Source organism: Dendropsophus ebraccatus, chromosome 2, assembly GCF_027789765.1.
Source record: "Dendropsophus ebraccatus isolate aDenEbr1 chromosome 2, aDenEbr1.pat, whole genome shotgun sequence".
NCBI classification, from domain to species: domain Eukaryota; kingdom Metazoa; phylum Chordata; class Amphibia; order Anura; family Hylidae; genus Dendropsophus; species Dendropsophus ebraccatus.
The window spans coordinates 120,051,830-120,159,717 of NC_091455.1; the positions used below are offsets into that span (position 1 = coordinate 120,051,830).

At 42.9% G+C, this 107,888-nt stretch overlaps 3 protein-coding genes and 1 non-coding gene across 10 annotated transcripts; 3 read left to right on the forward strand and 1 right to left on the reverse strand.

The window, feature by feature from the left end:
* The first annotated feature begins 247 nt into the window (after window positions 1–247).
* Window positions 248–30,331, forward strand: EXOC3 (exocyst complex component 3). Of its 4 annotated transcripts, none has more exons than XM_069958192.1 (13): window positions 248–341; window positions 2,986–3,135; window positions 4,996–5,215; window positions 5,885–6,566; window positions 8,725–8,842; window positions 9,956–10,081; window positions 10,395–10,495; window positions 21,700–21,810; window positions 22,175–22,322; window positions 28,330–28,452; window positions 28,605–28,766; window positions 29,106–29,233; window positions 29,485–30,331. In XM_069958192.1, the coding sequence occupies exons 2-13, from the start codon at window positions 2,992–2,994 to the stop codon at window positions 29,669–29,671; spliced, it is 2,250 nt and encodes a 749-aa protein (XP_069814293.1). In that variant the 5' UTR covers window positions 248–341; window positions 2,986–2,991; the 3' UTR covers window positions 29,672–30,331. The 4 variants fall into 4 exon arrangements, with proteins under 4 accessions (XP_069814293.1, XP_069814292.1, XP_069814291.1 ...); XM_069958191.1 differs by having other exon boundaries at window positions 250–351; XM_069958190.1 differs by having other exon boundaries at window positions 319–405.
* A 4,286-nt stretch (window positions 30,332–34,617) lies between these two features.
* PIGM (phosphatidylinositol glycan anchor biosynthesis class M) lies at window positions 34,618–45,377 on the reverse strand. 4 transcript variants are annotated; one of them, XM_069958194.1, is made up of 7 exons: window positions 45,264–45,377; window positions 43,946–44,307; window positions 41,017–41,576; window positions 40,181–40,439; window positions 39,659–39,760; window positions 38,643–38,809; window positions 34,618–34,704 (listed from the first exon to the last, which is right to left on the reverse strand). In XM_069958194.1, exons 2-7 carry the CDS (start codon window positions 44,156–44,158, stop codon window positions 34,686–34,688), a joined length of 1,320 nt encoding a protein of 439 aa, XP_069814295.1. In that variant the 5' UTR covers window positions 44,159–44,307; window positions 45,264–45,377; the 3' UTR covers window positions 34,618–34,685. The 4 variants fall into 4 exon arrangements, with proteins under 4 accessions (XP_069814295.1, XP_069814297.1, XP_069814296.1 ...); XM_069958196.1 differs by having other exon boundaries at window positions 45,091–45,377; XM_069958195.1 differs by having other exon boundaries at window positions 45,011–45,377.
* Window positions 45,378–45,396: 19 nt separating this feature from the next.
* On the forward strand, window positions 45,397–81,071 carry PDCD6 (programmed cell death 6). Its single transcript, XM_069958198.1, has 6 exons — window positions 45,397–45,553; window positions 65,226–65,287; window positions 67,629–67,673; window positions 69,518–69,676; window positions 75,399–75,508; window positions 76,538–81,071. The coding sequence occupies exons 1-6, from the start codon at window positions 45,492–45,494 to the stop codon at window positions 76,634–76,636; spliced, it is 537 nt and encodes a 178-aa protein (XP_069814299.1). The 5' UTR covers window positions 45,397–45,491; the 3' UTR covers window positions 76,637–81,071.
* Window positions 81,072–99,582: 18,511 nt separating this feature from the next.
* On the forward strand, window positions 99,583–99,746 carry LOC138785074 (U1 spliceosomal RNA). The gene has a single exon (XR_011362049.1). It is a non-coding gene; the product is annotated as a U1 spliceosomal RNA (small nuclear RNA).
* The last annotated feature ends 8,142 nt before the right edge of the window (window positions 99,747–107,888 follow it).

Here is a 107,888-nt window from a genome sequence, read left to right on the forward strand (position 1 = left end):
CCATCAGGTGCCCCTGTATAAGAGATCTGTGTTATCCGCATCAGGTGTCCCCTGTATAAGAGCTCCGTGTTTCTCAGCGATGACACCCGGTCACTCAGCACAAAGCCGGGCCGCAGCATGGACCTCCTCCGCACTCCCTAGATGCCGCACGTCACTCAGCTTTCAGGCCTAACACTCCAGCCAATTACAGCGGCCGATACAGGGAGCGGCGGGCTGTGCAGATGAGACCAGCACTGTGATTGGTGATCTCCCGGAAGGTGGGTGAGGCCAGAAGTCAGGGACGTCTATTGCCGGAATACCATATCAGCTTCCGGAAGTGGCCGTCACAAGACCGAGCTGCGGTAAAGCTGGGTATGATGTATGCCTGTCCGTACTGTGCTGCCGGCCGTGGCAGGCCGTGATCGTGTGTGTATTCCGGGCAGTACATGTGTCTATAGTAGTGTCTGGGCCCCTCAGTATACATATAGAGAGAGATGTGGGTGAGCTGTATACTGCTATACATACACGCACACACCCAGATCTAAATGAGCTGTATACTCCTATACACAGATGTAAGTGAGCTGTATACTCCTATACACAGATGTAAGTGAGCTGTATACTCCTATACACAGATGTAAGTGAGCTGTATACTCCTATACACACAGATCTAAGTGAGCTGTATACTCCTATACACACAGATGTAAGTGAGCTGTATACTCCTATACACAGATGTAAGTGAGCTGTATACTCCTATACACAGATGTAAATGAGCTGTATACTCCTATACACAGATGTAAGTGAGCTGTATACTCCTATACACAGATGTAAGTGAGCTGTATACTCCTATACACAGATGTAAGTGAGCTGTATACTCCTATACACAGATGTAAGTGAGCTGTATACTCCTATACACAGATGTAAGTGAGCTGTATACTCCTATACACAGATGTAAGTGAGCTGTATACTCCTATACACACAGATGTAAGTGAGCTGTATATTCCTATACACAGATGTAAGTGAGCTGTATACTGCTATACACACAGATGTAAGTGAGCTGTATACTCCTATACACACAGATGTAAGTAAGCTGTATACTCCTATACACACAGATCTAAGTGAGCTGTATACTCCTATACACAGATGTAAGTGAGCTGTATACTCCTATACACAGATGTAAGTGAGCTGTATACTCCTATACACAGATGTAAGTGAGCTGTATACTCCTATACACAGATGTAAGTGAGCTGTATACTCCTATACACAGATGTAAGTGAGCTGTATACTCCTATACACAGATGTAAGTGAGCTGTATACTCCTATACACAGATGTAAGTGAGCTGTATACTCCTATACACAGATGTAAGTGAGCTGTATACTCCTATACACAGATGTAAGTGAGCTGTATACTCCTATACACAGATGTAAGTGAGCTGTATACTCCTATACACAGATGTAAGTGAGCTGTATACTCCTATACACAGATGTAAGTGAGCTGTATACTCCTATACACACAGATGTAAGTGAGCTGTATACTCCTATACACAGATGTAAGTGAGCTGTATACTCCTATACACACAGATGTAAGTGAGCTGTATACTCCTATACACACAGATGTAAGTGAGCTGTATACTCCTATACATACAGATGTAAGTGAGCTGTATACTCCTATACACACAGATCTAAGTGAGCTGTATACTCCTATACACACAGATGTAAGTGAGCTGTATACTCCTATACACAGATGTAAGTGAGCTGTATACTCCTATACACAGATGTAAATGAGCTGTATACTCCTATACACAGATGTAAGTGAGCTGTATACTCCTATACACAGATGTAAGTGAGCTGTATACTCCTATACACAGATGTAAGTGAGCTGTATACTCCTATACACAGATGTAAGTGAGCTGTATACTCCTATACACAGATGTAAGTGAGCTGTATACTCCTATACACAGATGTAAGTGAGCTGTATACTCCTATACACAGATGTAAGTGAGCTGTATACTCCTATACACAGATGTAAGTGAGCTGTATACTCCTATACACAGATGTAAGTGAGCTGTATACTCCTATACACACAGATGTAAGTGAGCTGCATACTCCTATACACACAGATATAAGTGAGCTGTATACTCCTATACACACAGATATAAGTGAGCTGTATACTCCTATACACACAGATATAAGTGAGCTGTATACTCCTATACACAGATCTAAGTGAGCTGTATACTATATATATATATATATATATATATATATATATATATACACACACACATATGTATAGTGAAAATATATACATAATATATATATTAAAATAAATCCTTAGTAGTAGGAGTGAGGTGATCTTTGTATTACTATATTGTGCTGTTGTTAAAGGACTAAACCCAGTGGCCACTACAGTGAGCTCCATGCCCCCACGCTGCTGTTTGTTTATATAAAAGGGGTGAGGCTTAAGGCCGGTGGTCAGTGGTCATGTGCCGTATCTGTTGCCATCACCCCTGAGGCCAGTAATTGGCTACTATGGTCACATGACTCAGTATAGCGCATCAAGGATTTAATATGTAATTTTCATTAATGGAAGAGGCCAGCTTCTATAATGCTGCAGTTGGTCCTCTTTCTTATCCATCAGAATAGCACTGTAAGATGAATGTGCTTAGAAAGTGATTTTCTGTGCCGTGTAGCTGAGTGATAGTGTCACACACTGACCGCACTGTACCTCAGCCACCTACGTACAGGAGAGTCTGCTGGCCATTGGGCCACTAGCCTCCTATTGATGTACAGGACATTCAGTGGGTCCAGGGTGTGGAACATGTTTATTCAGCAGATCCATTGCTTTGTGTTTCAACTGTAGAAGAGAATGTCCAGAGCAACCAATCACAGCTCAACTTTAATGAGCTGTGGTAAAATGAAAGCTGACCTCTGATTGGCTGCGATGTGTAACAAAGGGCATTCTTACTGTAAGAGAGGTTCATGAATCTTCATCCTATATTTTCCTTTTAGCCCAGCATGGAGGAGCCAGACAGGGAGGCAGTGGCCACTGCTGTGCAGCGCGTAGCTGGCATGCTGCAGAGACCAGATCAGCTGGATAAGGTGGAGCAGTATCGGAGAAGAGAAGCACGGAAAAAGGCATCTGTAGAGGCCAGACTGAAGGTAAGCTTTTACCTCTTGCCTCCTCCTCTCCAAAATTATATGCTGTCAGCAGAAGAATTACTGGATTTAAATGGGGCCTTGCCATCTTGTATAGATATGCCATGTATTTAGAAGGAGTAGTCCTGAACTAGAGCTTCTGCCTTGCGCGTCTCTCAGCTATATCTAGTCATTGGTCAGGGTGTCGGCACTGAGGTCCCAACTGATCAAAACATTTGCCATATCAGTGTAACAGGTGTATTAAAATAACAGTAAGGGCCCGTTCCCACTGCGGAAAACAGGCAGAAATTCCGAGCGGACATGTCAATTCTTTCAGTGGAGAGCAGAGGTGCCCTATACTTAAAGGGGTAGTGCGGCGCTAAACATTTATTCACAAAATAACACACATTACAAAGTTATACAACTTGTGTGTGTGTGTTATGTATGTGAATGGCCCCCTTCCCCGTGTTTCTCCCCACCCACGCCATTCCCGGAAGTGTTGGTGCATTATACTTACCGCATTCATGTCGACCCCTGTCCGCCATCTTGTGACAATGACGCCATCTTCGGGAGGCCGGCCAAATCGCTCCATCCGCCCCTCATGCCGGCCCCGCTCTGCTGTGTCACCAGCGGCTCAGCCGCGATTGGCTGAGCACAGTTATGCTCAGCCAATCGCGGCTGAGTGGCTATGGCGCGGCATAGGGGGACCGGCATGAGGGACGGATGAAGCAGTTTTGCCGGCCTCCCAAAGACAACGTCATTGTCGGCGGACGGAGGTTAACACGAATGCGGTAAGTATAATGCACCAGCACTTCTGGGTCTAGCGTGGGTGGGGAGAAACACGGGGAAGGGGGCCATTCACATAAATAACACACATTACAAAGTTGTATAACTTTGTAATGTGTGTTATTTTGTGAATAAATGTTTAGCGCCGCACTACCCCTTTAACACTGAGGCAGTGAGGCAGGTGGAATTACAAACGTCAGGTATTCCACTCGGAATTTTCACCTGTTTTCCACAGTGTGAACGGCCCCTCGGAGTAGGTTCAGACTACAGAATTCACGCGGAGAAGTTCCAGCGGATTCCGTGGCTTGTACCCATTCACGGCGGCACGCATATCCGCCCATGCCATAGACACCACTCTATGGCTGGGCTGATTCCACTCTCCACCAAAAGAATAGACATGTCAGTTCTTTCAGCAGAAGGCAGAATCTGCCCAACCATAGAATAGTGTCTGTGGAGCCATGAACCAAGGATTAGATGGACAGTAGATGGACAGTAAGGATTATGGGCTGATATGTATTCAATGAAAGCACTGCAGAAATTCTAGGAGCACTTGTGACCAGCATTAATGTGCAACATGACATGCTCTGTATCATCAGTCTTCTTCAGTGTGAGATTGTATCATCTATCATGTTTGTTTGGCATATAGTCATTTTTAGTATAACCCTGTGGAGGAAGGATATGTCAGGACACGCTGCTCATATTTTGTGATGCAATATTATAGGTGTGCCTTATTTTCTAACATTTACTTCTAAAACACATTACTTGCCTTTTAAATCCCTCCTGCCCCAGTGTTGATGCCCCTGTTGTCGCCTACTGGTCCTTGTTTATATGCCATCAGCAATGCAGTCCTATATCAGCTCATGACCACAGTAGTATATAGCCAGCATCAGCAGTCCTGTGCTATACCTACTGGCATAAGCGCTGTAGGCATTGACTGCCATGGTACAATAGGGGCAACAGTGCTGAAGGGAAGAGAGATTTAACAGGAGGATTCGTTGTTTTTTTTCTTACATATTTTTAGACTGCCCCTTTATGAAGTGACCCTTATAGAAATGCTTTCTTATATTATTATTATTTATTTATTTATTTATTTTACAGGCAGCTATCCAGTCGCAACTTGATGGTGTGAGGACAGGTTTGAACCAGCTCCACAATGCTCTGAATGATGTAAAAGACATACAGCAATCTTTAGGAAACCTTAGCAAAGACTGGAGGCAAAGTATCAATACTATTGAAAGTCTGAAAGATGTGAAAGATGCTGTTGTTCAGCACAGCCAACTTGCCGCCGCAGTTGAGAATCTCAAGAACATTTTTTCTGGTAATTCCTTTAGAAATCTTCATGTGCGTTTTTTAAACAGAACATGACTTTTGTCTCCAGTTCAGGTGCGGTTTGCAATTAAGCTCCATTCACTTCAATGGAACTGAGCAGCAAAACCCCACCCAAGCTGGAGACAAGAGTGGCGCTGTCTGTGACAGAAACTGGCTATGTTTTTGTAGCACTGGACAACCCCTTTAACTGGTTTAACAACAAATGCATTCCCATTATGGGATATGCCATGCATGGCCTATTTGTGGAAATCTGACCACTAGGCCCTGTGCTGATCCCCAGAACCACGAGGCCAGTTTGAGAGCTGCAACCTCTTAGTTCTAGGCATCAGGCTCCCAGTGATTAGATCCCTCTATAAAGCCCTCATAGAGGTAGTACATACAAGACAGTGACTTTCAGCCTGTTCATATGCACTGAGCAGAGAAGATGGTCAGAGGTGTGGTCACATGATCCCACAGTCTGACCATTATGACTACTGAACCAGAAAATAATGTAGTGTCAGGAGGTAGAGATCAGCCCAATGAGTAAGTGTGCCAGAAGTGTGACACTTACCCCTGGGCAGAGCAGAATAAGTTCACACACAGTAGATTTGGTGCAGACATGTTACAAATGTCCTAATTATTTACTGTTAAAAATTTAAGTCTATCTGTTGTCTTACAGTGCCAGAAATTGTAAAAGAGACACAGGATCTCATTGAACAAGGGGAACTATTAGAAGCACATCGCAAATTGATGGACCTGGAATGTTCTCGTGATGACCTGATGTATGAGCAATACCGAATGGACAGCAAAAATACCCATGACATGAACCTAATTCAGAATTATTTCGGGGAAGTTCAGCATTTGTCTGATGAGCTGGCTAAACAGTTGTGGATGGTCCTACAAAGATCTATAACCACTGTTCGCAAAGATCCCACCTTACTTGTCTCAGTGGTCCGAATAGTAGAACGGGAGGAGAAAATAGACCGCCGCATGATGGACAGGAAGAAACAGACTGGTTTTATTCCTCCAGGAAGACCTAAGAAATGGAAGGAAAAGATGTTTCAGGTTCTCGATAAAACAATTGGAACAAGAATTGAAGGCACTCAGGCCGAAACAAGAGAGTCTGATAAAATGTGGTTGGTCCGTCATTTGGAAATTATCCGTCGCTATGTTTTGGATGATCTCGTAGTAGTTAAAAACCTCATGGTGCAGTGTTTTCCCCCTTCTTACAATATATTCAATAAGATGTTAGAATTGTACCATCAAGCTTTGTCATCTCGGATCCAAGAGTTGGCATCAGAAGATCTTGAAGCAAATGAGATTGTCAGCCTCCTCACTTGGGTTCTGAACACCTATCATAGGTAATGCTCCAGACATGAACATACGTCTGTTCAGTCTTTGCTTACCAATGTAATGCTGCCTGTATATTATGATGAATTTATGTGAGCTTTAAAAATGTATGAAAAATTGGTAATTACTGTAATGGACATTCAGTTTTACCATAAAACATACAGGAGCTGAATGACTAGATACTGCATTTCTATCCCGTTTCTGTAGTTATGCCGTCTAGTACTGGCTGTAGGTGGTAATCCCCTGACCACTTTTAGCTACAATTCAGATAATGACCCTTCAAAGAGTCCCTGGAGTAATAGGCCACTTATTCATATTGTATGCAGCATTATAATATGTATGTTTATTTTATGTTATTCCCTATTCATAACTGGCTGATCTGTGGAGGTCCAACCAATGGGATCCCCATCAGTCACGAGAATGAAGGCCTCTTGTCCACCAAGTGACAGGGGTGGCACTGTCCATTCAATCTCTTTGGAACTACTAAACATAGCTGAGGTCAGATCTTGGCAATGACAAGAAGTGCCATAGATAATGAATGGAGCAGGGGCCCTGCACTGACCTTCATTATCGTATCTATTGCTTCGCCTCCCACAGATCAGCTAATTTTTTCTTTTATGCTTGGGATAATCCATTTTGAAACAGTATGCCGGAAAAAAAGTTAATTAATAATTCTGCTCACCTTTTGCACTCCCTGCTGTTCTGCTGAAGCAGGGCGGGCTATTCAGCACTTCCTAATGTCAGTGTTGGCACAGGGAGTCGCCTGCTTAGCTAAGCATTGGATGAGAATGGACACAGAGACTGGCTGAGTGGCCACTTCCCTGTGCCAGCCACCACCAGGAAGTTGGGGTAGGTTCCATCTGGACAGTGGTGGCTGATCAGTGGAGAAGGTGAGTATATATTTTTTTTCTTTTTTACCTTTTCCACCAACCATGAAACATTTTCCTTGGGATATCTTTTACATTTCGAGGGCAAGGTACATGACAAACACAGAGGGGTTGAAATACAGAACATGAACATTCAACAAAAGCAAGCAAGTATGATAACCATGAGCTTATAAAGTTACAGACTGGTCCAGAAGAAGAGCGTGCATTGCCAATGAGGCTTTACATACATGTACATAGTATTATTAGTATTGGATTCCAGTATTTGCATAGGCATATCACTGCAGGAGACAAGCTTGCCCTACATGTTTCTGATTTAACATATGTTTTATATGTTATATGTTAACACACATTTAGACAGCCAGGTCTTATGGCCACTACTAACAGTATCATAGAGATTTATGACTGTTTGTTCAGTTTATTATACTAATGGATGACTAGGACTTATAGCTCTAATACAGGAGCTAAAATGTGTCCTTATATGATGTAATGAACTGTGCACCAGTTTGATAAATCTCCCCCTATGTGTTTTCCATAGTGCACGGGTGGGGGTGCATTTCTCTGTTACTTGAAGAGCAGATGTTTGTGTTATAGACCACCTCACCCCATCTGGCACTGCACAAAGCATATAAAATTAGTTTTGCCTTAAATTATGTTTTGGATACCTGAGATACATGAAGAGTTTTGTTGCAGCAGTTCATGTGACTGGAAAGTGCTTTCCATTTATGTGAATGATGCCACCATGTACATGGGTTTCTGCAAACCTCATTCCTATAAATACAACAGACATATAAATACCTCCAAATAATTTGCAGTGTGTCAATGTACTCTAAGTTGACACAAACAATTAAACCAGCTATCACCTTATTCCCTTTATAAAGATGATGTAGAAGTGCATGACACTGAGGGTTTTGGGGAATAGTGGGAGATTAAGGGGGTCTTGCTGCCGGGACACCCACTGATCAAGAGCATGGTGTTCACAAAGTTCCCTATGTGAATAAAGCAGTAGTGCACTGCTTCATTCACCATCAGTGGGGCTGATAGAGTATAGCACTTAGCGATCATGGTCAGTCCCATAATCAGGGACAGCCATCCTGTTGATCAATGGGGGTCACCACAGTCAGACACCTACAGTGTATATTGAACACTGTTTTTATGGATAGGTGATAAATACTGTTTGGAAAAACACCTTTAATGCTGATTAAACTTGTATTGGAGGTTTCAATATAATTGCCTGTTTACTGATATTTTTACTTTTACCTTATTCTTTTTTTCTATATTATAGTTCAGAAATGATGGGTAATGCAGATCTGGTCCCAGAAGTAGACGTAAAGACAATGAAGCCACTTCTTTCCCAAGATGTGGTGGACCAGCTTCTACATAAGTACATGGCAACTCTTCAAGTAAGATGTTATTTTTCACCAAAAATAGTCCTGAGTTTGCAAAAAAGTTTGCAGTATATGTGCAGATACAGTAGATTTAATAGACATGAATCGAAGTCTTAAAGGGCATACATACAAAATGTATGGCCTAAATGCAGTGTTATGTGGCTCCAAACAGGAGCAGTGTCTCATAATGTGCAGTAGTCAGCTCACCCCAATATTCATCTCCCTGTGGTTTGGATGGAGCACGTGGGTGGGAAACTCGAGACGTATCCCGGTAGGTAAAAACGCTGGATTCCACAGCTACAATAAAGTTTTTGTGTATATATAAAAAAAACCAACAATTAAAACCATGTGCCTAAGTGTTTCAGGGTTCTCCCCTTAATCATGGCATGGCTGTGATAAAGGGGAGAACCCTTAAACCCGTAGGCATGTGTTTTTAACTTGGTTTTTCATATGCACAAATAAAGAAAACTGCACTTTTTTTGAGCTGTGGAATCTGGCGTTTTTTTTTTTACTGCAGGAGCAATGTCTACAAAAGTACTAGTCTTAGGAATACGTTGTGTCCTTTATGCCATTTTTAAAGGGACTATCCAGAACTAGAAAAAATTGCTGCTTTCTTCCAAAACCAGTGTCACTCCTGTCCTCAGGTTGTGTGTGGTATTACAACTTGGCTTCATTCACTTCAGTGGAACTGAGCTGCTAACATGACCTGAGAACAAGAGTGGCACTGTTTCTAGAAGAAACAGTTTCTTTTCCTGGATAGCCCCTTTAAGTAGTGCAGTCTGGCACAGTGACCCCTTTCATTTTATTCCTTATCTGTATACATGACAGATGTGGGGTCAGCAGCCCTAAATACTGCATAGCTTCAGTGCCAAGTACATATTTTTCTACCTACACCACAGAATTCCTTACTTTGAAAAGTGAATAGATTTCTCCAAATGGAAGTCCACTTTTTGTGTTGTTATTCCCCACTTGTATATGCTTACCACTGTATAGTGAGGTCAGGTAATGCAGGCTGCCCTCCATATCGGGGTCAAACCATATTGTGGATATCAGTCCGTCAGTTTCACTTCATTGTTCTTATTGTAGTTCAGACATAAAAATATAACACTTTTGCTTACATTTCTTTAGTCAAATATCATTGCATGGCTGAGAAAAGCCTTAGAGACAGATAAAAAGGACTGGGATAAAAATACAGAGCCTGAAGCAGATCAAGACGGCTACTACCAGACCACTCTTCCAGCCATTGTGTTCCAGGTAACTTATCACTTATGCCATAACATTAGAGGACAGTAAGAGGAATGGGGCATGGTAGGTGGTTGTAGTTTTATAAGTGCTGTTATGACTATGATACTTGGTTAGTAAGACCAGCTAGGCTAGGGGGGGGGGAAAGTTTGCAACCATTATTACCAGTCCATAACTGGACTCCATTTTCGGCATATCCTCCCTTATATTACAATTTACCCAGAATCTGCATTGCATACTTCTTGTCCACATTTAAGTATATTAATATTGTACTGAATTTATGATGCTGTTCACACTTGACCTAACACGTATTTATCTCTTTTAGATGTTTGAACAGAATTTGCAAGTAGCAGCTCAGATTAGTGAAGAGCTGAAGAAAAAGGTTTTACACTTGTGTCTGCAACAAATGAATGCATTTCTTAACAGGTATTAATAAGTAGTTACCAAAGTTACCAAACCTCCATTACCTTTATTCTCTATTGTTTAATAATGTGAACATGTCTCCCCATTTCATCATAACACTAAAGGGCCCTAAAACAGACAGCAGGCAATGTCTAAATAGAATTGTAAAAAGGATCCTTTAAATAGGATTGGTTGCTGTTAGAAGTGCCAGATTTTTTTAAATGGAGAAGCCAGTGACCTGACACAGGCTGTTATGTGCTACAAAATCCTGTATACTGCAGTGAAACAGCCGGTCTTTTCATCTTTGGGCATTCTGCAGGTATACCACAGTATTGGAACACTTTTTTTTTTTGCAGATTTTCTAATGTATACATGTGGCATTTGAATGAATATAGCATTAAAGTGTACCTCTGGTGTTTTACATTTCATGGTGTTGGTCTCTAACTGGAGACTATGAAGAAGGTTTGGGAAACTCCCTCTCATAAGGTTCCACTGTATGTGGCAAAACCCTTGAAACCATATTCCTGTTTAAAAATCAAAATACAATTACATTAGAGAAATGAATATTGTGCACAGTGCTGCATGTTAAGTCATAAAAAACAAAACAACAAAAACAACACTGGAGGTACATTTTAACCCCTTGAGGACCACGCCCAAAATGACCCTATGGACTGCAAATTTTCATTTTTGTGTTTTGTTTTTTTTCCTCCTCCTCTTCTAAGAGCTCTAGCACTTTCATATTTTTATCTACAGGGCCATGTAAGTGCTTGTTTTTTACAGGAGTAGTTGTACTTTGTAATGGCGTCTTTCATTTTACCATAACATGTATGACAGAATTCCAAATATATTATTTATGAAGATATAAATTGGTGTAATCGTAAAAAAAGAAGCTATATGGTAACTTTTGGGGGGTTCCTGTGTCTACGTAATGCACTATATGGAAAAAGCGACATGATACCATTATTCTATAGGTCAGCCTGAAAAAACAACCATATGCTGGCTTACACATATTTTCTTATGTTATATATATATTTTTTATGAAATCATTATTTTTGCAATTATTTATTACTAGAATGGGCCTATTGTGACTCTCATAACGGTTTTATTTTTTCACCTATGGGGCTGTATGAGATGTCATTTTTTGCGCCATGATCTCTACATTTTATTAATACCATATTTGTGCAGATCGGAAGTTTTTATTTCTCTCTCTCTCTCTCTCTCTCTCTCTCTCTCTCTCTCTCTCTACACACACACATATATATATATATATATATATATATATATATATATGTAATGTAGCAAAAAATCGGTAATCCTGGCGCATTTTTCCCTCTTTTTGTTTACACCGTCTGCGATGACGCTTATTATATTTTAATAGGTCGGATAATTACTCACACTACGGTATATAATATGTTTATTTTTATATGTTTTATTTATATAATGGGAAAGGGGGGTGATTTTAACTTTTATTGGGGGAGGGGCTTTGGGGTATTTATAAAAACTTTTTTTTTTTTTTTTTACCCTGGGGGACTTTTACATGCAGTCTTTAGATTGCATACACTGTACAATGCTATGCCAAAGGGATAGCATTGATCAGTGTTGTAGGCGCTCTGCTTATTGAGCCTGCCTGTGGCAGACTCAACCAGCAGAGCACCGATCGGACCGCACTGCGGGGGTCCAGATCGTTAGCGACAGGGGACGGCCCCTGTCACTTAAACGCTGCGGGGTTTAAGGGGTTAATGACACGCTGCAGCACAATTGCTGCAGCCTGTCATTAACGGTGAGGGCCCAGCTACTTACTGCAGCCAGCTCCCACCTGCTTTGAAGTGCGCTTCGCTCCGGCACGTGCTTCATAACACAGGACGTACTGGTACGCCCAGGGTTGTCTGGGGACAGGCACACAAGGTGTACCGGTACGTCCTAGGTCATCTAGGGGTTAAATCATCTGTTAAAATCTTGGTGCCAGATACCAGGGGACATCTTCAGAGGTCTTGTGGAGTCCATGCCTTTATGGATCACAGTTGTTTTGGCAGCTCAAAAGCACCTATATATTCTACTGGCAATGAACATTGACTGAAATAAGGGTGATGCTCTGTGTTAAGATTGGCTGATCTCACAATATAAAAAGATAAGAACCATGGCACCGTGCTATATATCATTTTTTTTTTGCGCACAACTTTTTATTTGTTAGCATATAACAACGTGAATTTTAACCCATTCACATGAGCCATGTGGCACTGTATTAAATGGACTAAATGAAAGGTGCCACACATGTCAGGAGTCCGATAGGGGTGGTGCAGGGGGCCGATGGGTCACTTAACTGCCAATGTGTTAAACTGCTAATGGCCAGATTCTTAGCAGAGCACCAATCTTATAATCAGTATCTAGTATCTAATCTAGTGATTGCTTATAAATGGTCCCTGGGGGACTTAAGTGTAAAAAAAATATATATAAATAAAGTTTTTAAAAGTGAAAAAAACCCTCTCAAAATAACATTTTAAATCACCCCCCTTTATTTCTTTTCATAATGCAAACCCAAATACAAATAAATATATATGGTATCATTGTGAGCAGAAATGTCCGATCTATTAAAATGGTATTAATCCCACACGTAAACAAAAAATAATGCGAACCATCAAAATAGTTTTTTGGTCGCATCATACATCAGAAAAAAGTTAATAAAGAGATTAAAAGTCCAATTGAAACCAATTGTAGGGGTTATAATAGAGGAAGTGTAACCCCTTCCCACATTAGGACGTACTGGCACATCCTAAGGCAGGTAGTAGGGTTCAGAAAGGGGTCAAGCCATGACCCCACTTTGAACCGCGCAGCCCCAGGCTCCTATCAGCAGCCAGGGACCACGGCTATTAGCCATTGCTGCCGAATGCTGTGTTCGGCTACTTAACCATTTAAATGCTACTGTCAAAACTAACAGCGGCATTTTAATCTCTATAAAATAGTCTTCTCTGGTTGATTGTGAGGAGGCAATCCGTTGTACCTGCTGGCCCAGTAGTCAGCAATGACACTGATCCCGGCTCGGCACTGCCTTACTATGGACTCAAGCAACCCATAGTGATCAAGTTCCAATTACATAGGTTAGTGCCAGTACATAGCTATTGCATTAATCTTTATGTAAAATATGTAAAATCAGTTAAGTGTTCCCTGTAGCCCCCTTGTGGGGATAAAGTTAATGCAGTAAATAAAAAAATAAAAAAAGTTCATTTTAATAATAAAAAATCCCATAATAAAAGTTTAAATCAACCCCCTTTTTCCCATTTAATAAAAATAAATAAATGAGTAAATCAACATTTTTGGTTACACCACGTTTGCAATCGTATGAACTATATAATTATCACATTCCAGATCTCGCACGGTAAATGGTGCAAACTTGGTGATTTTTGGTCATATCAAATCCAGAAAAATTGTAATAAAAAGTGATCAAAAAGTTGCATATATGCAAGCAAGGTACCAATAGAAAGTACAGATCATGGCGCAAAAATAACACTCAGCCCCATAGATGAAAAAAAAATTAAAGCGTTATAAGGATGGTAATAGAGCAATTTTTTAAACACATTTTATTGTTTTTAATGGTTTTATTTTTTTAAATAATAGAAGTAGTAGGCTCTCTAGCTTAACTCCCCTTAAATTATCCAAGTTAATATGTATAGTCTTAGATATATATCGTTTCTGGTTATATCATAAATGAGCGATTATAATAAGTCAGAATTGTGTATAGGGATAAATAATTTTTATATTCATAAGATGAAACAAATTAAAAATAAAATTAACCAGTGAAGAATACAAGCAAAATTAAAAAACACACCTGTATCAAGATTCATAAGGCTCTATAGGCATATATATCAGTATATATCTTCATAGTATGATAATCACAGGAGTATATATATTAAAATTCTAAGTGTAAAACACATAAAAAACATAGCAAAGCTTGAAGGATGTTTCATTAAAAAAGGGTATCTTTGTGTAGTATATTTAATAAACGACTATTTTTCATAAATGATTATAGCAGTACAAACGATGCTCTGTTCTTTCCTCAGTAATATGTTGCAAAGTGCAAAGACTTTGCAACATATTACTGAGGAAAGAAGGGAGCATCGTTCTGAAACGCGTCTAATAAGAGTTGCAACGTTATATATAGCAGAAAGACGCATTGTGCACAATATATCACCAGTCCGCACTTCAGATCTGAGCACCCAGCCACATTGGGAGAGGCAATCAGACATGAAACATACCTCCTGAAGCTCCACAAATGTGAGAGACAAGATCTTTGTGGAATACTCTGTGGAAAACCTCCCGAATGAAGGATCTCTGAGCAGGCGAAGTTCCATATCCATCTACATGCTCCTTACTAACTGCGGCCGCAGATCCTGCAAACACAGAGACTTGGGACTGGTGAGAGGTGTACTTTCACCGCTTTTATTCTATTTTAACTGTATTACCTCTGCATATACGAGAATAAGTGATATAATGTATCTCAAATCAACTAACAGAGGAACAGTTCTATATTTACCATAAGCACAGTGACTACAAACCACTGCGACCTGCAAGGGCCCTGCAGAGTCGCATATGGACAAGATTGTACTGCTATAATCGTTTATGATAAATAGTCGTTTATGAAATATACTACACAAAGATACCTTTTTTTTGTTTTTAATGAAACATCCTTCAAGCTTTGCTATGTTTTTTATATGTGTTTTACACTAAGAATTTTAATATATATACTCCTGTGATTATCATACTATGAAGATGTATACTGATATATATGCCTATAGAGCCTTATGAATCTTGATACAGGTGTGTTTTTTAATTTTGCTTGTATTCTTCACTGGTTAATTTAATTTTTTATTTGTTTCATCTTATGAATATAAAAATTATTTCTCTCTATACACAATTCTGACTTATTATAATCACTCATTTATGATATAACCAGAAACGATATATATCGAAGACTATACATATTAACTTGGATAATTTAGGGGGATTTACGCTAGAGAGCCTACTACTTCTATTACTCATATTTGCTGGTTCTTGGTGCCAACCAAGTAGTGCACTCGCTGTACACCTCTCTTCCTAACAGTACTGTTAGGTTGAGTTCTTGAACTTTATTTTTTTAAAAGCAGTCAGAAAAAAAAAATTATACAAGTTGCATATCATTGTACAGGTAGAAAGTGAATGACACTGGAAGAGATATAGAGTAGATGGTGAAGGTATAGCTGGGGGGGAGACAAGTTTAGGGAGTGTTATAAGCGTGTCTGAAAAGATGAGTCTTCAGGGCACACTTGAAACTGTGGGTGTTGGAAATAAGTCTGAGGTCTTTGGGTAATGAATCCCAGAGGACTGGTGCGGCATGAGAGAAGTCTTGGAGGCGGGAGTGAGAGGTTCTAATTATGGAAGATCATTAGCAGAATGTAGCCCACTGGTAGGATGGTAGGTGGAGATAAGATGTATGATGGTGCAGAATTGTGGAGAGCTTTATGGGTGGAGTCTGAACTGAATTCTGGATTTAATGGCCAACCAGTGCAGTGACTGGCACAGGGGGGAGATGTCAGTGTAACAGCTGGAGAGGAGTCTGGATGCTGCATTCAGGATAGACTGGAGAGGGGAGACCTTAGAGAAGGGAAGACAGATTAGTAGGGAGTTACAATAGTCAACATGAGAATGGATCTTAGTGACAGTAAGAGTCTGAGCTTTGTCAGTGGTAAAAAAGGGGCGGATTCTGGAGATGTTTTCGAGATGTAGATGACAGGAGCGTGCAAGAGCTTTAACCCCTTAAGGTCAAAGCCAATTTTCGTTTTTGCACTTTTGCTTTTTCCAATTTATGTTTAAAAGGCCATAGCACTTGCATTTTTTCACCTAGAGACCCACATGAGCCCTTATTTTTTGCGAAACCAATTGTACTTTGCAATGACAAGCATTATTTTTCCATAACATATGCTGCGAAACTGGAAAAAAGTCATTTGCGCTGTCAAATTGAAAAAAAAAAGGAATTTGTTTTGATTTCGGGGAGTTTTGCATTTACACAGTTCGTCCTATGGTACAACTGACTTGTTATGCATGTTCTCAAGTCGTTACGATTACAACGATATATAACATGTATAACTTTTATATTATCTGATGGCTTGTAAAAAATTTAAACCATTGTAACATATATATGTTCCTTAAAATCGCTCTATTCCCAGGCTGATAACGCTTTTATCCTTTGGTCTATGGGGCTGTGTGAGGTGTCATTTTTTGCGCCATGACATGTACTTTCTATCGGTACCTTGATTGCGCATATACGACTTTTTGATCACTTTTTATTAAATTTTTTCTGGATTTGATGCGACCAAAAATGCACAATTTTGCACTTTGGGATTTTTTTTGCGCTGACGCCGTTTACCGTACGAGATCAGGAATGTGATTAATAGTTCTGGCAATTACGTGCGCGGCGATAGCAAACATGTTTATTTATTTATTTATTTATATTTATAAAATGGGAAAAGAGGGGTGGTTTGGACTTTTAATGGGGGAGGGGATTTTTTATTAATAAAAAACATTTTTACTCTTATTTTTACTTGAACTAGAAGTCCCCCTGGGGGACTTGTATATAAACTTGTATATGTATATATGTATATATACTTTAGTATCTGTAGGCACGGTCACTTTACCAATTCTGCACGTTAGTCTGTGGAGTGGTAACTTATTATTATTATATTATGCACCTTTTTATAGAATATGCTTCACTACTGATCATTATGCACTGTCACTTTAGGATTATTGCTATTTGCGTTATTGCACTGTATTATAATGATACATTTATAAATTTTGGCTTTTAGATACCTGGCTTACTATCAGGGAAGGGTTAAATCCAAGTCCATCAGTGTAGAATAGGAGCGGGTTGTTAACACTGCAGCTTCGGTAGTGCGCATGTCCGGGATGTATTGGCAGAAGAATCTTCCAGTCCGGTGACAAGGGGCGTTGTGCGCATGTCCGCCTGCGGTTCACGCGGCGGATATGCGTTCCACCGCCATCTGCCTTTCTTCTGGACATGCGCCGTTTATCCCCGGAAATGACTTTACGCAATCCAGCATATTTAAATGGCACATGACAGCTCTTAGACACGCCCCTGAGGAAGCGCGAACCGTGAAACGTACGTTGGGGAGAAGCTGACATGGGTTAGTGGTGACAGGCTTACAGGCTTGCAGGGTTATGGTTTTTCTTGGGTGGTAGATAGTCGGGCGGACACTCCCCATTGTGGGAAGCTTGGACTTGGACTTAAAACCTCCCGTGTGTTTACTAGTGTTGGCACTGCACTGATTATTTATTTGTGTAGCCTTTGCTGTTGCCTATGATATTTACCCCACCATGTCAGTTTAACTGGAATGCCATAATACACCATGTTATTTAATTTTTAAAATGTTTTTGATCATGAGTTTTGTTATTTATGAATAAAGATTGTTGTTATTATATTTAGTCCTTTTGTTGTGTATAATTGTATATAAACAGCACTGATCTCTCATAGAGATCAATGCTGTGTATCTACACAGCAGAGATCGTTCAGATCTGTAATCCATTGCACTGGCCTGCTGCAGGCCATATCAATCTATTGCCGAGCCGGGATCAGCGTCATTCCGACGCTGAGGCCCGGCACGGGCAGAAGAACGGATCCCCCCCCCCCCCCCGCGATTGCACTATGCACCAGGGACATGTGGATCAAAGCCTCTAAGTGCAGCTGTCAGGTTTGACAGCTGCACTTAGAGGCTTAATTAGCCAGCGCGGCAACGGGACCCGCGCCGGCTAATAGAGGCACTGCCCGACTGCACATGTCAGCCGGGATCAGCGCCGTTTAGAGCGGGGTCCCGGCGGGACGCCGCACTGAACACCCCCCGCGGCACCATGACATATTAGATACGTCATGGGTCGCTAAGGGGTTAAATATAGAGAGTAAAACATAGATCCAAGTCTAGCATAACCCAAAGACATTGAGCTTAAAGCGTAACTGTCATATTTTTTTTTTATTGCACAAATCAGTAGTATAAGCGATTTTAAGAAACTCTGTAATAGGTTTTATCAGCCAAAACAGCCTCCTTCTGTACTCAAGAAGCAATCTCCCAGCCTCCCCCCTGACTTCTTATCTGTGCATTATAAGGCAAACACGTCTTCATTACAGAGAAGCCAGTGAAGACGGGCTCTGCTCTCTCCATTCTATCCTAATGGAGGGGGGAGGGGCTGAGGGAGATGAGGGAGCAGGAAGAGGTGACATGAAGGTCAGCTGTTTCTAGACTCTCTGGGCACCTAAAACGCTGGATTCAGGGGTCAGAAAGGTCAGTGCTTATCTAGGAACTTACTGAGAGAAGATTGCAGGGTGTTGTGCTGTGCAGGACTGCTCCATGCTCAGTCACTCCTAACAGCCCCTCCCCTCTCCATAGCCACATAATGGAGACAGAAATCCTGCTGCTTCTGAAGGGAGGGGGGAGGCTAGGAGATTGCTTTTTCAGTCCAGAAGGAAACTCTTTTGGTTTATAAAATCTATTACAGAGTTTCTTAAAATCGCTTGTACTGTTGATATTTAATGTTTTCAAAAAATGACCCTGAAATGACAGTTACGCTTTAATGCACAGGAGTTATGGTAGTACCACAAACTGAGAGTGAGATGTCGGGTTTAGGTTGGTTAGAGTGAGGGAATACAAGAAGTTCACTTTTAGAAAGATTACGTTTGAGAAATAGAGAGGTAATAATGTTAGAGAGCACGGATAGACAGTACAATTCGTGCCGCAAAAAATAAAGGCTCACGTGGGTCTGTAGGTGAAAAAATGCAAGCACTATGGCCTTTTAAATACAAGGAAGTAAAAAGTACTAATTAAATAATACACAATAAACTATATAAACTTGGTATCACTGTAATTGCACTGACCTGCAAAAGTTAAACTGTCACTTTTATTGTAACTTGCATGTTAGGACAAAATCCCCCAAAGTTTTCAAAATTTTTCTTTTGTTTTAGTTTTTCTCAATATTTTGGTTCTGCTGTACATTTTAAGTCAAATAAAAGGAGTCATGAGACAGTACAACTAGTCCCACAAAAAACAAGCCCTCATATTGCTCTGTATATAGAAAAATAAAAGTATTGTGTTTTAGAAGGCGAGGAGGAAAAATGAAAGTAAATCCAGACACAAAGGGCTTAAATAGCTGGTACAATATGAAGTATACATCCTATATATGACTTCAGTGATGGCTGTGAGCCTTAAGCTGACATTTCCTCCCTCCTGGGTCTTGATCATGTCACTGTCTGTAGAATAGTAAGGGCATCATAAGTAGCATCCCAAATATAGTGTGCACAAAATGATGAAGACATGTAAAAATAGAACAACATAAAATAGTAATTAGAAAAAATATTTATGAAACAAACATCAGTAAGGCTTGTGGTGATCATAGCAGGGTTATACAGCCCGGGGGGGTTCACATTAAGGGCCATGTATGCCTAAATACCATATTAGATTACGTGATTCTGTTTGTAAATGAGGCATTTCCAGAGCCATTACAAGGCAGGATAAAGGCCCCATTCCACGGAACGCTTCGGCCGATAATCGCCCCGTGGAATAGAAGGCAACAATCAGTTGACATCGTTCATGTCGGCTGATCGTCGCAGTCATTTGTTTTTCAACATGTTGAAAAACAAACGACTCGTAAATCAGCTATCTGCTGCTGTTGCTCTGTGGAATAGACACTGCTATATGCTATGGGCTGCCCGGACGATCTAGCAATCCACCCCCCCCCCCCCCCCCGGACTCACCTGCTCACTGCTGACATGTGGAATGGTGGCGGCAGTGAGCGGTGAACAAACAGAGCTCGTTTGCTTCTCCACTTGGCCAATAGGTCCTTTTAGACGGAGCGATAATTCGCCCGATCGCATGATTAACGATTTTGAATGAATAATGTGTTTTTTTTTATAACGATCAGCGTTTAGACGGAACGATAAATCGTACGGAAAAATCGTTTTGCGATCGTCTTACGATCGCTTAAGCCTATCTCACACATAGGTGAAATCGTTGAAAGAATGTTTACACTGAACGATCTACAAATTTTTTTGCGAACAATCAACGACTATTTGAGAACATGTTGAAAGATGTTGAACGATTTCTTGCTCGTCGCTTGATCGTTCGCTGCGTTTACACTGAACGATTATCGCTTAAATGCGATTGTTATCGTGCAAATTCAAACGATAATCATTCCGTCTAAAAGGACCATTAGGTGTGCCTTCTATCTCACCAATTATGATAACACATCACAAGGCGACCCCACCTACATAGAGCTACATAGGCATGATGTTCATATATATCTGTTCTGTGATACCTACCTGGTTTCTTTACTAATGTTTATAGACTTATTACAGGATTACTGTATTCAGTTACATTTATAATGCCATTTAGTTACGGTTTAATAACTAAGCTTGTTTATGGCATTTCATGCTTTGTATGATAGCTATGGTTATTTTGCTTTTCTATTTGAAAGATTTTTATGTTCCTGTGTACATCTTATACAATATGGCACAGTACATATTTGTCTGCTCTGTGATACCTACCTGAATGTTTTGTTGCTAATGTGTACAGATTTATTACATGATTACTGTATTCAGTTACATTTATAATGCCATTTAGTTGCTATTTACTAACTAAGCATGACTTATGTTCTATTTTGACATTTCTTCTTTTGTACACTATGGGAGACGTTAATGGGGGTCTTAAATAAAGCCTATGCATGCCTCTTAGTAAACCCGGTTGGCCCTGTGCAACAAATCTACACCTGCTTCCAGCAGGGGATAAAGCAGCTATACGCCAGGGAGAAAAGGAAAATCTGCTCCTTCTCTCTGGCTTACACTCTGGCCGCAGCCTTCATAAATGATGATAATAATGATAATACTAACAATCTAAAATCCAACAAAAAAAGATGAATTAGATATACAGGGGAGCACAGTGGGTCTTAGCTTCTTCTCTTCCCATGTAGACAGAAATGCCCATACATTTTATAGAAAGTACGGACTGGAGGATACAACAACAAAATTCACTTTGTATAGTACATTAATAACTGCAAGAATAGTGTCAGATTTTCTCTTGTCTTCATGTGTGTTATATATTGGACAGCTTGCAATGGGTAGTTTACACCAGTTTCTATGATAAATGGACCTTCTATCTTAAATGTTGCATCCATTTTGATGAGTATTGTTTTGTTTACAGGTACAGTGAGGAGGCGCAGCTCTATAAGGAAGAACACTTAAGGAACCGACAGCTTCCTGCGTGCTATGTCCAGTATATGATAGCCATCATTAACAACTGCCAGACATTTAAGTAAGCCTGTTTACTTCTATGTGAAGCCATATGAGTTGTCTTGGACTGCTTGATGTTGAAATGCCCTCTTTTGCCACATGGACAGTTCATGTTCAGATTGTTACCTGCAAATGTGAGAGTTGTGGGGAGGAAAGCCCCCCTGTAATGGTGATTTCCAGTTCTGGCAGCATAGTCCTGGAGCTGAACTCCCTATGGAGGCAGCCCAAGACTTGACCATTACAGGCAGCTTATTATTATTGTGAAGAGGCACAAAAGCAGAGATCTCACTGTAAAAGCTAAGGAAACCTTTACATTACATTTAGATTTAACCCTGTATTCTTCATTCCTACATATTTTAAAGCAACTATAATGTCTTGTTTTGTAGAGAATCTATTGTGAGCCTGAAAAGGAAATATCTCAGGACCGAAGAGGATTTCATGGCATCTGGTTCTGCAAATATGGACACCATATTGGACAACATTGCCCATGATGGATGCAAGAGTCTTCTAGCAGAAGTATTTATGGACTTAGATGTGAGGTTTACATAGTTTTTTTTCCCTACCCCCAGAATGTGAATAACTCCTTGCAGCTGGCTGTAGAATAGGCTTGATAATGTTTTGACTAATGGAGCATTGAATTAGGTCTCAGCCATACGGATAAGTGCTTGAAATTTTCTTTTACACAGTATTTAGCTTAAATCTTTACTTAAACAGACGTGTCTTGTTGTTGAGCCCTTCTCTGATCAGAAGTTAAAGTATAAAGAAAGATTGCATCAGTGTGATGCAATCCATAGGTGGCCCCTCACTCCGTCATTTATCCCCATAGAAGTCTATGACAAAATATTGACAGACAAAACACAACAATCACTGAACTCAGGGAGAACAGTGAAAAATTCCAATGGAGTACTCATTTACGAGTCTCCATTGATTATCCCATACAAAATTTAAATATGCAAAAAAGGGGTCCGTGGAGCCTCAGTTACGAGTCTCAAAACACGGGAATAGCCAGATATCCCTCTCTCCGGAGAAGGAAGCCCATTGCCAAGGGGTGCCTCCTAGTGGGGAGAGCACCAAACCACCCTGATACGTAGTCCCTCAGGTCCTCACTCTGTTGCGAGCTTTAGGACCTAAATAGGGAAACACCAGGGTGGCCCCTGTGAGTCAAAGTCTAACTCTGTGGCGAGTATAACGACATAAGACAAGGGTTACCAAGGTTAGGCATCCATCCACAGACTGCAGTTTCGGGGTATTTGCCCCTCGTCAGTGTGGAGCACTCCATTGGAATTTTTCACTGTTCTCCCTGAGTTCAGTGATTGTTGTGTTTTGTTGGTCTATTTATCATTGCCCCAGTAGCCAGAATCCTGCTCCACACTGACGAGGGGCAAATACCCCGAAACTGCAGTCTGTGGATGGATACCTAACCTTGGTATCCCTTGTCTTATGTCGTTATACTCGCCACAGAGTTAGACTTTGACTCACAGGGGCCACCCTGGTGTTTCCCTATTTATGGTCCTAAAGCTCGCAACAGAGTGAGGACCTGAGGGACTACGTATCAGGGTGGTTTGGTGCTCTCCCCACTAGGAGGCACCCCTTGGCAATGGGCTTCCTTCTCTGGAGAGAGGGATATCTGGCTATTCCCGTGTTTTGAGACTCGTAACTGAGGCTCCACGGACCCCTTTTTTGCATATTTAAATTTTGTATGGGATAATCAATGGAGACTCGTCAATGAGTACTCCATTGGAATTTTTCACTGTTCTCCCTGAGTTCAGTGATTGTTGTGTTTTGTTGGTCTATTTATCATTGCCCCAGTAGCCAGAATCCTGCTCCACACTGACGAGGGGCAAATACCCCGAAACTGCAGTCTGTGGATGGATGCCTAACCTTGGTAACCCTTGTCTTATGTCGTTATACTCGCCACAGAGTTAGACTTTGACTCACAGGGGCCACCCTGGTGTTTCCCTATTTAGGTCCCAAAGCTCGCAACAGAGTGAGGACCTGAGGGACTACGTATCAGGGTGGTTTGGTGCTCTCCCCACTAGGAGGCACCCCTTGGCAATGGGCTTCCTTCTCCGGAGAGAGGGATATCTGGCTATTCCCGTGTTTTGAGACTCGTAACTGAGGCTCCACGGACCCCTTTTTTGCATTTTTAAAATATTGACAGAGTGCAAGGCCAGCCAGCTATATCGTCTAATCAGCTCTGATTTATAACTTTCGACTTTGTCTGATATGTCAGAAGTTAGTTTTAGTGAGTGTCCATTTAAGTGTTGTCTACATGGAACAGCCTGTTTGTATGTCCATGTTGGCTGGCATATTATGTCATATTGAGGACTCCTTTTCCTGTCATCCATGGGTGCTATGATCGTGTGACGCTTTTGGAAAAGTTTTCAAGGGTATCGGAAAATGACCTGGGGGAAATCTAGAAAAGCTGCGTCTGGAGCAGATCAGAAAAAACTTTGGCACCACCTATCTTCTTTGCCTACAAAATGTGCGACTTTCTGCTAATCTTCTTACTGCTTGCGAAGATGTAGAAGGGGCATGGCGTCTTGCCACGTTTGATTTATCAGACAAGAAGGTGTAAATCATGGTGGTGACCTACACCAGCTCAGTGTGCAGCAGCCCCAGATGTGCTAGATTTATTGAGAGGTGCACATGGCACACATACAGATATAGACAGGTTGGTCTTGACACCTCCCCCCCCAATGGCTTAAATCAAGTTTTAAAATTTAGTTTTTTCATTTTATGTTTTCTATTTATCACTATGGTAAAGACACAGGCAAAGCCAAATCTCTGCACAGTAAATAGGTCAGGACCATCGATAGACTGGTGATGCCTCTCTTGTGAGCATGGGGCTGCTGTAAAGCTTATCTCCTAATGCTGTTTACAGAGTAGAAACTTAGGCAAGATGACTGCTCCTGTAATAATTTACAAAAAAAAAATAATTCTGAAAATCTTAAAGTGGTATTCCCCCCAAGAGCTAAAATATTTAATGCTCCCAAACCTAGCTGTTCTTACTCAGTAAGTCCCCCTGAGTATTTTGAGCTGTCTCCCGTCTTTCTAGCTGCTGCCGTTCCTGAGTTACAAGTTTTTCTAAAAAATGGTCTATAATCAAGATAGGAAACTACATTTCCCATCATGCAATGCTTATGCCTGATGATGGCGATGTAGCAGAGCTGAGATGATGGTGGTAATGTAGCAGAGCTGAGATAGTGATGGCGATGTAGCAGAGCTGAGATAGGAATGGCGATGTAGCAGAGCTGAGATAGTGATGATGATGTAGCAGAGCTGAGATAGTGATGGCGATGTAGCAGAGCTGAGATAGTGAAGGCGATGTAGAAGAGCTGAGATAGGAATGGCGATGTAGCAGAGCTGTGATAGTGATGGCGATGTAGCAGAGCTGAGATAGTGATGATGTAGCAGAGCTGAGATAGTGATGGCGATGTAGCAGAGCTGAGATAGTGAAGGCGATGTAGAAGAGCTGAGATAGGAATGGCGATGTAGCAGAGCTGAGATAGGAATGGCGATGTAGCAGAGCTGAGATAGGGATGGCGGTGTAGCAGAGCTGAGATAGTGATGACGATGTAGCAGAGCTGAGATAGTGAAGGCGATGTAGCAGAGCTGAGATAGTGATGTACTGGGTGAGTTGCAGGGGGGTGCGGATGTCGGGTGGCCGGCTGCTCTGAGGTGGGGTTGGGGTCTGGTGGGGCGGGGACAGGCTTCGGGGGACGGGCTGCATGGGCGGGCTGCACGGGCGGGCACTGCTCTACTATGGGGGGACGCGGGTGGCCACCAGGAGATCGCGCTGAGGGAGGGGGGAACTACACTCACCAGGTAAGCTCCGGGCAGGTGGCCGCTGCGGAGCCGGGAGATCGTGTCGGGCTGAGCGGCGGGCTCTACTGAGGAAGGGAGGGAGGGATGTGGGGGGTCATGGGCGCCAGCAAGAGATCGCACTGGGGGAGGGGTGGCTGCACTCACCAGGTGAGCTCCGGGCGGTGGGGAGTTGGCAGCTGGAGGGCCACCGGGTGAGCTGCATGGGCGGTGAGCTCCGGGCCAGTGGTGTTGGTGGCCGCCGCGGGTCCGGGTGGGGGGATACAGGGTGTGGGGCGGATGAGCTCCAGGGAGAGGGGGGTGGGCGGCACACAGTGGGGTGAGCTGGGTTTGGGGGGGTGGGGGTTACACTCTGCTGTCAAAGAGGGAGACAGAGCTCAGCAGCAACTGTCACTGTCCTCGCTCACTTCAGTGGGCTGGATTAGAAGCGCTAACCCAGCCCATTGAAGAAAAGGAGGACACGTGATCCCGTCTCGGATGGTATGGGCCAGGAGCAGGGAGTGGAGACGGGTTGGACTGCAATTTGATGTTTCTATGTGTTTGGTGGGGGTGAATGAATCTAGATAACTGCAAAACTGTGCAAAATCCATAATAAATTGATATTGGAAAGATATGTGTGGGCAATGTATTAATGCAAAAATAATTTTTGGGGGAATACCCATTTTACACACTAGAAAAGACACATATTGTTAAGTATGTAGCATTAGAAAAGAAATGAATTTGAAACATTCACGTTTGCATCTAATCTGCTAAAAACAAAAAAACAAAAGGTGTGGCACAACCACATATCTTAAATATCTAGTACAACACTACTATTGATTATTGATAATTCTACAAGCTATAAAAAAAACTATTAAAGGGGAACTCCAGGTAGAGGTTAAAAAACATTAAACTTCTGCAGAAGCATTACTCACCTATCCATCCCAGTTTTGAAACTACCAAAAATCCATTTGTTTTGTGGGGTTTTGTTCTGTATTGTGTTTCTGTACTTCCTGGTTGAGCAGTTCCCAGAATGCAGTACAGGTTCCAGAATGCAATGCTTTCCCTCAGCTGTTCATCACAGTCCTCCACCCTGCCCATTCCCCACCCAAATCTGTTGCAGAACATCTAGGCTGTGTTCACACATTGCAGTTTCATTGTGTTACAGAATTTTTTTCAGTACTTTATCATTTCATTGTGGTCCCACCCACACAGCGCACAGCTACTACCTGTAACACCCACACAGCACGCTGTATTCCCTACCTGTAACACCACACAGCACGCTGTATTCTCTACCTCTTACACCCACACAGCGCACTGTATTCTCTACCTGTAACACCACACAGCACGCTGTATTCTCTACCTGTAACACCACACAGCACGCTGTATTCTCTACCTGTAACACCACACAGCACGCTGTATTCTCTACCTGTAACACCACACAGCACGCTGTGTTCTCTACCTGTAACACCACACAGCACACAGTTACTACCTGAAACACCACACAGCACGCTGTATTCACTACCTGTAACGCTGATATTGGAATAAAGTAAAGAACTTTTTGAATTTAATTTTTTTTATTTACATCTCCACGCACATATTATGATCAAGTATCTTTTATCTTTGAAGTTGAGCCCCACAATAAGGACTTTATCCGATATTATCTTACATGGGATATACTGTTTATGCCTTTTTTTTTTGTCCAGGTGGGATTGGCAGTGCCGGCTCTGATTTTCTCTGCTGTTTAGCATCATTTAATTGTGTTACTGCATTATTTTTGTGAACATGCTGCAGTACTGCAATGACACTCCAACATGTGTGAACATAGCCCTAATTTCACTGCAGATCAGTGAAATTAGTGCAGCAGCTGCTTTTGGCTGGTCAGAGATGGTGAATCACTAAGGGGATTGGGGGATTCAGCCAAGCCTCCTGTGACATCACACCCTGCCCCCTGTCTGCATCATCATTCTGTGCTCATCAAACACACACAATGTGAGACAGAGGCATGGAAGATTTGTCTCCTGAGGTGGGAGAGCAGAGGGAGCAGGAGACAATGTGAATTGGCACAGAGGCCATTTTTCTTCACTTCCTGAATATCAATCAGCTACCAGCGTGGCAGAACCGCACAGATATGGTAATAGGTTATCTAGACACATCTATATAATTTTTATTGTACTTTAATAGAAAACAAGTTTTCCTTATGTGGAGTTCCCCTTTAAAAGCAAACCAGTCAGGGGTTTTCATATTGCCTGAACCATTAGCAGGGTTCTTAATTACAACTAAATAGGATTTACTCTGAAATGCGTTGGCATTAGAGGAATCATGGTGTTAATTGTCTGGGACTGAGCTTTGTGTCACTGTGGCCGGCTCAGCTGGCTTCTCCCCACCCGGCTAGGCTTCATTGATCCCTTCTATAAATAAGGAGAGCCCTGTCAGCGATCTAGAGCTCTCTTCCTAACTGATTTTAAAACTATCATTTCTCTAAAATGCAACATAAATCAGTTTGTTGTACTAATGGAGACTGTTTTCATTTCATGCTGTCTCTTGTTCGGGCAGAATGAAAATCCAAGCTCATTGCCTTTAACAAAAAATTTCAACTCATATACAGTATGGGACTCCTGGGCACTTGTGGCTTCCATTATCCAGAGCGCTTCTTATAGAGCTTGTGCAAAGACCATTATAAACTGTGATCTTTCTGTTTCTCCCTATTGATTGTAAAGTTTGTTTTACTCTTTAGCCCCATCTGAGCGACCTGATGACCAGAAAATGGCTGGCTGGCACTAATTCCGTAGACACTATATGTGTCACCATAGAAGACTATTTTAACGACTTTGCACGAATTAAACCACTGTACAAGGAGGTATGAGTAACTTATGTAGACTGCACCATTTTAAGTGTTCTAATGGTGAATATATGTTTTTCCTTTGGTTCTAAACTCTCAATACTGTATTTTAGCTACATGTATTACCTAACAAGAATCCTCAATAATAACATTTTCTTTCCTTTGTATAGAAAATGACCATTAAAGCCCACAAGCAAGTAGTGACAGAATATATCAAAGCAATAATGCAAAGAAGAATTTGCTTTAGAAATGCAGAAGAACGCAAGGAGGGAGCAGAGCGCATGATCAAGGAAGCTGAGCAGTTTAAGTTTCTGTTTAAGCGTCTTACATCTGTAAGTGTCTAAGCATTAATACATCACTATGGTAAAAACACAGGCAAAGCCAAATCTCTGCACAGTAACTAGGTCAGGACCATCAACAGACTGGTGTTGCCTGCAACATGTTCCAAGATGGAACACTAGAATTCCTCTACACAATACAGGAGTCTGAGACCTTGCACAATCACTCATTTGTTCTATCACCTGATTTACAATACATTACATGAAACTAAATCCATAGGATCAGAAACCCTAGGACCACTAGTTATCGATACACTTTTATTAGAAGTGTGCAACTTAAAATGTGATGTCTGTGTTTAGAGATACATACTGAACCTCTGGCTTATTTTTTAGGGATTCACTAAAGAAACAGATGGGCTCTGTGATACCATTATTGATATAGCAGAAGTTATAAAGCTTACAGACCCTTCACTTCTTTACCTGGAAGTCTCCACCTTGGTGACTAGATATCCGGATCTCAGGTAGTTGGTCAAAATAAACCTGCTCATGTTGTTTTCCCATTCATGATGTTAAATGGGGTTTTCTGGTGATTTTTTTTTTTTTTTACTGTGCTCAGGCAGCTGGTCAATATAAAAGATAATACATCCCTTGCTCCCTTTCTGCTGTTATCGAGCCCCGATTCTGTATGACTTTTTTATACTGACTAACTGCCTTTAGTTTTTTTTAGTCAATATATTAGTAAAATGAACTTTCACTCTTTTGTGTCGAACAGGGATGATCACATTGCTGCTCTGCTGGCCATAAGAGGAGATGCCAGCAGGGAAATGAAACAGACAATTATAGAAACTGTGGAGCAGAATCAGAGTCAGAGGCAGCAAGGTGAAAACTACACTCCAATATTTAAAGATATCATTGTGCCAAGCATGCCAACACTGAGTGTGCCAAAACTTCTGAAATAGTGTGGAATTCAGGCGTACCCCCAGGTTTGGTGCCCAGCTTTATAAATCTATTCTGTTGTAGTTTGATGATCGTCACTTTCCTTATTAAGCGGTAAAAATGTGCATGTTTTCTGTCACTTTCCCTACTAAGACAAAACAGTTGTCTCACACATGTGTGCCCATTTCACCGTCTGATGAATGGATCCATGCAACCTTGGTACTAGTGTGCTCTGGCATGATTAGACTGGCTTCATTGTATGTATAGTGCACTTTCCACACTGGAAACATACTGGTTGTTCTGGAATTTGTGCTCATCTTGCTTATCAGTCAGTGGGATTGATAGAAAAATCTCTCCTTATTTGGTGACTTAAAGTGATACTGTCACCCCCTTCTCTACGCAGCTGTAAAGCCTAAATTATGCAGTTTTTATACCTTACTTTATTATAGATTTTTTGGTGCTTGGTCCAGTGAAAAATGCTTTTTTTCATTGGTGATTTGTGCCACCTGGGCGGTGCTTCACGTCCACAGTGCCACTTAGTTCTGCCCACATTGGCGCTGTAGGCCTGCCCCTCAGTGACGTCATTGCTGTCTAGGCCCCTCCCCCTCAGTGGCCATTGGAATGGACCAGCCTAGATGATGTGAGCGGGGCTAAGTGGTGCTGCGGGCATGAAGCCCCACCCAGGTAGCACAAACCACCAATGATAAGAAGCATTTTTCACTGGACCAAGCACCAAGAAATCTATAATACAGTAAGGTATGACAACTGCAGAATTTAGGCTTTACAGCTGTACAGAGAAGTCCTCAGAAAGGGGGTGACAGATTATTTAATCTGCCAGAAAAAATTATAGTATGATCCATCAGTTGCCATATGCTGAGGTTTTCCCCTCCAGCAAACGGAAAAAAAAAAATCAGTTTTACATACCTCTACTGAGATTGTGATGTAAACAACACTTCAACACACTGAAAGTACAGTCTGAGTCTGAAATTCTAAAGTTTTAAAAGATCAGAAGTAGAGATGGGTGAACCGGGTTCGGGTTAGAGTCCATCCGAACCCGAACGTTTGGCATTTGATTATCTGTGGCTGCTGAACTTGGATAAAGTTCTAAGGTTGTCTGGAAAACATGAATACAGCCAATGACTATATCCATGTTTTCCACATAGCCTTAGGGCTTTATCCAACTTCAGAAGCCACCGCTAATCAAATGCCGAACGTTCAGGTTCCGATGGACTCTGTTCGCTCATCTCTAATCAGAAGTTAAAAACAAAGCAGAAATCTAACGTGTATACCTGTGACCAACAAAGAGACATGACCTCTGTATAGCCATCGCCTACTAGTTCTTCTTGGTGCCATTTTTTAGCAATAAATATGTTAGGAAAATAAGGAGAGTACTGACAATGCAGTGTATAGATGCAGAAGGGAGCTGTATGGCGCAGACTTTGACTGACTGATGGCTTCTTTTCGAGCATCCCTCATTCTGCAGATGAATTGTTCAGCACTAGACGCAGGAAACATTTAAGAGTACTATTCCTTGTACAATAAATAAGATGTTTCAAAGATTGTGCAGTCTGTCTGTTACTTATGTGATCATGGAAAGATGGTATATTTAAAGGGGTTGGCCACTTTATAGAAAAATAGGTCAGTATAGAGTATTATTAAGTTTACCCACTGTATATACTGACAGCAGCTTCCTGTGTACCTCATAGAGTTAAACCAGTCAGACGTCAGACTCCCTTCCTCCAGGCTGTACTGCCCAACTCTATGGTGTTCCTGTCCATAAAATGGCCGACATGGAGAAGCATGTGACCATGCCCCGCCCCCTGTGTCCACCACTGAGCCTGTATATGCCTATGGAGGACACAGGGGGCGGGGCATGGTCACATGCTCCTCCATGTTGGCCATTTTATGGACAGAAACAAAACAGCGCAGGGCAGCCTAGCCTGGAGAAGGGGAGTCTGATTTTAGCTCTATGAGGTACACAGGGAGCTGCTGTTAGTATATACAGTGAGTACACCTACTAATACTGTACACTGAACTATTTTACTATAAAGTGGCCAACCCCTTTAATAATAATAAAAAAAAAAGACAATGTTTTATGGCACCTTGAGTGGTTGGCACTTTCCTTCCGTCATCCAGTGTGTACTCTGCCATGTCGGGCTGCTATGCAGCTAATGAATGTGAATAGTGTCGTGTTGGAGACCTGTCCAGGATGGATTACTGGCTGCAGCTACTTAGGTGCCACTACAGTTTATGACCACCATCACTTTCATAACCTGCGAAGCACCTGTGTCATGGACCAAACAGCCTTGTAGCCTTAGCATTTATTATGGGTTTTCTATACAAAGCCAAGAGTGTTGTTAAAAAGAGAAGCTTTGGGAATTTATCAACAAGGGTTTCAGACCCTGCTCTAATCTAAAATTCCCCCCTTGTTTCCACTACGGAGGATTTATTAGGCACATGCCTCTGAAATCTATGCCAGATGTGGGTACCTGCCCTCACACAATGCTATGCCCCTTTCCCACCTACTTGGTAAGCAGGATGCTCACCATTTAAAACTTGCACAACTTTTGCACAGGCTTTGTGTGCAGAAATTGTGCAAAAATGTGCTACTTTTCAATGGTCTGCACCAGGCACAGACCTTGATAACTACACCTCTTTCTGTTATACAAGTTCTCTTTTGATAACCTGTTACTGGCTTTGGCTTCAAAAACTGCAGCAAATCACTCAAATATAGGAACATGCCATTAAAGGAGAAGTCCGGCCAAAATTATTTTTTTATATGTTATTACTTATGGAAAGTTATACAATTTTCTAATGTACATTAATTATGGGAAATGCTCATATACTGCTATTTCCCTTAATTTAGTGTATCAGGAAGTGTTAGAATTCTCTCAGAACCAGTGACGTCACTACAAAAGTTGTAATTCCTATGGAGTGTCCAGCAGGGGGCGCTCTATATATAGAAGTCAATGAGTACCATTGACTTCTATATATAGTGTGCCCCTGCTGGACACTCCATAGGAATTACAGTGTATGTAATGTAATGTTATGCACTGTACTTTTGTGACTTCATGAATACATTTATGGAATACTTTGGGGAGCAAGTGTCCTTGCTCCCCAAAGTATCCCATAAATGTATTCAATGAATACATTTGCTGGGCACCGAGCAGGGAGGGAGAGAAGTGCTATCTACCTCCCCCCTCCCTGCTCGGTGCTGGGAACATATACAAAGTACTACTCCCCCATTATCTGCAGATAATGGGGGAGTAGTACCTGTGCTATCTTATCGCCGCCCGCTCCGCCGCCACCACCGCCGCTCACACAGGGGCTGCTTTTCATGCCCCCCGCCTCTCCCCCTCCTCCTCCCGGCATCAAACTTACTATTGCGCCGCTGATTCCCCGCTGCCCGCGCCGCTCCTCTGGCGCTCCTCCGGGCTGACGCAGCCGGCATGCAAGAGCAGAGAGCGGCGGCCAGATAGTGTGAGGAACGGGACGGGCGAGCGGGAGTCAGCAGCCGGCCGGGTAGTGAGGAGCGCCGCGGGCAGCGGGGAGTCAGAGGCGCGATAGTAAGTTTGAAGTCGGGAGGAGGTGGGGGAGCGGCGGGGGGCATGAAAAGCAGCCCCTGTGTGAGCGGCGGTGGCGGACACTTGCTCCCCAAAGTATTCCATAAATGTATTCATGAAGTCACAAAAGTACAGTGCATAACATTACATTACATACACTGTAATTCCTATGGAGTGTCCAGCAGGGGCGCACTATATATAGAAGTCAATGGTACTCATTGACTTCTATATATAGAGCGCCCCCTGCTGGACACTCCATAGGAATTACACCTTTCGTCGTGACGTCACTGCTTCAGAGATAATTCTAACACTTCCTGATACACTAAATTAAGGGAAATAGCAGTATATGAGCATTTCCCATAATTAATGTACATTAGAAAATTGTATAACTTTCCATAAGTAATAACATATAAAAAAATAATTTTGGCCGGACTTCTCCTTTAAGTGTTTACATATATTTATATTAAATCTCTGCACAATGTGTACATAGAATTGCCCTTTGAAGGGAAACTTGTTTCACCCAGTATATAGGAATAGAAAACCTTTCTAGAAAAGCTACCTGACACTCCTGGAATTGGTACTGCATATTAGGATGTTCATTTGAGTAGCACTACATCCACCAGGCTAGTCCTGCTCTTGACGGCCATGCACTGTGAGATATAACATTTTTCTTGTGTTATTTTTCTCTCACACACAAACTCTTATTGCAGAAACCTGATAAATTGCCATTCCCTGCTGCAGCTTATAATGAACTAATATTATGGTTATATACATCATCCTGAATATATTTCTGTGTAGTAATTTCACTCACAAGAAGAAACTGCATTCACCCAGGCGTACAAATAAGTGTTTCACATGAATAAAAAGATGCAAAGACTACGGCTGGGTTCACACTACATTTTTGCAGTCTGTTTTACAAAAAAAAGATCAAAATAGATTTTTTTTTTTTTTGCATACACAAAACCCTGGTTGACCATGTATTTGTGTACATTAAAAATAACCATTTAAAAACAGATACATTAAACAGACTGCAAAAACGCAGTGTAAATCCAGCCCTTTTCTGTATTGGTTTACACTAGAGATGAGCGAACTCGAGCCTGCTCTGATTCGTCTGTACTCGAGCATGCGGCATTTGATTACCGGTGGCTGTAGAAGTTGGATGCAGCCTTAGGGAGTCCTGGAAAACATGGATACTATCCATGTTTTCCAGGCAGCCTTAGGGCTGCATACAATTTCTACAGCCTCCGGTAAAGAAATGCCCCATCCTCAAGTTCGCCCATTTTTCGTGCACACCTGTTATATCCCTCTATATTTGGATTGCGTTCCATTTGGATTTTAGAACGTTTTGTATCCACTGATAAGCCAAAGTACTGTGTTTTCTAACAGTTACTCAGAAGAGGAAAGTACCTGCTGCTAAATGGGATTTCACAATAAAGGTCTTGCTGGAAGAGTAGGCTGCTATCAGATTTTTTCCTTACATACAAAAATATAACCTGCAATAACCAAGTAAACAGTCTTTTATTACTGAGGTACATTTGTGTATACCATATAAAATGAGCACCCCAATGACCAGCATAATGTATAACAACATTACAATGAACAGTGCATCCTGTCCCAATAACAGATAACTAGAAACCATAGTATTTTTTTTTGTCCCTGAGCTGTGAAAAGTCTTGATGTGCTGTGCACAGTAGTTGCACAGATCCATTGCATGGGTGCAGTTGAGTGAATTACAATCAGAATCAGTTTATCACATTGATGATTTCAGTTTGTAAGGTTTGTTTCATATGTAGCTTTTGTGGCCGTTTTTAGCGCCAAAAGTGGATTTATGGTGCGTTCACACCTACAGGATCTGCAGCTGATTTTCTGCAGCAGATTTCAGTTAAATAACTGAACACAGCATCAGATTTGATGCTGTGTTCAGTTATTTAACTGAAATCTGCTGCAGAAAATCAGCTGCAGATCCTGTAGGTGTGAACGCACCCTTAAAAGGAATTAGTGCTTATAGTGTTCTCAGGCTCAGTCACATGACCACTCTGCCTATGTTTTCTTTACTTCCTGTGATGTCATGTTCCCTTTCTGTTTCCTGTTTCTGCCAGTGAGGGAACAGTGAGTCATCAGGTGGGTGGGGTTATGCATCCACATGGATTTTACCATACCCCATTAGGAGGAGCTAACATCTGAGCCCAGTAGAAACTGCAGCAGTAAGGGCTGCATGACATGGAGGAGACCAGGAGCTGATAGCTGTGTTGTGGGTGGCACAGAGGTTGGGATAACAGCTGCATGTATGTCCCCCAATGTCTGCATGGATTTTATCACACTCTTTAAAACACTGCAAGCCCCATTGGGGACAGCGGCCAACATGAGTGACTACAATCTCTGTACAGCACTGCAGAATAAGTTGCAGCTATATAAATAACCACTTTGTTGTTATTGTAACTGTAAAGATGGACAGTGTTAGGGCAGTGTAATATGGAGAGGAGAGAATCTGCTTCACCTCCTGTCTGACACCATTCTATATATTTATTACTGAGGTGAACCTCCAACAGAATCCTGGCTAGTTTAAAGGAGTATGCCACCCAATGCAGTTAAAAAAAAGAATTGCAAAAGCAGCCCTGTTGTACTCACTGTGCCCCCCTGAGTGTTTTGACACTATTCTTGCATTGCTTCATGCTTCTGTTCTGCATATCAAAGTTTTTAAAATTCTGTCATGCTTTTCAATATGGCGCTGGCCAGGAGACTCCAACTCCCAACTTTCCCCCCTACCTCCTATGTCTGCCTCCCCTCCAATGTCCTGTCATAATTTCTCCCTCTTTCTGATCCATTGCTGTTTCCTCCCCTGCGTTCACGTCTCTTTCCCTTCCTCATGCATTGCTGTTTCCTCCCTGCATTCACCTGTCTCTCCCTCCCTCCCTCATCCATCTGTGCACAGGGGCTGCTATGCTGGGGAAATGTATCTCCTGTCACCTCTCACACTGGAGACATGCCTATACTGTCCTGTGTCTCTGCAGTGGGCTGGGTTAGCAGCAGTAAATATTTACAACCCAGCCCAAAACAGAGACAGAGGACATGTGACCTTGTCTTGTAAACAAGACAGAGAAGTCTCAGAGTAACAGCATTTTTGTGCTGGCATGGGGTGAGACACCTAAAAAAGATCAAAAATGGTGCAGAGGCTGTAATAACATCCAATTGCATATATATTTAACTTTTTAGGTACTATTACATATTGCAAATATTTTTTTAGTGGAATACCCCTGCACCACTGAAGCCACACCCTACTGTAGGAGGACAATCTGTACTGTGTATGTATTGCAGGACCACAACTCCTAACATGTACATGTTGTGGGGTTTGTAGTCCTACAACACCTAAAAGATTCAGAACTCAAGGAAAATGTCCAGCTTATTTTCCTGGACAGACAGCTGCTGCTTTCTGCCGAAAACACAAAAATCTGTGTGTGAGCCTTTCTTTTTGTCTCCTCCCCCCTTTCCTTCTGAGACAGCTGATTAAAACATGTCCCTGGCAGGCTTTATCTGCAACATTGTGTCTTCTTTGTAATGCTGGGAGGGTAACTGATGTCAAGTTGCTAATGAACTCACTGTGATTAAAGGGGTTGTCCAGCAAAAATCTTTTTCTTTCAAATTAACTGGTGTTAGAAAGTTATATAGATTTGTAATTAACTTTTATGAAAAAAATCTCAAGTCTTCCCATACTTATAAACTGCTGTATGTCATGCAGGAAACGTTTTATTTTCAGTCAGACACAGTGCTCTCTGCTGACATCTCTGGCCGAGACAGGAACAGGAGAGGTTTTCAATGGGGATTCATACAAAACTGTCTCGGCCAGAGATGTCAGCAGAGAGCCGTGTCAGACTGAAAATAAACCAAAATTTCCTGCGTGACATATAGGAGCTAATAAGTATGGGAAGACTTGAGATTTTTTAATAGAAGTTAATTACAAATCTATATAACTTTTTAACACCAGTTAAAGGGGGTAGTGCGGCGCTCAACAATTATTCACTAAATAACACACAACTTTGTAACATTACAACTTTGTAATGTATGTTATGTTAGTGAATGGCCCCCTTCCCCGTGTTCCCCCCCCCCACCCACGCCATCCCCGGAAGTGTAGTGCTCTATACTCACCTGATGCGTGTCGACCCCCCTCCGCCATCTTGTGACAATGATGTTATCTTCGGGCGGCCGGCCGAACCACTCCGACCATCTGGCCGGCTGCCCTTTGCCGCGTTATCAGCTGTTCAGCCGCGATTGGCTGAGCACAGTTATGCTCAGCCGCCCGGAGATTACATTATTGTCGCAAGATGGCGGACGGGGGTCGACACGGATCAGGTGAGTATAGAGCACTACACTTCCGGGGATGGCGTGGGTGGGGGGAAACAGGGGGAAGGGGGCCATTTACTAACATAACATACATTACAAAGTTGTATAACTTTGTAATGTGTGTTATTTAGTGAATAATTGTTTAGCGCCGCACTACCCCTTTAATTTGAAAGAAAAATTTTTTCGCTGGACAACCCCTTTAACCCTCCCAGCATTACAAAGAAGCTACAATGTTGCAGAAACAGCCAGTCAGGGGCTTGCTTACATCAGCTATCTCAGAAGGGAGGGGGAGACAGAGAAAAAGGCTAACGCAGATTTTTTTGTTTTCAGCAGAAGGCAGCAGCTGAGAACTGGGGGAAGGAGACTAATTAGATAATAAGTATGGAATGAATTGTTAGTCTCACGATGGGCAGCAACATATGAAAAGTTATGTTTGAGTGGAATATACCATTAAGCAGTTTCAGAGCTCCCAGCATCATCATGAATGATGATGCCGTAAGCTCCTAACTCTGTTCTGTAGCACATTGTCTGTATTTATGGACTGTGCACAGAAGGTGGGAGTAAGACGTTAAGGCCCTATTACACAAAACCATTATTGGCCGTATTCAGCCGATCTTGTGTAATAGAAGACAATGTCCTTCGTCATTTAAGAAGCATTTCTTTCCCATCGGATCCCAAGGAAACATTTAAGACTATTGCAAAACATATAGGTGAGATTTATCAAACTGGTGTAAAGTAGAATTGTCTTAGTTGCCCATAGCAACCAATCAGATTCCACCTTTAATTTTTTAAAGACTGTGAAGAATGAAAAGTGGAATCTGATTGTTGCTGGGGGCAGCTAAGACAATTCTACTGAATACCAGTTTGATAAATCTCCTTCATATTGTCAAGGTTTGAGTTGGCTCCCACCACATTTTTTGTTCGTGAACTAAGGCTGCTAGAGGGTCAGCCCTGTAAATATATATAGTATCAGTCTTTGCACTGGTAAAGTTCACATCAGGTACTTAACCAGATTTCTCTGTATAATACCCTAATGAAGAATAATCAACAGCACAGGAGGTTGCTTGGCCTAGACAACGAACAAGAGTGTTACCGTTGTTTCCGTTTTCTAGTATTGTCCCTATGGATATTGTAGCTGGCAATAATTTGGGCAAGAACATAACTATTCACTACGAGAAAGGCAAGTCCAGCCAGCCAAACAAGTAAAAATGTGTTTAGTCCTTCAAATTCCAGAAAGTAGGCTGGAGCGAGCCACATTGCCTGCAAGATAAAGCAAAGAGTAGATTAGTTTCATCTAAAGAAATTCTGTTTCCTGTTATAGCAGTATTTTAACATCCTCATCCACTTTGAGCACATTTTAAGGCTATGTTCACACTGTGAAAATAACGTCAGTTTTTATTGTTATAAAATAATGGCCAAACTTTGCACCACCCCTCCGTCCCTCCTCCCCGCCCTCTCCATCATTAGGAATGCTCCAGGCTGATTGTCTCCTATTCATCAGCTGTGTAAATACTGAAAATGGGCTGGATCGTTTTCAGCATGGGAAAAATGTTCCAGTGGCATTCCTAATGATGAAGAGGGTGGGAAGGAGGGACAGGGGGGTGGTGCAAAGTTAGGGCACAAATACTCCCGTATGGCAAGGGGTTGCAAGTTTAAAAGTTGTTTTTTAGGACAATAACTGCATCACCTGCCGAATGGACCCCAGGACAGATCTTTGGTTAAAAGCAGCTATCCGAAGATACAAGTGCTTTGGGGGGGGGGGGGGGGGGGTGAGATTGTGGGTACAGAGTCGCTTTAAAAGATGTCTATCAGGATGTCTGGCAGGATCCTCCAAAAAAGATCCTGCAGGTGTGCAGTCCTTTTCTGACACAAGCTGTGCTAGAGAAGCGCCATAGACTGCATATGTTACAATGCAGTCTGGCACTTTCAGGATTTCCGTACCATGGTTTGTGTTAGAAGAGGACAGCATACTAGCAGGATTTTTTTGGAGGATCCTGCTGCGCCCGCCAAATCCTAAGTACCTTTAAAAAATAAAAAATCCTGGTCAATCCCTTTGACCCACATGCAAAACAAACTCAGTGATGCAGAATTATGCCAAAATTGTGTTACCTGTCCACCAAACCATAAAAGAAGAAGAAATGTGCTCCGCTGCCATGATATCTTCAGGCTGGGTATAACCAATGGCAAAAGGCAAAGGTACCACAGAAAATACTTCAAGAAAAAGACAGGAAAGTATTATAAATGATATCCAACATCTGGTTGAAAAAATGTTAGAAAACTATAAGAACGTTTAATAAAATACAAAAAACATCCAAGTAGACGGACACCCTCTATGTGGATTTGTGAGAAGTGTTTCATAGAACTGCTACCTGTTAAAGGGAATTTCCAGGATAAGAAAGATAAACAGGTTGTAAATGTCAAGGCAGCTTCACCATATTGAGTTCACTAGATCTCAGACTCAATGCCATATAGGTGCAGCACTGTTTTTAGGAACCTCATTGGAATGAATATTAGGCGTTTCCAGACAGAAACATAATATATTCTGCAATTAATAACACAATGCACCTCTCACAATCTTCTTGGTAAGCCACATTATATAAGAATAAGGGTTCAGCCATGATTCCAGCTTACCTGAGAAGTGCAGACTTTATTGAAGCTCACAAAGATAGCAGTGTGCAGGAAGCAGCAGAAGGCCAGGTCTTTATAATAGGCTTTGGATACAATGGTAAGCAGCAATATCTGAGGTAGGAAGGCAACAAGGCCAAGGACAAAGCTCCAATCACTCTCTGCTGTTAGGTAAAGCATGTAGAAGTATGGCGAAAAATTGTGTCTGATATCTCTCCTGGTCAAGTGATAGAGGTAAGTATGCTCCAAGAAATCCCAGCCATAGCTGCAGAAAAAAAAATGGGGTACATAAAGTTAAATGGGCATGTATCAATTCTAAGTAGTGCATGCAAGAATGCATTATTCCACTACATCCTGCCAAAAAATTAGACAGTCTCTCCTTATTCAGAGACTACAGACACTGTAAATGGAGTTACTATTCTACTGAGAGAACCAGGGGGAGACTCACTCTCATAAAGAGATTAGAAATTACATTAGAATGTGTAAGTGAACTTTCACTTAAAGCAAATGTACCACTAGTACTTTTTTGTTTTTCACATGAACAGACCCCAGCTGCCATGGAGATGCTGGTGCTGGTCCTTTTTTGAACCACTGCCGATTCTCGCGCATGGCGCCAGTCTATTCTCAAGCATCGGCCTAGCATGAAGCACTGGGGTCGAGCCAACATGCCCCCAGTTTGACGAAATCCCCTCCCCTCTGTGACACAGCTCCATTGATTCCGGGAACCAGGCAGCATCCCTGTGCCGGTCTGTTCATGTAAGAAAACAAAAAAAAAAACGATGTAGTAGTGTACTGGGTTAAAAATGGTATTTCAACCAGAAAATTGTAACATAAACCCTTACCTAAAGTAGAAGATCAAACTTAGTGCAACAAAGGTAAAACTGCAAACAGTTCCAAAAATTAGAGTGTCCCAGTTGAGAAGCCTCAGGAAGAGCCCCCACCAATTTGTAAAGAATTTTAGAATGGGTCCACTTGCTACATTCAGCTTGTTTCCCTTAGTTCTTGGTGTTTGTAGAGACAATGCAATGGGCAATACATAAGTCACAGGGTAGATCTTCATGTGCACAGAGAGACCATAGAGAAATGCGGCCTTAACAATGTGACGCTTCTTTACATAATACAGAGCTGACAACACAAGTACAGCTAAGACTGATTCTGCATTCCCCCTACTGGACACAGTCATAGGCAATGGGTTGAAGAGCCAGAAAGCACTGTACTTGCTGGACGCGTGGCTATCCAGGCCTTGGAGAGTGAGGATTCTGTAGATTAGGAAAGCCGCTATTAAATCACAGCACACAAACAACAGCTTCCCATAAACATCTGTCAGGTAGATGTTTGGGGTTAGCATCCAGGCAAGCAATGGGGTGTAACGATAGGTGGCTCTCTCATAAGGAGAAGATCCCTGAAATAAGAGAGAGGTAGCTGTTATTCAGTATTAATGACCAATACATAATTCTGTCTGAAGAAAAGGAAACCCATTGTGGGGTACATGCTATCCATTCTAGAGAAAGAAGAGTCCAGTATATACAGGGATCAGCCATAACACTAAAACCACTTATAGGCGATGTTAATAATACTATCTTGTTATAATGGTGCCTGTCAAGGAGTGACATAGTAGGCAAAACCTGTACAGTCAATTTTTAAAGTTAATGGGTTGGACACAAGAACAGGTAGCAGGAGAAAGGGTCAGAGCGACTTACAACGGCTGTAAAGTGTAATGGCTAGATGACATCTCCAAAATCTTGTGGGGTGTTCTACCAAAAGTGGTCCAAGAAAGGACAATTGGTGAACATTTGGTGGAACCGGTACCCAAGGCTCAGCGATACATGTGGGAGTCAAGGCTAGCCCACGTAGTCTGACCCCACACAGTAACTACTGAACAAATAGTGTAAGCTTCACCCATACCATATCACAGAGGATTTCACCCAGTTCCGCCCAGTTATGGGCTATGGCTCTGCATTCTCACAGCGGATTTTCATTTAAGGGGTTGGCCACTTTATAGTAAAATAGGTCAGTGTACAGTATTAGTAGGTGTACTCACTGTATATACTGACAGCAGCTCCCTGTGTACCTCATAGAGCTAAAATCAGACTCCGCTCTTCCAGGCTGGGCTGCCCTGCTCTGTGGTGTTTCTGTCCATACAATGGCTGGCATGGAGGAGCATGTGACCATGCCCCGCCCCTTGTGTCCTCAATAGACACATACAGGCTCAGTGGTGGACACTGGGGGGCGGGGCATGCTCCTCCATGTCAGGAGGACCACCACAGGAACACCACAAAGCAAGACAGCCCAGCCTGGAGGAGGGGAGTCTGATATTAGCTCTATGAGGTACACAGGGAGCTGCTGTCAGTATATACAGTGAGTACACCTACTAATACTGTATACTGAACTATTTTACTAAAAAGTGTCCAACCCCTTTAAACTTTGAGAATGTAGCCACTGCTGATCTGACTCAGCAGCTAGTACATTACCTGCCCCCGCTCCCACCTGCTTCTTTGGCTCCCTGACATCCTGCTCAGCCAATCAGTGGCTGCGGCAGGACAGCGCAGTGATTGGCTGAGCGGGACATCAGGGAGTGTGGGCAGGTAATGTATTAGCCCAGCAGCTAGTGAGCTAAGTGGGCAGAGGCTACATTCTCGCTGCAGAATGAAAATCCGCTGCGAGAATGTAGAGCCTTAGGGCCCTATTCCACTGGATGATTATCGTTTGCATAATCATTAACGATCTCAAACGACCGCTATTGCGAAAGTCCTGAAAACGTTCACTCATTTCCATGGAACGATAATCGTTACTTATGATCGTAATTGCGTTTTCCTTCGCTATTTATTTGCTATTGCGTTCGTATCTATTGCGAACGACCGAACGATGTCTTATTCAATGCGAACGATTTGCGAACGTTTTGCGAACGAGCAACGGTAAAAATAGGTCCAGGTCTTATAAAGCGATCAACGATTTCTCGTTCGGTCGTTAATCGTTAACTGCATTTCAAACGAACGATTATCGTTTAGATTCGAACGATTTAACGATAATCTGAACAATAATCGTCCGGTGGAATAGGGCCCTTAGAGAATGACACTACTCCGCTGCAATACTGTACGTGTGAAGCTACCCTAAAGGTTACTGCTGGTTATGATGGTGTCAGAATACACAGTTTATTGGTAAGACATCACCCAATGGAAACAGGGGATGTGCAGCCACAAATAATTAATTTAAAAATGTTTTTTCCCCATAGGATAGGATACCTATCAGATTACAGTGGGGGGTCCTAACTAGGTCCCTCGGAAATCTTGGAAATTACACGAATACTGTAGGTAAAGTGCAGGCAAATACTTCCAAGATGCAGGGGACCAGTAGTCATATAAATATAAGACAGATGACCATGTATTGGACCATCAGTAACATACAATGGTGATCTCATGTACAACCAGGGCTGTATTAACAGCTGCTGCTGCCCTAGGCACTAAACCTGAAGACGCCCCATCTTCACGCACCTATTGGCGATACCAGACCTGACCAATACCACCATACCCCCCACCCCTCTGGAAAAGACACCAGATTTACTGGCAAGTCTGAACGGGAGGAGGGAAACTAAAAAAATAAAAACTAAAAAATTTGTTTTTTCTGTCCCCCTGCTCCCTGGTGCTGCCCCCCTGCAAGGTGCTGCCCTAGGCACCGGACCACGGGTGCCTAGTGGTAAATACGGCCCTGTGTACAACGCTCATCTACATTTCCTATCACTGTCCATGAGGAGATTGCAGGGCTGCATGTTACCTGAGTGATATACCGGGCAGCGTCCGTGAAGACATGGTAGTCGATATCTGTGTACTTCACCAACATTGTTCGGTCTTGGTAAACGCCATATATTATAAGGGCCATCCTTACAAGAAATGCCATTGAGAACATAAATGGAAGTGTTGCTAAACAGCTCTGACGTCCTCTCTGCAGAACAGCTTTGCTTTTCATTGTGGTATTTTTATTGGTCATGTCAAAGCAGGAATCCACACTAAGTGCACAATAGTGAGGCTATGGAGCTTAAAGTGAAAGCAGTGCATGACTAGTATAAACCATCCAGGTTATACTGGATGAGGAACATTCTTACAGATGACTTTGCTTCCTATCGAAAAGTCCTGTTTCTAGAGAAGAAGAAAAGGATATTAGTTATGAAATGGTAAAGTATCATCGGCACAGCTACTACTGCCGGGAATGGAGGAGTCAGCTCCCATTAGTTAGTGTCACAGTCCTTATAAATTTCAAAATCTAAATAAACAGTAGATGTGAAATAAAGCAATTTTGCAATATACATTCATTGTTGTTTGTTAATATCATGCTGTAAAACAAAGCAGAACTTACCAGAAATCCAGGTCCAGTCTCCTGAGGGCAGAATTTCTGACTTGTGCTGGTTGGAAAAAAGACTAATCACAGGAATTCCGGCCAGTACAGAGAGTCACAGCTCAATGTGTCCATCAATCACATGACTGGCTCTGTGAGTGCTCAGATGGCCTGGGAAACACCGGACTTCCTGTTTTCTGTTTCCTTGATTTTTTGAGTAAAAAACTGTCAGAAAAAAACAGGAAGTGCCGTGTTCTCCATGATATCTAAAACATGATAACTAAAAAAAAATAATGAATGTAAATTGCAATCTACTGCTGATTTAGAAAGTTGTAACAACAGTGACACTTTAACCCTTCACATGCCATGCTGTCACTACCACACAGTATGTGAAGGATCTGACAGCAGGGAAGAGCTCCCCAGTCACCATTGGCCCATAGCCATAGCAGGTGCTGACTGCCATTTGCCTTTGTCCCAGCCCCTCCCCCACCCTGACAGCTCACACACCGTATGTAGTGCTTCCTGGTCTCTGCACACAAGGAAGTGTCCCGCCAGGCACTGATAGGGTGAGGAATAGGGATACTCACATGCCGCCCCTGATCCTGGAAACACTGTGCAGCATAGCTGGAGTTCCCCCCAAAAACACTCCCAGTATCAGCCCCAGTGCCGCCCAGTCACCAGGTAATGAATGCAATGTCACTAACCAATCACATTGCAGCTCGCATTTTTAGAAAGCGCCTTGAAAAATGAAAGCAGAAACCTGATTGGTTGCTGCGGGCGGACAGCGCCCTCTCCTGGTGTCGTACTTCTCCCCCCCTTAGGAGCGGCTGCAGTACAGCCGGGGACAGCACATGTGGGGGCGCTACAGGGGCGGGGCGCAGGCGGGACGGGAGCGGCGGTGACACCTTCCGGGTCGGGGCTGACACTGACTGTACGTACAGGAGGAGGAAGAGCCAGAGGCTGACAGGCCAGCACACGGAGAGGAGCCATGGCTTACCAGTACCAGTACCGGGGCCCGGACCAGTCCTTTCTCATCAACGTCTTCCGCAGGTGAGTGTGCTGCTGGCCCGGCACAGTCTCCGGACTCTCAGGCGGCTACAGGGAGGATGAAGTATGTGTGTAGTATTATTATAGAGGCACGTCCTATTGCGGTACCGCACCATCCTCCTGTACACGGAGACCTGGCTCTCACCGCCCCCGGCTATAGGCTCTATATGGGGTTAGGTCGGCAGGCATGTCTCTCCTCTATGCCATATACTTGCTTCCCTATCTCTGCTGTGGGACTGGGGCACCCTGGGTACATTCTCTAGTTCTAGTACAGGGGTGTCATACCCCAGCCCTCCAGCTGCTGCACAACTACAACTCCCATCGTGCCTGGACATGATGGGAATTGTAGTTTTGTAACAGCTGGAGAGTATGACACCTGTGTACTAGTAGGTAGGTGTGTACATGCTGTCAGCCTGCTGCCATTCCACGAGGCTGAAGTTGGTTTCTTATTCGGCCAGTTTCTTATTCGGGGCTGAAGTTGGTTTCTTATTCGGCAGTTTCTTATTCAGAGGATTTTTCTTTTTCCTGTTTTAGCTATTATGCTTACAGAAAATGTATAATATTCATACCCTACCGTAAGTGAGGGGCCCTGAGAGGACTGGTGATAAAAATGGTAAAAAAGACCCCACGGTTGGCATAAAAATGGGCATAAAAGTAAAACCACAAAATTATTATTTAAAAATAAAAATGACTTTGGGCCACTGATCTCACACTGATAATACACAGCGAGGGATCCCCCGCATCACACCCAAGAGAGTCCAGCCTGGCCCAAAGTGGTTCTGGGTATAAAAACTGGCATCAAAGTGGGCACATAGCCATTTTTCATGATTTGAATAAGTAACAGCTATTTTCAAAGGGTTAAATGAGTTTGGGCCACTGATCTCACACTACGTACACACAGAGAGGGATGCCCCGCATCACACCCAAGAGAGTCCAGCCTGGCCCAAAGTGGTTCTGGGTATAAAAACTGGCATCAAAGTGGGCAGATTGGCATTTTTCCCAATTTGAATAAGTAACAGGTATTTTCAAAGGGTTAAATGAGTTTGGGCCACGGATCTCACATTGATATTACACAGAGAGGGATCCCCCGCATCAGATCCAAGAGAGTCCAGCCTGGCCCAAAGTGGTTCTGGGTATAAAAACTGGCATCAAAGTGGGCAGATTGGCATTTTTTCCTAATTTGAATAAGTAACAGCTGTTTTCAAAGGGTTAAATGAGTTTGGGCCACGGATCTCACATTGATATTACACAGAGAGGGATGCCCCGCATCACATCCAAGAGAGTCCAGCCTGGCCCAAAGTGGTTCTGGGTATAAAAACTGGCATCAAAGTGGGCAGATTGGCATTTTTTCCTAATTTGAATAAGTAACAGCTATTTTCAAAGGGTTAAATGAGTTTGGGCCACTGATCTCACACTGATAATACATAGAGAGGGATGCCCCACATCATACCCAAGAGAGTCCAGCCTGGCCCAAAGTGGTTCTGGGTATAAAAACTGGCATCAAAGTGGGCACATAGCCATTTTTCATGATTTGAATAAGTAACAGCTATTTTCAAAGGGTTAAATGAGTTTGGGCCACTGATCTCACACTACGTACACACAGATAGGCATGCCCCGCATCACATCCAAGAGACTCCAGCCTGGCCCAAAGTGGTTCTGGGTATAAAAACTGGCATCAAAGTGGGCAGATTGGCATATTTCCCAATTTGAATAAGTAACAGCTGTTTTCAAAGGGTTAAATGAGTTTGGGCCACTGATCTCACACTGATAATACACAGAGAGGGATGCCCCGCATCACATCCAAGAGAGTCCAGCCTGGCCCAAAGTGGTTCTGGGTATAAAAACTGGCATCAAAGTGGGCACATAGCCATTTTTCATGATTTGAATAAGTAACAGCTATTTTCAAAGGGTTAAATGAGTTTGGGCCACTGATCTCACACTACATACACACAGATAGGCATGCCCCGCATCAGATCCAAGAGAGTCCAGTCTGGCCCAAAGTGGTTCTGGGTATAAAAACTGGCATCAAAGTGGGCACATAGCCATTTTTCCCAATTTGAATAAGTAACAGGTATTTTCAAAGGGTTAAATGAGTTTGGGCCACTGATCTCACACTGATAATACACAGAGAGGGATGCCCCGCATCATACCCAAGAGAGTCCAGCCTGGCCCAAAGTGGTTCTGGGTATAAAAACTGGCATCAAAGTGGGCAGATTGGCATTTTTCCCAATTTGAATAAGTAACAGGTATTTTCAAAGGGTTAAATGAGTTTGGGCCACTGATCTCACACTGATAATACACAGCGAGAGATCCCCCGCATCAGATCCAAGAGAGTCCAGCCTGGCCCAAAGTGGTTCTGGGTATAAAAACTGGCATCAAAGTGGGCACATAGCCATTTTTCATGATTTGAATAAGTAACAGGTATTTTCAAAGGGTTAAATGAGTTTGGGCCACTGATCTCACACTGATAATACACAGAGAGGGATGCCCCGCATCACATCCAAGAGAGTTCAGCCTGGCCCAAAGTGGTTCTGGGTATAAAAACTGGCATCAAAGTGGGCAGATTGGCATTTTTCATGATTTGAATAAGTAACAGCTGTTTTCAAAGGGTTAAATGAGTTTGGGCCACTGATCTCACACTGATAATACACAGAGAGATATCCCCCGCATCATACCCAAGAGAGTCCAGCCTGGCCCAAAGTGGTTCTGGGTATAAAATATGGCATCAAAGTGGGCAGATTGGCATTTTTTCCTAATTTGAATAAGAAACAGCTGTTTTCAAAGGGTTAAATGGGTTTGGGCCACGGATCTCACATTGATATTACACAGAGAGGGATGCCCCGCATCATACTCCAAGAGAGTCCAGCCTGGCCCAAAGTGGTTCTGGGTATAAAAACTGGCATCAAAGTGGGCACATAGCCATTTTTCATGATTTGAATAAGTAACAGCTATTTTCAAAGGGTTAAATGAGTTTGGGCCACTGATCTCACACTGATAATACACAGAGAGGGATGCCCCGCATCATACCCAAGAGAGTCCAGCCTGGCCCAAAGTGGTTCTGGGTATAAAAACTGGCATCAAAGTTGGCACATAGCCATTTTTCATGATTTGAATAAGTAACAGCTATTTTCAAAGGGTTAAATGAGTTTGGGCCACTGATCTCACACTGATATTACACAGAGAGGGATGCCCCGCATCACACTGATAATACACAGAGAGGGATGCCCTGTGGGTCCTTACCAGACTTTGGAGCAAATGCCAAACTTTACTGAAACGGTAATGAGGATTAAGGTAAAACACGCCTTTATCCATGGTGTTTTTGGTGCAATAAGGAGCTATCAGCAGTTTAGATTAATCTAACTGGCTGACAGTTCCCCTTTAATAATGGTCATTATTTGCCCTTATTTTTACTTTGTTTAAACATAGCCTAAAGGGGTATTCCTGGAAAAATTGAAAAAAAAAGAACTAAAATTAACCCTTAACTAAAGAACTTATATATTCCTTGTTGGCTTTACTCGGAGATTGCTGGTCCAGTCACATGATGCAACCTTTCTTACAGTGATGTTCTACTTCCTTTCATCTTCTTGGGTATGGTGACGTCAGCACTTGGGGGCAAAGCCATCTCTCGTACCCAGAACGGCCTTCCTACACGTGCGCAGTGCGATCATTAGTATTGCAGCATGCATCTGCTAATCCCACTGGGTACAGGGACATCAATGCTCCCGTAATCAGGTTCTGCTGGCTACAAGGGCGGTCTTACTGGCTACAAAGGGGTCCTATATGGCTACAAGGGGACCCTGACATTGCAGGCAACACATAGGACAAATATATTTCAATGGCCCTGTTCACACATCTGTACAAGTGTTCAGGTCCACGTCCCACGCTACAAAAAAATAAAGGATAGATTATAGTGTGGACTTGGATTTGCGGCACGAATCATTGTCTTCTACATAGTGCTCCGTAAACTGCGTAGCACTGTTACTGCACATTCATAGTGCGGTCCACCATTACAGGTCCGTATTCACTGGCTGAACTATGGATGTGTGAATGAGGCCTAACATAGCCTAAAGCAGACCTGTCAGCAGAAAACATTGCTGCAGGTATTGTTATTATAGAAATGTATTCAGGGTTAGCCGAGAAACGTTTAATAAGACGAGATGGGACAGCTAATTCTGGGATCCTGTTATGCTGACAAATGCCTCCTGAGTACTTTAGCCCTGTTTGCTTAAAGGGGTAGTGCGGCGCTAAACATTTATTCACAAAATACCCAGAACCACTTTGGGCCAGGCTGGACTCTCTTGGATGTGATGCGGGGCATCCCTCTCTGTGTATTATCAGTGTGAGATCAGTGGCCCAAACTCATTTAACCCTTTGAAAATACCTGTTACTTATTCAAATTGGGAAAAATGCCAATCTGCCCACTTTGATGCCAGTTTTTATACCCAGAACCACTTTGGGCCAGGCTGGAGTCTCCTGGATGTGATGCGGGGCATCCCTCTCTGTGTGTACGTAGTGTGAGATCAGTGGCCCAAACTCATTTAACCCTTTGAAAATAGCTGTTACTTATTCAAATCATGAAAAATGGCTATGTGCCCACTTTGATGCCAGTTTTTATACCCAGAACCACTTTGGGCCAGGCTGGACTCTGTTGGATGTGATGCGGGGGATCCCTCTCTGTGTATTATCAGTGTGAGATCAGTGGCCCAAACTCATTTAACCCTTTGAAAACAGCTGTTACTTATTCAAATCATGAAAAATGGCTATGTGCCCACTTTGATGCCAGTTTTTATACCCAGAACCACTTTGGGCCAGGCTGGACTCTCTTGGATGTGATGCGGGGGATCCCTCTCTGTGTATTATCAGTGTGAGATCAGTGGCCCAAACTCATTTAACCCTTTGAAAACAGCTGTTACTTATTCAAATCATGAAAAATGGCTATGTGCCCACTTTGATGCCAGTTTTTATACCCAGAACCACTTTGGGTCACGCTGGAATCTCTTGAATGTGATGCGGGGCATGCCTATCTGTGTGTATGTAGTGTGAGATCAGTGGCCCAAACTCATTTAACCCTTTGAAAACAGCTGTTACTTATTCAAATTGGGAAAAATGCCAATCTGCCCACTTTGATGCCAGTTTGTATACCCAGAACCACTTTGGGCCAGGCTGGACTCTCTTGGATGTGATGCGGGGCATGCCTATATGTGTGTATGTAGTGTGAGATCAGTGGCCCAAACTCATTTAACCCTTTGAAAAAAGCTGTTACTTATTCAAATCATGAAAAATGGCTATGTGCCCACTTTGATGCCAGTTTTTATACCCAGAACCACTTTGGGCCAGGCTGGACTCTCTTGGTTGTGATGCGGGGCATCCCTCTCTATGTATTATCAGTGTGAGATCAGTGGCCCAAACTCATTTAACCCTTTGAAAATACCTGTTACTTATTCAAATTAGGAAAAAATGCCAATCTGCCCACTTTGATGCCAGTTTTTATACCCAGAACCACTTTGGGCCAGGCTGGACTCTCTTGGATGTGATGCGGGGCATGCCTATATGTGTGTATGTAGTGTGAGATCAGTGGCCCAAACTCATTTAACCCTTTGAAAAAAGCTGTTACTTATTCAAATCATGAAAAATGGCTATGTGCCCACTTTGATGCCAGTTTTTATACCCAGAACCACTTTGGGCCAGGCTGGACTCTCTTGGTTGTGATGCGGGGCATCCCTCTCTATGTATTATCAGTGTGAGATCAGTGGCCCAAACTCATTTAACCCTTTGAAAATACCTGTTACTTATTCAAATTAGGAAAAAATGCCAATCTGCCCACTTTGATGCCAGTTTTTATACCCAGAACCACTTTGGGCCAGGCTGGAGTCTCTTGGATGTGATGCGGGGCATGCCTATCTGTGTGTATGTAGTGTGAGATCAGTGGCCCAAACTCATTTAACCCTTTGAAAATAGCTGTTACTTATTCAAATCATGAAAAATGGCTATGTGCCCACTTTGATGCCAGTTTTTATACCCAGAACCACTTTGGGCCAGGCTGGACTCTCTTGAATGTGATGGGGGGCATGCCTATCTGTGTGTATGTAGTGTGAGATCAGTGGCCCAAACTCATTTAACCCTTTGAATACAGCTGTTACTTATTCAAATTGGGAAAAATGCCAATCTGCCCACTTTGATGCCAGTTTTTATACCCAGAACCACTTTGGGCCAGGCTGGACTCTCTTGGATGTGATGCGGGGCATCCCTCTCTGTGTAATATCAATGTGAGATCAGTGGCCCAAACTCATTTAACCCTTTGAAAACAGCTGTTACTTATTCAAATCATGAAAAATGGCTATGTGCCCACTTTGATGCCAGTTTTTATACCCAGAACCACTTTGGGCCAGGCTGGAGTCTCTTGGATGTGATGCGTGGCATGCCTATCTGTGTGTATGTAGTGTGAGATCAGTGGCCCAAACTCATTTAACCCTTTGAAAACAGCTGTTACTTATTCAGATTGGGAAAAATGCTAATCTGCCCACTTTGATGCCAGTTTGTATACCCAGAACCACTTTGGGCCAGGCTGGACTCTCTTGGATGTGATGCGGGGCATGCCTATCTGTGTGTATGTAGTGTGAGATCAGTGGCCCAAACTCATTTAACCCTTTGAAAACAGCTGTTACTTATTCAAATTAGGAAAAAATGCCAATCTGCCCACTTTGATGCCAGTTTTTATACCAAGAACCACTTTGGGCCAGGCTGGACTCTCTTGGATGTGATGCGGGGGATCCCTCTCTGTGTATTATCAGTGTGAGATCAGTGGCCCAAACTCATTTAACCCTTTGAAAATACCTGTTACTTATTCAAATTAGGAAAAAATGCCAATCTGCCCACTTTGATGCCAGTTTTTATACCCAGAACCACTTTGGGCCAGGCTGGAGTCTCTTGGATGTGATGCGGGGCATGCCTATCTGTGTGTATGTAGTGTGAGATCAGTGGCCCAAACTCATTTAACCCTTTGAAAATAGCTGTTACTTATTCAAATCATGAAAAATGGCTATGTGCCCACTTTGATGCCAGTTTTTATACCCAGAACCACTTTGGGCCAGGCTGGAATCTCTTGAATGTGATGGGGGGCATGCCTATCTGTTTGTATGTAGTGTGAGATCAGTGGCCCAAACTCATTTAACCCTTTGAAAACAGCTGTTACTTATTCAAATTGGGAAAAATGCCAATCTGCCCACTTTGATGCCAGTTTGTATACCCAGAACCACTTTGGGCCAGGCTGGACTCTCTTGGATGTGATGCGGGGCATCCCTCTCTGTGTAATATCAATGTGAGATCAGTGGCCCAAACTCATTTAACCCTTTGAAAATAGCTGTTACTTATTCAAATCATGAAAAATGGCTATGTGCCCACTTTGATGCCAGTTTTTATACCCAGAACCACTTTGGGCCAGGCTGGACTCTCTTGGATGTGATGCAGGGCATCCCTCTCTGTGTATTATCAGTGTGAGATCAGTGGCCCAAAGTCAATTTTATTTTTAAATAATAATTTTGTGGTTTTACTTTCATGCCCATTTTTATGCCAACCGTGGGGTCTTTTTTGCCATTTTTATCACCAGTCCTCTCAGGGCCCCTCACTTACGGTAGGGTATGAATATTATACATTTTCTGTAAGCATAATAGCTAAAACAGGAAAAAGAAAAATCCTCTGAATAAGAAACTGGCCGAATAAGAAACCAACTTCAGCCCCGAATAAGAAACTGGCCGAATAAGAAACCAACTTCAGCCTCGTTGCCATTCCCCTGTGATCAGGAAACCCTCTAGAGCCCTGTTCACAAGGGACAGCTTTCAGCTCTAGCAGGGATCTGAGGCTGATTGGCCACATTGTCATATAGTTGTAATTTACCGGTTTCTGGGCTGAATTTGAGTCAGTAATATGTGAATTTACAGATCAGCCGCATTTTCATTATTTCATAAGAACATATAATATCTCATTCACTTGTGTCATTAGATCCTGAATGTGTGAACACAACCCAAAGCAGGCCATAGGCAGACGTCTGTGAACCCTGCCAGTAATCCCATCCCTACATAGATCATAGACCACCAGTTTACGCTTCCCATCTAGGAGAATAAGCATTGGGCAACTTTCATGTCTGTTCAATTCTACCGCATAACATCTCGCGGATCCTGCCCCTCGTTCCCACTTTACTCTCCGCCCGTGACATAGACTCCTATGCTCTGTGAGATTCCGCTGACGGATCAGTGGCAGAACATTCCACATGGAAATTTCGCCATGTAAACAGAGTGGAAATCCCATTAAACGCAATAGAGAATTGCTCTGCACCATTTTTTCGGACAGGATTTTAAGCGCGGATTTAGTGAGAAAATTCCTCACCTTTTGCTCAGTGTTAGCTGGCCCTTACAGTAGCAACCACTATTTCCCCATAATCTTTACTGTAAAACTTGTCATTGTACTGAACCAATCCAATTCTGAACACATGACAGTCTAGGGCTGTAAAATAAAATCTAGCATACTCATCTCACAGCATGCCCACTGGTGTCACGTCAGACCACCCTGTCCCCTCTGTGTCCCTTCTCCTGGCAATGGTCTGGGCTGGGGTATATTTGTAATGTCATCTGGGACAGTGTGGCATGGGGGGGTAAACAGATCCTGGGGCCAACCATTGCCCTGCTGTGGGACCCAGCAGGGTGCGTAGCCCCAGTAGTTGTGTTATTTCACAGCCCTAGCAGGTTGTCTTGCTTTTTTAGCAATGCAGGATACCCCTAATTGTTCTGTGGACAATAACCCTATGGAGCATGGTCGTGTATTACACTGCGGCCTTCTTATTCTCATTAGAGAGCCCTTGAGGTTTATTATTTCAGTCAGAAATGTCACCTGATGCACATTCCTACTGCTGTACACAAGAAGTGATGGAGGGACAGCTCTCTGGTGTTTCCAGGTTACCTCGCTGTATTCTACTGCTTTGTGTACACATAACATAGCTGAGCTGCCTGCTAAGCAGTAGAACAGGATTTTCCCTGCCGTTATTTCTGCCTCACACTCGCTGTATCTACCAAGGTCTGTACTGACTCACCCTGCCTGTAATGCCTCAGTCAGGTACTTGTGATTCATCAACAAGCCGGACAAAGATCACTTTAAGGAAATCTGGGCCCTTCCAAATGATTTCACATTTTCCAGGTGTGTGCTGCAAGCTAGGACACTATTTGTCATAGACTATGAATGGAGCCCTGCTGTGTAATGCTCCTAGGGTTATGTAGCTTTACATTCCCACTATATTTGTTTCTGGCTTAATACGTGAACTTCATGTATTAAATCTGCTCTGTATAATGCAGCTCTTGCGTTTTTTTTTTGTTTTTGTTTTTTGCTGGCGGCATATACTAAGAAGACAGATCATTACACATCCCCAGTCTCCATAATACCCGCAGTTATCTCTATTTTACAGACCTTGGAACTATTCATTAGGGACTATTACCTTAGCTGACTACCATATTTCATGTTGTGTACATAGTGTTAGCTGGCCCTCTCGCTCTATTCACATACTGGTATGGGCAATATAATTGTACAATCACAGTGTTCCTATGTCACATTTCAGCTGTACACCACTGACGTATGCTGGGATACCATCAACAAGGTATTCTGGTGTATATTGCAGTAGCTATAGGCTTTATACCAACTCTAGTCTTCTTGTTTGGCTGCATATTGGACTATGTTGCTACTTTCATCTAATGGCATGCTGAGGGTTTTGTTGTATTGTGAACAATTCTGGGATGAAAATAATAATAATAATAATAATGGGTGTTGCAATATTTCTTCCAGGCAAGAATATCTCTGTATGTATAGCAGCATATACAGTACTAGGCACTGTATTACAAATCTGTGCGGCATGTGACACTCATGTGATAAGGCTACAAGTGCTATGACACACTTCAGACATAAGACTCACTCTGTACAACAGGCCACAGAGTATTCAGTGGATCATGGATCTGCTTCAAAAGTGTTTGTTGGGAGTCCACATACAATAGCAACTTTTGGCAGATACAGCTGCCTTTGCCAAGCCTTAGTCAGGCAGTTGCATCTGCCAAAATATTGCTATTGAATGCTGGTTGAGTGCCAGTAAACAGATCCCTGACCTGCTGAATATGCTGTGGCCTGTTGTACAGACTGCTTAGATTGCGGGTTGGCCTATGCCCACTGGTGGCTCTGTGCGGGGCACTGCTATCCCATGCTGGTTTTTTTTCCTGTTTATAGACATAAGACTTAGAATGGCCTTCCTAGGAAACCTCTTCTTTTTTCAGAAACAAGTTTATCCTGTCCTTTACCAGAATACTCTTTTTTCTCATTCTTGAAATATTTTTTTTACATTAAGATCATGAAGCAAGGGGAGGGATTTCTCATCACTGTATATGTGTGTGGATTGGTGTAATAAGCTATTTTTTTCACAGTTGAGTAATTGCTCAGAAATGTGACTTTTTGCTGGTTACCTCTCCTCACAGCTGTTATTATAGGGAAATTGGAAATGGCTTCCAGCTTGCTCAGCCAGTCAGGGCTTAGCAAGCTGTAAGCCATGTGATGCGTTCCAGCCAGTAAAAAGGCTTCCTTTTAATTCTAGAAGGAAGAGAAGAAGAGGTTGTACAGCTACAGACAGCTGATTAACCCACATAACAAAGTTATATAACTTTCTAATGTGTGTTAATTGGGGGGGGGGGGGGATGCCGGAGTTGTTTTTTACGTTTGACTCGTATGTCTAGTTACAGTTGTCTTTCAACCTCACAGCACATATATTAAAGGGGTTATCCAGTGAGGTAAAATATATGTTGAATCCCCCCTCCTGGAGACTAACAATTAATTTTATAAATGTCATTACCTTTTCTGTCTCCTCAGTTTTGAGCTGCTAAAGATACAAAAAAAAAAAAAACAGTGTGAGAGCTGCTGGGTCCATCTGTCTGAGTCAATCTCTTCTCTCACCCCCTTCTGGTTGTGATGGGTAAAACCAGATAGTTTTGGTTTCAGGCAGATCGCTTCAGATGTACCAATCTGTCTAGCTAGCTAATTCTAAAATTGTAAGCACAAATATGGCTGGTGCAAACACCCCACAAACCCAGTTAGAATAAGATTACATTTAGATCACATTTTTACCCCCACGTCGGACTGTAACTTTGGCAAAATTTCATAAAGGGATGCCAGTGGGCCCTTGTAGTGTATTTATTCAGGGCAAAGAGGAAAATAAACAGCTGCGCTCACATGCTCAGAGAAAACGTGTTTTATTGTAGTTCCATAAGAAACAGCAGCTTCCAAAGAGTAGAAGCAGGTAATGCCCATTTCATGGATGCATGTGTGGTAACTCCAGGCGAAGTACAGTTTTGGCATTGAGAACAGCAGAGATTCTTCGTCCCTGCTTTTCAAAGCCCATAAGGTGATAGAAAGGGCTCACTTCAAGACACACATAGGAGATCGGTACTCTTTATATCATCACAGTTTTACAATGAAAAGTTTTGCTGATAAACAATCTTATTGGTAACAATTCTGTCCTCAGACCATCATCAGACACTTGATTGCCATAGGGGTGTAAAAATAAGATGTTCCAGCATGTATGTGTTCAGCAGTGCTCACCACAGTGCGACATGGAGCGTCACCGAGCATATACGCACTGCTACATCCTTATACCCTAAGGCAATCCATGTCTGATTAGGGTCTCAGGACCCCATATAAGATTGCCTTTTCTTGAATCCTATACTATTGAAGTTCAGAGTAGCTAAATTTTCACTGTATATTAAAGGGGTCATCCAGGATAAATCCATACTTTGCAGTGCTGTCTGGGACATGACAGTAATGTATACTTACCTGCAGAGCTGTGGAGTCGTTGAGTCTGAGTCGGAGCTAGTTATGGCTGGAGTCGGAGTCGAAAAAAAGTCTTTCGACTCTAGCTTTAAAAAAATCTTTAAAGAAATGTAGAATTAAATTTTTTTAGATATGAATTTTACAAGTTTTGCTCATGAATATATATTATAAGCAACATTCTAATAGGACACTGGCCCTATTACATAAGGGTGGTCATGGAAAAGTTGTTAGTCACTATTTGGCAGTTGGTTTCTGAGCTGGAAGAGTCCATTGTGTGGGGGGAGATCTGTGCTGTTCTCTTCCTGGATGCTGGATGACTGTATATGAGCAGCAGTGTAATATGAAGATATTCTGTGTAATATAGAGGAGGAGGCGAAGACATAAGTAGTGTAGCAGTAACCTCTGTCCTCAGTGTGGTGTTTTCTCTCTGGGAGAAGATTGTGTGTTTTTCTTCAGTGTTCTATGGCTGCCGCAGTGTGTGCGTGTGCGCGTGCTATGGCTGCAGTAGGCTGTATGTGTATGGTATGGCTGCAGCAGGCTGTATGTGTGTGTGCTATGGCTGCAGCAGGCTGTGTGTATGCTATGGCTGCAGCAGGCTGTGTGTACGTGTGCTATGGCCGCAGCAAGCCGTGTGTGTGTGGTGTGTGCTATAGCTGCAGCAGGCTGTGTGGGTGTGTGTGTGTATGCTATGGCTGCAGCAAGCTCTTTGTGTGTGTGTGTGTGTGTGTGTGTGTGTGTGTGTGCACTATGGCTGCAGCAGGCTGTGTGTGTGCGTGCTAATGCGTGCCCCCACAGTGACCCTCTATATCACTATGTGTGACCCCTCTCTATATCACTATGTGTGACCCCTCTCTATATCACTATGTGTGACCCCTCTCTATATCACTATGTGTGACCCCTCTCTATATCACTATGTGTGACCCCTCTCTATATCACTATGTGTGACCCCTCTCTATATCACTATGTGTGACCCCTCTCTATATCACTATCTGTGACCCCTCTCTATATCACTATCTGTGACCCCTCTCTATATCACTATGGCTGACCTCTATATCACAGGAATCTGGCAGTATTAGCTGTGTTTCTTTAAGTATGGTAAAGATTTAGTTAGAAACAAAGAAGACTGTCAGCAGGAAAAGACTACCTGTTCCATCTAGTCTACTTGTGAGTAGTTCAGGACATGGAGGCTGGAGACTGGCTGCATCCACTGCACACACAGGAGAAGCTGCTTTAAATACAGTATTCCTTTATTCCCTCAGAAGTCGCCCCAGGATGATGTAGGACATTAGGGAGAAGCTGCTGAGCCAGTGTGATAAATAACTCCCCTGGTATATGACCGGCCATTTATGAAGGAGCAAGAGTCGGGAGTGGGAGTCGCTCCTGATAAAATTCAGGAGTCTGAGTCTGAGTTGGAGTCGGAGCTGCGGCTTACCGACTCCACAGCCCTGCTTACCTGTACCACTCCCTGCTACTGGATCTCGGGCCGCCCACTCTGTGCTGCTGTCAGTGTTCTCATAACAACTGCTGACAATCCATTCCCATAGGAAATTGCCGGTCAGCATAGACTCTATGCTGAGTGTCCATTTCCAGTGGGAGCAGCACAGAGCGGGCGTCCCCATATCTGGCAGCGGTAGGGAGTGGTACAGGTAAGCATGAATGTTTCCAGGACAACCTCTTTTAACTCAGAGGAGGATAGCATTTATATTATTGTGCTTGTTTTAGTGACCCTAAACCCCAATTCTGCGACAAGTAAGTATATAGAGTGGTACCTCAGTTCTCAAACTTAATTGGTTCCGGAAGGCAGTCTGAGAACCAAGCAGTGTCTTCCCATAGGAAATAATGTAAATAGGTTTAATTGGTTCCAGCACCTGTCAATAATTACCTACAATACTCATTTATAACATTGAAAAGTACCCAGTTTTATCCCTACAGTACAGTACAGAACAGCACTATACTGTACAGGACATTATATACAAGAAATGTTTAACAAAATCAGCAATTATAGTACAGTAGTCACTAACTCATCCTTTACTGTATAGTGCCCCCCCATCCCAGCACTGTAATGTATGGGAGATGGTGGTGCACTGACTGTACTACTACTGTACTGTATATGCACTCCAGCAGTCTTATACAGTACAGGATGGGAGATGGTGGTGGTGCACTGCCTGTACTACTACTGTACTGTATATGCACTCCAGCAATCTTATTCAGTACTGTACAATGTGAAGCCTCACCAGTGCTAAACTCACCACGTACAACCCACCATCCACGCTCGCAAAAACGTTCAGATACCGAGTACTTCTAAACTGGGTGCCCGAAAAGTGTTTGAGAACCAAAGCAAACTTTCCTTGAAAATACATTTTGAGTTACCAGCAGTTTGAGTTCCGAGGTACCACTGTACTTTAATTTTTATGTGAAAGCAAGGGCTGCACAGACATCACTAACAATGTCCATGCAGCCCTTGCTACATGTTTGTCAAGCCCTGTAATAGGCTCGGTAAGTGAGCACCAATCTAGCAGATAGGTATTCGCTTTTTCAGCAAATCTGTTTGTGTAATACGGCCTTTATTGTAGGTCACTTCTTGAAGTGTGTCCCAAGAGTTTTGTGTTGCGACACTTGTACTGGCATGTTGGCTATGGCTATGTAATGCTCTGCTACTGTGTCTTCTACATTCATTCAGGCCTAAACATTTACAGCAAGAACAGTTTCAGAAACAAGGCAAAATCCCAACATTCAGACACACATTTTGCTCAAGGTTTTCACTACATGAGCCCATGTTTACACACTGCAAAAACAATCTGCTGCAGAAAGGGCCTGAAATCTGCAAATGTTACATGCATATAATAAATCTTTGAGATGGCCATCCAAAATTGTAATAAAAAGTGGTGTTCTCAAAGAAGATATCCAGTATCCATAACCTGGTCCAGATAATGGGTAATGGAATGGTCTTTTACAGAGGCTTTACTCTAGTTACTTGCAGAAATACCCCGGAAAAACCCCACTCACGACAGTTTTGCAGCTATATTTATGGTGTATGTTGGAATTTCCCAAAGGTATAGTAAATGCACAGAACATTGTCACTAATAGATCAGTGTATGGAAGTAAATGAGGAGTGCTGTGTTATGCTGCAGCATACATACTGTGAACATATGCTATAAATGGGAAAAAATCTGGGGGGAAAAAAGTCCTCGGCAGATCAAGCATTCACACCAAGGCCATCAATCTGTTTCTGTAAATGATAATGGAATTTTAGACTTGTTAAAACATAGCAGCCTGGAGGGAAAATGCATTAGAAAGTGGGATATTGTAGACTTTGATTTCCAGTTTAGTTACTATTAGGACAGGGCTTTTATTTCAGTGTTATTAGGTCATTTAAAGGGGTAATCTGGCCGCATGAAATGTTGTCCATACAGTGTAGAATAATGCACGTCTACCCTTACCAGTCCTATGATGCTGCCTAGGTCCTGTAGGTTTCTCTTCCTGGTCCCTCCCAACGTGGACATGTGGTTGCCGATTACTGGCCACAGCAGTAACTTATACATATTGAGAGGCACTAGTAGGTGCAGAGAATAGTGGAGGATTGATAAGGTGACTAGGACTTCTGTTGTCATTCTGAAATATTTTATATGGTTTGACTAGGGCTGGGCAATTAATCAAATTAATTTGATCAATTCGCCCAGAATGTTAAAACCGATTAGATTCTTTGTGATAATCGTAAATTCGATTTTCACAAAAAATCATTGCGGTGTTGTGGTGGGCGGGCGGCCGAGCAGTCCGGAGAGGGGCGGTGTGGGGCCGGTGAGGTGCAGGGCGGGCAGTCTGGAGAGATGCGGCGTGAGAGGCCTCCAGCAGCTGCTGACCTGCCCCTGCCCTTTACACACAGCATCCCGCTCCCCTCCCGGCTACACACACAGGTCCCTGGTCTCTGGAGGAGACAGCAGGGACAACAGGGTGATAGTGTCTCTGTGGGTCCTGGAGCTGTATAGCAAGATCGGACCGAGCAGGGACCTCTGTGTTTAGCCGGGAGGGGAACCTGTGTGCCGGGGTGAGAGGAAGAGGACTATGTGCATTTCTGCCCCAGTCCCCCTCAGTCACCCCCAGCTTGCCCCATTTACAGAGGGAGAGCACTGTTAAACTGTTAAACGTCATCAAAATAGTATCCGACGCTGTGAGAAAAAAATTCTGTTTATTTAGCCAAAAAATCAAAATAGAGATTTAAATTGAGAATTGTCCAAATTTTTCAAAAAAAAAATAAAAATTAAGATTTAATTTTTTGGCCATATTGCTCAGCCCTAGGTTTGATAATCCCTTTAAGCTTTACTTTAATTTCATAAATATTGTTTCTGAATCATATCAGCTGTTTTCATTTTGGCTGTGTAATAGGTAATGGTCTTTTATATAAGGTGATTATAGTATAAAATCTGATGCTATCTAACAACTGTTTCCTAATCATTATGAGTGTAGAGCCATTCAACATTTAGCAAAGAATCGCTATTTTGTCTTTAAGGGTATATTCACACGGGCGGGCTCGCAGCGAGATTCTCGCTGCGAGCCCGGCAGGTCCTGGCAGTTCCCATACACTACATACTTGCTGCGGTCTAAACGACCGCAGCGAGTATGTAATAATACCGCCCTTAACCCCTTCTGCTCCCGCCCGCCTCCCCCGCTGTAAGCATACTTTACCTGTCCTTGCTGCACGGGTCCGGCGTCCTGCTCTCTTGTCCGGCCAACTAGTGTGTTGCCCAGCCGCAGCCACTGATTGGCCGGGCGGGAGAGCAGGACACCGGACCCGTGCAGCAAGGACAGGTAAAGTATGCTTACAGCGGGGGAGCCGGGCGGGAGCAGAAGGGGTTAAGGACGGCAGAATTACATACTCGCTGCGGTCGTATAGACCGCAGCAAGTATGTAGTGTGTGGGAACTGGCAGGACCTGCCGGGCTCGCAGCGAGAATCTCGCTGCGAGCCCGTTCGTGTGAATATACCCTAAAAATTTTTTATGTTGGGTGTTAAATCTCCTTTTGTGAAATGGCATCTGCTGGTCATCACAGTCAAGACAGGAGAAAAGACGACTAATCTTAGTCCCCTTTCACACATTCCTTAATTTATTTCTGTGGCCCCATAGACACAAGCATATGTGCGCCACAAAAATTACCGGCGAGCCATAACTTTTCGGCACAGATCCCCTTATAGGGAATGAAGGGGTCAGTGCTAGTGCAAACAGGTTGCTGATGGCTTCAGGTGCACATGCGTAGTCCTGTCATTATGCTTGCACTATGGATTTATGAATGTGGCCTTAGAAGTGATCAAACTCAAGCGGTAAGCGGAGCATTACTGTATCATCCATCGGCACTCCCTTTTAGAACATTTCTTTCTTATACATGTGTAGGAACTTTACAACCAGTGTAGTAGTGGTAAATGCTGTAGACAGCACTGGCCTGATACTATATAAAACAAATCATGCCATATACACACTGCTGCCACCAGTTAGCTCCTCATGTTCTCCTAACATCCTGTGGGGAATGCACTGGTAAAGGACATTGGCTTTGCTGAGAACAAACCTCAGGGGGCAGACTTATTAAAGGCAGTTTCTACAAATTAAATATGCGGTGTATGCCACTTAACACATTTGCAGTACCTGTGGCTGCCCACATGCCAAAGACTGATATCCCCACCACTAAGGGGCTGGCGGGGTACATTTCAGCTCCAATGTACACCAGTGAATGGGTGGGTGGCGGATGGCCATATGCAAATACACTAGTAAGTGAAAATAAAGTATGAGAAAAGCCGCAGCTCCGACTCCAACTCCGACTCCTAAATTTTATCAGGACCGACTCCGACTCCTGCTCCTTCATAAATGGCCAGTCATATACCAGGGGAGTTATTCATCACACTGGCTCAGCAGCTTCTCTCTAATGTCCTACAGGATCCTGGGGCGACTTCTGAGGGAATGAGGAAAGATATAAAGCAGCTTCTCCTGTGTGTGCAGTGGATGCAGCCAGTCTCCAGCCTCCATATCCTGAACAACTCAGAACTAGACAAGATGGAGCAGTTGGTCTTTTCCTGCTGACAGTCTTCTATGTTTCTAACTAAATATTCACCATACACACAGAAACACTGCTAACAATGCCAGATCCCTGTAATATAGAGGTCAGACATAGTGATATAGAGAGGGATCACACATAGTGATATAGAGAGGGGTCACATATAGTGATATAGAGGTCACACAGTAATATAGAGGTCACAGTGATATAGAAGGTCACTGTGGGGGCACGCAATAGCACACACACACACACACACACACACACACACCCTGCTGCAGCCATAGCACACATATACACAGCCTGCTGCAGCCATAGCACACACACACAGCTGCAGCCATTGAACACTTAAAGGGGTTGGCCACTTTATAGTAAAATTGCTCAGTGTACAGTATTAGTAAGTGTACTCACTGTATATACTGACAGCAGCTCCCTGTGTACCTGATAGAGCTACAATCAGCCTCCCCTCCTCCAGGCTGGGCTGCCCTGCTCTGTGGTGTTTTGGTCCAAAAGATTCCTTGCATGGAGGAGCATGTGACCAAACCCCGCCCCCCAGTGTCCACCACTGAGCCTGTATATGTCTATGGAGGACACAGTGGACAGGGCATGGTCACATGCTCCTCCATGTCGGCCATTTTATGGACTGAAACAAAACAGAGCAGGGCAGCACAGCCTGGTGAAGGGGAGTCTGATTTCAGCTCTATGAGGTACACAGGGAGCTGCTGTCAGTATATACATTGAGTACACTTACTAATACTTTGTACTGACCTATTTTACTATAAAGTGGCCAACCCCTTTAAGAAAAACGCACAATCTTCTTCCAGAGAGAAAACACCACACTGAGGACAGAGGTTACTGCTACAACTGCTGTGTAATTGTTCAGTAAACAAGCAGTTTATGATCGGGCCGTGTAATAGGACCCTTACTACTTATGATGAGCACGGTGTATAAGGCTAGGTTTAGGGTAGCTTCACACGGGCGGGCTCGCAGCGAGATTCTCGCTGCGAGCCCGGCAGGTCCTGTCAGTTCCCATAAACTACATACTTGCTGCGGACCGCAGCGAGTATGTAATTGTACCGCGCTTAACCCCTTCTACTCCCGCCGGCTCCCCCGCTGTAAGCAGCATACATTACCTGTCCTTGCTGCACGGGTCCGGCGTCCTGCTCTCCCGTCCGGCCAATTAGTGTGTTGCCCAGCCGCAGCCACTGATTGGCCGGACGGGAGAGCAGGACGCCGGACCCGTGCAGCAAGGACAGGTAATGTATGCTGCTTACAGCGGGGGAGCCGGCGGGAGTAGAAGGGGTTAAGCGCGGTACAATTACATACTCGCTGCGGTCCGCAGCAAGTATGTAGTTTATGGGAACTGACAGGACCTGCCGGGCTCGCAGCGAGAATCTCGCTGCGAGCCCGCCCGTGTGAAGCTACCCTTACACTGCATTTTTGCTGTTCGTTTAACATGTTCTTTTAAAGGAAAAAACTAATGTAAATCAAATGCTGTCATATGCCATACTGCAGGATCCTTACATAATTTTTTTTAGGTACATAGAGACGTGGTTGACCAAGTTTTTCTGTATATTAAAATTTGATACAGTAAGGGGGATTCAAAAATGTTGTGTAAACCTAGCCTAACCTGGAACAGTTGTCTATGAGGTATAAAGGTTTTTATTTGTTTGTTTGTTGTTCTCCAGTTCAGTGGCCTTTATAGCAGACTGTGTATAGATTTTCATCTGTACTGTATTTCATAGCCAGTGGTGAGCCTCCTAATAATAAAAAAAAAATTATCCCCTACAGAGTGGACACGGACAACAGTGGCGTTATATCGGACAATGAGCTGCAGCAAGCTTTATCGAATGGTGAGGAAACCTATACCTTTTTTCTATGTGTGTATGGATTGCTGAATCCTGCTTGTACCCCTGTGGCTGTGGAGAGCTTACAGTCATAATGTAATGTTTTAATAAAAATAGAACATTCTGTTATTTCTTACAAGGAATACTAAAACTAGTGTAGGAAAAATAAACCACATATTTTTCTATGCAGTATGAGGTAAGCAGCTCCATGCTGGCACTTTCATCAGGACTATGTTGTACAGTGTTGGGCTTACAGCTAAGCAACCTGGGTTAGGTGTCCTGTTGGTTTTTGAAGCCAAGACCATGCACTAGTTTACACAGAAGAGCCTTATGTCTGGGAGAGAAACTTCAAAAAAAAAATCTGAAGGACTTTCCAAATAGGATGAGAGGTTTGGATTTTCTATTACACAGACCCCTTAGTGTTATAGGGGAAAGTCTCCCATAGTTTAGTAAAACTGGCACATAGGATTCTGCCCTGATGAAGAGGCCTTCTATTAGAATTTTTCTTTCTTTTTTGTTGTACAAAACCATATAACTGTTTAGTGCCATGTCTCGCCCATTTTCAAGGATAACACAACCAGTAATGTACAATTACCAACACTCAGTAGCTATATTATACTTCCCAGTTTTAGGCTGAGCATAATTTTAATCAATGAAATATATATATTTTGATAATTCAAGGAAACTATGAGCAGTTAGACAAGTCTAATCTGCTGATAGATCCCTATTGCACATGGGGCACTGAGGATGACTGTAAGTCTTTTACTTTCTCTAGGCGTCATTCCTGTGCAGTTAGCAGTGAAAGCCTGTGTCCATTAAGGGCTAATTCACACGATCTGTGCTGCGATCTGGATGAGGATCGCAGCACGGATCCCCTGGCTGGAGCACCCACCGCCCGACACCGTGCTCTCCTGTCATCTCATCTACTACTCACCCATTCCCTGTGCAGACCGGCTACACGCGCTTACCAGAAGTGGCCTGGACTACGCTGCCAGCAGAGGGCAGGGGAGTCCAGGCCACTTCTGGTGAACATAAAGCTGTTCAGCGTGGGGGAATAGGTGAGTAGTAGATGCGATGACAGAAGAACACATCATGCTCTCTTGTCATCTCTGGGGTGGGGTGTGTGTGTGTTGGGGGGGGGGGTGATCCGTGGCGCTATCCGCGGCGCTATCCACACTACGACGTCCTATTTTTCGTGGTGCTGGTCGTGGCACGGATCATGTGAATGGCCACATTCAATTCAATGGGCCCTAAAATTGTCCTTGACCACGGACAATTTCACGGGACAGGTGAATAGGGCCTTAGGCTGTTTGGAGCAATGGTGGCGAGACTACCACCCCCAGAGCACCGATCTGCCTCCAGTGCTCTAAGTGGTTTTAATAGACACAGGATTACACTACAAACTGCACAGGAACAGAGCCAAGGATAAAGGTAAAAGTCCTCCTCTTACTGTCCTCCTCAGCACACCATGCAACAAGTAGATATTAGCAGGTTAGAATTGTCTTACCTGCTGATAGTTCCCCTTTAAGGGTGTCTTCACAAGCACCACATCTCAGCAGATTTTACACAGAGTTCTGCAACAAAATCCACTGCAATGCCCTTTCTTGTCTAATACCTCTCAGCCAATCAGTGGCTGTGGCGGGACAGTGCACTGATTGACTGCGCGGGAGCCAGAGAAGCAGGTGGGAGCGTGGATAAGTAGCGTATTATCCCGGCAGCGGTGGCTTAAGTGGGAAGGGGGCTACATTATTGCAGCAGAATGAAAAATCCGCTGTGAGAATGAAAAGCCATAGAAAATGACAAGAAAGAGCATTGCAGTCGCTTTTGTTGTGTAACTCTCAGTGTTAAATCCACTGAGATGTGGTGCGTGTACTCCAAGGCAGCAAGAGGGTAGGGAAAGTCCTTCAGGACTTCACTGTATGATCATTTGATCACTAATAGAATGCTTTGGTATACAGAGTTTAGGTCATGCCTCTGGTATGGCTTAACGCTTATACATTTGCAGGGTTTTCTTGGTAACAGAGGCCACTATTTATTTGGCATTTAGGAAATAAACTGGCAGAGGCGCACACTTCTCCATTCCTGGAAGCTACAGCAGGTCCCAACCATGTACTAGTCTGTTTTCTGCTGCTTGATTGCAAAATTGAAGCCATGTGACTGCCTATACCATCATCCCAAGCTCTGCTTATAGCCATTAGCTCAAGCAGAGCTCAAGATGCACTATAAGGAGAACTAAGATACATTTTGTGTCTAACTGTATAATAAATGTTATATGTGGCATATACATGTGCAGCAGTAATGTACTATAACTGCAATGTAAATACTTAACTCTAGCTTCTCTTTGCAGGTACATGGACACCATTTAATCCTGTCACTGTCAGAGCTATTATCTGTAAGTTGATATTCTTATACATTTTATCCCTCCCATCCAGCGGCGTAACTAGGAATGGCTAGACCCCATAGCAAACTTTTGATTGGGACCCCCTTTCCTCCCGACTGACCATTAAGCTATTTGTCTAATCATAACTGCAAGTGCTCGTCAGGGGTGCTTGCAGTTAAGGGGCATTTGCAGAACCCTGTAGGCCCGCTTGGCCACCTGGTGCTCCAAATGATGACCGCTCAGGGGGCTCAGCGTATTGCAAGAGCAGGCAATGGGGCCCTCTGATGTAGGGGGCCCCATAGCAGCCGCTATGGCTGCTACAGTGGTAGTTGCGCATATCCCATCTTATTTTCTGCAGTAGAAATCCCAGCAATTGGGAGGGGCCGACTGATGAATGGATAACTATACATTCTCATGGTTACAACACAATCAGGTTTTTCTAGCTTTTATAAGTCATCAGTTCAAGATTTCATTAAAATAATGTCTAATATTAATGGGTGGTGTATCATTAAATATGGAGATTGTGTCTATATGCTGGCTGGCACTAAGAACTGGGGTGTGCACTAGTTCTTACATTAGCATAACGTGCTGATATCTGTATAATGTGGTAAGAACAAACTCTGGAAAGGGTTATGTCACAAATGCCTGGATCCTCCACCTATCACTAGAAGGAGAGAGGACCCTCTTAAGGGTAGTTACTACAGGTTATAGTTAAGACCATAATATTACTTGCTCTCCCAGCAGCCGATGTACAGTAGTTTATTTTTTAGCTTTTACTTTTTCACATTTGCCAACTGCTGTTACCAAGTACTTACACTATAGTGGCTTGAGTTCATAAAAATTAAGATCATGCATCAGCATTATGTATATTATTGGATCATCTTTTTATGGCCTTTGTTGCTAGTTTTAGTTTAAAGTGTACATGTTGTTTTATTTATTTTTTGCAGAAATCAATAGTACAGGCGATTTTAAGAAACTTTGTAATTGGGTTTTATAGCCGAAAAATGTATTTTTATCATGAAAAAGCTGTTTGAATCTCTCCCCCCTGTCTTCTCCCCCCTCCCCTCTCCATAGGTTACCCAGGGTCCGACTGATGTAAAAGAGTCGAGATTTCCTGATAATGAGCAGTGAATGAGGGAGAGGAGAGGAGAGGGGGGGACTTGGGGAAAGTCTTTTTGAATGCAGATAATGGCATATTTGCCTAATAAACCCAAGTCGCCTGGACTACTGATTTCTGCAAAAAATGAAACTGCATTGACACTTTATTTGCAGTTTATGTAAGGACACTGACTGTACTTGATGGTTGTATTAAAATTGGTTATGCGTAAGATAATAAACTGATCTGTTGAGGCTGACTGCTTGGACCCCTAACAATCACAAAAACTGTGGTCAAATGTACCCACAAATTAACAAAGCTCAGCCCACATGCCCACCCAGCACTTCATTTATTTTCCATGGGGCTTCTGAACATTGCCAAGCTCAAACAGCCCCAAAAATAGGAAACATTGTAATGTACTTTGTAACTGGCTTAGTCCTGCTCACACAGTGACTGCCAGGATAATACTTTTCACCTGCTCTGATATATAGCTATGGCAGAAGAAAGACTTATGCTCAGATGTATAGTTGTCCTTCTGTCAGCTCTGTCGGAGGATATGAGGAGGGCTATGCAGGATCTGAATGTAAACAGGCTGCCTTATTACTGAATGATACAAATTACTGAAGAAATCATTTAGGTACCAGTTGCAGTTTGTAGGTGTACTGGGTGATGGCTCTGGATTTACCCACCATGATTTATATCATCCATGTTGTGATACTGTGAATGTAGTTTTCTAATGTCCTTTCATTGTATATTCCAGCCATGTTTGACAGGGATTACAAAGGCGGTGTGAACTTTGCAGAGTTTACCGGGGTGTGGAAGTATATCACTGATTGGCAGAATATATTTCGGACCTATGACAGAGATAATTCTGGGCTGATAGACAAGAATGAACTGAAGCAAGCGTTATCAGGTTTTGGTAAGTGTTAAGAATTCCACACATGTACTACCACACAGGTATATTACAATGTTAAGGATTCATACATAGATCAAGTGTGGTTCTAGGGCTCAGAATAGGAACATTTTAAGCCAATTATTTTGTAAAACAAATTGTGCAATGATACAAATTCTATGCAAATATGGATACTGTTGTGTTTACTGACCTACAGAAAAAAAATTACCTGCTTGCAGTTAAAAAAAATAACCCTCTTAAGTTTTTGATTTAATTAACAAAAAAATTATATATACACACACACGTATGTGTGTTTTGTCATTATGAAGTACAATTGGTACTACAAAAAAAAAAAAAACAAGCCCTCATGGGGATCTGTAATCTGTAGATGGGAAAAGTGTTATGGTTCTGAGAAGGTGGGGAGGAAAAAAAATAAATGCAAAAATAAAAATTGTCCATGTCGTTAAAGGAGAAGTCCGGCCATAACAAACTTTTGAGTTGTGATGACGTTACAACTTGGGGGAGAAAATGTCTGTCCCGGCTGATGGGACAGCCCGCTAAGCTGATCAGTTACTGCAGCAGTGTCCTGCCCCAGTCACTGACTGTCTGCGTGTACAGTACATCATCTGGGTTGTGATGTCAGCTGTGCTGAATATTTCTGAGTAAGAAGTGGGAGTCCACAGCTCCAAGTAAAATGTAAAGTCATTATTGAGAAATCCTCTTAAAATACAAACATAATAAAAAACGCTCCGACGCGTTTCAGGACACTGGTCCCTTAATCATGGCAAATTCATACTGAATATTACAAGCTTTTATAAGAGGATATGACCAGTATGTTACAAGGGATACGCCCCCCAAAAGGGAGGAGAAAAACATCACATGATGCTAACAGGTGTGTGCTAATAGTTGAAATAAACACATTTATACAACTTGACATACACAATATAAATATATACAAAAGTAAATTACAAATGCAAAAAAAGGAAAGAAAAGTGATCTAATAAATGAAGGAGAGATCATTTCTGTAATTAAAGGGGTTGTGCGGCGCTAAAAAATTATTCACAGAATAACACACATTACAAAGTTATACAACTTTGTAATGTATGTTATGTCTGTGAATGGCCCCCTTCCCTGTGTCCCACCACCCCCACCCGTGTACCCGGAAGTGTGGTGCGCTATACTCACCTGTCACGTGCCGACCACCTTCTCCGATCCTCAGCAGTGACGTCTTCTTCGGGCGGCCGGCGGATCTTCCCGAGTGCCGGCCGCCCTCTGCAGCGTCATCCGAAGCTCGGCCGCGATTGGCTGAGCATAACTGTGCTCAGCCAATCGCGGCTGATGACGCGGCCACGTCATCAGCTGCTCAGCTGCGATTGGCTGAGCACAGTTATGCTCAGCCAATCGCGGCTGAGCATCGGATGCCGCTGCAGAGGGCGGCCGGCACTCTGGAAGATCCGCCGGCCGCCCGAAGAAGACGTCACTGCTGAGGATCGGAGACGGTGGTTGGCATGTGAAAGATGAGTATAGCGCACCACACTTCTGGGTACACGTGCAGGGGTGGTGGGACACAGGGAAGGGGGCCATTCACAGACATAACATACATTACAAAGTTGTATAACTTTGTAATGTGTGTTATTCTGTGAATAATTTTTTTGCGCCGCGCTACCCCTTTAAGGCCCTGGGGAATGCGTGTACATAACCGCAAGATCCAAAACGCCTCTCACTTTCTCAGTGTGTGAACAAGGTCCCCACCTCTCAAGGGTGGACGGACTTGCTCGATAGCACACATGGAGAGACTACTGCACACGCCCCCATGCACCTCAGCAAAATGCTTGGACAGACCAGACATAGACTTGCTGGATGTGCGGGTACGTACAGAAACCGCATCAGAAAGATGTTCAGCAAATCTGGTTTTGTGGAACCCACATATTGCAGTCGGCATTGTCTACATTCCGCCAGATAGATCACAAAGGTAGAATTACAATTGAGAAAGGATTTAATAGGGTAAGAAATGCCGGTTGCAATAGAACAAAAAACAGACTGATTAGTAATAAAACGACATAAGGGACAACGAGATAAAGCACACTTATGGCAGCCTAGAATATGTAACCATGTTTGGCTGACTGGCTTGTTCTCTGGAAGTACACTCGGCGAAAGTACATTGCCCAAAGTAACCCCTCTACAAGCTACACATTTAATCCCTGTGGATAGAATGGTTTCGCGTGTAGCATCCTGATATAACAAAGGTATATATATACGAACAATGTTACAAATTGTTTTATATTGTGGGCTAAATGGTGTAGAAAATACCAAAGAGGGCATATTATGGGAAGGGCTAGAAAGATGTTTACTGCGTGTAGCTCTATCCTGTAAGTGAAACGATCTGGTGTTTTTCTCAGCTATGGCTTTAGCTCTGTTAATAGTAGACATGGGGTAACCCCTGGACTTGAGGGGATGCGTAAGATCCTTACAGGCTGAATCATATAAGGAACGATCGGAGCAACTCCGAATGGTCCTTATAAATTCCCCAATGGGTAATTTTTCAACAACATGGGGTGGATGGTGGCTAGATGCATGCAGAAGGCCATTGCCCGCACTGGGTTTGCGATATAGGGTACTGTGTATCTTACCTCCCTGAAAAAACAACAGAACATCCAAAAAAGAATTTTTTTCTGAATCAAACTGAAAAGTGAACTTTAAATTCAAACTGTTGGTATTAAGGAATGTAACAAAATCATGAGCCTCACCAACTGTACCTGTCCACACTAGGAGGAGGTCGTCTATATACCTCCCGTACCAGGAGATATACTGTAGAAAGGGATTGTTGGTATTGTATATGACGACCTCCTCCCAGTAGGACATGTACAGATTGGCTAAAGAAGGGGAGAATTTAGCTCCCATAGGGCAGCCGACAATCTGAACATAAAACTGATCACCAAAACGAAAAAAATTGTGAAAAAGCAAAAATTCCACCACATAAATAATATACTCTTGGAGGCCCTGACTGTAATTACTGTATTTTTGCATATGATAGCGTAAAGCCAGAAGGGCCTTATCGTGGGGAATACTTGGGTAAAGGGCAGCAACGTCACAGGAAAGAAAACTACATCCCTCAGGGCACGGGAGAGACTCCACTATCGCTAGTAAGCTTTTACTGTCTCTAATGTAACCATTTGTCCTTTTCACGAGGGGCTGGAGTAAATCGTCAACCCAAGCACATAGATGTTCCAATACAGAGCCCACTCCTGAAACGATGGGTCGCAGGGGTGGTGGAAACGTCTGTTTGTGGGTCTTGGGTAGGGCATGGAAAATGGGGACCAAAGGATTTTTAACAAAAAGAAAATCTACTAGTTTTTGGTCCACTTCTTACCCATTGCCACCGGAAAATGGCCCGGATCTCTGTTTCCTTCCACCTGCTCCAGACGTAATTGAGGACCAGCACTACTGACTATTGCACACATGGTGAGCTGATTTGCCTTTGTACATTCCCTGAATATTTCTGAGCCCGGCTGGAGAGGCACAGGGATGTTTCTGCCATGTGGAAAAAAAATTCATGTGGCCGGACTTCTCCTTAAAGCCCAAGACAGGCTCTCTTATTAGGAGGTTATTGGCCCCAACATTGTCAACTAGCAAATATGTTTGTTCATTATTTGGCAGGACTCAGAAGGGTGGTAGACCTGCTTTTCAGTCTTGTTAAATCAATGTATATATGTGGTAAATGACTAAAACATAGTATACACTGGCATGCCTTATTACAGGATTTTGACGTGTGTAATGTAAAGGAAAAGTCAGGCAGGGGGTGGGGGGGAGCATAATAAAGAATATATATTTACCGTACCCCATGCCCATGCCGTGTCCCGCTCCTGGACCACTGTCAGGATTTTCTATATCTCCCCCTGTTACCTCATAACTTGGCTGATGGATGCCCTGCTCAGCCAGTCGGTGAGTGTAATGTTTACTGGGCTGAGCACAAACTATGACTTCCCTCTTTGGTAGAGATGGGTGTTTGGTTGATGTAGTATGCTATATGCATTAAAAACTCAAGATTAGCGCACACACACACACACACACACACACACACACACACACACACACACCATACCTTGTCTTGTTGTATGTCCCTCTTTAGTTCTTAGTTAATTCATTTTACAACAGTTTTACCTTCAGCACCTTATCTGTGGCACTATATTTAAAGTGTCACTGTCCTTATAACTTTGAAAAGTCTATATCAATAGTAGATGATATAAAGCAAGTTTGCAATTTACTTTCATTATTTCTTTTTTAGTTATCATGCTGTAAAACAAAGCTATACTTACTTGTATCCAGGTCCAGTCGTCTGAAGGCAGCTTTTTAGTTTTGTGCTGGTTGAAAAAGACTAAACACATGAAGTCTCAGCTAGTACAGAGAGTCACAGCTCTATGTGTCCATTGATCACATGACTGCCTTCTCTCTGTGAGTGCTCAGATGGCCTGGGATACACATGACTTCCTATGTTCTGTGTTTTCCATGATAACTAAAAAAAAAAGTAAATGCTTTATATCACATTCATTGTTGATTTAGATTTTAAAAGTTATAACTTGTTTCAGGCTACATTGGTGTTGTCTATCTATTTATAGACTCTAGCACGCTTTCTCACCGTGTTAGTATGGCTCTTGGAAGGTGAGGATTTAAAAAAAAAAAAGGGGAAAAAAAACAGACTCCAGCACCACAACTTATTGTAAAGTGATTTAGTGTCTTTTTGTAGATGCAAGGTCTAGAAGGTATATCTCTTATTCATTTGTGCAAATCCATAACATCTCTTTTATGCAACTACAATCCCATTACCTCATTGCTCTCCTCAGGATTACCTATATATTTTGCACTTCTACAAGACTAATAACCGTACACATTTTTTGCTGCATTTAATGACCTGCTTTACAGCTAGCCTTGTGGACATAGGCACAAGGAACAGCTTAAAACCCTATTCTTTGTATTTGAACACATTTGTGAGCATGCTCTGTGAACTGTGCAAGATTTTAAACCAAAATTGTATTGAGGTCAGGTCCACATGTGATGCATTCTGTCTTTCTTTATTTTTTACTTACCCACACCAGACTAGTCAAAACCCATCTTTGAAACCCACACACACACCCCACCTGGTTTTAAAACTTGATCCTACAGATAATGACTCTTTCCTCTTCTTTTACATCACAACTATTTTTGTTAAGATTTAGGGTATATTCACACGAACGGGCTCGCAGCGAGATTCTCGCTGCGAGCCCGGCAGGTCCTGGCAGTTCCCATACACTACATACTTGCTGCGGTCTAAACGACCGCAGCGAGTATGTGATTATACCGCCCTTAACCCCTTCTGCTCCCGCCCGGCTCCCCCGCTGTAAGCATACATTACCTCTCCTCGCTGCACGGGTCCGGGGTCCTGCTCTCCTGTCCGGCCAATTAGTGTGTTGCCCAGCCGCAGCAACTGATTGGCCGGACGGGAGAGCAGGACGCCGGACCCGTGCAGCGAGGACAGGTAAAGTGTGCTTACAGCGGGGGAGCCGGCCGGGAGCAGGAGGGGTTAAGAGCGGTATAATTACATACTCTCTGCGGTCGTTTAGACCGCAGCAAGTATGTAGTGTATGGGAACTGCCAGGACCTGCCGGGCTCGCAGCGAGAATTTCGCTGTGAGCCCGCCCGTGTGAATATACCCTTACACATTAATTCAAATGTTAATGTAGTTTTCCTTTTCTCTCAATTTATTTTTTTTTAGGTTATCGCTTGACGGATCAGTTTTATGATATCCTTATTACAAAATTTGACAGGCAGAGAAGAGGACAAATAGCATTTGATGATTTCATTCAGTGCTGTATTGTCTTGCAGGTGAGTCAGATAACACTCACATATTACAGAATTTATCTTTAGACTAATTAGAACTCAACTTCATGAGAAAATGATAATGCAACTCATATTTTCTTTTTTTGTTATCATCCACAGCATTTTTTGGGCAACAATTTAAAAAAAAAAAAAAAAAAAAAAGCTCTTGTAAAAAAAAGAGCAATTTTAAGCATAAATAACTTTAAAAAAAAAGTAGTTTTTTTTCGGAAGGTACTAAAATAAAACAAAGTATATAAACTGGGTATTGCTGTAATTGCACTGACCCACAGAATACAGAGAACTTTTACTGTAACTTGCATGGTGTACAAAAAATAATAATAAATAAATAATAAAAAAATATATTGTATTATATAAACAAGCCCTCGTATTGCTCTCTATATTGAAAAATAAAAGCATTATAGATTTTAAAAGACTAGGACCCCTTAAAAATACTGCCCCAGAATACTTTCTATTTAAATTCCTTTTCGTTTCCATGCTTTCTGTGCCATGGTCTTTTATCTTGTTTACTTTCAACCACAAGATGGCGCTCTGAGCAGCAGTTACATCATTACCTCATATGTATCAGTTGGTGTATTGTACATTATAGAGCGTTCCCTTCAACACCAAATTTGATCAGGACTATGCACTTACCTATCCCCATGCCGACAGTGAGCTGTGGGACCGGCCACTTATCATTGATCTCCTGATGAACCTGGTTTGGGGTGAAATGCGCCAAGTGACAGTTGTTTGGCTGTTTCTATCTTGTAGTTTATGAATTGAGCCATTGTGTTGTTTACTAATATTGTCAATTTCAGACCTCCACGGGCTGGTTGCCTTGTTGCAGAGCATCGAGTGACCGCATACTCGATACCCATTTACCCATTTCTTAGGCTGTCTAGTTGTTTTTCTGGACATTTTTATCTTTTAATGCAAATCTAGTAAAATATCTTTGTCATTGTGTGAACCTGGCCTGTTAGAAATAGTTGTAATACATTACTTGCATTTACATTTTACTTTCCAATATTCCCCCCACAGAAATTGACTGATTCTTTCAGACGCCATGACACAGACCAAGACGGCTGGATACAAGTCTCATATGAACAGTATCTTTCCATGGTCTTCTCTGTAATATGATGCCAAAAGGAACCCTGGTCCAGATCTGTACAGAGACTGAATTGCCAAATCTATAGTTTCTTAACTTACTGGAATGCAGCACAACCACGGTGCTATGTGTTCAGCCTACTCTACATTTTTGAACATCTTCAACACACTCAGTTGTACATACAGAGCGCTTATTTTTACTGTCTGTTAGTAATAATATTAATCAAGCCATATTTTTATTTGTACTGCACAATATATAACAATGTCTTAAGCTGAGGCCATTATGTTTTTTATCATTTAGTGTGTAGCATTTGTTTCCTTATGTTAACTGTACTGTGCCATAAAATACCTGCTTGAATCTCTCGTAAGCTTTGCACTATTTTCCAATACCCAGATGCTGTCTGAAGTGTTTTAAATGGCTAAGGGCAAGCCCTCATGTACAAACGTATGGCTTTAAAATACACCGGAATTAACAGAGTACACAGCCAGAATTTAGCATGGCTGTAATAAAATTGTAAGAAAAATGTCTTCCAAGTAATATCTGATTATCTTGACTAACTATGTAAATACTTATATATGATGTTTTCTTCTCCATACATGTCTAAAGCTAAAATGTGTTCTTTAGGACACTACTGAGCAGTGCATTGCGGGAACTCCAATGACACCAACACAGTTATAACTCAAGCGATTGTCTATGAAAAGACTACAATGACTGCTTCCTCTCAAAACACTTTATACCTGTACAGAGGTTGTGTGTTTAATATTGTAGCTCAGGGCCTGTCACTTCAGTGAAATTGAGCTGCAGTATAACAACTGTGGCCAGGTGTGGCAGAGTTTTTGGAAGAAAGCAGCCAGCCATGTTTTTTCAGTATAGCTCATTTGCGTTATTTGGTTAGATGCTTGATAGTGGAGTAAAAAAAAACTCTGTTCACATCTTCACAATTTGGTCAGGTGAAAATGTGGGAAACATGCTCAAATCCTGCATCAAATACAAATGAAATTGGGTGTTTCATAACCCATCCACATGGAATATTTAATAAGCTATTTAATTCTAAATGTCTGTCTCAGCATCAGATTAATCCAGCATTAGAAAAAGCTTGCAAAAACAGCACCACACCTTTCCTCAGCTTGTATGTAGTATTCTTATTCAACTTTATTCTCTTCAATGAAGCTGAGCTGCACATTCACACCCAAACTGGGAACAAGAGTGGCACTGCTGCTAAGCCTGGATAACCCCTTATATCTAGAATATGTACAAAAATGCTTCTATGGGGAGTTCAGAATATAAATGGAGAAGAAGACACCGTATGACTTGAACAGTAAGGTAACATGTATAGATTTAAGAATAACCTCCAGAAGCATATTTTTCTAAGAGAAAATGCATAAAATAAGTAGTAGTACACACTGGGGATGAGCGAATTTACAGAGAAGACATCAGCTTGTCTGTTCTGGGTTCCTGGAAAAGCAGAATCTATTCCTAGGAAACTGGAAGAAGTTTCCCAGGTCTGGATCCAGCTTTTCCAGGCACCTGGAGAGAGAGTTCAAAGGCAGCAGGCTGACAAGCCAAAGTCTGACCCTAGCGAAGGGCTTTGCTAGCACTGTAAATTTTCTGATTCCTAGTACACAATACTGTAAAATAAGGAGCATAGCCTAAACACATTTTGACTGTCTGACAGGCTCCAGATATGGAGCTCTGATCTTCGTGGGACATTACAGGGCTTGATCAGTTGAGCAGCCTTTTAAATTCATAATTGTCAGTCACACATCTCCTATTTACACAGGGCATGGTGCGGCTGAAAGTAATAATTTTAAGATCCAATCAACTGACAAACGAGTGTTAGCTCATTTGTTTTCTTACTGCGGCCATTTTTGGCTATGGTAAAACATTTACAGTTTTGTTGTGTTTCTTTGTTTACATAATTAGAGCCTAAATTATTATGTGGGCTCTGTAATTTTGTTTAAATTGACTTAGTATGTTGCCATGTAATCAGTATTACCAGGCTTCATCGCAAGTGTTCTTCTTGTCATAAACAATCTGACTACGCCGGGTAATGCTTATCACATGGCAAAGTGAAAACTGTCCATTTAGAAAAAATTACAGAGCTCACATAATCAACTAGACTGTAATTATGTAAACAAAGAAAAGCAACAATTCTTCAAATGTGCAAACAAAGCCTCACACAGGCTGATTATCTGCAACCAACTTCCAAGAAACATTCATTTGTCCAACAATCGGCCTGTGTTCCTGCAATGGATTTGCTGCATGTTTGAGGCAAACTCGCATCCAAAACCTTGGACAAATCCATAGCAATCACTGAGCTGACACCACACACACAATCAGGATACGTGTGGCCTGTTGGTGGAAGAAAGCGGCCATGTTTGCCAAGCCTGGATAACTGGTTGTAATCTTTCCTAACATGCTTAGGCTATGTTACCACTACGGGAACATAGCAGGGAAAGGCGTCTGTCTCATAATATTAATGGCTGTAATTAATAATTATGATCATTATTTGTGGTCTTTAATATTATGATATGGCCACCTTTCCTCGCTAGGTTCCTGTAGTGGGAACATAGCCTTATATTTGTATGGTGATCTTCTATACATTGATTGCTTTTTCTTTTTTATCCATAAGTTAGAACATGCTGCAAGTAAAATCATGTAATTAACATTAGCAACTAAGTACAGTATACTTAGTTATGTAACATGCAAATCTGTGACATCTGGTTATTATTATCTGTGAAACTAAACATTTGAATTTACCGTAGTATGAATTTGCACTAAATAAAAACTAACAAACAAAAACACTGATGTTCTGTTTGCTATAGGTTAGGAAATGAAATGTAGAAGCAGCTGCACTTGGGCCATATGGACTCTGTGATCAAATGAACGGCTTCTCGGGATGCCAGTTCCTGTGCTATTTTACGGTGTGCATGCAGCTCGGCACATTTAGGTATTATTCACAATGCAGGTTTCTCCTTTGATATCCTTGAACAGTTTTATTTCATAGGTTCTGACAGCAATTTGTTGTCATTATGTTCTGAATATATAGATAATGCTGGCAAAGACTAATGCTATTCCATATATGTAGATAATCCTGTTCTGTGAACCTGGGTGTACCATCATTTTTTGATATGTGAGATCTCAACAGTTTGACCACCAACATAACATAGAAGTATGCTAATAATAATCTTCAAAGAGCCTATTACATTGAGAGGATGTTGTAAGTCACTGGATGTACCAAAGAACAGATGAATTGTGGATATATACATTTATATGTATGTATAGAGAGAGGGCTTAAAGGGGTATTCCAGGTTAAAACAAGCTGGGGCTTTCTTATCTCTTCCTTCTACTGAAATGATTCATCTGGGAAGGACCTGCTTGTTCAGCCAGTCACTTACTGAAACAAACACCGCTGTGGGGAGGTCCTACTCTGGTACGTTGTTTCAAAAGGAGGGAGAGAAGACCAGCATTGGGGACTGAGTAGGTTAGTATTGTTCCTGACTTGTTTGTTTAAAATCTGCAGCTGTATTTGGGATGTTTACAGGTGGAATCTCTCCTTTTGTACTTTTGGGGTTTGTACTGAATCAGTTTTTGCTCCAATTTAAGGATCATGCAGATTGAAATAAGTGGCCTATGTACTGTACATTCTGTGTAATTTTTGTATGCTAACCATCACGGCCCAGGATGCATGGTTTATCATACCCACCAGCATGATACAACCAATGAACACAAGCACAAATGGCATAAAGGGCTTTGTTTATTGGAATCGTCAAAACATGTTGTTTTTATACCTCTGTGTGGCAAATGTAGCCCCAATGTTTAAAGCTATTTTCAGTACGAGAATGTAGGATTTAGTTTTTACTATTTTCTGCAATTGTGTCATACAATCTTGGCTGTAATCAGCATGTCCGTCATCAAGCCAGAAATAGGTCAGTAGCTAGCCGAAAGTGTTAAAAATACCTCTCACCTGCTTATGTGTCACTGTCACTTTGATCAAAACCTTTTGCGTGGCAAAAGATTTTTTTTTTTTTTTGTCAGGAATGTTCACTAGAATAAAGTCAGAGCCGCACATGGCTAAGTGCTTCTCTCTAATTCTCGCGTCTTATTGTACAAGATGGATAGTAAGTCTATGAAACCTATCTTGTGCAGCAACACAACAGGCGAGACAGGGAGAGAACCACTTAGCTTAGTGCTTGTTCAAGTGCTCGTGGGGGTCAAAAGTTCTTTTTTTCTCATTGACGTAACATTTTTAGGACTTCCAAATGGCTGCTAGACTCACTGTGACTCTAAAACATTTGGCATGTAAGACTGGTATCTTATGAAACATTGTCCCTGCTATTTGGTCTACCAGTCTATTTCAAGTACAAGTGCATGTCACATTCTATTACATTCTTGTTATGCAAGCTGTGATGTCCATTAAGGTAAATAGCCCATATTATGCAAGAAATAAAACATTTTCATAAAACAGACTGGATCTCTGCTTATTGTTTACATGCGACAAATATAATTTTTTAGCTTCTATTCTATAAAATGTTTAACTTTTTAAGGATAAAAAGTCAAGTCCACAATAAAATGACATGTATGAATTCAGCCTAAATTTTTTTTTTTTTTTTTGTACATGAGTAAGCCACATTCTACAAGTCAAATGCCTAAAATGGCTGCTTCCAGACAACAGGTTGTAGTCCGTTTCAGTACCTATGTAGAAAACCTATCTTGTCAGTGGTTTGGCCAAAACCTGGCATTTCTGTTGAATAAGAGAACTATGGTGGCAATACGAAACTGCCACTGCAGGTATCAGTAGTAACTGTATGAAAATAAATATGAAGCCAACTGGATATGTGTCATTAATAAGTAACATGATTGCAATGACAAGAATGAGAAGTTTATTTACGAGAGACCTTTGTCTCTACCCCCAAGGGTCAAGGGTGCCTAACACCCACCAGCCTGCTTGCAGCAGCCAGGGATGGCTCAGAAGCCAAAAACAGCAGATAAAGCTAGTTGAAGAACTGTGTGTAAATCCTATTGATTTTGACACCTTAATGGTGCGTTCACACCTACAGGATCTGCAGCTGATTTTCTGCAGCAGATTTCATTTAAATAACTGAACACAGCATCAAATCTGCTGCAGATCCTGTAGGTGTGAACGCACCCTAAAGGGGTATTCCCCCCAAGAGCCAAAAAAATAAAATGATCCCAAACCTAGCCAGTCTTACTCACCAAGTCCCCCTGAGAATTTTGAGCCGTCTCCCGTATTTCTAGCTGCTTCCATTCCATAGTTACAAGTTTTTTGAAAAGCCGATCTATATCCAACATGGCGCTGGCCAGAAAACTACATCTCCCATCATGCATTCCTTATGCCTGATTGGTCCATGATGTAGCAGAGCTGATATCCACAAGATATAGCGGAGTTGAGTGAGTGGCATAGCGGAGTTGTAATAGCGAAGAGTTGTTATAGTGACATAGCAGTGGCATATATCTTCATTATATATCTTCATATAATAACCTTTTACTGTACTGACAAGAAGAACGGCAGATGTCTGTCCCATGTTCTGTCATGATATATCTTATGCATAAAGTGTTGTGTGGACCGCGGCCGGCCACCGCGAGCTCAGTGAAGGGGGGGGGGGGAGGCACCGGTTGAGATGCGGGGGGGGGGGCTTGTGCGGGCACTGGTGAGGGGCGGGGGGTGCAGGCACTGGGTGAGGTTCCGGGGCAGGTGCAAGCACTGGGTGAGACGTGCCACTGAAGGGGGTGCGGGCCACGGGTGAGATGCGAAGATGCAGGGGGAGGGGTGCGGGCACCGGGTGAGATGCGCCGTCGGAGGGGGGGGCGGCCGGCCAGGTTACAGTTTGGTGAGCTGAGTGAAGGGGCTGGCAAAGGTGAGCTGCAAGTCGCGCAGGGGGTAAGAGCGGGGCTACTGCGGACCGCGGCTGGCTGCCCGATGAGATTCGGCAGGTGAGTGAGTTGAGTGAAGCCATGAGCTCCGCGCGGGGGGGGGGGGGGGGGGCCTCATGCAGAACTACAACTCTCAGCATTCACGGAGAGAAGGCTGAGCATGCTGAGAGCTCTAGTTCTGCAAGGGGTTGCTGCACTCACTACAGCCGGGTGAGCCGCAGGGGGGATTAGCGATGGAGGGTCGCACGGCCTGTTCTGAAGGGGGGGGGGGGCGCTACAGGGGGATACAGGGTGAGCTCCGGGCAAGGGGGTGCACACAGTGGGGGGGGGGCTGCTGTCAGAGAAGGGATACAGTGAATAGCAGCAGCTGCTCTCACTGTCTCTGTGGCCTCCCTCTCTTCAGTGTGCTGGGTTAGAAGCGCTAACCCGGCTCATTAAAGAGACTGAGGACACGTAATGCCGTCTCGGAGGGTCGGGGCCAGGAGCAGGGAGCGTGTCGGAGTGGACTGAGAGCTGATGATTCTATGCATTCCGTGGGGGTGAGTGCACCTAGATTTAAAAATCAACAACCTTTAAACAAAAAAAAACTCCTGCTTGGTTCTCCCAAATCCCTGCTCATTGACAGCCCACTTAGCCAATCATTGGCTGAAGCATGGCACTACAGTGGCTGAGTGAGCAGTCACTCAGCAGGGAACACAGAGACTCAAGCAGGAGTACATTGAGGGAGCATGAACAGGAAAACATGGTCAGTTTATTATTTTTAACATTATGGCAGCTAAGTAGTTAAGGCTGTGGCACTATATGCTTGCAGCTGCATGAAAATCTGTGGGAATGGGGTGCCATATACTTTACTCTTTATTGAAGCAGATTTCAATGTGAACTTGCAGTGTGAAATCTGCTCTGAACATGGTATGTGTGAAGTATCCTCACAGTGTAAATTTGGTGTGCCCGCAAAATAACTCAACACACAGACAATATTTCTAAACCCCTGGCAAAAAATGTGAGTACACCCAAAGTAAAAATGGCCAAATGAAAGGACCATAGTATTTCCCTCTATGGATCGGTTCAGGGACAGCCAAAGGAATGTTCTCCAGTCGCACTATTAAATGCCACTAAGCACACTACTGTATGTTATTGCCATATTCTTTATTAATCGCAACATGTTTCGGCCTGTTTAATAGAAATCAGGCCTTTCTCAAACATAAACATCCTTGCCCAATAGACTCCTTATATACATAGAGGTACAGACATACAAACAAAAAGCAACCTACAGGTGCAAGTGCTTAGTGTACAAACTCCCCCCCCCCCCCCCCCAGCATACACACCTGCTCGATAGATATTAAAAAATAAGAATTTTAGCAAACTATTTGATCAAACAATGAAACCCCTATAAAGCCTAGGATCAAAGAATATATACTACCATAAATATTAACCCTAAATATCCTGAACTCCAAACCGACTACATCCATCTTTGACATTTGGAAACCCAAAAAGTACAAGTAATCACTCAGCAAATGACAATATAACAAACTTTTTATTTGAACGAATGTCACATTTAAAAACAAGACCTGGGAGGTGGGAGACCATGCTACTGGGACAAGACATTTACAAAGTGCCTGTGCATCCATCTATATACATCGGAATTTCCACCTGCTTTACTCAGTGTGAACTGGCCCGTAGGCTGGAATAAATTTTCTTTGCAGAGGCATTGAGCTGCCCCCTAGGAAGGGACATTTTAAAAACTAAACCCCTTAAAGTATTTATTTAGCAGCCTAATAAAAAACAATCCCTTTTTTATGAAAAGTGAAAAACTTTTATCTGAATTTTGTTTGTATTTAATATGTCTGTTTATGATTGGGAAAACAACACATTTTATTGTAACACATCCTTTCTGTTTAGAAATATATCTAGTGTGGTCCTATTCTGGTTAAAGGACACATAGATGGGCATAAAATGAAGGGAACACTCTTTGGCTTTCAGGACACAATTTGGCCCCATCCCATATTTGTAGATAGAGACAAAACCGTTGCGGCGGTCCTTTTTTTTTCTCCTTGTTCCGGAACCGTTCTATTCATATGCAATACTTAAAGCGAACGTACTTGAGCTGTAGCTTCACACGTACCGGATCCGCAGCATGAAATCCGCTGCGGATCCATTGCCAGTTTTTTCTACGAGAATGCATACTCGCAGCGGGATTGACGTCCCCCTGCAAGTATGTAAGTAAACCCCTCGCCGGCCAGACCATACATTACCTGCTCCACGCTCCGGCTTGCTTCGCTGGCCCACTGCCACAAAGCGGGATGTCCAGCCAGGAACCCCAAAGCAAGCCGGAGCGTGGAGCAGGTAATGTATGCTCCAGCTAGCGGGGGATTAACTTACATACTTGCAGCGGGATGTATTCTCATAGAAAAAAAATGGCAATGGATCTGAAGCGGATTTCGCTGCGAATTTGCTGCGTGAAATCTGCTGCGGATCTGGTACGTGTGAAGGCACCCTTAAATGGTATTTTGAAGTGTAACTGTCAATTCAGAAAACTGATATATGAGATATGTTGAGATTTTCATTGCTTGAAGTCTGGGTGCTGAGACCCCTACAAACTGTTAGAACCTATGGGGACAACAGCTGTTTTCCACGCTGTTTTGTGCAAATTAAAAAAAACAAATCCAGACCCTGAGCTATCAAGTATCACTAGTGGTTATATCAGATATAAAGTCATTAGCACTGTAGTTCCAGCTCTGGGTTATAATAAAACATTTTCTATCGATTCATTCTATATATAGAAGTTAAAGCGGTGCTCAGTGGTGATTAAATATTTTAGAGGGAAAAAAAAAAATGAAATCAGGTTGATTCCTGGTGACTGGTACAAGTTACATTTCTAAGAAGCGATTGATGATACCAAGAACCTTATCTGCAGTAAATTATTCCTCAATAGAAGATGCTGCTGTTTTCCATTCTAGATTAATTGCCTTTGTATCTGATCGTCCAATACGAGACAAAAAGTTTCTCTCAATAATTAATGAATTGAGGATTCTCAATTTTCCTATTTCATTTATCAGAGACGGAAAGTGTTAATATATATCTTATTGAAATTCTATTCCCACTTAACCATTTCAGTTTTAATTACAGAGAACCAAAGTATTAGGTGTACCTTCAGGAGACTTTAATTGCATTGCTTTTCATTAGTAAATTGATCTGTGGTCAGTGCAATGCATGGTTTCCCTATTTCGATGAAGGCTTGGTCAAACTTCAATGATGAGTGAATGTTCTGCATCTGTAACTTTAAGAGATCATCTTGCTCTATTAGGTTCTGCATAAAAGGAGGTGTTCCACTATATATCCTAGAGACTGGATGCCAGTGCTGTTCTCTTATTGCTGTTGTATCTTTACACCTATGTGCATTTCCATATGTATCATTGATGCACTAGGTTATGCATTGAAGATTTGCTCAATTACTCTGAAAGACACCTAAACTCCTAAACCATATAACATTATGGCACCAGCTGCGGAATATTCTGGTGACCAGGTGGTGGTTGAAGATTGTAACTGCAAGGATCTTCTAAGAAAACTGGACTCTGTCTTAAAGGCTTCTCTACAAGCAGCTACTCGTAAAGCTGAAGATGTGTTTAGAAATGAAGTCAATCAACTTTTCTCTGACCTGCTAGCTCCAGAGGTGACTACAAAGCACGACTGGCCTCCTGTATCTACTGTAAAGCAGAATCCATCAGGGAGTAAAACTACCCCTACTGCTCCTGTGGATGATAGGATACATTTTGCTCTCATAAGAGCCATTGTGTTGGTTACTGTTATTGTCATTGTACTAATAACTACCTGCAAACTTGTATTGCAGTTTGTCACAAGAACCTACAGAATGCCCCACTAACATGGAATGTTATCCATATCGAGGAATTACATGAAAGAGCTATATGACGGAGTAACAATATTCTTTTTTATTCTTTTTCAGAGATGCCATTGACATCATTGTTTGAAACAATGTTGAATTGATGTTTAAATACAGTAACTTTATTACTTTTTTGGAACTTCAAAAACCATTGCTTATTATGCATCATTTACATATATGGAGACCTTGAACTGTATTTGGATACTTTAAAGTGACTCATCAAGTGATATCATTGATGATGACGAAGATACTACTAATAATATGTTCCTGTAACATTTATGTAGCCACATATGATATCTATTTGTAAATTTATGGTTAGATAATTATTTTAGTGCATCCTAATGTGAGCATGCAATGAAGAGGTCCATAAAGGCAATAGGGTAATATTTCATTAATTTAATATTGGTGATATTTTTGTTTCGTCCAAAGTCACTTACTTTTGCTATGAGTAACAATTTATACTCATTTCTGCAGGAATGTTTATTATATTGCTCTTTGCAGGTAACATGGTTGATTCTTACTTCTAGTGCATGTCCAGCATGTATCGTAGACTGTCTAACTTACGATGTCTATAATGTGAAATAATATATGTGTCTGTTTTACATAGATAATGTTTTGGTACACAAATGATCTTTTCTATAATTTTAATAATGGGTTAAATAGTAACAAACCTCACATCCACTATTGTTTTTTTCTGGAATTGCTTTGCATTGTTAACCATGCTGTAGAAATAACATTTTAGCTTATTATATGGGTCGCTATAAAATTAATACCAAATATTTATATTTTGTTACTTTAAGGGAATCTGTAAGCTGCAATTTATGTTCCAAACTGCTGACCCTGTTAGATGCTGTTAGGTCCAAGAGACATTATAGTACCATTCATGTATCTGCCTGTGCATTTAGAATGTAGAGAAATGCTTTTATTCTCCAGTGCAAAGTGTCAAAGAGGCTTTCCCAGGTGCCTGAGTTGCTGCAAGCTAGAATGCTCCCACCCTTTCTATGCTTAATGGACAGTCAGGTGGAACTAAGGCTGAGAGAGAAACAAGAAGATATTCCAGCGTTCTGCAATTCAGGGGCTTGGGAAAGCTGCTCTGATACTTTGCCCAGGAGAATAAAAGCAATTTTCTATGTTACAGAAGCACAGATAGGTACCACGCGTCTTCTTGACCTAACAGCAACTAACAGTATCAGCAATTTGGAACCTGAATTGCAGCTCACAGATATTGTATGTAAATCTTTATTTAAAAAAAATGTTAATGTTGTTTTGCTTTTAGTATTAACGTCTCTTAGGGTTCATTTACACAGAAAGTTTATCTGACAGATTATCCGCCAAAGATTTGAGGCCAAAACCAGAAACAGACTATAAACAGAGATCAGGTCATAAAGGAAAGCCTGAGATTTCTCATCTTTTCAAATCTATTCCTGGCTTTGGCTTCAAATCTTTGGCAGATAATCTTTCTGTGTAAATGGACCCTTAGTCAATTCATACATAAGATTAATACTTATATACTTCCAAAAATAACCCCCTGGTACACTCAGATACCTCAAAGCACCAAAGAAAAGTGAGAGGGTGAAATCCCCTACCTTGCCACTACTGCATGAACTATAAATACTGCAGATATTACATATAACTTTATAGTTTTTTAAAGTATACATTTTTTATTGTCTCCATTTGACCCTATTGACTAGGTTTTCCCAACCTCTCGCTGATATGCTTAAGTTGGAGAACCACACTTTAAGTTTTAATAACCTGGCAAGAAAAAGTACTTTCACAACGCTAAAATTTCAGTTTTACTAGGATAAAATACTTCAAGTACTTTTCTCAGAATTTCACATGAACAAGCTTAAGCCTAGTTTTTAATAATAAATGACTCTCTACAAATCAGCTATAATGTTTCCACACCTTGAGGCTGGGTTTAAACTACGTATATTTCAGTCAGTATTGTGGTCCTCATATTGCAACCAAAACCAGGAGTGGATTAAAAACACAGAAAGGATCTGTTCACACAATGGTGAAATTGAGTGGATGGCCGCCATATAACAGTAAATAACTGCCATTATTTCAATATAACAGCCGTTGTTTTAAAATAACAGCAAATATTTGCCATTAAATGGCGGCCATCAACTCCATTACAACATTGTGTGAACAGATCCTTTCTGTGTTTTTAATCCACTCCTGGTTTTGGTTGCAATATGAGGACCACAATACTGACTGAAATATACGTAGTGTGAACCCAGCCTGCAAAGTGTATCAGATCAGCACAAGTCTCATTACACTTAGCAATCTGAATTGTTTCTGCTAAATAATAGTGAATACTTACAATATAACAGTGAGTCTATGATTGTAATAAAAGAATCTAAGGGGATACTCTTAAAATAAATGCCATTTACCATCTTTCATAACCCCAGTATTTTTAACATCAGTTAATCTGTAATAACTCTAATAATATGTCACTACAGGACAGACAAACCTTCCTTTTTGTTTCATGCGTATAATAAATACTTTATAGGACTATCTGAATATACTGTAATCCTTTCTTTATCTGCCTAATTTGCGTGATAAAATTGATAATCTCTGAAATTGTAAGCTTCACTATTATGTCAGCTACTTGGAACAAATGGAACCAAATGACCTCTGAATATATATGTCACTAATGCATTACCCATACCTGCATTTTCAAAAAGATTATCCTCTTAACCTCTTAAAGACGGAGCCAGTTTTCGTTTTTGCGTTTTTGTTTTTTCCTCCTTGTGTTTAAAAGGCCATAGCACTTGCATTTTTCCACCTAGAAACCGACATGAGCCCTTATTTTTTGCGTCCCTAATTGTACTTTGCAATGACAGGCTGAATTTTTGCATTAAGTACACTGCGAAACCAGGAAAAAATTCAAAGTGTGGTCAAATTGAACAAAAAAATGCATTTCTTTTATTTGGGGGGTATTCGTTTGTACGCCATTCGCCCTGGGGTAAAGCTGACTTGTTTATATATGTTCCTCAAGTTGTTACGATTACAACGATATGTAACATGTATAACTTTTATTTTGTGTGATGGCCTGTAAAAAATTCAAACCATTGTTAACAAATATATTTTCCTTAAAATCGCTCCATTCCCAGGCTTATAGCGCTTTTATCCTTTGGTCTATGGGGCTGTGTCAGGTGTAATTTTTTGTGCCATGATGTGTTCTTTCTATCGGTACCTTGATTGCGCATATACGACTTTTTGATCGCTTTTTATTACAATTTTTCTGGATTAGATTTTTTTGCGCTTACGCCATTTCCCGTGCGAGATCAGGAATGTGATTAATTAATAGTGCGGGCGATTACGCACGGGGCGATACCAAACATGTTTATTTATTTATTTACTTTTATTTAAAACATGGGAAAAGGGGGTTGATTCAAACTTTTATTAGGGAAGGGCGCTTTGTATTGATAACAACACTTTTTTTTTTTTTATTTACACTTATACTAGAAGCCCCACTGGAGGTCTTCTAGTATAAGTGCACTGATCTCTCATTGAGATCTTTGCTGTATAGTTATACAGCAAAGATTAATGAGATCGGCACTCGGATGCTGTCACCGGCGGGAGACCCCAGCCGGAGCAGAATGCGTGGATCGTGGGACGTTGTCTCGGAGCAGCGATCCACCCCACTAGACACCAGCTGCATCCGATTACTGAATTAGCGGGCACGGTGATCAGACCGTGCCCACTAATAGCCGCGGTCCTGGGCTACTGCCCTGCTCTGAACACCTCTTGCGGATGCATGATGTACCGGTATGTGCCCGCTAATTTAGTAATTCTCAGAATTTCACATGAACAATCTTAAGCCTAGTTTTTAAAGACAGTTAAAAAGACAGATTAATATGCCAAATCTTTTAAAATAATCTTCATGATTTGTTTTAAAGTTTACAATAATGGGCTTCAAACCTTAAAGGGAACCTGTCACCCCCCATGCCGGGGTGACAGGCTCCCGACCCCCCGTTAGAGCCCCCTATACTCACCTAATCCCGCCGGGTCCCGCTTCTGGAGATGGTCGGGTCACAGAGATATCAGCCGCTGCAGCCCGGCGCGCGCGCTGAGAGATGAGTCCAACGCTCATAGAGAATGACGGAGCGCTGGACTCTCCTGTCGTTCTCTATGAGTGTTGGACTCATGTGAGGAGCGCGCGCGCCGGGCTGCAGCGGCTGAGATCTCCGTGACCCGACCATCTCCAGAAGCGGGACCTGGCGGGATTAGGTGAGTATAGGGGGCTCTAACGGGGGGTCGGGAGCCTGTCACCCCGGCACGGGGGGTGACAGGTTCCCTTTAAAGGGAAATTATCAGCAGGTTAGTTGCTTCTGTGTTTCCTATAGAGCACAGAGAGCTGAGGATGAAGGTAATTTTCTTACCTTGATCCTCAGCACTGTTTTCACAAACTTTGTAGTTTATTGATATGTAGATATGTACATTAGGTGTTTTTATGTACTGGAGCAGGACTACCACCCTCCGCCCTGGTTGTCCCACTCCTTCTGATGTATATTGGGGTGACACTCTGCAGTCCAGCTCTCTGCAGTAATGAGTATGAACATTCATTAGATACCAGTGATTGGCTGAACAAGCTGTCACTGTTAAGACATGTGAGAAGACACTGCAGTAGGACACTGGAGGCAGGTATTTTTTTTTTCTATATAACTGCCCTATATAAAAATTTTCCTAATGACAGATTTCTCCTTTAAGTATAGCAGAAAGTACTTAACATGTTAACACTGTTTTAATGCTTACTAGATCCCATCTGATCTCCACTTCCTATCTTGACATTGGCCCCTTACATAGGTAAAATGGGTCTACATGCTGTATCGTACCCATTCTGGTGTGTGGGCCAATGCACGTGAACATGAATACTATAGACTTAAACCGCCTTCCCAAATGCATGGTTTAATGGTACATGATACTTTTCTTCACATTTATCATGCTTTTAAAATCTTTAGATGGTGGATGGATACCTTGCTTAGGTGGTTTCCTTAATTGGAGACATTCCTTGGCTTGGTTGTTCCTTCCCGGAGGAAGGTCTGACTGGTTCACTGACGTTGAGACACATGATGGTGTCTCTGCAGTGTTATTGTGCATATTTGATTTCCCAGGGGGCAATGTTCTAGAATACACTGACGTTGAGACACGTGATGGTGTCTCTGCGGTGTTTTGGTTGATCTCCCTGAGGTCAACCAGCGTCCTTTTAGTCATTTAGTCCTACTAGTCATTGCTCCCATTAGCCAGAAACCTACTCCACACTGATGAGGGGCAAAAACCCCGAGCTGTCTGTGGATGGATACCTTGCTTAGGTGGTTTCCTTAATTGGAGACATTCCTTGGCTTGGTTGTTCCTTCCCGGAGGAAGGTCTGGCTAGTTCACTGACGTTGAGACATGTGATGGTGTCTCTGCCGTGTTCTTTTGCATATTTAAAATCTTTAGAGACACTTTTTCAATAGGTCTGAAATGGACACTGTCTCTCGAGGACAAAAATGTGCTTCAATCTGGCTCAAAATTCTGGCGCACTTTATGAAAAATGTATCAAAAAACCTGTGCTACACTGATACATCTGGTGCATTTTAAGGCCATGTTCACACGTTGTAAAAGACCGGCCGGGTCACGGAACGGCCAGTCTCTTAAAAGATCATCCCGGCCGATACTGCAGCATCCGTGCGCGCCCACATCAGAACTCTCCACTGCATACTATAAAGCGAGCGGACGCAGCCGCTCGCTCCACAGTGTGCACTGACATGGTTTTCTACGACCGCTATTCAATAAATAGCGGCTGCAGAAAACTGACATGTCAGTTGTTTGTGGCGCAGCTAGGGATCCCGGCCGGAGCGTATACTATGTATATACACTCCGGCCGGGATCCCATAGAAGGAAAGGTAACGTATATTTTCGTAATATACGTTGTGTGAACATAGCCTAAAACTGTATAAAAGTTCCTCATAGAAAGTTTCAGTACATCTGAGCCATTATAGTCACATAATATATTGAATGATGTTGTGTCAGAATTAATTTTCAGAATATTATTCCCCTGCATATTAGGAGACTAGCTGAAGCAATACAACCATCTGTTCAGCATTTCTGTCAATAGTTTATGCTGCCAACATGGGTCAACAGTCATTAGGTAAGAATGAGTTTACTTCACTTCCTGGTGGGGGATTGAAGGGGGGCAGATAGGTAATTGTTATAGTTATTGTTATATAACTTTGTAAAGTGTTTCAGTTACTGGGAAAAAGCTTTTTGCTGGAGTATCCCTTTAACCAAATAATGTCAGCATAAAGTAGGCATAATGTAATTTATGTGGCATCACTATCTTCCTTACATGCAGAGAATTAAACCTTTCCCAAAAAAAAAAAAAAATAAACTTGCAGAAAAATACGAAATTAGAAAATGCCTTGCATAATTCTTCTATGTGACTGCATCTCAATGAGGCTCTATTCTTCTAAGTACCAAACCCTTTTTATCTATTTCCATGTTTTATTAATAATATAACTAGAGAAACGGTTTATTATTGCATTTGGTTCTTTTTTTTATAAAAACATTTTAAAACCTAATTAGTTTCTAATGGTGTGTTTACACAGGCAGATTTACCTGACAGATTTTTGAAGCCAAAGCAAGGAACAGACCATAAACAGGGAACGGTTATAAAGGAAATACTGAGATTTCTCCTCTTTTCAAATCCATTCCTGGTTTTGGCTTCCAAAATCTGTCAGATAAATCTGCCTGTGTAAATGCACCATTACACTAAATCAATTTTAGATGTAGAATCAAACAAACTAATGAAACAGAATAGAAAGTCATGGGCCATTGCTTTCCCTTTTTAACTGTGCCTGTACGAACAGCATTGTCAAGTTCATGAGCCCAAAGGTACTATCCCTGTTACCTGCTGAACCAACACTTTCCCAGCAGATGGCACCAAAAGCCACTAGCTGAATGTAACATATCCAGAAATGCTTAGAAGGAATTTTACTGGACATTTTATTCTCTCTAAATTATTTCCGTTTTAGTTAGTTGTTTCTGTGTTAGTTTTATATAGAGTCAGGGTATTATCCCTGGATCAAAGAAAATCACCCACAAATAGTGAATGCTTGGAAGACAGGACAAAGACTTATGCTTGTAAGATGTTACAAATTGTCTATCTCTCACAGGAAAGTTGCAGATTAACCAAGTGACAAGGTTTACAGTTCTGAGTACTCACTCAGTGGCACCCGGAGTAGCAACCATGTTAGTAATCATTCAGTCTTCTCAGAGGCGTAGCTGATAACCTACAGCTGCCAGAATTAACCAGCTCAAAGAGATATGTATATATAACATAGATAGATAGTTAGATATATCACATTGTATTATTTTATGTGTCAATTTCAGCATAGTTATTAATGAAAACACCATTATGGGCAGTCCGCATAGATATATTGCTTGGGATATGAGCATCACATAAAAAGATTCCTGGAGCTGCTGACAGTGCTGACAGATATGGGTCACAAGCCAAGACAGAATATGCAGTAATTGGAACGCAATAATGTAATTTTAATTATAACAAAATCTGTCCTCTCTATAGTTAAAACTACCAGCAGACTGTACTTTAAAAAAAAAAAAAAAAAAAAAAAATTAGACTTATTGACTAAAGAAAGGTTATTTAAAGAGATTACCGCAAACTTCTTTCAAATAACAATCTAAGCTTCACCACAACAGACCAAACGTCTAAAAGATCCACCCAAGTTTTGTCATGGGGGTAGTCATATCCTATGAGTTACATGGCCTTCAGGAGGAAAACATGTCAATACGAAAATTCTAGGAGTTTTAAATGTATACATTAATATCTCACTTCACGTTACTCATGCAGTTGGGACACGTCTAGCTTCTTTCCAGTACCCACCCCTGCACAGGGGTCCGATTTTCCTAAAATATGGAAAAATAGAGAGTTATTACATAAAAGGATTAGACACAGGGCAGAAACTACATTTAGACATTATCCACTTACTTAAGGGTGTGACCTGTAATTTGGCTCCAAATGAACTGCTGACGTGTTTGCCGAGTCTTGTCAGCTTGTGTCAATAAGTCAACTAAGAATGTTTGACCAATGCACATTTAAGTACACGTATACAAATTTCACTCAGGCATTCACTACAAAGTCACAGTTCCTTTTCATCTCCACAGTTTAGTAACAGTGGATATATTACTCTCCCTCTTAAAGGAGAAGTCTGGTGAAAATTTCTATTAAAGTATTGTATTGCCCCCCCCACCCAAAAGTTATACAAATCACCTATATAGATTCATTACAGGAATTTATCAAACATGGTGTAAAGTGAAACTGGCTCAGTTGCCCCTAGACCAAAATAAAGGAGTGGAGGAGAAAAGGTAGATGTGGAGCCGGTATGTGAGATTTTAAGTAAATATTTAGGAGATCGCATGGTGGCTGGGAGGGCTGTCCCACCAAGTGAAAAGAAGGTCATTGTAAAAAAAAAAAAAAAAAAAAAAAGGGGGTGTTTTTGACCTGAATATGTGGAAATGATGAAAAAAAATGTTTTTGAGCATTAAAAAAAAAAAAAAAAACACATTTCCAATCTGATCTCCACACCAATCTATGGCTTTCATTGCACATGACACAAAAGAGGATAAACCTGCATTCTAGCATCGGATGTGGTCTTGCTCTGTACCATGATTGTGTTTAAGAGCAATGATGTAAGGTCTATTAAACACCTATAGCTTGATGTTTGTCTAGTAGCCCAGTGGTGTGCAAGTGCCTGCAGATGATGGCTTGTGTTTAATGTCCAATTTCACTTGCAGTACAGAATAGATTACTATGCACCATCCTTCTAATTTGGCTATTTGTGCAGAGGTTGGCCCTTGTGCACCTCCTGCTGTCAATCCAGTTCGCCGTTGGTCTCCCAACTGCTGGGACTCACAGAAGTAAACAGTGCTGACAGTTCAGCCAATGTGCATAGCAATCTGAAGGGCCTATTACACGGGTCGTCAGAGGAGCAAACGAGCGCTCTCATCGCTCGTTTGCTCCTCGTTCCCCGCTCGCTGCCGCCGCTATTCAACGCGGGTGAGTGAACGGGTGAGTGCGGGAGGGGGCGGCAGGGAGCTGCGGGGGGGCTGCCCGGGTGATCGCTGATCGTCCGGGCAGCCCATAGGATATAGCAGCGTCTGCTGCCGACGCTCCTATTCAACGGAGCGACGGCAGCAGATCGCTGCTATATCAGTCGCTTGTTTTTCAACATGTTGAAAAACAAGCGACTGCAACGATCAGCCGACATGAACGATGTCGGCTGATCATTGCACTCTATTCCACGGGAGGATTATCGTCCGTAGCGGCTGATATCGGCCGAATACGGACGATAATTGTTCCGTGGAATAGGGCCTTAACGGGGTGAGAAACCAAGGCAATGTCTCAAGGCAATTGTGTCCTTATCAGTTTGCAACAAGTGTAAATAACTGACACCTCATCAAACAGCATCGCATATTCACACTGTTCTGACTTAATCTGATTTGTAAAGGTTTCATATGGCTGAAAAAACTTTGCTTTAATCTGGCTTTTATACCAAAGAAGGGTATTCTTCATCTACCGTGTTTTCCCGAAAATAAGACGCCCTCGATGCACAATGCCACACGCCGGGGTGAGAGAAATAAGACATACCCCAAAAATAAAACATAGTGCATGTTTTTGAGTAAAAATTAATATCAGACACTGTCTTATTTTTGGGGAAACACGGTAGTTAGTGAGTGGACCAAGGTTCTAATCCTGCATGCACCCATATCCTTGGAATCAAACCTGAATGCAGGATGTATGCACACTGTCAACAGATATGAACCGTGTTGCGTTTTACAATGGTGTTGCATTACACTGTATAGCGTTTTTGGCTCTATGGCATCTGTTTGTTAAGCTGCGCTTAATTAAAGGGAAACTATCAGCAGGTTAGACAAGTTTAACCTGCTGATAGCTGCCTATTGCCCACAGGGCGCTGAAGATTATACCATTTATGTGTTGTTTGTAGTTTAATGCAGCATCAAGTAAGGCTGCTTGAAGCAGTAGGGGTGGGGCTACCAGCCGCCTTGTTCCACTGATAATCATTAGAAGGGGAGGATCTTTGCTCTAAACGGCCTTTGTAAATGCCAGATTAAACTACATAAAGCGTGGAAACTTACCTTTATCCTCAGCACCCTGTGTGCAGTAGGGAGCTAACTTTGTCTAAGTTTCCCTTGAACCCCTACAGCTGATGCTCCTGCATGGGTGAGTTCTGTGCATTGTCTATCCACATTAGAATTTTACTGCTTAATTATGCATTTATGCTTTTATTTAGTTACACTATAGTTAAAACTGTATTTTGAAACACTTTGTAATTTATCACTTTGTTATGACATATGTATATTTTGACTTTGCTTCCCGTATAAGGGGTGAACCTGCTAACCGCACTCCTACAGTAACCCAAGAACCTATACAATACAAACTTCAATAAATACAAACACAACATACTTTGGCGGAAAATATTGCAGCGTAGTCTGCATTTTATTTGAAACATTAACAAATGGGGAAGCCCGACGCAAATCACAACCCTTCATCCAGAAATCTAAAAGAGTCCATTCCTGAGGGTAGTCCACCCAGACAGGCCCTCCCCCTTGACAGCAGCGCCACAGTAAAGCAGAACTTTCTCTGCCAAGGGGCCCCTAATGCGCCCGTCATAACCTTGGATGAAGGATCGCGATTTCCGCCTCACATAATAATTACATAGTTAATAAGGTTGAAAATAGTCCATCAAGTTCAACCTACAGTATAACCCTGATGTGTTGATCCAGAAGAAGGCAAAAACCCTCATAAAGGCCAGTGCCAATTTGCCCCATTACAGGAAAAAATTTCTTCCCGACTCCAAAATGGCAATCACAATAAATCCCTAGGTCAACAACCATTTACATAATAAAATGACAATTGCATGAACCATACAACAAAACAATTTGTCAGGGAACACGCGCCCACCCCATCCGTCACGTGACTAGGGGGAGGGAAAACCTAACCAAAACAGGGGAAAGGACCAAGACCAAAGATCAAAGGCTGTGGCCTATTTACCCCTACTATACTGGATCCCACTTCATACTTTAATAAGAAACTCTTCACAACTACTTAGTCGTGGTCGCAGTGACCCCCCCCCCCCCTTATGGCTCCTCGCCGGGAGACCCCTTTTTTCCCAATTTGTCACGCTTTTTCATTGATGCTTACTTTATTTGCTGTGTTTAATTGCTTCCCGTATTTTGATTGATGCAAACTTTATTTGCTCTGTTTAATTTGTATAACCATGTAAATGCCTTGTGTGTATATAAACCCTGCCTGGGGGTGTGTGTTCACTGAAAACAGCTCACATGGAATGAGCAGAAACATGGCATCTGCTCACATGGGTAAATAAATCCCATAGTGCTGCAGTCTAGTCCTTTTTGATTCATTGTGTGTGTGTGTATATATACACTCACCGGCCACTTTATTAGGTACACCTGTCCAACTGCACGTTACCACTTAATTTCTAATCAGCCAATCACATGGCGGCAACCATGCATTTAGGCATGTAGACATGGTCAAGACAATCTCCTGCAGTTCAAACCGAGCATCAGTATGGGGAAGAAAGGTGATTTGAGTGCCTTTGAACGTGGCATGGTTGTTGGTGCCAGAAGGGCTGGTCTGAGTATTTCAGAAACTGCTGATCTACTGGGATTTTCATGCACAACCATCTCTAGGGTTTATAGAGAATGGTCCGAAAAAGAAAAAACATCCAGTGAGCGGCAGTTCTGTGGGCGGAAATGCCTTGTTGATGCCAGAGGTCAGAGGAGAATGGGCAGACTGGATCGAACTGATAGAAAGGCAACAGTGACTCAAATAGCCAAACGTTACAACCAAGGTAGGCAGAAGAGCATCTCTGAACGCACAGTATGTCGAACTTTGAGGCAGATGGGCTACAGCAGCAGAAGACCACACCGGGTGCCACTCCTTTCAGCTAATGACAGGAAACTGAGGCTACAATTTGCACAAGCTCATCGAAATTGGACAGTAGAAGATTGGAAAAACGTTGCCTGGTCTGATGAGTCTCGATTTCTGCTGCGACATTCGGATGGTAGGGTCATGAAAGCATGGATCCATCCTGCCTTGTATCAACGGTCCAGGCTGGTGGTGGTGGTGTCATGGTGTGGGGAATATTTTCTTGGCATTCTTTGGGCCCCTTGGTACCAATTGAGCATCGTTGCAACGCCACAGCCTACCTGAGTATTGTTGCTGACCATGTCCATCCCTTTATGACCACAATGTACCCAAAATCTGATGGCTACTTTCAGCAGGATAATGCGCCATGTCATAAAGCTAGAATCATCTCAGACTGGTTTCTTGAACATGACAATGAGTTCACTGTACTCCAATGGCCTCCACAGTCACCAGATCTCAATCCAATAGAGCATCTTTGGGATGTGGTTGAACGGGAGATTCGCATCATGGATGTGCAGCCGACAAATCTGCGGCAACTGTGTGATGCCATCATGTCAATATGGACCAAAATCTCTGAGGAATGCTTCCAGCATCTTGTTGAATCTATGCCACGAAGAATTGAGGCAGTTCTGAAGGCAAAAGGGGGTCCAACACGTTACTGGCATGGTGTACCTAATAAAGTGGCCGGTGAGTGTATATGTATATATATATATATATATATATATATATATATATATATATATATAGTCACTACAATGGTTGTTAACTCTTTACCCATTTGTAAGGTGCTGAGCTTGGTGGGAGCACCAAGATCCCCACATCCTTTTTTTCTTATATTGCGGAATTTCTTCCCAAGGAAAATAAGTAATAAAGAATGCTAATATGATCCCTTAATAATGTTATGTCAATAATAAGGGCCATCTAATTAGATGTTCGATACCCTGGGTAAAAGAGAGCTGATCTGCTACTTCGGTGCTTGCTTACAGAGCCTATTAGACAGCTCGATGATTATGCGGCAAGGGCTGCATGGACATTATAAATGTTATATAGTATAGTATACAGTTATATAGTAAATAATAACAAAGTACCTGTCCATGCTCCTCCTGTTTCCCACTGGCCGGAGACTGATTAAATGAGTGGAGTGTCAATTCAGAGACAGAGGTGTAGAAGCTTCAGTGAATGATTGGCTACAGAAAATAATAAAGTATATACTTACCTGGCAGGGGAGATACTAAGATCAATAAAGTGGTTCTCCCAGGGTGAGGCTTATCCGTTGCACTCCGGGTGTGCTGACCCCTGCGATTTCCCCAAATGCGGGAAACTCGAATGTATAATTTGTGGTAGTGGGGGACTGCATTTGTGCTTTCCACTGGAAAAAAAAAAAAGAAAAGAAAAAAGTATATACAGGAGAACTGCAGAGCTGGTCTCTGAAGTGACAGGCCGCTCGGCCAATCACTGAGCGGTCTGTCACTTCAGATACCAGCTGTGCAGTTCTTGTGTCGGCTGTGGTCAGAGGGCAGAAGCCAGGAAGACACCAGGGATCATGAACAAGTATATATTCTTTATTATTTTACACTGAAGGCAAGTGTAATTTCCCCATCTAAGGCAGCATTCACACGTTCCATGTTCCGCAAGGAACACAGATGTGGAATGCCTTTAACGGAGTGTGTCCCCCTGCCTGGGCAGCATCTGTAATAAGATGCTGGGAGTAGTGGAACTGTATACATATGCGCCGTGCTGTAATAACAGCATCACGTTGTTGCTTCATTACAGCGCTGTGGATATGCATACAGTTCCACTACTCCCAGCATCTATCAGAGATGCTGATTGGGTGTGTGTGTGTGTGTGTGTGTGTGTGTGTGTGTGGAGGGGGGGGGGGGCGACTCCATTTCAGGCATCCCACATTCGTGTTCTGTGCGGAACATGGAACGTGTGGATGCGGCCTAGGAGAGGGCAATCCCCCTCCCCAAAGTGATTATGGGTCCATTTACACAGAAAGATTTGAAGCCAAAGCCAGAAACAGACAATAAACAGAGATCAGGTCATAAAGGAAAGCCTGAGATTTCTCCTCTTTTCACATCTATTCCTGGCTTCGGCTTTAAATCTTTGGCAGATAATCTGTCAGATAATCTTTCTGTGTAAATGGACTTAAGAAAGACCATTCATACAGGTTTTCTGCAATAGAGACACAACCAGATAAGACTTGAATGTTACAATGGTACAATGGTCTATATTGCACATGTGAACAGCCTTTGAATCTTATGAAACTTTCAGTATTAAGTGACTGGAGAAGCATAAACATGGGATCTACAGTACTATCTTGGTACTACTATAAGGGCAATAAAAACTGTGCTGTTTAAAAGGAATATACCAAAATGCCTGGCATTATTTTATAGTCACAATATATGTAGTTATTACACACACACAAAAACGTATTTAGCTATTGTATTGATGCTGGTAGGGCTGGTAGTGTTACATGTTTCCTCACTGGTTTGTCCATCTCTGTGCACATTGATGTACTATACGGGCACTGATAAATGATTATGTGATCAGGACATTTACATGAGCACCACTATTTTATGGGTATTTTTAATGAAAGGAATTCATAGATAAGAGCTGTGTTGGCAGACACAAAGGCCCAGATTTATCAAAGGGTATACAATTTAGTATGGTGCAAACTGTTGACAGCAACCAATCACAGCTCGGCTTCCAGCTCTGGTAAATGATAGAGTAGCTGTAGTTGGTTGCTGTGGGCAGTTTACACCAGTGTACACCTTTTGATAAATCACCCCCAAACATTTGTGAGAAAAAAAAGAATTTATCTTATGAAACATAAAGATGCGAGTATCTAGAGAGAGCGCTTCATATTTGGAGGGCTTAGATTTGAAATAAATCGGCTACCTTGTTTATCCAGACCAGGTTATTTATAGAATGATACCAAACCCACACTTGTATGGTTCTGGCAAATATTCAAGAATGGTTTCAGTCAAATCCTTAACCAAATCCGTATCCTGTTAAAAGCTTACAGGGTACACTGAAAGTGATTAGTAGGCTTACAGAATTAAAGGAAAAGAGTTCCTTGTCTCCGTATTTAACTACTTCCATTTATATGCAAGACAGATTTATTTTTATTTTTACCATTTATACTTATTGTAGGTGGTGATGTTTTATTAATCGTCCATTCCTGCATTTACTAGGGACTGATAAAGGCAATGACACCCAATACATACTTGTAACTAAAGTCTGTAATCTCACAGAGCATATGTATCCTATAGTTCAACGGCCAATAATGTCAGAGAAATGATGCCGGTGCATCCAGCAATGTTTTAATGCTACCGTCCACAGTGTCTTAAGCCTCTATTACACGAGAGGAGCAAACGAGCGCTGTCGATGCTCACTTGCTCCTCGTTCCCTGCTCGCTGCCTGTTACGGCCGCGACGGCGTCCCGTGTTCCGTGCCGCCGCCGCGACCTCCTCCTGCCCCACGCAGCCGCCGGGGTCCTTGTGCAGGGACCCGGCGCTGCTGCTAGTTCGGCCCCTGGGGGCGCCTCACCTCTCCTCCGCTCCTGTCTCTATCTGTGCCGGCCGGCGCGCGCGTCCCCGCCTCCTAGGGCGTGCGCCGGCTGTCTCAGATTTAAAGGGGCAGTGAGCTCCTAATTGGTCCACATGTCAATCACTCCCCTATAAGTTCCAGCCCTGCCCCACTACAGGTGTTGGAGCCTCTACATGCTTCCCATAGCGTTTGGTCCAGCCCCCTGTTGTTCCTGATTCCTATCCGCTACCTGGTCCCAAGTCCCTGTTCCTGGTTCCTGCTCCCCTGTCACTCCATTGCTCCTGTGTTCAGCCGGTCACCTGCGGTTACGCCTACAGACCTCTGCCAGCACTATCTCCTGCCTACTGCTCCTGCCACGCCTCGCCTGCCGTCACTAGCAACCAAGCCAGGGGTAGCGACCTGGGGGTCGCCTGCCGCAGCAAGTCCATCCCGCCTTGTGGCGGGCTCTGGTGAAAACCAGCGGCCCCTTAGACTCCGCTCCCTGGTGAGGTTAGTGCCATCGCTGGTGACGGTCCAGTGGATCCACTACTCCAGGCGTTACACTGCCGCCGCTATTACACGCGTCTGCAGCGAGCAGGTCATGGGGGAGGCGCTGCGTGGAGGCTGTCTCGGTGATCGCTAGATTTTTCGACCCAAAATCCTTTGGTGAACAACCCCAAAACATCTTTGAACCTCCACCATCTTTGACTGTAGGTAGATGTAGGTGTTCTTTTCTTTGTAGGCCTCATTCCGTTTTCACTAAACAGTAGAATGAATAGGTTTACCAAAAAGCTGTATCATGGTTTTATCTATTCATAAGATATTTTACTAGAAGGATTTTGGCTTATTTACATACATTTTGTCAAACTGCAATCTAGCTTTCTATGTCTCTGTGTCAGTTCCCCTGTCTCCCGCCATATTGTTTTAATTCATTCAACACTGAACTTTGGAACTTGATCGGGGCTGCTTATCTACCATCCGGACTATCATACATTTCATCATTAACTTTTCTCCACATCCAGGGAAATTAGCTGCAGTGCCATGAGTTATAAACTTCTTACAATTATGTTGCGCACCGTGAACAAAGGAACCTCAAGATCTCTGGGGATGGACTTATATCCTTGAGAGTGATATTTTTCACCGTTTTGGTTTTTAAAGGGAACCAATCACGTTAAAAATGGCTATTAAGCTAAGGAAGTGTGCTAATAAATCATTCAGCACCCTTCCCATACATGTCCTTATATCCCCCATCCCTGCAAGTGAAATCTTAATCTTACTTTTAAACATTGGTGCGCTGTATGGTAATCTGCCCTAAGTAGTCACCTGGGTGGTGGGCTGTGGGCAGGTAGTCACGGTCCCCTGGGCGGTTTGGCGATGTAATCACACCTCTGGGCAGGAGGGGTGTGATTCAAACTCCAGTGAAGCTGTGACGTACTCCAGAGGCGTGCAGTAGCGTCCGGTGGCATGCGTGCCAACGTCGGTGCGCCACCGGACGCTACAGCACACCTCTGGAGGACGTCACAGCTTCAATGGAGTTTGAATCCCGCCCAGAGGGGCGATATTACATTGCCGAACCGCCCAGGGGAAGGTGACTACCTTCCCACAGCCCACCGCCCAGATGACTACTTGCCAGTGATTACCATACAGGGCGCCAATTGTATAAAAGTAAGATTATAAGTTTTCATTTGCAGAGACGGGGATATAAGGACCTGTATGGGAAGTGTGCTGAATGATTTATTAGCAAACTTCCTGAGCTGAAAAGCCTTTTTTAACTTGATTGGTTCCCCAGACAGTTCTTTCCGCCATGCTTAGCATGGCACACATAGACACAATACAAAAATTAAGGTTGGGTTCACGCTGTGTTTTTATAGACCCTTAAAAGGGGTTATCCAGCGCTACAAAAACATGGCCACTTTCCCCCTACTGATGTCTCCAGATTGGGTGGGGTTTTGAAACTCAGTTCCAATGAAGTAAATGGAGCTTAATTGCAAACTGCACCTGAACTGGAGACAACAGTAGGGTGAAAAGTGGCCATGTTTTTGTAGCGCTGGATAACCCCTTCAACGTATCCTCTCTATGGGGGAAAAAAAATGGATCAAGACACATCCATTTTTTTTAGCGGACACAAAAACGAGGTCGACCCCATTTTGTGTACATTTAAATAAAAGGATGTGTTTTGATTGTTTTTTTTTAAAATAATGGAATTCAATAGAAAAACGGATGCACACAAATGAAAAAATATTTTTCAAAAATGTAAATGGCAATTCATTCTCATTGGAGTTGTTGAAAAAAGCCAAGCACTATTCTTTTGTATACTGCTAGACTATAGATGATGTTTCAGATTTATTACACAGAGAAGCACGTTTCAACAGTCTGGGGGCATTATATCCACAATATGGGGGTTGGGGGGGGGGGGCATTATATTTGTATTTTTGTGTTTGTTTTTTTTAAATAATTCTGGTATGGTGACACCACTAATTCCCTCTGTTCCTGTCTGCTATGTCCCGAAAACATACTTTGATAATCTCCCACACTGTATGTACATTAGGGCAAACTGGTAATTTGGGCAGTCTGTCCGTCCAAACTAGTCTTGGTCGTTGGACTTATCCAATGCAGTAATAACGCCTCTCTGGGTGTGATTACAGGACTGTATATTTGCTGCGTCAGAGAGAGGCAGCCTAGATGCTCCTTACCGCTTCCATGTCTGTATTCTGGTGGACATGTGCAGTACAGCATTGTCCTATCCCCGCTGTACTGTGCATGTCGGAAGATATACAGACGTGGGAGTGATTAGGAGGATCGGATCCGGGCCTGTCACCCTCTGACAGCTCTGTAATCACACCCAGAGAGGACAGAACATCACATAACACTGCAGCCACCAGCCCCCCATCCCTGCTGAACAGGGCCGTCTTAACAGTATTATGGGCCCCTGGGCAGAGGTGCGAATTGGCCCCCCCCCCCAACCGCCACCATCAAATCCCCCACATCTTTGCATATAGTGCCCCCCATAGTAGCCAATCCCCCCATAGTAGCCAATCCCCCCCATATAGTGCCCCCCATAGTAGCCAATCCCCCCATATAGTGCCCCCCATAGTAGCCAGTGCCCCTCATAGTAGCCAGTGCCCCTCATAGTAGCCAGTGCCCCCCATAGTAGCCAGTGCCCCCCATAGTAGCCAGTGCCCCCCATAGTAGCCAGTGCCCCTCACAATAGCCAGTGCCCCCATAGTAGCCAGTGTCCCCCATAGTAGCCAGTAACCCCATAGTAGCCAGTGCCCCCCATAGTAGTCAGTGCCCCTCATAGTAGCCAGTGCCCCTCATAGTAGCCAGTGCCCCCCATAGTAGCCAGTGCCCCCCATAGTAGCCAGTGCCCCACAATAGCCAGTGCCCCCCACAGTAGCCAGTGCCCCCATAGTAGCCAGTGCCCCCCCATAGTAGCCAGTGCCCCCCATAGTAGCCAGTGCCCCCACAATAGCCAGTGCCCCCATAGTAGCCAGTGCCCCTCACAGTAGCCAGTGCCCCCATAGTAGCCAGTGTCCCCCATAGTGGCCAGTGCCCCCCATAGTAGCCAGTGTCCCCCATAGTAGCCAGTGTCCCCCATAGTAGCCAGTGCCCCCATAGTAGCCAGTGCCCCCCATAGTAGCCAGTGCCCCCCCACAGTAGCCAGTGGCCCCCATAGTAGCCAGTGCCCCCCATAGTAGCCAGTGCCCCCATAGTAGCCAGTGCCCCCCATAGTAGCCAGTGCCCCCATAGTAGCCAGTGCCCCCCATAGTAGCCAGTGCCCCCATAGTAGCCAGTGCCCCCCATAGTAGCCAGTGCCCCCATAGTAGCCAGTGCCCCCACATAGTAGCCAGTGCCCCCATAGTAGCCAGTGCCCCCCCCCATAGTAGCCAGTGCCCCCCATAGTAGCCAGTGCCCCCCAAAACAACAAACCAGTTACTCACCCGTCCGGCAGGCCCCAGCAGCTCCTCTCCCGGCAGCGCGCACTCCCGACATCCTCCGGCACAGGCAGCGGGGTACAGAGAGACTGCCTGTGCCGGAAGTGACCTGCTGCATGACACATCCAGGACACAGGCAGCGTCTCTGTACCCCGCTGCCTGTGCCGGAGGATGTCGGGAGTGGCGCGCTGCCGGGAGAGGAGCTGCTGGGGCCGCCGGACGGGTGAGTTCCTGGACTGCCCGCCCCTTCTATCGCCGCTTAGCTGAGTCTATCAGAAGCCCAGGAAAGTGCTGCTCATTGCACTTTCCTGGGCTTCTGATCGGCTGTCAGCTGAGAAGCCATAGAAGGGGCGGGCGGAGGGGGTCGCTCAGGGCCGCTCACTATGCATATGCATAGTGAGCGGCAATAGAGGGGGCGGGCGGGACGGCTTCCGTGCGGTGCTCGGCACTGCTTGGGAGCCGTCTTTGCTTTATAGGACGCACTTAGTTTTATAAGTGGGTCTTATAAAGCTAAAAATACAGGTCACAGAGGGCAGGGGCCCCCTAGGACGCAAGGGCCCCCGGGCAGCCGCCTACCCTGCCCAATGGATAAGACGGCCCTGCTGCTGAACATCACATAACAGTACAGCCATCAGCCCTGTCCCTGCAGAACATTACGTAACAGTACAGTCACAGCCCTCTTATGCTTTGAGAACATTAATTTATAGTACAGCCAAAGCCCCTTGTCCCTGCAGAACATGGCATAACAGTCACAGCACCACTATCTGTGCAGAACATCGCATAAGTCACAGCCCCTATCCCTGCAGAACATGACATTACAGTACAGCCACAGACCCCTGTCCTTGCAGAACATTGCATAAAAGTACAGCCACACACACCCTGCAGAACAGTGCATAAAAGTAGAGCCACAGACCTCTGTCCCTGCAGAACATTGCATAGCAGTACAGCCAGCCCCGTCTCTACAGAAGACTGCATAAAACACACAGCCACATATTCAGTGGTCTAGAGGAACAGGGGTAACAGTACAGCCACACCCCTATCCCTGAAGAACATTGCACCCAGTGGTTACAGACCCCTGTCCCTGCAGAGCATTGCATAAAAGTACAGCTACTGCCACATATCCCTTTTACTCTGGAACATTGCACCCAGACAGTTATTACAGGCAGACTCTGTTCCTGAAGAACATTGCAGACCAGTACAGCCGGACTCCTGTCCCTGAAGAACAGTACAGCTGGACAGCTGTCCCTGCAGAACATTGCAGAACAGTACAGTCAGACGCCTGCCCCTGCAGAACAGTACAGCCATACACCTGTCCCTACAGAACAGTACAGTCTGACCCCTGTCCCTGCAGAGAGGTACACTCAGACAGTGGGCAGCTTCTGCTGATCACATTCCAATGCACAGAAACCTTGGGAAAAGAAATACCTGATGTACAGACACACAAGCACACAGCACACACTGACTCCACGGATAACATAGCCGGGGAACACAGCTGACTGATTGGAATTTTTTCACTGATCTCCCTTTGGCTCAGTGATTGTTGTGTTTAGTTGGTCTATTTTTCATTTCCCCCATTAGCCAGAATCCTGCTCCACACTGACGAGGGGCAAATACCCCGAAACAGCTGTCTGTGGATGGATGACTAGCCTTGGCAAGCCCTAGTTATGTCGCAATACTCACAGCAGAGTTAGACTTTGACACAAAAGGGGCCACCCTGGTATTTTCCTATTTATGTTCCAATACTCACAACCGAGTGGGACTACATATCAGGGTGGTTTCTTTTTATTCCTGCTGGGAGGCACCCCTTGGTAACAGGCTTCTTTCCCTGGAGGGGATTCCCATGTTTTGAGGCTATTCCCATGTTTTGAGACTTGCAACTGAGGCTCCTTTTTTGCAAACAGTTGTTACAGACATTTAACATTGTACCCAGACAGTAGATACAGCCAGAACCCTCTCCCTGCAGAATATTGCATAACAGTACAGCCGGACTCCTGTCCCTGCAGAACAGTGCAGAACAGTACAGCCAGATCCCTGTCCCTGCAGAACAT

What these genes read in the sequence shown, in the direction of transcription:
- EXOC3 (XM_069958190.1), top strand. Translation starts at nt 361, where the DNA reads ATGCCTGTCCGTACTGTGCTGCCGGCCGTGGCAGGCCGTGATCGT. An exon ending in TCTCAAGAACATTTTTTCTG is followed by an intron (nt 5,216 to 5,884) that starts GTAATTCCTTTA and finishes GTTGTCTTACAG; the next exon opens with TGCCAGAAATTGTAAAAGAG. An exon ending in AGTACATGGCAACTCTTCAA is followed by an intron (nt 8,843 to 9,955) that starts GTAAGATGTTAT and finishes ACATTTCTTTAG; the next exon opens with TCAAATATCATTGCATGGCT.
- PDCD6 (XM_069958198.1), top strand. Translation starts at nt 45,492, where the DNA reads ATGGCTTACCAGTACCAGTACCGGGGCCCGGACCAGTCCTTTCTCATC. An exon ending in GCAGCAAGCTTTATCGAATG is followed by an intron (nt 65,288 to 67,628) that starts GTGAGGAAACCT and finishes TTCTCTTTGCAG; the next exon opens with GTACATGGACACCATTTAAT. An exon ending in CACTGTCAGAGCTATTATCT is followed by an intron (nt 67,674 to 69,517) that starts GTAAGTTGATAT and finishes TGTATATTCCAG; the next exon opens with CCATGTTTGACAGGGATTAC.
- PIGM (XM_069958194.1), bottom strand. Translation starts at nt 44,158, where the DNA reads ATGACCAATAAAAATACCACAATGAAAAGCAAAGCTGTTCTGCAGAGA. An exon ending in ATAAAGTCTGCACTTCTCAG is followed by an intron (nt 39,761 to 40,180) that starts GTAAGCTGGAAT and finishes TTTTTCTTGAAG; the next exon opens with TATTTTCTGTGGTACCTTTG. An exon ending in TTTTATGGTTTGGTGGACAG is followed by an intron (nt 38,810 to 39,658) that starts GTAACACAATTT and finishes TTTATCTTGCAG; the next exon opens with GCAATGTGGCTCGCTCCAGC.